Source organism: Bos javanicus, chromosome 10 (assembly GCF_032452875.1).
Source record: "Bos javanicus breed banteng chromosome 10, ARS-OSU_banteng_1.0, whole genome shotgun sequence".
Classification (NCBI taxonomy): Eukaryota; Metazoa; Chordata; class Mammalia; order Artiodactyla; family Bovidae; genus Bos; species Bos javanicus.
Genome location: NC_083877.1, coordinates 16,010,333 through 16,137,121, shown reverse-complemented (window position 1 = coordinate 16,137,121; position 126,789 = coordinate 16,010,333). Strand labels below are relative to the sequence as shown.

General features: G+C 39.4%; 1 protein-coding gene across 2 annotated transcripts; it reads right to left on the bottom strand.

The window, feature by feature from the left end:
* Positions 1 to 5,511: 5,511 nt before the first annotated feature.
* Positions 5,512 to 115,585, bottom strand: GLCE (glucuronic acid epimerase). Of its 2 annotated transcripts, none has more exons than XM_061430198.1 (4): positions 115,494 to 115,585; positions 15,819 to 16,414; positions 12,483 to 12,728; positions 5,512 to 9,744 (listed from the first exon to the last, which is right to left on the bottom strand). In XM_061430198.1, exons 2-4 carry the CDS (start codon positions 16,399 to 16,401, stop codon positions 8,720 to 8,722), a joined length of 1,854 nt encoding a protein of 617 aa, XP_061286182.1. In that variant the 5' UTR covers positions 16,402 to 16,414; positions 115,494 to 115,585; the 3' UTR covers positions 5,512 to 8,719. The 2 variants fall into 2 exon arrangements, with proteins under 2 accessions (XP_061286182.1, XP_061286183.1); XM_061430199.1 differs by lacking the exon at positions 115,494 to 115,585 and adding an exon at positions 24,086 to 24,204.
* Between the last annotated feature and the right edge of the window lie 11,204 nt (positions 115,586 to 126,789).

Sequence of the window (126,789 nt, the reverse complement as noted above, 5' to 3'; positions counted from 1 at the left end):
GTGGGCTTCTCTTGTTGTGGAGTGTGGACTCTAGGGTGCACGGCCTTCGGTAGTTGTGGCACACAGGCTTAGTCGCCTGAGGCATGTGGAATCTTCCTGGTCCCAGGAATTGAACTCATGTCCCTTGCATTGGCAGGTGAGTTCCCAACCACTGGACCATCAGAGAAGTCTCCAGCAAAACACTCTTAAAAAGGATGCAGTCACTCCATTTATACCAAGGTATACCTGATATAACTAACAGCTTACAATTTAGTTCACATTTTGACAGGAATCACAGTTTAGCCCAAGAGTCTCTGATTTCAAGGGTAACTTGCTCGGGGTGAGAGAAGGGTGGGAAATAACTTTGGGGAGGGGTCTGCGAGGCGGGGCTTAGGGGAACGGGCAGGGTCCTGGCTTTAAACTCCTTTTCCTAAACTGAGAATTGGAATTATTCTTTAAACCACAAGACAGCTGGGGCATTTCTTCTGGGTAGTTCCAGTGTGGGGAGAGTCTCCTTCCCACTGAAAAGACAGCAGCTGTGTGTGGTTTCCCTGACTTCTTTGGGTTTTCTGTTAACCTTACTTCTCTGTAGCTTTTGCCCTCAGGATCTGCTGGGCCCACCAGGCCTGGGCTGAGTTCTGAATTTCCCAAGGGGGTGGGCAGGCTGCACTGCGTGTGTGCGTTTGTGTGTACACGCTCACACACATGGGTCTGGGGCTCACTGTGACCCTGACCCATCTCCCAGAGAGTTCAGTGCTGAGGACTCTGGGGAACTGGTTTGTTTGGGGGGGATGGAGTAAATGAGAAGCCGCAGGGAGGCCTGCATTCAGCCGTTAAAGGGGATGCCCACTTCACTGGTCCCCTAGGACCACCCTAAGGATAAACTAGACGAATGGAAAGATGCTAAGAAGTTTAATGTAGCAAGTTTCTTTAGAATTTCATTACTGCAAATTCTGATTTGGAATTTGTAATATTTTAAAATATTTTGTTTTCATAGCAGACAATACGTGTGCCTCCTGAATCTATTACCTCACTGATTAGAGAGGGCAGGGACCCATTCTCAGTCATCAGTGTCTCCCCAGCAGCTGGCAGTGCTGGTAACTGGCTGCTATGACTCCTGTCAGATGGTTCCTGTGCCTTTTCATGTGTGTGTGTGCACATGCACACACAGACACACTCTCCTTAGATCTTATTCTGTGGCATATAGAGTTTTGAAAGTCCATTATGGAAGACAGTAAACAGCAGGAGGGTGTTAGAGGGGCTTGGAAGGGCTGCGATGCTAAGTCATCCAAAATCTAATGTAAATAGTCTGGGGATGCAGAATAAGCAGGGCACATATCAAGGAGACCTGATCGCTGAAGAAACCTCCTTTTTCTGGGCTCTTCTAATCATTCAGTGGAGCAAGTATCCATTTCAGCAGTTCTGATAGCATCCCCAGATGAAATGGGCTCATTTACCCATCTTGGGCCAAGACTGGGGCTGTGACCTGCATCCCTAGTCGAGCCCCCTGGGGTGGAGTCAGGAGATAGTGGATCGTGGCTATTGCTTGGGGATGATGGTTTGGAACATGGAATCTGGGGGCAGACATACCACACTGTCAAATTACTGAGTGACTTCTGGCAAATTGTTTGACTTCTGCAAGTTCCTTTTTTATCTGTGAAGTTCACATAGTACTTCCTCCTGAGACTGACAAAAGAATTAAAAGGCGAGTACATGGAGTCCTTTTGCCTGAGCCCACTACTGCTTGGCTCTGATTTGGGGAAGGGGAGGCTACGCAAAGCCCATCAGAGGAAGAGCACTTCTGGCTGTGGCTCAGGGCAGGCACAGCATCTTACCTCTGCTGTCCTGAGACAGGGAACACATGAAAAGAGTTGCATGACCTTGAGAGAGTTACTTAAACAGTGTTTCGTTTTCTCATCTACCACCCGAGTTAGGCTGAGCTGTACATGAGGTCGAGTTTGGGGGACAACAGTGGTACTTCTTCCCAAGCAAAAATGATCTAGAAACACCAATCCAGAACCATAGTTTGCTGTACCCTGACGCTCAGAGCTCTAGCCGATAAGCTCAGAGCTCTAGCTGATAAGCTACCTGGGTGACTCCTTCTGGTGGGTGTTTCCAGATGGAGGCAGCATCTCTTTTTGTTGCCCATAGGAGTGGAGATGATGCACTCTTCTCCTGATTACCTTGCCACACCATCGATGGAATTTGGGAATTAGTTTGGGGCCTCCCACCCTATATTCCATTGAATTGCAGAGATTTCATTTCACCCGTATTAAAAAAGCAAAGGCAGAATAACAGGTATTAAATTAAGATCATGCACTTTTGCCAAAGACCCTTCTACCCCCACCGGATCTCAGGGACTTCGGGTAAAGAATACACCTGCAATGCAAGAGACACAGGAGACCTAGGTTCGATCCTTGGGTCGGGAAGATCCTCTAGAGGAGGAAATGGCAACCCACTCTGGTATTCTTGCCTGGAGAATTCCATGGACAGAGGAGCTTGGTGGGCTATAGCCCGTGGAGTTGCAAAGAGTCGGTCGGATACAACTAAGCAACTACACACACTAGTTAACACTACTAGATTTTCTAAGCTGAAATGGAGCAGTCATTCTTACCTCCGGGTGCCGATGAGAACAGAGCAAAATCCCAGGAAGGCACTGGCTCTTCCAGGTGCTCAGCTTAGAGGCAGTGTGGGGTTGCCTGATAATACTCTACCTGAACTGTGTGTTTACCACCAGTTTGTGGGTTGCTCTATTTCTGACCCTTCACAGGACTTTTTTCTTCTTTTGCTGTTTTCTTGGCTACAGCTCCTCTTTGATGGTTTACTTTGCAGTCCTGTCATTTCACAAAATCCTACTCCTGAAAAAGGATTAGCAAAATTACACAGTGTTGCTGCTACTTAACATTCAGGAAATGCAGCATCCACACACAAGTTACCAATCATACTTACCAGATGGTAACTGTATCTTTTCCACCAGAAAGTGAGCAGCAAACACTGAAACTCGTCACTAGTACAGCATTTAAATTCACATCCAGTTTTGATTTGACATCCTTAATGAGCTGGTATAATGAAAGACAGTATTTTGTCCCTATATTGTTCACTATTTATAATAGCTACAATAATGCAGACTTGATATCTTTTAAATTGTCATGAAAAAAAAATCTCACCATAACCTACAATTTTGATATATTCTGCATCTGAATATACTTTTTGCAATACTTTGGAGTTCTATATTCAGAATGGGCTAATAGAAATAGCACATGGCAGGAAGGATAAAAACTAGCAGCTGATGATGGTGTCCATATATTTTTCTAGCACCACTGCTTAAGTTTAGTGATTACTTTTTGGTAGTTTATTTTAAAAACTTTAAGATCAACCAGTTCTCTCTTACTGGACTATATTAGGAAGCAGCTGATGCCCAGGGGTGGAGTAAGTTCCTGACGCGATAACAGCAGAGCCAGAGAGCCCGGTTTTCTGAGTCCCAGGTCTAGATTTCAGCTCATTGAACATGCCCTAAAGATCTCTGAGTTTTGGCCTTAAGCTTGGGGTCAACAAATTAAATGGCAACTCTGGCAAGTTCGGTTTCAGTGCACTTACAGAGTAAAGAGTGGTTGCTAATGGGCTGAATTGTGTCCCAATTCCATGGTGAAGTCCTAACCACTAGGACCTCAGATTGTGACTGTATTTGGAGAGAGGACCTTTCAAGAGGTGGTGGTTGTTTTGTTGCAAAGTCATGTCCGACTCTTGTGACCCCATGGAGTGTAGCGTGCCAGGCTCCTCTGTCCATGGGATTCTCCAGGCAAGAATATTGGAATGGGTTGCCATTTCCTTCTCCAGCAGATCTTCCTGACCCAGGGATCGAACCCAGGTCTCCCTCATTGCAGGCAGATTCTTTACCAACTGAACTTTGAGGGAAGCCTCTTATAGAGGTAGCTAAGGTAAAATGAGGTTTGTGAATTAATGGGCCCCGATTTAGTATGACAGGTTAGAACACAGGCAATACCACGTGAGGACACAGCAAGAAGGTGGCCATCTGCATGCCAAGGGAAGGGGCCTCAGAAGAAACTACCCCTGATGACATCTGGATTTTGGACTTATAGCCTCCAGAACTGCAAAGAAATAAATTCCCACTATTTAAGCCACACATTTCTATGGCATTTTTAAAAATGGCAGCCCGAGCAAATACAGTGGTCCAGACCAAAGGAAAATGCAGAACTCACATTATGTTTTTGTTTGTAATAGAAACACTATGTTGTTAAGCAGGATTCATTTATCTTAAGGATACAGTGGTAGCTTACGGAACCAGAGCAGAATGCAGCAGGCCTCAGAAATGCACTGGATCTAGGGCCTGGAGCACTGCCAAGATTCTGTTCTCATCTCTGCTTTTCATTGTGTATCTGCTTCAGTTTTGTTTTTTCTTTCTTAATTCATCCCAATTTCCAGTTCCTGGGAAGAGACTGACTGGCCCAGATTGAGTGAGGGACTAACCCTGTCTACAGTCATGCCGGAGGAGGCAGTCACAGGGCACACAGTGGCCATCAGAGCCCTCTGGAGACAGAGAAAGCATTCTCAGGAAAGCAGAGCTCACCAGACCATGAAATAGGCTCTCTGTAGCATGGAGGGTCTGACCCACCTCAAGGGCTATAGGGAGGCTAATATGTGACGCTCAGTGTGCTGAAGTGGAACGGTTGATGTATTAACAGTTTGGCTACAAATAGCAAAATTAAGGCAAGAGCAGCCTGAGACCTCATTCAGACCAAGAACTGCTTGTATCCTGATGGCTGTTTCCCAACTGAGGATGAGAGAGAAGGAAGAAATGCCAACAATGCTGATTAGCAGCCTGTCAAAGGATACGCACTCATTAGCTAGAAAAAGTTGACTGGTGATCAACTGGAACTCCAACATACAAATGGTATGGAATATTTATAACCTAAAAAATAATGTACAATGAAACATAACAGAAAGCCAGACTGGTCTCTGATTTCATACATACTTGGGAGCCTAAATCATTACTCTCTGAAAGGAAGAGGGGAAAAGATTAAGTAACGTTTTTTGTTCTAGAGAAGAGGGTAACATGGAAAATACAAGAATAAATTTTCAATTAAATCAGAATGAGTCAAAAACGGTCACCAGCCTGCATTAGCATGGGAAAAGGCGTCCTCACCACTGTCATGGCACCCTGCTTTTGCTCACATTACCTCTTCTTCTCCCAGCTGGCACCCAGGCCTAAAGCCCCTGCTTAGCTCCATCTCCTCTGTAACACCCTCCCTGACTGACCATATCATTTGGCATTTTATTTTTCTGAAACTGTTTGTGGACACTGTGTTCTCCACCGCCCCACCCAGGACTAAACCTCCTTAGGGTGAAGGCCCTTATGATATTCCCCAATTTGTCTTAAAGGGTCTCATACACCTTTCACGAACATTTATTGTGTGACTAGTTGCCACCAGCTGAACCGAAAACGGTCAGAAATCTGCTTGCCGGGCTCAAGTAATCTTAGAATAAACAGAGAAGAGAAACATCCAGGTATAGTCCTTTTAAGATAAAAACTTTATTTTACAATTATATAAAGCAGCTTTACGTTAAGCACAAACAATCCATTTACTTTGTATAGAAACAAAATACCTTTCCATCTGCAAAAAATCAAGTTTTGCTGTGTATAAAACTAACATGTGCACATTGTGCTTAAACTGCAAAGTCTGTACAGCTTTACAAAGGACTACCCTTCAGAAGGGCATCCAGTAAACACGTTATTGCATATTTAACATATGGTCTATAACCCACATGTACAATGGAGAAACAAGAAAAACAATCACAAGGAGGATGAAAATAGCAGCTTTCAGTGAAACTTTTGCACACCTATAAAGAAAAAGGACTGCCACATCGGAAGAGTTGTGCTTGTGTGTCATTTCTTGTATTTGCTCACGTACACTGGATGGTTTTTGGATGAAGCCTTTATGTACAGTAACTCTGAAAGGGTCAAACTTGACCTTTATCTGGAAACTTTTGGCTGGTTTTATAACTGAAGTGGCAATAGATTTAATTAAACATCAAAGCTAACTCAAGATAAGTGTAAACAACTAATACCCATAATCTTGGAACAAGGAAAAATTTAAAGAATTAAAAAAAAAAAAAAAAGGCAAAATACCTTCCCCATTTTCTCTAATCTCAGACTAAACATTTTGCATGATTTAAAACCCTAGAAAACTCCATGTGTTTAGGAACAAAAATGACAGATGGTCTTGGGCAGTGTTTCCCCACATATGTCCCTCAGATCATTTGCCTCAGAATTACCTGAATGCGTATTTTAAAAATTCAGACTACCATGCTTCACTGGCAGATTTACTGGATATCTGGAATCTGTATTTTAGTAAGCTCCCAGGTGATTCTGAGGCATTCTAAAGTTTGAGAACCACTGGTTTGTACTGCCAGGGATGCTACAGGTTCAACTCACCCTCTTTGAAAATCCTGGGATCACAGGAAAAATCGAGTTGCTGTTGCAACATGGAAGGCAGTATGAGACCAACAGCAAAGAAATTGCAATGCCATTTCTAGATCAAAATGTCTATTTTCAGTGAGAAAAGACAGCCACATTGTTAAGGCACTGGGATTTGTCACAGAAGCAGTACCACACTGTTTTCACTGATCCCCTCAATCTGAAGTAGCAGTATGCAAACAGAAGGCAGAAGTCTGGACTGCTCTAAATAATAACAAGTACAATGGCGTAAAAAGGATTTCCAGACTGGAGAAACGTTATTTTTGAGCGGTGAAAATAAAATAAAAAAAGGAGTCTAGATATTCTTATTGAGACATCTAATGTATGAAGACTACAAAGGTCAACAGCTAGGGGGAACTGTTGTGGCAAAATTGACGTGTGGTCAGTTAAACTGGGAGTTTCAACTTATTTTTCCATGGCCAGTTTCCATGGGCTTCCCTGGTGGCTCAGATGGTGAAGACTCTGCCTGCAATGTAGGAGACCCAGGTTCGGTCCCTGGGTTGGGAAGTTCCCCTGGAGCCAGGGAATGGCTACTCACTCTAGTGTTCTTGCCTCGAGAATTCCATGGACAAAGAAGCCTGGCGGGCTACAGTCTACGAGGTCACAAAGAGTTGGACACGACTTAGTGATTAACAGTTTCATGTCAGTTGTAGGTCTTCGTTCCGGCTGCTGATACAACATATATGTTGCTCAAAGGCATGTATGCATTTTGCCATTTCTGAGTGGTGTTGGTAGACTAAGTCCAGGCAAGATGCAGGGGCAGGCAGGTGCCCAACTCGCTCTTGACGTGCATTTCATACAGGTCACACACACACTGCACTGCGTGTGTCAGACTCAGTCCTCTGAAAGTACCGGATCTCGTATTTCCAATCTGTATAAGTTATTGTATTGATTTACTGTATTGTCATACACTAAAACAGAGACAGCAAAATCAACCTCCCTCAGTTCTGACCTACTGCCTAAGTCCTAGAGCAGACACTGCCCAGGGTGTGAGGGCTATGATGCCTATTTATGTGAGGTATGTGGGATATAAAACCAAAATAAAGGTCTGATTACACATGTACAGCTAATATAGTAGCATCACTTTTATCCAAGAGCTGAAATAATTTAAAATTAAAAACTGCAAAGAAAAAACACCAGAAAAGTTTGGAAAGCTTACACAAAAACTATGTATTTTGTGTACATCAATAGTTTGGAAAGCTGTAGACCAAGAATGATCTAAGTAGGAAAAAAATCTGCTACAATCCTTATAATATCTGACCTAATATTTTTCCTTAAAGGGGAAAAGAATCTAGAAAAGGCAGTGGTAGTGGGTTTATTAAACTTACTACCTCCTCATCAAATCTAGGTTTATAGTAAAATTTCCCAAATGTCCCCAAAATGTCCCCCCAAAATAGACAAAACTCTCGAGTGTAGTCTGAAATGAAATACAAAATTTGAGATAGTGGCAAAAAGAAACCACCACAATGGGGGTACAGGAGGGGTATACTGATTATCAAATCTTTACTGATTGTAGATAGTTTCATAAAACAGATAACATTTTTGTTCTGTTTTGTAATTTCTTGTGCAGTCAACAAGTTTCATTTTAGTTGTGCTTACATTATATAACTGTGAAGCCTGAACACTGGTTGTGTTTTTAATTTATACACTTCAAGCAAACCATAAATTCAAAATATTCTCCATATATAACAACTTGAACAAATACAACAAATGCTCATCCACCCCTAAGAAATTAATTTATAGAAAAGAAAAATCATTTTTAAAGTTGCACACAGTCCACTATTCAGGCTACAAGTACATATTTACTGTATTTTAGCACATTATTTTTTAAAGTCTGCTTTCAACATAAACATAAATAACCACATTTTAAAAGAGCCCCATACTAAGTTTTCAGACAAGTGCTGGACAGCTGGCCATCAACAGCTACTTACCATTGTCTTTCTCAAATCGAGAGAACTGGACTACCTGTAGAACTGAACAGAGTGATAAGCGAGGCCAAGTTAAACATCTTCATTCAGCCCACTGACTAAACACTTTTCTGCTATAAATGCCATCGACATTCTAAACACTAAACCCATGGAATGCAATTATCTCAGAAGACTGGTTTTAAGGATCATTTATCACTTTGATGTAATCCACAAAAACCTAGTATACAACCTTTTAAAATGTGCCTATGCTCTGCTGACACAGAGTCTCTAGTTTCTGTGTACAGCAGAGGCTGACGTAGGATTTTGGTTCTGAGCTCTAGTTGTGCTTTGCCCGGCTGCCTTTAAGGTAGCTCTTCCACCTCTTGACAAATTCTTTGAAGATTGGGGACTCATCAATGGTGCTAAGCAGCTGCAGTTGATTGATGTGGGTGGTGTGATAGTCCCAGCGGGCCAGGTTGGGGGCAATGCCAAGCATGAAGTGCCGGAGGTCGTAGATGGTTCCTGAGCCAGTGTCGTACAAGGGGAGCATGGCTTTAAGGGATTCCATGCCACGCTCATACAAGGACCTCGCTTCTTTCCCGAGTTTTTCCCCTGCAGTTTCTTTTAAGTCATACAGCCCAATTAAAGAATACATAAAGCCATTTAAAACAAAAGAGCTAGGTGTAGTTGGATATTCTTCATACCAGTCATGTTTATTCATAAACACAGCCTTGACTCCATGCTGCTCTGACAGAAACTTGTAAGGGGCTGTTGCCCTTAAAGCTGAATTGAGGAATATATGGTCTTTTGTTAAGAGATAGGCCCTGACTAATGTAGAAATGGCTTGCCCTTGGGCCATGGCGGAGTACCACCCTGGCTCTAAAGACTTGAAGCCTTCCCCTAACTTACGGGTCACCATAATCGGCCAGCCGCCTTTCTCATCCTGGTTCCTCACCAGCCAGTCACTGGCAGCGAAGAAGGCAGCCATGTGGGCTGTGGTAGAGATGGTAATGTTGTCAAGGAAGCCCTTCCCTTTCGCAATCAACCTAACCACCTTCTTGGGCATTATTCTTGTTGGCTTGACAGCTTTTGTGTTGGAAAGACCCACTCCTTTCCTGAGGTCAGTGACCAGGTCCCGGGTAACTGTGCTCCATGATGTTCTGGGCCCGATGCCATAGTATATGTCTCTTTCTTTAAAAGCAATTAGCTGGGTATTTGAGACATAATGTACAGTGAAGAGCTGATTCTTTTCTGTCGTCTCCAGAACCACAGACACACTTCCATTTGTTAAGAACTTGAGGTCAAATGAAATAATAAAATCTTTTGTGTTCCCCAGTTGCAAGGATACACCTTCACTGGTTTCTGTAGGGGAAAAAATATACCAAAAAATACTGGTTAGAATAGAAGGTTTCTCTCTGTATTTAAAAGTTACTTGCAATTCATCCTTGATAACCACTGACCATACAAAATTAATACATCAATATTTTATATGTTGGATTATTATTTTTTTAATTTTTATTTTTACTAAGTTAACCACAAACAAATGACAGAACTGTTGAGTCCATGATGGCTTGTGAGCATCAGACCAAAGCTCTTTTACCTTTTGGCCTGTCTAGTTTACATCAGCAGGGTTAATGGCCTTAGCATATACACTGTGGTCAAACTGCCTTTTCTAGATCAAAACTGGTTGATCAATAATCAATGGCTGGCTAATATACCTATTCTACAAAAAGAAAAAAAAATAGCCAAAAGCTGGTTCCACACATAGTATTACAAGAAAGAGGCTAGAAGAGAAGAACGGTTAGATATGAATTGATGGATCAGACAATTATGGAAGTTGTATGAAGAATGAGAACATCTTAAACATCAAATGATGTTTTGAGTGATTTTTTGAAAACCAATTTCAAAAATTTTTTTTTTTGGCTATGCTGCATGCTTGTGGGATCGTAGTTCCCCCATCAGCAACTGAACCCAGCCCCTCACAGTAGAAGCATGGAGTCCTAAATACTGGACTGCCAGGGAATTCCCCCCAAATTTTTTATTTAATTAATATTTGGTAAGTATTTACTGTGTTCTAAGTGCTTTACACATTAATTCATTTAGCCATTATAACAATTACAAGAGTAGTGCCATTATTACTCTTTATGGATGATGAACAGAGACAGAAAAGTATCTTGCCTAAGGTACAAAGAGTTGAACCCAGGTTGTTTAGTCTGGCTCTATAAAGTACATGCTCTTAATCACCCATCGTTGGAGATGATAGGTTTGTTTTCAGACATTCACTGGAATTGTGAATAAAACTTCTGGAAATTAAGCAATGGGCTCCTATAGTCAACAAAGTGAGGAATACTGGGGGAGATGGAGGGGAAAGCATAGGTTTTGGAGTTAAACAAACCTAGTTTGAATTATTAACTCCAACACTTACTAGCTTTGAGATGTTCAACAAGATATATCTTTTAGCCTTGGTTTCTTCATGTGTTAAGTAGAGATAATATTACTTTGCAAGGAAACTGTGAAGATTAAAAAGAAAAAGGATAGTGGATTGAAACATAGTAAAAAACGATGTTGATAATTCTGAAGCCAAAGGGTTCAGAGACTGAAAAAATAGTAAGAGCTGTTCTATTTGGCAAATAGTCAAACAGGAAATTTCTCTTGCATATCTATAGTATGAAGACAGCTGACTCTCGGAAAGTTGACTTCTATGAATAAAAGAAACTGAGCATATTAAAACCAAACAGTAGCAGCAGCAGGAAGAAGAAGGAAGAAGAAATCGAACAACAAAATGTTTCTTCTTCCTGTTGCTGCTACTGTTTGCTTATAATATGCTCAGTTTCTTTTACTGCTCTAAATAGAACAGAATTCAAGGGATGGTTCTAAAAAGCTTCTCAGCCCTTGAGGAGATCAAGATGAGGGCTGCTGTTTTCCACCCTAATCCAGACTACACTATTCATCAATGTAAAAATAAGCCTTCTAGAAGAACCCAAAATCAAAAGTCCTTTTTAGTCTAAGCATTTCCTGCTACAAGCCATAAGCTAAATATTCTTAAACATCTCCATGTACTTTCTCACCCAGCCAAGCTTGTTGTTTTACAATAGGCAAAGATGCTCTGTGTACTAGAATATCACAGAATGCCACAGGATAAAAGAAGTTTTAGTCACAGAATACAAAACTAAAGGTCACTCATTATTTGCACTGCATTAAACACTCATAAATCCGTTACTTAAGGCCATCTAGAAGGAGTAGATTTGTATTGTGGCTTTCAAGGTCTGTGAATTACACAGCCATCAATAAAGGACAAGGAGAGAATACAGAAAAGGTCTTCTAACCTTTTCTCTCTTTTTATTTACCAACTGGCAAGGCTGGTGGGAGGAAGGATGAGTTCTGCTCTTGACAACATTTCTCCACAGAAAACTAAGCCTGAGGTGCTAACTAAAATTATTCCATTGTCTTTTTAACTAATGAACTCATTAATTCTCATGGATATTGATTAGTGGAGAGAAATACATTACATCCCAATTAATGAGACTGTCTTAGTAAAAGGGGAAATGTTGCATAAAGTTAATTTGATTTTATAAAAGATTTTATTAATGAAATGGCTTTATATGAAGTTTGAAACAATCTAGCACATTAACAAAATTCCACAGAGGAAGCAGGCCTGGTTGGTGATGCTATATTAACTTGAAAAAATAAAAAGCTACTGGTAAAAAATAGGCAAAGGAAAGGATGGCTCTCTCTAGAAAGAAAAATTTCTACTTTAATGCAAAATAGTTTGAAAATTAAAGGATGAATACTATGCTTAAATATTAAACTGAGGAACTTCATTCCTATGGGATATAGAGCTCTGGAAGGAGAAAGCCCTCATGCAGTAACCTGGTTCTTGTGGCCTGGCTCTTCACACAGTAAATATTCCTTATATAACCTTGAACTTTTTAGCTGATCCTTTTTTAGATTTCATTTGGGTGACACTATTTGTGTCTTTATCTATGTAATATCAAGGCATCTACTAATGTGATTTTTACAACCATAAAAATCATTTTAAGGGAGTATCAGGCGCCATAAATCAACATAAAATTAGCAAACACACATAAAGCAGGACTTACCTGGAGCAATGAACTGTTTAACATTGGTGAATCTTGACTTATCAGCCACACTAGCCATAAAGCAGCCCTTGGGCACAGTCCAGTCATTGGGCTTGCTGTTTTTGTCCCTGTCTTCTGCTGTTTCATATACCTCTATATGAGGGGGTTTTTCAGTTAGATTCTTGCTGTAGTGACTTAACCCATACTGTGCAATCTGGATTGGGTAGAAATAGCCTTGAGGTCCCCACTGTGTAGATAAAGGTACACCTATAAAATAGAAAAACAAAATAAATAACTATCTCCAGACATTCATAATCCTATTCTGAATACCACTTTTCACTGTTTTACTTCACAGGGTTATCCAGTAACTTTAAAGCTTCCTTATTACACTGTTTTCATAATTACTAAAAATAGTACCAAATTAACCAGAAATGAAAACCAAAATTAAATGTTTATTCATTCTCACTCACTATTTGTTGACAGATGACAATGCATTGTTGTAAATTGTAAATTATCTTTTAAGGACTGATTTTTAATGAGTGCTACTCTTGCTCATAGCTATAGGTGTCATTTTTCATAATTCTATTTCATCATTCAAGTTCTATACAATTTAAACACATATATTGATAGTTAACAATTACCTGTTTTATTCTAGAGTATTAAACCTGAAATTTTCTTAACATCTGTACTTAACAGTGAAGTTAATTATCTTTCCCTCCAATGTCAAGATTTGGTCTAGCAACTATATCATCAGATGGTTAAAGTACTTGCTTAAGAAGCCAGCTATGATAGGCAACTTAAAGTATAAACAATTTGCAATTCTTTCTCATATCCCTCATGTCAAAATGTAATTCCTGAGAATAAGGAGTACTTAAAAAAAAAAAAAAAGAATTACGGTTGTATATTTAACCGTGGATTTTTAAAAAAAAATACATTTATTTTTATTTATTTGGCTGTCTAAGGTCTTAGCTGCAGCATGTGGAATCTAGTTCCCCTACCAGGGATTGAACCCAGGCCCCCTGCATTGGGAGTACAGAGTTTTAACCACTGGACCACAAAGGAAGTCCCTTAACCATAGATTTTTGATAAATTCATTAATGGATTACTTCTTGTAAAGTTCTAAGTAAAACTTTCAAATGTTTGGTATGAGTATTTACTTTAGTAATTGCTTACATGGGAAATACAGTAATACCACTGTACAGAACATTTTATTATTGTATCATGGTGTATGTGTTGAGAGATAACTCCTATTTGGAGTCCTAAAATATGTTAACAAGCAACAGATGGGTACAGCAGAAACCAGGAACTTATAAAACCATATGCGTTTTGGTGTAGTTTCAAAATAGTTTAAGGAATTGGGTTTAAGAAACTAGGCTGCAGATAAGCTTTTTAAATTCAATATTCTTTCTCCAAGGGTAGATTTCTTTTTTCAAAAGATTTTCACTGAGTAAAAGGAAGGTTTATACTATCTTATTATATGGGTAATAACTATGATAATGTGCAATTGGCCTAAGAAGTGATAGACCGATCAATGGAACAGAACAGTAGGCCAGAAACATACTCTAGTTTTAAAATATTTTAGTATAATGATAAAGACTGTATCATTGATCAGCAGGGGAAAGAAGATTCAATAAATGTTAGGGGGGAAAACATCTAAAATTAGACCTTGGCTTTGTACCATTTGCCAAAATATAAATCAGCTTAGAGGGACTAAAATATTAAATGTAAAAATACAAAACCATAAAACTATTAGAGAAAATAAAGATTAATAGCGATTTTCTAAGCATAAAAGTAGTAATTTTTAAAAAATTCCTTAGTAAATAGAACTAAAATTTTCTAAAACTAACAAACCATAAGTAAAATGAAAAGACAGTCAAATTAAAGAAAATATCTTTAGCAAATGTGACAAGGTTTTACTACCCTTGCTATATATATATAAAAGGTCTCACAATATATTTTTCCAAAAAACAACACTAATCACAATGAAAAAAGAGGGGAAAGAAAATCAAGGCCATTCTATAACAGTTAAAAGGATATGAAAAAGATACCTGACCTCACTAATTGCTACAGAAAGCAAATTATGAGATCCCTTTGTAAATGACAGATTAAAAAACAATGTTTCATGATGGCAGGAGTGAGATTATTCCATACATTTTTACAGAATGTCCTGATTATGAGTATTAGTGCTTAAAATGCTCAATAAATATTCAATAACAAGAGGAAATAATCCTGTTGAGGGGAAAAAAATACAAAATCTACTACAGAGAGTGATTCTAAACTGTTTAAAAAAATGTATATATACAACAACAACAAAAAGATTGGGAAAAACATCAAAATATAAACAGTGGTTATAGATGCTTTTCACTTTTTCTTTAGCACCTAAGGCACCTAATAAGCTTACACATTTTTAAAAAGCTACTGGGGGAAAAAGGTTTGGCAATGGATAACTTTCAAGTTTCTAACAAACTATTACCCTCTTGAACAATAAATATCATTACAACTATGTTAAAACATATACCTAGGTATAAAGACCTTCTGAGAATATACAAAAATGGTAATCATTATCTTGAATGGTAAGAATCTATATGAATTTGACCCCTTCCTTCTACTAAACATTCTGTAAAGATATTACAAAAATTAAAGTATTAAGATATGAAAATTACTTTTTATAACAAAATGAGAAAAATGAAATAAAACTCAAACCAAGCAATCTTAAAATACATTATGTTCTTTCCTTTGATTAAATTATATACTTTAAAGTCAAATTCAGTTTGGCTTTCTGATCAATTCTAGGTTTGAAATATAAATTCCAAAACATCCATGAGGAACCCTCAGTGCTCCAAATTTTAAAGACAAGGAAAGACAATATAGACAGCAGACTGTAGGAGTTCCAATATAGGTTCAGAGAAAATGGTACTATGTATTATCTTGTTCTGAGAACTTTAACCCTTCAACCAGAGATGATACCTGGCTGATCTGATAACAAGATGGCACTGGTACATTGATGGGTTCGCTGGATGGTCTGTCTCCCTTTCCCATCTCCTCTCATAGGATAATAACTGTATATTTTAATGCAAAATTTCTGGAGATGCTGCCTTGACTTTGATAATTTTAGTTTCCAGGGCAGGTTAATGGCATAATCCTATTTAATCAGGTATGATCTTATTGGAGCCCTTAAATCACCATCTAGAAGGCTGAAGGTTCAGGTTTAACCTGTTCCTCCATGCTAAGTTGGAGTGGTGATAGGTCTCTTGATAATAAGCTGTGTAAGTACTTGCTATGTAATTAACGCTTACAGTCACTTATTTCTCAACACAATCTGGATAGGAAAATGCAGTGGAGTAGACAGATACCAACCTTCAACCCCACTTATGCACTTGACTCTGTCTCGGACTTCCACATTGTAGCCTTCAAAGGACATAAACACACCATCAGGGTGATAAGGGGCTCTCTGTGCATAGACTTTGGAATAGCTATGAGAGAATTCAAACCGATCATAGCCATCATACTGAACCACCTTTCCGTAAACGTCAAAATATTTCTCTACCCAGGTGAATGGAAGAAAGACTTCATTCCCCTCTCGTCTCCCTTTAATTGTGTGTTCATCATTTATGAGGCAGTCAATTTCTTCATATTTGAGCCCTAACACCCTGCCTCCCCCATTGTTATTGAAGCCCCCAACAACAGGGGGCGCTTTCTGCTGTTCCTGAGGGAAGGCCTCCTCAGACTCCTTGGCCATGTGGTTCACATAGTTGTTGCTCTCAGACGCTGCTGCTTTTTTTTCTAAGGCATCCACTCTGAAGCCACTACTCAAGTGCCGTGGAACCTGGATCGCTTTGTCACTGGAACACTTATTCCACAAAAGTACTGTGACCAAAGTGAAGAGTGCGCAGATGATAATCAGAGTCTTATAGTTGACCCGAGCTGCCAAGCAACGCATATTCAGACCATACCTATGGAGGCAAGAAGAAAAATTCACACAAAGATGTACTACTGACATTTCACAGGATAAGGCTTACTTTTTTATACTGAACCAGGGCAGTTTTATTAACTGCATGTAATCTGATCACACTTAAAATTACTAACTCAAACTTTTCAGCAGAGACAAAGAAAAGGAAGAGATGCTTCCCCCCTCTTAAGATGCTCAGTTAGCACGATCCTCTAAAGCAAAGATTCCCAAACTCTCTGTTTGTGCCTCCAAGCCCCTATGTCAAAACAAATACCTTCCATTTATGAAATAGGTGGCTCTAACAACTTAATACATGCTTTTGTCCTAACAACTGAGTAGCTGTTTGAAAAAATATAACAGGTCTTGTCAAGGTAAACACTGACATCCATGGTGCCAAATTCAACAATGCTCATTCTGTTACCTCTCAGGAGCATAAAATAGTAAATGGCTCTTTCCTTTCTGAAACACTTTATTTCCTGACTTCCAGGGCACCATTCTTTCTTGGTTCTCCTTATACCCCACTAGATGCTCCTCCTAGTCATCTTCGATCATTCCTTCTCATCTCCCTGAATCTTAATGTTGAAATGTCTTAGGGTCCAAGTCCTCAGACCTCTTCTTTATCTCTACTCACTCCCAGGTGATCTCACTCATGAATCACATGGTGTTACATACAATTTATATGCTGACTTTTCCCCAACTTCTATCTCTAGGCCAGATCTTTCTTCAGAACTGCAGGCATACATGTGTATGTGCCAATGCAAGTAACTGACATCTTTATTTGGAAGTCAAATGGATTTCTGAAACATAACATTCAAAATTTATTCCCTAAGCTTTCCCCTCAACCTGTTGTTTTACTGGTCAGACCAGAAATACTGAGTCCTTTCTTGTTCACCCCAAACCCAGCCAGTCAGGAAATCCTGTTGGCCCCACCTTTAAATTATATCCAGATTCTAATCATTCTCACCAACTCCACTGTTAACACCATACCAGAGTCACTGCCATCTTTCACTTAGAATACTGCAATCATGGGGGCTTCCCAGCTGTTGCAGTGGTTAAGAATCCACCTGCCAATGCAGGAGACACAGGTTTGATTCCTGGGTCAGGAAGATCTCCTGGAGTAAGAAATGGCAACCCACTCCAGTATTCTTGCCTGGAAAACTCCATGGACAGCAGAGCCTGGAAAACTACAGTCCATGGGGTCACAGAGAGTTGGACACAGCCAAGTGACTGAGCACACTGTAATGATGTCTAAACTGCTCTCCCTGCTTTTTACCCTTGATCTACTATTCTACCCCAAAGTCTACTCTTGACATAGCACTCAGAACGATGCATTTAAATATAAGCCAGATCATGTCATTCCAGTCACGACGGGAGAAGAAAATGATGCTCTCGCCCCTACCGGTCTTGTGGTATACCAACCAGTTGTGACTGTATATAGTAGTCCTGGCTTGCTTGTTGCTGGGGTCATTGGGAAATATGGAAAACTATAGGTTAGTTGTATGTGCAACATATCGAATATCTCAGTACACTGAAAGTAAAGAGACTAGGCTTATTGCTATTTGCTACAGTAGCTCTAATTTATTTCATGGTGTAAATCCACAACTACTCATTTTATGGTTGTCATCCTTCTTTCCCCTTTTCCTCTCAATAAACCCTTCTGGCAGCAATGAGATTTTTAAAAAAAATCAAACTGTTAAAAGAAAAGGTTTAATGAAAAACTGCATAATGATTTTCTGTTTTTCAGGAAAGCTGATGATGAATGTGTAATTCACTCATTTCTTTTAATTCCAAGAGGACGTAAACCCTGAGCCCTCGCATATCTGAAAGCAACTTTATTCTGCTCTCACCTTTGATTAGTAGTTTGGCAGGATATAGAATCCTTGGGCTACATATGATTTTCTTTCTAAATGCTGAAGGCAATATTTTACTTTCTTAAAGCATTACCAGCTACTGATGAGAGGTCTGATTTCAGTCTGATACATGTCATTTTATGCATAACTTCCCTCTGGATCTTGTGTTTACCCTAGGAATTCTTCAGTTTTACAAGAATGTGTTACAGTATGATATTTAATTCACTATTTCAGCACGTGGTGTACTCTTTCAATCTGAAACCTTGTGTTCTCTTATTCTTATTCAACAGATGTAGTATCGTTTTGTAACTCTGGGTATGTTAGAGTTCTGTTCTTGTAAGTTTCTCTCCGATATGTCTATTTTCTTTAGTGGCAGTTTTCCTGGTTATTTTGGTCTCTTTCACAGTATTAGCTTTCCTGACACGCTTGTGATCTTTGGTTACTCATTCATCTTTAGGCTTGAATGACTCATTAGCCAACACAGATTTTCTCTGTTATTGTGAAGATGGTCTGATTTCTAGCTAGACTTCTCTCCAGAGAGGAGCTCTGTGTGGGCTAGGTACAGGCTGAGCGGTACTGTTCCTTTAGGGTGTGTGGGTGGGGACCCAGCAGGCCCTCTAGATGCCAGAATGAAGATGACTTTTTATTTTGTTCTGGGGACATAACTTCTACTCTAGAAGCCTTAGCTTTTCCCAGTTTCTCTAAAGAAAGCCTGGCAAGACGTGGGTTCGATTCCTGGGTTGGGAAGATCTCCCAGAGGAGGGTATGGCAATGCATTCCAGTATTCTTGCCTGGAGAATCTCATGGACAGAGGACTCTGGTGGGCTATGGTCCACAGGGTCACAAAGAGTAGGACATGACTGAAGCAACTTAGCATGCATACATGCCAGCTATCTGCAGTTCAAGTGCAGGGATGAGAGAGGTAAGGAGGAGGGTAGAGCTGTGCCTTCTAGTACTCAAAAAAAAAATCCAGAAATACATTCAATTATCATTCTGTGGTAATCTTCCCATTTCTTGTTATTGACTTCCTTTCTTATTTCTATATATTTTATTTCAGTGGGGCAACAGGAGGAAAGGGAGGCAAAGATATGGGCTTGATCCAACTTGGAAATTGTACACAGATTGTAAGAGCTGGAATCCAATAATATATTTTATCATCTGCATTTACTATGAGAAAACATGTTGAATGCAAAAAAAAGTGTGGAACAAGAAAATCTTCATAAGTCATGTATTTATAAATTGAGGATTTCCTTATATAGCAGCATGGGCAAACTGATAATAATAAGTGATGTTTCATAAAAAAAAAAGAGCCCTCCATTAAAAACATTTATGTGGCAACTTTTGAATTATCTGTCAGCTATATCTAACATTTAGACCAGTTTAAACAGAAATATAAAGCTTTTGTTCTTCTTTGAGATGCACCCTTCCTCAACGACCCAAAAGACCTGCTTATAGAACTAGCAGACTACCATTATGATGAGGCATATGAGGCATGTATTTTTCCATATATGATGGAAAAATAAAGAAAAACCCATTAAAAACTTTCAATAACCTTTACGTCCAGATTTTTAAGCAATCAGGAAAAAAAATAAAAACAATCAAGGCTTCTCAGAGAAATCATTCTGAAAGGTCCCCCTTTAAGTCAAAGTTGTGAGAATTATGACTGACATTGACTGAAATGGTGAATCAATAAAAATCCACGAGTCTATAATAACATTCAGAAAAGGAGAAAGCCAGAAAAGATACTTATGTCATTTTGTGATAAAAATATGTAACTAAGTGAAAGAATTTATTTATCTAGTCTTTGCAGGAGAACAAACCAATAGTCCCAGATGATAAAAAATTCTAATTTATAGAAAACATGTGGTTAATAATGTGGAAGAAAAAAATAAAAATCAGAAAATTAGCATATGTGATTCCTCATGCAATTATTAGTTTAGGCAAGTATTATACCCAGGCATATGTTTGATAGGGACTTAATGATTCATACTGTGTGCAAAGTAACACCAAGTACATTATTTCCCAGTCACAAGGAGAAAAAGGTGAAACTCTACAATGAAGGGATCAGTTATCACCCTAAATCAGTAGTCAAATTCAGTCGCATTAATGATGACCCATCCAGATATTGTGCCTCTTGATAAGTTAAAATAAAAAAATACATAGCCTATTGCATATCCCAGACAAAAATGTTTAACTTGGATCTCTTAGGCCCTACGATTTAACTTTGAGTTAACAGAAAATACAAGGGACAGAGGAACAAGTTAAATGCAGATGCAACCAATACATCTAGAAAATGAAACACCCTGCAGGAGAATTGGCTCCATCCCCTCAATAAATTAATGGTATGAAAATAAAAAGGAAATTGGGTTAGATTAAAAAAAAAAAATAGACTTAAGGACTGTAACAACCAGATGTGAAACTTGGTCTGAAGCTGGGAAATTTGACTATGGCCTTGATAAGAAGAAAAGATGGAAGGATATATGGAGGTTAACACTGAAATAATGAGGTTACAAAATAGCACATATAGTATGATTTTCTAATTTTCCATGAATATATTTACTGTTTTTTAAAACCATATAATAGAAAATTAAGAAGGTCAAAGTCACTTTTGTTAAAATATTAAATGTAAATTTTGAGTTAAAATATTTTGTTTTCAAAACAGACACTGAAATTTTTTGGAGGGGAGGATGGAGAGAAAGAAAACTCTTGAGTATTGACATGCAGTGCTAACTACCAAATAGGCTTATCTAACTGCTACTGCTGCTGCTAAGTTGCTTCAGTCGTGTCCGACTCTATGCAACCCCATAGATGGCAGCCCAAAAGGCTCCTCTGTCCCTGGGATTCTCCAGGCAAGAACACTGGAGTGGATTGCCATTTCCTTCTCCAATGCATGAAAGTGAAAAGTGAAAGTGAAGTCGCTCAGTCGTGTCCGACTCTTCGAGACCCCATGGACTGCAGCCTACCAGGCTCCTCCACCCATGGGATTCTCCAGGCAAGAGTACTGGGGTGGGGTGCCATTGCCTTCTCCTTTAGGCTTATCTAAAGGTAAGTGCAATAATTTTATTATGTTTCGCAGATTATAGAAAACTTTTACATTTTGAAAAGCAGACTGCATTGACATTCTGCTAAGTATAAGTGATAGTAACTTTAAAAGCTAAAACCAGGGTTTTCTGCTGAGTAGTGATAAGCTTCCTACTCATTTTAAAGCCTTCGCTACATCCACGAATTAGATTAACCTTTCAAGTTAAAGGGGAAAAAAGTAAATAAATAAATTCAAAAACCACGAAAGCTTATGTACTGCTGACCTTAAATATTTCATTAGAGACGTAATACAATAAAATTTAGTTTATCAACTTTAGAGATCTAAAATAGGAAATAACATTCAGTAAACATCAAAAAGAAACTGTAGTAACTTATTTGCTGAAACCGTTAAAAATTAAGTAAAGAAAAATATAACTTAGCTTCCCTCTGGGAGAGCAAACAGTTCTCTTCCAAAATGATTTGCAATTCAAAGAAATTTTCCTGATACTTTACTTTTCAAATTCATTTTCCTAATTGAATATTTCAAGTAACCATTAGAGTAATTTAGTAAACATGAAAACTGCATATCACCATGAGTTTTTAAACTGTGAAGGTCATATTTCAGTTAAGAACAACCTTTAAATAAATTTGTAAAGGAGTTCAGTGATAGAAATTATTGGCTTTTTCTTTCCTCTGAATAATGTAGACCAAAGCTTGCCTGCCCATTATTTTCTTTTATTTATTTATATATCTAACAACTGATATTCTTATAATCCTTTGGGCTTCCCTGGTGGCTCAGTGAAGAATCTGCCTGCAATGCAGGAGATCCAGGTTCGATCCCTGGGTCAGGAAGATTCCCTGCAGAAGGAAATGGCAACCCACTCCAGTATTCTTGCCTGGAGAATTCTATGGACCGATGAACCTGACGGGCTACAGTCCATAGGGTCACAAAAGAGTTGGACACAACTGAGTGACTAACACTTTCAACATTTTGAATCCTTTGGTACCAAGTAAACAGAAGGAACAGCAGTTGCTCAATAGGTGATCAAACTGGTTCAATCAGTACCTATTCAGCAGCTAATGCGGCAGGTAAGGCACAATTCCTGTCCCTAAAGGCCAGGTTGGTGGGAAACATAGGCATAAACACAATAATGCAACAACACACCAGCTGTAAAAAAGAAAAGTTATATAGAATATGCTATGAAACACTAACATTCTAAGTATGAAGGAAAGTGAGTACACTGGCAGTCCAGCATGCTCGGAATCAGGTGTTTCCCCAGATATCCACCTGGCTTGCTCCCTAACTTCTTCAGGTCACTGCTTAAGAGTTACTTTATTAGAGAGACTTTCTGACCACCTTATCCTAAGTAGGAGTTCTCACCCCATCTTCTCTAGGTTCTTGATTTTTATTCATAGAATTTATCATTACTTGATATTTTTGTTGCTGTTGTTGTTCAGTCACTAAGTCATGTCTGACTCTTCACAACCCCATAGACTGCAGCATGCCAGGCTCCCCTGTCCTTCACTATATCCCAGAGTTGTTCAGATTCATATCCACTGAACTGGTGATGCTATCCAACCATCTCATCCTCTGTCACCCCCTTCTCTTCCTGCCCTAAATCTTTGCCAGCATCAGGGTCTTTTCAAATGAGTCGGATCTTTGCATCAGGTGGCCAAAGTATTGGAGCTTTTCAATGAATATTTAGGGTGGATTTTCTTTAGGACTGACTGGTTTGATCTTCTTGAAGTCCAAGGGACTCTCAGAGTCTTCTCCAACACCACAGTTGAAAAGCATCAATTCTTTGGCACTCAGCTTTCTTTATGGTCCAACTTTCATATCATACATGACTACTGGAAAAACCATAGCTTTGACTAGACAGACCTCTGTTGGCAAAGTAACGTCTCTGCTTTTTAATATGCTGTCTAGGTTTACCATAACTTTTCTTCCAAGGAGCAAGTGTTTTTTTAATTTCATGGCTACAGTCACCATGTGCAGTGACTTTGGAGCCTGATAAAATTAAGTCTCTCAGTTTCCATGGGAGAAGGCAATGGCATCCCACTCCAGTACTCTTGCCTGGAAAATCCCATGGACGGAGGAGCCTGGTGGGCTGCCGTCTATGGGGTCGCAAAGAGTCGGACACGACTGAAGTGACTTAGCAGCAGCAGCAGCAGCAGCAGTTTCCATGGGAAACTGTTTCCCCATCTATTTGCCATGAAGTGAGTGACTGGATGCCATGATCTTAGGTTTTTGAATGTTGAGTTTTAATCCAGCTTTTTCACTCTCCTCTTTTACTTTTATCAACAGGTTCTTTAGTTCCTCTTCACTTTCTGTCATAAGGGTGGTGTCATCTGCATATCTGAGGTTATTGATATTCCTCCCGGCAATCTTCATGTATATATAACAATCAGAATCTAAAACACTTCCTTTACCCCGAAAAAGTCCCTCATGCCCCTTTATAGTCATTCCCTTTCTGCCACTACTGCTCTTTTATCCCTAAAATTTTTCTTTTTCCAGGATGTCATATAAATGAAATCATATTAAGTGGCCTTTTGTGTCTGGCTTCTTGCTCTTAGCAAAATGCTTTTAAGGTTCATCCATGTTGTTGGTGATATCAGGCATCAGTTTATTGCCGAGTTGTATTCCATTGTATAGATGAACCACAGTTATTTACCCAGTCACCAGTTGATAAGCATTTAGTTTATTTCCAGTTTGGGATTATTATGAATAAACTGCTATAAACATTCATGTTTATAACCTGTTTAGTTTTAGAATATTTGGGTTAATATGGCATTATCTTGAGTACCTGGCATTCTGTTGAGTGACTAATTGATGGATTCCTTAGTCTTCAGGTCAGATCAGTCGCTCAGTCGTGTCCGACTCTTTGCGACCCCATGAATCGCAGCACGCCAGGCCTCCCTGTCCATCACCAACTCCTAGAGTTCACTCAGACTCACGTCCATTGAGTCAGTGATGCCATCCAGCCATCTCATCCTCTGTCGTCCCCTTCTCCTCCTGCCCCCAATCCCTCCCAGCATCAGAGTCTTTTCCAATGAGTCAACTCTTTGTGTGAGGTGGCCAAAGTACTGGAGTTTCAGCTTTAGCATCAGTCCTTCCAAAGAAATCCCAGGGCTGATCTCCTTTAGAATGGACTGGTTGGATCTCCTTGCAGTCCAAGGGACTCTCAAGAGTCTTCTCCAACACCACAGTTCAAAAGCATCAATTCTTCAGCGCTCAGCCTTCTTCAATAATCTAAAATATGAACCCCCTATTAGAAATCAGAGATGAAGAAACTTATTGACTGTTTTCAATGATAATTTGGAGGGTACTTACTATATGACATTTTGGACATACTTTTTTTTTATTTAATTTATCATGCTGTAGTAGTAAAAAGATAAATAATACATAGTGGAGTATATAGAAAATGTATAATGGCAACCACTGGACTAAGAATTTAGAAATTGAGTTCTAGTCATTTAATCTGGTTTTATTTCCAACTCTATCTTTTATTAGACTTCAGACACATTGTGACTTTGAACAAATTAGTAACATTCTCTGCATGAAGGAAGATAGAAGTAATATTTCCACATTTTTAAGTATATTCATATCTCATTTAGTCCTAAAGACCACCCTATGAGGTACCTATGAGCTAAATAGTACTAGTCCTATTTTACTGGTGAGTGTTAACCAAGATTCACAGAAGTGAAGCAATGGGCAATGGTTGAGTCAACAACTGATTCCGTATCAGCTTTTTCTGGAAAATTGAGATAATACTCTTAACTGTGATTCCATTAATAAGACTCAAAACTGCTTGTCTCTTGCTTCCTCCCCCAACCCCCAACTTTAGATTGAAGTATAGTTGATTTACAGTGTTGTGTTTCTGGTGTACAGCATGGTGATTCCGTTATATATACATGTATATTATTTTTCTTTATGGTTTATTACAGGACACTGAATATAGTTACCTCTGCTACACAGTTGTTGTTTAGTCACTAAGTTGTGTCTGACTCTTGCAATCCCATGGGCTGCAGCCCACCAGGCTCCTCTGTCCATAGAATTTCCCAGGCAAGAATACTGGAGTGGGTTGCCATTTCTTCTTCAGGGGATCTTCCCAACCCAGGGATTGAATCCAAATCTCCTGCACTGGCAGGCGAATTCTTTACCACTAAGCTATCAGGGAAGCCCTGTGCTACACAGTAGGGCTTTGTTATTTGTGCATGACTCCTTCCCTTTTTATTTATAAAAGTCCCTCTTTCCTTGTCTCCTGTCTACCTATTCTGCTATCTCTTAAGAGAAATCTAAAACATGGGGGCTAACCTTACCATATTTATTTTTTAATTGCAAAAGATTATACACTGGCAAAGGGCTGGAACATTTATTTATCTTTTTATCATAAACATTACAAAAATATTGCCTAGCAAATATTTGATCGAATTCCACAGTATAGTCTCACAACCTGACAGCTAGTTCTCACATGATTCCTGTTAGTACATTCTCTCAACCATTTTTTCCAATGTGATTCTTACTGCATTGCTTCGTTCAGTAGCTCAAAACTGCATTCTACTACTTCTGTGTCACAGTCAACCCAATAATTACTCACATTTGAAAATCAGCTTGGTTGCTAATTTCTTCCACATACAGCTTCTTCTTCATGGCCAAGACTCTATCTTCTGCCTTATGGTTGTTCAAAATTACTATAAGTAAGCAAGCTGATGAATCTTTCCCCTTCTGACATTTGTTTTGCAGGATTACACCAAACTTGATAAAAACTTATTATCTGCAACTCTATTCTGTAGAACTTCTTAGGATAGTTCTACTGATTTGTCCTGTAAAGTCGTTCTGTGAATGAACCATGCAGAGTAAACACATCATTAGGTTTTCTTTCTCTTGGCTTTCCTAATGAGGGTAGAAATCTTATACAGCTGGAGAAGCCTGGTATTCCTTTTTGAACTGATTTATTTTCTCGGCATATGCTTCATTTGACACTTGCTTAGAAGATGCAGAGAGCTTTTTTAGTTAAGTACTGTACAGTATTTCAAACGATATTATAGCTACACTATAGCTGTTGAGCTTTTCCAGATACAAAGCTGCTCTTTGCTCTTTAAAAAACATTCCTATCCTAGTTCTTTAAATTACTGCTTTCAGAATTCTTTATATTACTGCTAGAGAGAATTAAGCTGAGTACATTTAGAAGCTCTTTTCAGAAACAAATTTTGGTTTCAGAAGCTGCTGCATAAAGCCAGCAGTTTAAAATGTCTGCACAAACCAAGGGCAACTAATTCTGCTCTTATCTAGTTGGTGAGAAAATAAATAGTGATTTGGAGTCAGATAATATACTGTTATGGTCTGATATAAAGAACCTATGCTTAGAAGCCAGATAAATCTAGGTTTAAATCCCATTATGTGCTTGCTGACAGTTTTTCTTCTGCAGAGTTAAAAACTACTGTTTTTAACTACTGCTAGTGGTAACAAGAACTTCTTTATAGAGTTTGATTTCAGTAACTGAAAGTATGTACAGTACCTGTATGTGCTTAGTCGCTCAGTCGTATCCAGTTCTTTGCAACTCCATGGACTGTAGCCCACCAGGCCCCTCTGTCCATGGGGATTCTCCAGACAAGAATACTGGAGTGGGTTGCCATTTCTTCCTCCAGGAGATCTTCCCAACCCAGGGATCGAACCCAGGTCTCCCACAATGCAGGCAGATTTTTTATCATCTGAGCCACTAGGTAAATCTACTCTTTAAATATTTCCTTTCCCTGTAATCTTTCCCCTATACCCTCAAAAAAGAACAACTTCCTTTATCACTCAAATGTGATTTGTTGTTGTTAATCTAAATATGTCTCCTGAAGGTTTGAGATAGATGAACGTAGCAGGGCTGACCTCCTCAATAGTGCTGATAATCATTTTCAGCACAAACTCTGGACTATGGGAAGACTAGATTGCCGTAAGGTTTTTGAAAATGCAGGTGACCATAAACAGTGACCTGATACAGACCTTCAGTGTGACTGAATAAGGCATATTCCATCTTATTTTTGAAGTATCTACTACAGTGAATATGGATAAGACATCCCACTGAGAGACGTGTTCCTTTGCCCTTCTGTCATTTTTCCTTCTTTCTGGACTACAACACAGACAAGATGGCTGAAGCTTCAGCAACTAAACTCTCTGGGCCACAGGATGATGTAGAAAGATATAAAGTACCTCAGTCCTTGATCATGTAGCTGTAGATTAGCTCTAGACTGCCTAATTATCATTCTCTTTTACATGAGTGGAAAATACCAAGAGGTGGAATGTATAAGGGTTTATATTTCTGGTGTCTGTTACTAGCAGCAGAACCTAATCCATACTGATTTAGATATCAGTCTGGATATAGGCATCTGACTCATCTCAGGTGACCACTGAAATACCTTAAAATAGTATACCAGCATTTAAACATGGAAAAGGCACATTCATATACCTGAGATACAGAAATGTCAAGAAATTTCTATTAGAAATAACCTAGATATTCCCACTGAAAGCAACTAGAACTCTTTGAAGAATGGTTGTTTGGATCTTTGGTAGGAAGTGTACATGATGACCCTGGGATACCTTGTCATAGAAGAAAGCAAGACAGCTCTCAAAACTATTTTGTTGTTCAGTCACTTAGCCACATCCAATTCTTTGTGATCCTACATACTACAGCATGCCAGACTTTCCTGTCCTTCACTGTCTCTCTGAGTTTGCTCAAACTCATGTCCATTGAGTTGCTGATACCATCCAACCATCTCATACTCTGTTGCCCCCTTCTCCTCTTGCCTCACTGTTTCCTAGCATCAGGGTCTTTTCAATGAGTTAGCTTTTCACATCAGGTGCCCAAAGTGTTAGAGCTTCAGCATCAGTCCTTCCAATGAATTGACTTCCTTTAGGATTGACTGGTTTGATCTCCCTGCTGTCCAAGGGACTCTCAAGATGTCTTCTCCAGTACCACAATTTGAAAGCATCAATTCTTCACCATTCAGCCTTCTTTATGGTCCAAATCTCACATCTATACATGACTACTGGCAAAACCATGTCTTTGACTATATGGGCCTTTGTTGGCAAAGTGATGTCTCTGCTTTTTAATATGCTGTCTAGATTTGTCATAGCTTTCCTTCCAAGGAGCAAGTGTTTTAATTTCATGGCTGCAGTCACTATCCACAGTGATTTTGGAGCCCAAGAAAATAGTCTGTCACTGTTTCCACTGTTTGCCCATCTGTTTGCCATCAAGTGATGGGACGGATGCCATGATACTAATTTTTTGATGTTGAGTTTTAAGCCAGCATTACCACTCTCCTCTTTCACCTTCATCAAGAGGCTCTTTAGTTCCTTTTTATTTTCTGACGTTAGAGTGGTGCCATCTGCATATCTGAGATTATTGATATTTCTCCTGGCAATCTTGATTCCATTTTGTGATTCATCCAGCCCGGCATTTCGCATGATGTACTCTGCATATAAGTTAAATAAGCAGGGTGACAATACACAGCCTTGACATATTCCTTTCCCAATTCTGAAACAGTCTGTTGTTCCATGTCTGGTTCTTATTGTTGCTTCTTGACCTGCATACAGGTTTCTCAAGAGGCAGGTAAGGTGGTCCGGTATTCTCATCTCTTGAAGAATTTTCCACAACTAGTTGTGATCCACACAGTCAAAGACTTTAACATAGTCAATGAAGCAGATGTTTTGGGGGGGATTCTCTTGCTTTTTCTATGATCCAATGCATGCTGGCAGTTTGATCTCTGGTTCCTCTGCCTTTTATAAATCTAGCTTCTACATCTGTAAGTTCTCAGTTCACATACTGTTGCAACCTAGCTTGAAGGATTTTGAGCATTACCTTGCCAGCATGTGAAATGAGTGCAGCTGTGTAGTAGTTTGAACATTCTTTGGCACTGCCTTTCTTTGGGATTGTAATGAAAACAGAAACTACTTGGGTTATGTCAAAAGGACTTTGGAGTCAACCTGAAGAGATCTGCACTGGCTAAAGATGGGATGGGCTTCCCTGGTGGCTCAACAGTAAAGAATCTGCCTGCCACTGCCAGAGACATGGGATGGATCCCTGGGTCAGGAAGATCCCCTGGAGATGAAAATGGCAGCCCACTCCAGTATTCTTGCCTGGGAAATCCCATGGACATAGGAGCCTGGTAGGCTACAGTCCATAAGGTCACAAAAGAGTCACACACAACTGAGCAACTAAACAACAGCAACAAAGATGGGGTATTTTGAGCATCAAAAAGTAGTCGCTGTGGTGAACTGAAGCACACTGAATAGTTTAAAATTAATGAATTCAGACGTTACTTAAAAAAAACTCATTTATTTTTGGAGGTCATTAGGGACTCAATTTATTATTTTGAAGATTGGTAAATAAAAGGAGAGATTCAAGCATTAGTTCTGCCTCTCCTGTACGAACTCTATAGGGATAACCAAGTTGTTGGGAAGGGCAAGATTTTCTTTAACAGAAATATTTCAGGTACTATGCTAGGAAAGGTTAATAGAATATCACCATTTTGCAGCCCATAATGAAAGAATTACTTTCAGTGCTTGCTAAAGCTATTTGATGGATTGTTAATGCAAAACTTTATGATAACTGGATCAGGCTGACAACGACTGAACACACAGATTAACCTTACAGAAAAAAAAGAGATTATCAGACATTTTATGATGAAAGTTCACACCTCTACCCAAGAATTCTTGCTGAAAAATCAAACCCTATTTTTGTCAAGCTGTAGAATCAGCTACTGGTTTACAGGAAATGCCCAGGGATAGAATCTGAGTTAGTACTCTGCAACTACTAAAAGAGAAGAAGCTAGGACTCAGCACAAGACAAAATCATTTTCTTGACATTAAGGTTCCTACAATAACAAGGAAGTTTTACAAACCACTTTTTCTGCTTACAAATGGTAAAAATTGTCTTTGCATTAACATAAAGAAAATGAATTCATAAGACAGTAGATTGAAATGAATCAGTTCAGTTCACTCACTCAGTAGTGTCCAACTCTTTGCGACCCCACAAATCGCAGCACGCCAGGCCTCCCTGTCCATCACCAACTCTCAGAGTTTACCCAAATTCATGTCCATTGAGTCGGTGATGCCGTCCAACCATCTCATCCTCTGTCAGCCCCTTCTCCTCCTGCCCTCAATCTTTCCCAGCATCAGGGTCTTTTCCAGTGAGTCAGCTCTTCGCATCAGGTGGCCAAAGTATTAAAGTTTCAGCTTCAGCATCAGTCCTTCCAATGAACACCCGGGACTGACCTCCTTTAGGAAGGACTGGTTGGATCTCCTTGCAGTCCAAGGGGCTCTCAGGAGTCTTCTCCAACACCACAGTTCAAAAGCATCAATTCTTAGGCGCTCAGCTTTCTTTATAGTCCAACTCTCACATCCATACATGACTACTGGAAAAACCATAGCCTTGACTAGACTGACAAATGTCTCTGCTTTTTAATATGCTGTCTAGGTTGGTCATAACTTTCCTTCCAAGAAGTAAGCGTCTTTTAATTTCATGGCTGCAATCACCATCTGCAGTGATTTTGGAGCCCCCAAAAATAAAGTCAGCCACTGTTTCCATTGTTTCCCATCTACTTGCCATGAGGTGATGGGACCGGATGCCATGATCTAAGTTTTCTGAGTGTTGAGCTTTTTCACGCTCCTCTTTCACTTTCATCAAGAGGCTTTTTAGTTCCTCTTCACTTTCTGCCATAAGGGTGGTGTCATCTGCATATCTGAGGTTATTGATATTTCTCCCGGCAATCTTGATTTCAGCTTGTGCTTCCTCTAGCAAAGTGTTTTTCATGATGTACTCTACATTTAAGTTAAATAAGCAGGGTGACAATATACAGCCTTGACGTACTCCTTTTCCTATTTGGAACCAGTCTGTTGTTCCATGTCCAGTTCAAATTGTTGCTTCCTGACCTACATACAAATTTCTCCAGAGGCAAGTCAGGTGGTCTGGTATCCCCATCTCTTGAAGAATTTTCCACAGTTTATTGTGATCCACACAGTCAAAGGCTTTGGCATAGTCAATAAAGCAGAAATAGATGTTCTTCTGGAACTCTCTTGCTTTTTCGATGATCCAGCAGATGTTGGCAATTTGATTTCTGGTTCCTCTGTCTTTTCTAAAACCAGATTGAACATCTGGAAGTTCATGGTTCACGTATTGCTGAAGCCTGGCTTGGAGAATTTTGACCATTACTTTATTAGTGTGTGAAATGAGTGCAATTGTGTGGTAGTCTGAGCATTCTTTGGCATTGCCTTTGTTTGGGATTGGAATGAAAACTGTCCATTTCCAGTCCTGTGGCCACTGCTGAGTTTTCCAAATTTGCTGACATATTGAGTGCAGCACTTTAACAGCATCATCTTTCAGGATTTGAAATAGCTCAACTGGAATTCCATCACCTCCACTAGCTTTGTTCGTAGTGATGCTTTCTAAGGCCCACTTGACTTCACATTCCAGGATGTCTGGCTCTAGGTGAGTGTGAGTGATCACACCGTCATGATTATCTGGGTCGTGAAGATCTTTTTTGTACAGTTCTTCTGTGTATTCTTGCCACCTCTTCTTAATATCTTCTGCTTCTGTTAGGTCCGTGACATTTCTGTCCTTTATTGAGCCCATCTTTGCATGAAATGTTCCCTTGGTATCTTTAATTTTCTTGAAGAGATCTCTAGTCTTTCCCAATCTATTGTTTACCTCTATTTCTTTGCATTGACTGGTGAGGAAGGCTTTCTTATCTCTCCTTGCTATTCTTTGGAACTCTGTATTCAAACGGGTATATCTTTCCTTTCTCCTTTGCTTTTCGCTTCTCTTCTTTTCTCTGCTATTTGTAAGGCCTCAGACAGCCATTTTGCTTTTTAGCATTTCTTTTTCTTGGGGATGGTCTTGATCCCTGTCTCCTGTACAATATCATGAACCTCCGTCCATAGTTCATCAGGCAGTCTGTCTGTCAGATCTAGTCCCTTAAATCTATTTCTCACTTCCACTGTATAGTCATATGGGATTTGATTTAGGTCATACCTGAACGGTCTAGTGGTTTTCCCCACTTTCTTCAATTTAAGTCTGAATTTGGCAATAAGGAGTTCATGATCTGAGCTACAGTCAGCTCCTGTTCTTGTTTTTGCTCACTGTATAGAGCTTCTCCATCTTTGGCTGCAAAGAATATAATTAATCTGATTTTGGTGTTGGCCATGTGGTGATGTCCATGTGTAGAGTCTTCTCTCGTGTTGTTGGAAGAGGGTGTTTGCTATGACCAGTGCATTTTCTTGGCAAAACTCTATTAGCCTTTGCCCTGCTTCATTCTGTATTCCAAGGCCAAATTTGCCTGTTACTCCAGGTGTTTCTTGGCTTCCTACTTCTGCATTCCAGTCCTCTATAATGAAAAGGACATCTTTCTTGGGTGTTAGTTCTAAAAGGTCTTGTAGTTCTTCATACATATGACAGGTCTTTACATATGATAAAACTGAGGCTTTATGATATTAAGTAATTCACCTAGGTCATGTGATTATTTGATGGTTCACTTGAGATCTGAACTCCAAACTGTGCTGTGATATTCACAGGGCATCTTTGAGCAGACATATATTTTATTTCAGAAACTGAATAGTACCCTTTCCCAGGAGATATTATAACAGGTTACCAGACTGTGAATTGAGCTTAGACATTAACAGATCTTATTCTAAATAAAGCTGAATTATGTCCCTGATCAATAGTTAATGTAGGTAAAGTACAATTTTAGGAAAAGTTACCCAGTTATTTAAAAAATATATTAGCATTTCTGAATGAAGTTACTTGTAACTTTTGAATTTTCTTCAAATCCAGCAGTATAATTACATGCCATGTTACTATTAGAAAAGAATACAAAGTCATAATTATGAATATTTATGTAGGTTTCCCAGGTGGCATAAGTGGTAAATAATCACCTGCCAATGCAGGAGACACAAGAGACATGGGTTCCATCCTTGGATCTGGAGGATCCCCTGGAGTAGAAAACAGCATATGAGGTTGCAAAGAATCGGACATGACTGAGCAACTAAGCACACATGTACATGCATACTGCACACAGGTAGCACAGTAAGGCTACCTGGTCTGCAGGTGGATTAGGACAATTAAGCTCTTGAAAATATGATTCCCATATCTAGCAACACCTTACAAATGCACTACAATGCTTCATTTCAGCTAATAATTATTATGATATTCTGAGATAGCTTGCTGAAGCAAAACCTTTCTCCAGAGATAAAAATGGAGCTTAACAACAGTTTCATCATAATTTGAGGCATTGAAAAATAATGTACTGGTGTCCTAAAACCTCCACAGCAGCAGTATTTGTAAGAAGAGTAACTAGCATTAGTGTAAGGAGTTTGGGAGTAAAAAATTAGAAATCTTCAGATAAAAAAATTTTATTCCACAATTGTCTTCTTATTAGCCACGGGGAAGGGGGAGGGGGAGGGAGATTGCTAAGAAAAGAGAAACAAAGAAAAACCCAGAATAGAAAAAAAATTTTTTTCTACTTAATTTCCAGTAAGAACATATACTCTTGAACATAAATTATTTGTAATTACTCTTGGGATGAAAATTACCCGTAACATTAAAGCTCAAATTTATCTGCTAGGTTGGTTACTCAACACAAATCTGTTTTGAAGCAACATAAACCAATACTTCTGTGTTTTAGTCTCTTACAAGCATTTCCATTCTCATGAAAGGTAAAAACAAAACAAAAATGAAACCTTCAAACTATAGGGATAAAGAAGAACCACATATACAACAGAAATTAATACAACATAAACCAATATTTCAATTAAAATTCTTTGGAACTGCACATTTTTTTACAATTTTTTTCCTTTGGGAGATAAAATGCAAATAATAAAAAAGTCACTATCTTAACTATTTTTAAGTGTATAGTTACGTGGTATTAAATATATTTGCAATGTTGGGCTACCATCACTACCATTCATCACCATTACTCTTTTCATCTTGTAAAACTGAAACTCATACCTATTGAACAATAACTTCCTATTCCTCTCTCCTCACTAGCCTCTGGCAACCACACTTTCTGTGTCTATGATTTTGACTACTCTAAATATTTCATGTAAGTGGAATAATATAGTATTTGTCTTTTTGTGACTGGCCTATTTCACTTAGCACAATGAACCCATGTTTCATACAGGTACATATGTCAGTTTTCCCTCCTTTTTAAGGCCCTGCACTTTGCTGGAGAAGGAAATGGCAACCCACTCCAGTGTTCTTGCCTGGAGAATCCCAGGGACGGGGGAGCTTGGTGGGCTGCCGTCTATGGGGTCACACAGAGTCGGACACAACTGAAGTGACTTAGCATAGCATAGCATTTGCTGGAGCAGCTGTGAAGAGATACCTCACGTCCAAGGTAAGAGAAACACAAATAAGATGGTAGGCGCTGAGAGAGGGCATGAGAGGGCAGACACACTGAAACCAAATCACAGAGAACTAGCCAATCTGATCACATGGACCACAGCCTTGTCTAACTCAATGAAACTAAGCCATGCCCGTGGGGCAACCCAAGACGGTCGGGACATGGTAGACAGGTCTGACAGAATGTGGTCCACTGGAGAAGGGGATGGCAAACCACTTCAGTATTCTTGCCTTGAGAACCCCATGAACAGTATGAAAAGGCAAAATGATAGGATACTGAAAGAGAAACTCCCCGGGTCAGTAGGTGCTCAATACGCTACTGGAGATCAGTGGAGAAATAACTCCAGAAAGAATGAAGGGATGGAGCCAAAGCAAAAACAATACCCAGTTGTGGATGTGACTGGTGACAGAAACAAGGTCTGATGCTGTAAAAAGCAATACTGCATAGGAACCTGGAATGTTAGGTCCATGAATCAAGGCAAATTGGAACTGGTCAAACAGGAGACGGCAAAAGTGAAGGTTGACATTCTAGGAATCAGTGAACTAAAATGAACTGGATGGGTGAATTTAACTCAGATGACCATTGTATCTACTACTGTGGGCAGGAATCTCTTAGAAGAAATGGAGTAACCATCATGGTCAACAAGAGAGTCTGAAATGCAGTACTTGGATGCAATCTCAAGAACAATAGAATGATCTCTGTTCGTTTCCAAGGCAAACCATTCAATACCACGGTAATCCAAGCCTATGCCCCGACCAGTAACACTGAAGAAGCTGAAGCTGAACGGTTCTATGAAGACCTACAAGACCTTTTAGAACTAACACCTCCAAAAGATGTCCTTTTCACTACAGGGGACTGGAATGCAAAAGTAGGAAGTTAGGGAACACCTGGTTGCTGCTGCTGCTAAGTCGTGTCAGTTGTGTCTGACTCTGTGCGACCCCATAGACAGCAGCCCACCAGGCTCCCCCGTCCCTGGGATTCTCCAGGCAAGAACACTGGAGCGGCTGTAACAGGCAAATTTGGCCGTGGAGCACAGAATGAAGCAGGGCAAAGGCTAATAGAGTTTTGCCAAGAGAATGCACTGGTCATAGCAAACATCTTTCAACAACACAAAAGAAGACTCTACACATGGACATCACCACATGGCCAACACCAAAATCAGACTGATTATATTATTTGCAGCCAAAGATAGAGAAGCTCTATACAGTGAGCAAAAACAAGAACGGGAGCTGACTGTAGCTCAGATCATGAACTCCTTATTGCCAAATTCAGACTTAAATTGAAGAAAGTGGGGAAAACCACTAGACCATTCAGGTATGACCTAAATCAAATCCCATATGACTATACAGTGGAAGTGAGAAATAGATTTAAGGGACTAGATCTGACAGACAGACTGCCTGATGAACTATGGACGGAGGTTCATGACATTGTACAGGAGACAGGGATCAAGACCATCCCCAAGAAAAAGAAATGCTAAAAAGCAAAATGGCTGTCTGAGGAGGCCTTACAAATAGCGGAGAAAAGAAGAGAAGCAAAAAGCAAAGGAGAAAAGGAAAGATATACCCATTTGAATGCAGAGTTCCAAAGAATAGCAAGGAGAGATAAGAAAGCCTTCCTCAGCAGAGACATTACTTTGTCAACAAATGTCCATCTAGTCAAGGCTATGGTTTTTCCAGTGGTCATGTATGGATGTGAGAGTTGGACTATAAAGAAAGCTGAGTGCTGAAGAATTGATGCTTTTGAACTGTGATGTTGGAGAAGACTCTTGAGAGTCCCGTGGACTATAAGGAGATCCAACCAGTCCATCCTAAAGGAGATCAGTCCTGGGTGTTCATTGGAAGGACTGATGTTGAAGCTGAAACTCCAATACTTTGGCCACCTGATGCAAAGAGCTGACTCACTGGAAAAGACCCTGATGCTGGGGAAGATTGAGGGCAGGAGGAGAAGGGGCCGACAGAGGATGAGATGATTGGATGGCATCACTGACTCGATGGACATGAGTTTGGATAAACTCCGGGAGTTGGTGATGGATAGGGAGGCCTGACATGCTGCAGTTCATGGGGTCACAAAGAGTTGGACACGACTGAACGACTGAACTGAACTGAAAGTAGAAATATAATTTTTCATCTTAAAATTCTCATCTATGTTGGCTTTGTCCCTGTCCTCTGTTTTAGTGAACCTCTTATGGGCTAATACACCTTAGTCTCTTCATCTGTAAAATGTTAATAGTATAATATAGTATAAACTCCCTGCTCAATTTCTTTGAGATGTTTGTCTAGGCATATAATCTTACTTGAAGCACTGTGAGCCACTTGTATCAAAGATTATTTTAACTTTGCTATTTTTTTTAATGGACTAGCAGAATTACTGTTTCAAATTGTCCTTTATTTTGAGTAGTTGCCAGGGAATACTGTGTGTTTGCATTATTGGAAGAGTCCTGACAATCAAAAGTATTAAGCAGTTCTCCTTTGAATTAGAGCTATCACAGAATACTTAAACATTTGTCTGTGTAATTTAAATCTTGGTCTCTCAAGCAGTAAACAGATGGAACATTACTAACAGCAGTAATTAAACTATACATCCATTTTTAAACAGAGTTCACCAGTATTCAGCATCACAATTCATATTCCGTTGTATCAGTTATGTTCATTTTTATTTGGATTATGATTTCAGAATACCAAAAAATGGAGGGGGAAAAAAAGCAAAACTGTCTATTTCAGATGTCTGTTATTTTTAAAAATTGTATGCTTAACAGTATTCATTCAATAAATATTTATTGAATACCTGCTTAAACTATGCACATTTCGAGGCATTGGGGATTTAGCAATGACCGAGCGACTTCACTTTCACTTTTCACTTTCATGCATTGGAGAAGGAAATGGCAGCCCACTCCAAGTGTTCTTGCCTGGAGAATCCCAGGGACTGGGGATCCTGGTGGGCTGCCGTCTATGGGGTCGCACAGGGTAGGACACGACTGAAGTGACTTAGCAGCAGCAGCAGCAAGAGGAACAAAATCTCAACCCTTGTGGAACTTACATTATAGTGGATTGGAGAGGGTTTACAATCTAAATGTGCATAATATCAAGTAATGCAACCCCCTTCACCATGACAAGGCTGTGATCCAAGAAGGCAAAGTGGTTGTCTGAGGAGGCTTTACAAACAGAAGGCAAGCAAAAGGCAAGGGAGAAAGGGAAAGATATACCCAGCTGAATGCAGAGTTCTAGAGAATAGCAAGGAGAGATGAAAAGTGTAAGTTGCTCAGTCGTGTTTGACTCTTTACGACCCCATGGACTATACAGTCCATGGAATTCTCCAGGCCAGAATACTGGAGTGGGTAGCTGTTCCCTTCTCCAGAGGATCTTCCCAACCCAGGCGTTGAACCCAGGTCTCCCACATTGCAGGCGAATTCGTTACCAGCTGAGCTACCAAGGAAGTCCAAGGAGAGATAAGGCCATTTTAATGAACAATGCAAAGAAATAAGAGGAAAACAACAGAATGGGAAAGACTAAAGATCTCTTCAAAAATATCGGAGATATCAAGAGAACATTTCATGCAAGGATGGGCATGATAAAGAAAAGAAACAGCAGCGACCTAACAGAAGCAGAAGAGATTAAGAGGTGGCAAGAATACACAGAAGAACTATGTAAAAAAGATCACAATAACCTGGATTACCATGATGGTGTGGTTGCTCACCTAGAGCCAGACATCCTGGAATGTGAAGTCAAGTGGGCCTTATGAAGCATCACTACGAACAAAGCTAGTGGAGGTGATGGAATGCCAGCTGAGCTATTTCAAATCCTAAAAGATGATGCTGTGAAAGAGCTGCACCCAATATGTCAGCAAATTTGGAAAACTCACCAGTGGCCACAGGACTGAAAAGGTCAGTTTTCATTCCAGACCCAAAGGCAATATCAAAGAATGTTCAAACTATCATACAATTAGGCTCATTTTGCATGCTAGTAAGGTTATGCTAAAAATCTTTCATGCTAGGCTTCAGCAGTAGGTGAACCGAGAACTTCAGATGTACAAGCTGTATTTAGAAAAGGCAGACGAACCAGAGATCAAATTGCCAACATCCGCTGGATCATGGAAAAAGCAAGAGAGTTCCAGAAAAACATCTATTTCTGCTTTATTGACTATGCCAAAGCCTTTGACTGTATGGATCACAATAAACTGTGGAAAATTCTTCAAGAAATTGAGAATACCAGAGCACCTTACCTGCCTCCAGAGAAACCTGTAAGCAGGTCAAGAAGCAACAGTTAGAACTGAACATGGAAAAATGGACTGGTTCCAAATTGGGAAAGCAATATGTCAAGGCTGCATATTGTCACCTTGTTTATTTAGCTTCTATCCAGAGTACATCATGTGAAATGCCAGGCTGGATGAATCACAAGCTGGAATCAAGATTGCCAAGAGAAATATCAATAACCTCAGATACACAGATGACACCACTCTAACGGCAGGAAATGAAAAGGAACTAAAGAGGCTCTTGATAAAGGTGAAAGAGGAGAGTGAAAGAACTCAGCATTCAGAAAATTAATATCATGGAATCTGGTCCCATCACTTCATGGCAATAAAAGGGGAAACAGTGGAAGCAGTGACAGATTTTCTTTTGTCGGACTCCAAAATCACTGTGTATGGTGACTGTATACATGAAATTAAAAGATACTTGCTCCTTGGAAGGAAAACTATGACAAACCTAGACAGTGTATTTAAAAGCAGAGACATCACTTTGCCAACAAAGGTGATGTTAGGGAAGATTGAAGGCAGGAGGAGAAAGGGATGACAGAGGATGAGATGGTTGGATGTCATCACTGATTCAATGGACATGAGTTTGAGCAAGCTATGGGAGTTGGTGATGGACAGGGAAGCCTGGTGTGCTACAGTCCATGGGGTCACAAAGAGTCAGGCATAAGTGAGTGAGTGAACTGACATCTGTCAAAACTCATCTAACTGTACACTTTAAAAAGGGTGCATTTTACTGTATGTAAATTATACTTCAATAAATCTGACTTTTCAAACAATATATAAAATTAATCAAGAATACACATTGCCACTGGTTTTTTGGGGGTAATAAATGTTACGAAAAGACCAAAGAAACTAATAAAATAGGTCAAATAAGCAAAAAGAGATAGTTTATTTTAAAAAAATTCTGAGATTTTGAGTCTCTTAGACTTAAAATTGAATACTGGAAAAATAGGTAATGTTGGACAAGTTAGGTAAGCTTTCCAAATCTCAATTTTCTCATCTGTAAAGCTGAAATAATACCTCCTATTTTATAAAGTAGTTTTAAGATTAATCTAACAATTTGGTTCCTACCACACAGTAGGCAAAGTAAAGTGTCTGCGTGTGAAGTGGTGCCTCTTTTTTAAAGTCAGTAAAAAGTAACTTTCATCTCTCTACATCAGTCATTCAGTCAACACATATTAGTTAAATATCTATTAACATTTTCCCAAATAAGCAATCTCAAAACAGAGAGAAGCACATAAGTCCCCTGAAATGAACACATTTTTCTAAGCTTCTGCAATTTTATCTCAGAAAAGTTGATAAGAACAGCAATCAAGAAAAAAACACAATCTGCTTTTCCACTGAATGATACACTGGTAAGGAACATAAATTTTATCAGCAATAAATGTGAATTAAATAAGATTTAAGCTAAGATTTCCAAGAGGTACAATTTTCTAAACAAATAGGAAGGTTACCAAATTAATTTCAACACTGTAGGAACTTTCATTTAACTCGTACTTAAGACCTTTCTGCGTGCTAAGCAAAGGGTATAGATATTTTGTAGGTTTAAAGTTTGAGATGAATGTAAATTACACAGAAATTCCACTTACCTAAATAAGTAAGGTGACTGAAGTAGAAATAAAATGTATCCCAAAATAGTATTTCTTAATGTATAGAAATACATTTCTGTACATTTTCTAAGTGTCAAAATGAAGTTTTCAGTGACATTTAAATAAACAGTCTCAGCACTGGAATTATTTACAAAGGTGAAACTTGAATTACAAACATTTGGCAAACATATATCTTGTTTTTCTTCCCAAATCAAAATCTTGCCCTGCACATATGTATGTATCATGTATATTTCATATATATGTATATATACACACACACATATACACATACTTTGTCCCTGCAACAAGCCCCATCATATGCCCAGACACACGTTTTTTAAAAAAACTGCTCCTTCAAAACAGAATTTAAAGTATTATTCCACATCTTATAAACTTCAGGTTTCAAAAATGCAGCAAATATTGACTAAAGAATAAGAAATTAAGATGATATACAAATCTTCTTTTTTCTCTAAAGCCAAAACAAAGCCTCCAAACAAATCCAATAGGAATCTGCATTATAAACTGAGCTCTTCTCTATGATGCACATTTGTAATAATAGAGATCATTCTTTTTTGCTAGTGCTAAAACTCTGTCTCTAGAAGCGGAGTGAATTTAAAAGAAGCTTAATATTACACACTAAATTTGAAGACACGGCACCAATGTTTTCCACCTCTTTGATACTGCCTGGGGAAGGGGAGGGGGCTCAAGCAAATTACTTATGGCTATTTCTTGACTGGAAACTAAAGTCTTCTAGCACTTTCTTGGTGTAAATTTACAGCTTGAATGCAAAAATCAAATAAAGGGACTTTATTTATAAGCTAAAAATAAACATAAAGTCCATGAAACTTTCATTTCTCATTCTGTACTTTATCACAAGAAGTAACTAAAGAGGTCATAGGAATTTGTTCATTTCAAGATTCTGAGGGGTCATAATGAGTTTTTTTTTTTTTTTAAACATGTTTTTCATGTATTTTAGAAACTAAAACTCGTAGAGGTTATAGAGCACCCTAAAGTTAAATATGCCCAACTTGAACATTTTTCTGTAAGCAACTCCTTAAGATCACTCATCAAATTCTAAGTCAGTATACCTTCCTGCAGCCTTAGAAGGAAAATTACCCTAAAATACCTAAATATGGATATTCTACAATCTTTAATAATGCCAAATTAATGATTTCTTTACATTATTAGGAAATTGTTACTCATTTGTATATTCTCTGCCTCATTCCTTACTTCTGCTCAGTCAGTCAGTCAGTCAGTCAGTTCAGTCGCTCAGTCGTGTCCGACTCTTTACTTCTGCTGCTGCTGCTGCTGCTGCTGCTAAGTCGCTTCAGTCGTGTCCAACTCTGTGCGACCCCATAGATGGCAGCCCACCAGGCTCCCCCGTCCCTGGGATTCTCCAGGCAAGAACACTGGAGTGGGTTGCCATTTCCTTCTCCAATCCTCCCCAAATAGTATTAATACATCCTCCACTCAAACAGAAACTCTCTCAAACAGTCTATGATTTTAGACTAATCTAAAGTGCGTAACTCTCTCAGGATGAATGTCCTATATGCCCTCATTGTTGCATTTATATCAGAAAATAACTCCTTAAGGAGAGAAACCATATGTGAATGGATTTTTTCCCCTTCCAAAGTGCCTAGTACAATATTGGCACTTTTTTTTTTTCTTTCCATATAACAGTCTAACTATTCTTGGAATACACTTGAATAAATTTCTACGAACATGATTCCCACCTCAAATTCTACTTTGCCAGCCTAAACATGGAGTTATTTTTTTTCCCTCTGAGAAGTAGCTAGTTTGGGAAGTGTAAAGTATCCCAAACTCTGCAACAATGAAAAACATTTAGACAGCGATGATTCAATTTTTTTAAAAAAGTATCTGACATCTTTAAGACAACTGGCAGAATAAGATGATCAGAAATTTGTTTTCACTATAAATAAATCTAGGAGGAAGGAAAATGGGCACGTGAGTATACACATATACACACACGCACACACACACATAGAGGATTCATGTAGCTACACAAACCCCATTATACCAAGTGACAAGTCAAGATTTGTTTTCCTGGGAAAACATAACACAATATTATGTATTTCATTCAAGGTGCTGTTGCCTAGAAGTATCACACTGGTTATTTAGGCTATAATATTACATCTGGATTAGTCTATAGCTGCTAATGACTATATTCAACCATATTCTACCTGACTGATATTATTGTCTTGACCAGTAAACATATTGGGCTTTCCTGGTGGCTCAGACAGTAAAGAATCCGCCTGCAATGCAGGAGACCCAGGTTAATCCCTGGGTTGGGAAGATCCCCTGGAGAAGGAAATGGCAACCACTCCAGTATTCTTGCCTGGAGAATTCCATGGACAGAGGAGCTTGATGGGCTACAGTCCATGGGATCAAATGGGATCAAAGGGTTGGACACGACTGAGCAACTAATACTTTCACTTTCATCAATATACTATCTGCATAAAGAAAGTTTTCCTCTAGCTTAAATAATTAGAAATAGGTTATTTTATAGCAAATAAAAGAAAACTCTGACCACTCAGACAATAACCTGTTTTACTCCATCCAAAGGTTTATATGAGAAAATGAAACACATATATAACCTAAATGGGTAATGCTAACAAGCATATATAAAGATACATTTCAAAAAAGGGTATTGAATCCTGTCAAATGCTTTTCTCTGCATCTATGAAATAATCATATGATTTTTGTCCTCTATTTTGTTAATGTGTCATTTAGGCCCGTATTTCCTTATTGATGTTCTGTCTGGATGATTTATCTATTGATGTAAGTGGGGTGTTAAAAGTCCCCTACTAATGTGTTACTGTCAATTTCTCCCTTTAAGTCTGTTAATAATTGCTTTACATAATTTTGTGCTCCTATGTTAGATGTCTTCTTGATGGATTGTTCCCTTTATCATTATATTATGCCCATCTTTGTCTCCTGTTACCTTTTAGGGCCTGAAGTCTACTGTGTCTGATATGACCATGCCTATGTTCACTTTCTTTTACCTGCCATTTAGAGTATCATCTTCCATCCCCATGAGCCTATGTTTGTATTTAGAGCTGAGATGAGTCTCCTAGAGGCAGCATATAGTTGGACCTTGTTTTTGAATGCATTCAGCCAGTCTATGTTTTTTGATTGGACTCTCAAGAGTTCCCCAACACCACAGTTCAACAGCATCAATTCTTTCTTTGGTGCTCAGCTTTCTTCATGGTCCAACTCTCACATCGGTACATGACTACTGGTAAAACCATAGCCTTGACTAGCCAGAATTTGTCGGCAAAGTGACGTCTCTGCTTTTTAATACACTGTCTAGGTTTGTCATAGCTTCTCTTCCAAGGAGCAAGTGTCTTTAAATTTCATGGCTTCAGTCACAACTGCAGTGATTTTGGAGCCCAAGAAAATCTGTCACTGTTTCCATTTTTTCCCCATCGATTTGCCATGAAGTGATGGGACTGGATGCCACTGTTTGTTTTTTGAATGTTGAGTTTTAAGCCAGCTTTTTCACTTTCCTCTTTCACCTTCATCAAGAGGCTCTTTATTTATAGTTATCTATGATTAAGTTCCTGACTTCTTAAAATCAAATGCATCTGGACAACTCTGCATTTTTACTCCCCTCCCCCTAAAATTATAGAGATACATTTACTCCTTTTGTCTTTTAATGTTCCTCCTAGCTTTCTATGTGGTTAACTTACTACTTTCACCATGTATTTGCCTTTACTGATGAGCTTTTTCCTTTCAACTTTCTAGTTGTGGCCTTTTCTTTTTTGCTCAGAGAACCTCTTTAATATTGTGAAGCTGGTTTGGCTGTGCTAGACTCCTTTAGTTTTTGCTTTTTCTGTAAAACTTTTGAGTTCTTTGTCAAATCCGAATGCAAGTCTTTTTAGGTAGAGTATTCTTGACTGTAGGGTTTTCTCCTTTCATCACTTCAAATACATCGTGTCACTCCTGGTCTGCAGAGTTTCTGCAGAAAAATCAGCTGATAGCCTTATAGGAGTTCCCTTGTATGTAACTTGCTTTTTCATTGCTGCTTTCAATATTCTCTTTAATTTTTAATCATTTAAATTATGTCTTGGCATGGTCCTCTTTGGATTAGTTCTGTGCTTCCTAGATCTGGATGTCTATTTCTTTCCCAGGTTAGAGAAATTTTCAGTTATTACGTCTTAAAATATGTTCTCTGGCCGTTTCCCTGGGAGGCATTCCCATACTGGTACCTACAGGCTGGTGAGCAGGGATAGGGCTAGGTCCTGGGCCTGATAAGCTAAAGAGAGGATTCCAAAATGGTGATCACTAGCACTTTCACTTTTCACTTTCATGCATTGGAGAAGGAAATGGCAACCCACTCCAGTGTTCTTGCCTGGAGAATCCCAGGGACAGGGGAGCCTGGTGGGCTGCCATCTATGGGGTCGCACAGAGTCGGACACAACTGAAGTGACTTAGCAGCAGCAGCAGCAGCACACTGGTGTCCCTGTGGTAGAACAAGCTTCCAAAAATGGCAGTCACCAGTGTCTATGTCCCTAGGGTGAGCTCCAGCTGCCTCCAGCCTCTGTGGGTAGCACTCTAAGATCAGCATGCAGGTTTGACTCAAGCTTCTTTCAAATTATTTCTGCCCTGGGTCTGGGAGAGTATGAAATTTTTGTGTACAAAATTCAAGAGTGGAGTCTCTATTTTCCACAGCCCTCTGGGTCTCCTGAAAGTAAGCCCCACTGGCCTTCAAAGTCAAATGTTCTGTGGGTTTATCTTCCTGGTCTAGGACTGTAGGCCTGGGGAGTCCAACATGGGGCTCAGATCACTCCTTCCTTGGGGAGAACTTCTTCAATTGCAATTCTTCTATTTCTCAGTCACCCAACTAGGAGTATGAGTCTTAACTGTACTGCAATTTCATACCTCCTATCTGTCTCATTGTAGTTCCTTCTCATCTTTGGTTGTAGATTTTTTCTAGTAGATTTCAGTCTTTCTTATCAGTAGTTGCTCTGTAAATAGTTGCAGTTTGGATGTGTCAATGAGAGGAAGTGAGCTTGGGGTCTTCTTACTCTGCCATTTTGCTGGGTGCTATGCAGTTTTCTTTTGATTGGTGTATACATAGTGTATATTTTCTCATCTGTTTAACTTGTATCTTTATATTTAAACTGGGTTTCTTATAAGCAGTATGTAATTGAGTCTTCTTTGTTTTAAATATAATCATACTATCACTTTTAATTGGAACATTTAGACCATTTACATTTAATGTGATTATATGGTTGGATTTAAATCTCTATCTTGATATTTATTTCTCTAACCTTTTCTTTCTTCTCTTTTTCTTTTTCACCTGCCATTTTCTGAGAATTTTTTTTTTAATGATTCTATTTCCTCTACCACTGACTTATCAGCTATACCTCTTTTTTCTTCTACTTATGTTGAAAGTACAATATATTATTCTTCTTGATTTAAACAATTATCTTTAAGAAAAAAATTCTTAAATGAGGGAGAAAAGGCTTTTATATCCACCTACATGTTTACTTTTCATAGTGCTGCTCATTTCTTTTCAAAGTTGTAAATTTCCATCTGATATCATTTTCTTTATACCTAAAGAACTATTTTCAACATTTCTGACATTGCAGGTTATGTTGGTGACAAATTCTCTAAGCTTTGTTTATTCCCAAAAGTCTTTATTTTGCCTTCATTTTCAGGAGATCTTTTTTGCCAGGTACGGAGTTCTAGATTGAGCGGGGCAGTTTTTTGTTTGTTTTTAAATTTTTTAATTCCAGTACTTTCAGATGCCACTTCTGGCATGTTTAATTTCTGACAAGCAGTCTGCAATAAGTTTTATATATTTGCTTGTCTGTCATTTAAGATGATTCCCACCCCCTACCCCACCTTTGCTGTTTTTAAGATATTTTCAAGATTTTTGTCATTGGTTTCAGCAATTTTTGTGCCTGGTTCTTCTGTTTAGAGATTTGCGAACTCCTGCAATCGTTAGCTTTACAGTTTTTTAAATCAAACTTGGTAAATGTTTGTCCATTATTTCTTGAAATAGTCTGTCTCCCCATCTCCTTCTGAAACGTGTTACACTTACGTTAAACTGCTTGATATTGCCCCATAGCTTACTGGCGCTGTCTTTTTCTTCTTTTTCTCCCAAGCTCTTTTTTGCTCTTGGTGTTTCATTTTAGATAATTGCTACTGCTATGTTTTCAGATTTTAACTAATTCTTTTCTCCTGCAATCTGCTGTATTTTTCATTTCAGATACTGTGTTTTTCATCTCTAGAAGTTCTATTTGGGTTTTTCTTTTTAAAAATAACTTCTATGTCTCTTCTTGGCATGTTCATGTTTCCCTCTACCTTCCTGAACATATGGAGTATACTTACAATTGCTGCTTTCACATCGTCTACTAATTCAATCTTAGATGTCATTTCTTTCTGTCTTCTTATTGGTTGATTTTGTCCCAGTTATGGGTCATACTTTCCTGCTTCTTTGCATGTCTGGTAATTTTTTTTAGGACACAAGACATTATTTTACATTGTTTGGTACTGGATTTTTATTTCAGATTTGTTTTGGATATATTTATTTTTTGCTTCACTGTATGGATATGTAGCATATTTTTAAAAAGCAAAAAATGGTCTTTATGACATGAATCAATGAACAAATGAATCTGTGTAATTTATCTATTTATTCACCCTCAACAACTTTTCTAATTTTTGGGTGCACACTGTGACATATGGGACCTTGGTTCCCTGAATAGGGCTTGAACCTGTGCCCCCTTCACTGGAAGGCAGAATCTTAAACACCAGACTGCCAGGGAAGTGACTACCCTCAATAAATTTTTAAGTATACAGTATTGTTAACTATGGGAGAAGGCAATGGCACCCTACTCCAGTACTCTTGCTAAGCTCAATGTTGCACAGGTGATCTCTAATACTTTTTCATCTTTCATAATGAAATTTATACTCATTGAACAACAACTCCCCATTCCCTCTTCCCTCCTGTCCCTGGCAATTACTATTCTACTTTCTGCTTCTATGAGTTTGATTACCTTAGATATCACATGTAAGTAGAATCATGCAGTATTTGTCTTTCTGTGACTTATTTATTTCACTTAGCATAACATCCTCAAGGTTCGCGCGTGTTGCTGGATGACAGAGTTCCACCACTTGAAGGCTGACTAATACCCCACCGTACATATACATATATACCACCATTTTCTTTATTCATTCATCTACCAATGGACATTTGGGTTGCTTTCACCTCTTGGTTATTGAATAATGTTTCAATTAACATATAAGTGTAAATAACTCTTCAAGATCCTGATTTCAATGATTTTGGATAAATACCTAGAAATGGGATTGCTGCACCTCACAGTATGGATTTTTTTTCTTTTTTTGCATTAAGTGTTTCTGAGTTTTGTCCTGTCTGTAGTTAAATAACTTGGAAATGGTTTGATCATTTCAAGGCTTAATTTTAACCCTTGTTAAGGGGTGCCAGAGTAGATTCTAGTCTAGGGCAATACCCTTAAGACTTTACCCAATGCCTGTCTATCAGGAAGTCTTTCCACTCTGACTGTAGCCGTCCATGCACCTCTGTCCATGGGATTCTCCAAACAAGAATACTGGAGTGAGCTGCCATTTCCTTCTCCAGGGGATCTTCCTGATCCAGGAATTGAACCAGGTCTCCTGTACTGGGATTCTCTGATAGCTCAGTTGGTAAAGAATCCACCTGCAATGTGGGAGACCTGGGTTAGATCCCTGGACTGGGAAGATCCCCTGGAGAAGGAAAAGGCTACCCATTCTAGTCTTCTGGCCTGGAGAATGCCATGGACTGTATAACCTATGGGGTCGCAAAGTATGGGACATGACTAAGCAACTTTTACTTTCATTTTCTTTACCAACTGAGCTACAAGGGAAGCACCTTAACACCAATACGCTTCATTTAATTACTATGCCATTGTTTTGCTGCCACTTAAAAAGCTTCACTTCATTTGTAGCTGACTTCACAGGGGCAAGTGTTAATTACAACAAGGGTAAGCATTAATTACAAAACCACCTCATGAAATATTGTTCTGCTATAGAGTACATTCTAACTCAAGCATGACTGAAAAGAATAATCTTCCATGTAAATATAAATTCTTTGTCTTTTCTTGTACCATAAAGATGTAAATTTTGGCTATCACTCCAAATATATTTTTATTTTTTTTAATATTAAACTTTTAAAGTAAACTTTTAATCACAATCTAGCACACATAGTGTACAGCTTGATTAATTTTCATAAAGTAAATGCACCCATGTAACCATACCCAGGCCAAGATATATACTACAAGAACACAAATTTGGTTTAACACTCAGAACTCAAAATAGGAAAAAAGAAAAAAGAGAAAAACCATATTGCCGCAACAGATTTTATCAAATATAAGTATTTAATAAGATTTACTCAGTCGTGATTTTATTAAATGCTTACAGCAAACTATCAGTAGAACAGAACTTCCTTAACCGGCTACACAGAAGATCATCTTGTACTATTTTCTTGTCAAAACCCTTCTCCCCAAAGTAACAACTCTCCTGTCTTCTAACACAATAAATTGCTTCCCCCCCCCCCATTTTTAAACTTCGTATAGCTGGAATGATATAAAATGTATACTCTTTTGTGACTGACTTTTTCCCCTGAACATTATGTTCCTGAGATTCATCCACATAGTTGTGTACTGCAATACTTCATGTTGTACAGTATTCCATTGTACAAATACACCACTATTTAGTTATCCAGTTTGTTGTTGAATATTTAGATTGTTTACAGTTTTTGGGTATGTGAATATTGCTCTATGAACACTGTTATACATGTGTTTTCAGTTCAGTTCAGTCGCTCAGCCGTGTCTTGACTCTTTGCGACCCCATGGACTGCAGCACACCAGGCTTCCCTGTCCATCACCAACTCCTGGAGCTTGCTCAAACTCATGTCCATCAAGTCAGTGATGCCATCCAACCATCTCATCCTCTGTCGTCCCCTTCTCCACCTGCCTTCCAGCATTTCTGCTGGGTATATAACTAAGAGTGAAATTGTAAGGTCATGTGGTGTGAGTATGAGTAAGTTAAGCTTTAGTAATAAAAAATGTTTAAAGGTATTAACCAGAGTGGTTAAAGCAATTTATATTCCCACGAAGTGTGGAAAATATGTTGCAGATACAATGTAATCTCACAAACAACTGGTAAACTCATCTTTTAATAAGGTATATGTAATACAAATTGCAAATACCCTTTTCCACTCTGTGGCTTGCCTTTTCATTCTTAATGGTGTCTTAATGAACAGATTTTCTTAATTTTAATGTAGTACAATGTATCATTTTTTCTTTTTATTGTTAAAACCACATGTATTCAATTTAAGAATCTTTGCCTCTTCCAGGGTCACAAAGATAATGTTTTCTTCCAGAAGCTTTATTGTTTTACTTTTCATATCTATAATTTATCTTTTGATTTCTTTATATGATTTGACGTCAAGATTCATCTTCTTTTCCCCCACATGGGTATCTATCTAATTGACCTAGTACAATTTATTGAAAAGAATGTTCCTTCCTCTCTGCACTGTAATGTTATCTTGGATATAAATCAGGGGTCAATATAACGTGTGCATCTGTTGGCTCCATTTTGCTTCATTCACTATTTGTCTTCTCTTGTCTTTACTACTGTTGCTTTATAATAAGTCTTGATATCCTATAGTAAAAATCCTCCAGTTTTGTTATTCAAGACTATCTTAGCTATTCTCGGTCCTTTGCATTTTTATAATTTAAGGATCAGCTTGTCAATTTCAAAACCTAACAAACAAATCTTTAGGGATATTGCTTGAGACTACCCTGAATCTATGTGGGGAAAATTGAAATCACAGACCACTGACTCTCTTAATCCATAACTGATATCTTTTTCTTTTGTCTTAATTTTTCCTAATAATGTCTTAAATTTTTTAGTGAAGAGGTTTAATTAATTTTGTATATTTGATGTTTTCAATATACTAATATGGCATTATTTTTAAAGTTTTACTTTTTGTTTGTTGCTAGTATATGGGCCTAAGATTGATTTTGTTTACCAACATTGTATCTGGCAACCTTGCAATACAAAAATTAACTTTTTAGTTCTATCAGTTTATAGATTCTTTCAAACTTTCTCTGTAACAATCAGGTCATCTATAAATAATTGCAGTTTAATTTCCCTCTTTCTAATCATTATGCATCCTTACTTACTGCACGTCTAGGCCAACCTTGTCAATAGAACTTTCTGTGATAACTGAAGTGTTCTATATTTGTGGTATATAGTAGCCACTAGTCACATATGCCTTTTGAGCACCTGCCACGTGGCCAGTGTGACTGATAATCTATAATTTTAACTAATTAGAATCTAAATTGACAAATATGGTATCAGACAGCTCAGATCTAGGATCTTCAATATAATGGTGATACACGACTTTACAGCAGGGATCTTGTTTTAATCCTAATCGAAAGATAAATAAACACCTCCAGTATTTTGCCACTATACATGATACTTGCTTTAGATTTGCAGGGGAAGCAACTAACACACCCTATCAGGTTGAAGAAGGAATAGTTTGCTACAAGCATTTTAAAAAATCCTAAGTGGGTAAATTTTATCAAATACTATTTGATAAACCAATTGACATGATGTATTCTCTCTTTTTCTGTTAATTTTAGTCATTTACATGCACTGAATTCTGAATAACAAACTTATGCTGCTATAGTAAATTCAACTTGGTCATGACATCTATTTCTTTATTGATCTATCTAGAATTGATTTGCTAATATTTTTAGAATGTGTTCACCCATGTTCACAAGAGCAATGGATTTGAAATTCTCCTTTCTTATGATATCTTTATCAGGTTTTGGTATTAAGGTTATGCAAGCCTCAAAACAGACTGGGAAATATTTTCTTTTTATTCTCTGAAAGCATTTTAGTAATATTGATGTTATTTCTTCTGAAGATTTCTTGGAAGAATTTATTTGTGAAACCACCTGGGCCTAAAGATTTCTTTGTGGAAAAGTTTCAAATTACAGACTCAATTTCACTAATATATATGGAACTACCCAAGTTATTAATTTCCTATAATTTTAGCAAACTTTTTTCCTAGGAATTTGTCCATTTCATCTAAATTTTTAACTCTTCTGGCATAAAGTTATTTTTAAAATCCTCTTGCTGCTGCTGCTAAGTCGCTTCAGTCATGTCCAACTCTGTGCGACCCCATAGACGGCAGCCCACCAGGCTTCCCCGTCCCTGGGATTCTCCAGGCAAGAACACCGGAGTGGGTTGCCATTTCCTTCTCCAATGCATGAAAGTGAAAAGTGAAAGTGAAGTCGCTCAGTCTTAGCGACCCCATGGACTGCAGCCTACCAGGCTCCTCTGTCCATGGGATTTTCCAGGCAAGAGTACTGGAGTGGGGTGCCATTGCCTTCTCCGTTAAAATCCTCTTACCTCATCTTAAATGAGTAAAAATGCTCATTTAAAAGGTGACTGAGGGACTTCCCCAATGGTACAGTGGATAAGAATTTGCCTACCAATGCAGGGGACACGGGTTGGATCCTTGGTCCTGGAAGATTCCACGTGCCTTGGAGCAACTAATTCTGTGTGCCACAAATTCTGAGCCTGCACGACACACTACTAAGTCTGCATGCTACTACTACTAAAGACTATGCACCTAGAGCCTGTGCTCCCCAACAAGAGAAACCACTACAATGAGAAGCCCATGTACCATGACAGAGTAGTCCCAACTCGCCACAACTAGAGAAAGCCCGTGTGCAGCAAGACCTAAAACAACGCAAATAAACACATAAATAATTAAAAAAAAATGTTTTTTAAGGTGATGGATTGGCTATATTATTGTTGCAGATTTTCCTATCTTCTGCATCTGTATAATGGAGATGGACAAGGCTTATACAAACCAGAAGTTTATGAGATACTTACAAAAATACTCTATTTGCAATGTCTACCTTAATATAGTACTCAGAATTCCATCTATCATGACATTTCCAACAACAGCAGTGTTTGGAACTTTGCAAAAATCTTATTTACTACTTCTAACATGTCAACAGTTTGGAACACAAATGACATTATGTCAAAGACCTATTCTTATCCAACTCACCTAAAGATAAGCACTTTAGTGATAAAAAATGCGATGCAGGATACAGGATGCTTGGGGCTGGTGCACTGGGATGACCCAGAGGGATGGTACGGGTAGGGAGGTGGGAGGGGGGTTCAGGATGTGGAACACATGTACACCTGTGGTGGAATTATGTTGATGTATGGCAAAACCAATACAATATTGTAAAGTAATTAGCCTCCAATTAAAGTAAATAAATTAAAAAAAAAAAAAAGGCCATGATCACAAGACAGTCTAATTACTATATCTGTGTGTGTGTGTGTGTGTGTGCACTAAGTCGCTTCAGTTGTATACAACCCTGTGGACCATAGTCCGTCAGGCTCCTCTGTCCATGGAATTCTCCAGGCAAGAATACTGGAGTGGGTTACCATGCCCTCCTCCAGGGGGTCTTCCCAACCCAGGGATGGAACCCACATCTCTTATGTCTCCTGCATTGGCAGGTGGATTCTTTACCACTAGAAGCTAACTGGGAAGTCCAATTACTATATCTAATAACAAAGAACTGAAATACATGTGTGTAAGTGTGTAAACTTCACATGTGTAAGACCAAGAAGCTGTATAGCATAGTAAAGAATGCAGGCATTTAACTGTTGCTTCTGGGTTTGAATCTTGGCTCTATCACTTATTAACTCTGTGTCTCTAAGAAAGTTTTTAACTTGCTTATACCACAGTTTCCTCATATACCATATGGGTTTAAAGAATAACTAGTTCATAGGGTAGGATTAAATGAGTTAATGTATATAGTGTTTAAATCAATGCCAGGCACATAGAAAATAATCACACCAAATTTTTAAAAAGTGAGACAGTTTTAATAATTAAAAAAGTAAATCAAAATTTAAAATTTATACATAGTTTACAGGAAGCTGTACACACTTTCAACCTAATTCTATCCAAGTTTGAAAACCTTCACTACTTCATGAAATAATATTATGCTTTATATGATGACCCAATCAATAAGTATTTATTGAACACTTATTAGGCACTGGGATGTAAAAACAAGAGACATAAGGTTTAAACCGTAAAACCTTAAACCTGCCCCTTAAAACCTTATAATCAATCAGATCAGATCAGATCAGATCAGTCGCTCAGTCGTGTCCAACTCTTTGCGACCCCATGAATCACAACACGCCATGCCTCCCTGTCCATCACCAACTCCTGGAGTTCACTCAGACTCACGTCCATCGAATCAGTGATGCCATCCAGCCATCTCATCCTCTGTCGTCCCCTTCTCCTCCTGCCCCCAATCCCTCCCAGCTTCAGAGTCTTTTCCAATGAGTCAACTCTTCGCATGAGGTGGTCAAAGTACTGGAGTTTCAGCTTTAGCATCAGTCCTTCCAAAGAAATCCCAGGGCTGATCTCCTTCAGAATGGACTGGTTGGATCTCCTTGCAGGCCAAGGGACTCTCAAAAGTCTTCTCCAACACCACAGTTCAAAAGCATCAATTCTTCAGTGCTCAGCCTTCTTCACAGTCCAACTCTCACATCCATACATGACCACTGGAAAAACCATAGCCTTGACTAGACAGACCTTTGTTGGCAAAGTAATGTCTCTGCTTTTGAATATGCTATCTAGGTTGGTCATAACTTTCCTTCCAAGGAGTAAGCGTCTTTTAATTTCATGGCTGCAGTCACCATCTGCAGTGATTTTGGAGCCCAGAAAAATAAAGTCTGATACTGTTTCCACTGTTTCCCCATCTATTTCCCATGAAGTGATGGGACCAGATGCCATGATCTTCATTTTCTGAATGTTGAGCTTTAAGCCAACTTTTTCACTCTCCACTTTCACTTTCATCAAGAGGCTTTTGAGTTCCTCTTCACTTTCTGCCATAAGGGTGGTGTCATCTGCATATCTGAGGTTATTGATATTTCTCCCGGCAATCTTGATTCCAGCTTGTGTTTCTTCCAGTCCAGCGTTTCTCATGATGTACTCTGCATGTAAGCTAAATAAGCAGGGTGACAATATACAGCCTTGACGTACTCCTTTACCTATTTGGAACCAGTCTGTTGTTCCATGTCCAGTTCGAACTGTTGCTTCCTGACCTGCATACAGATTTCTCAAGAGGCAGATCAGGTGGTCTGGTATTCCCATCTCTTTCAGAATTTTCCACAGTTTATTGTGATCCACACAGTCAAAGGCTGTGGCATAGTCAATAAAGAGAGTTTTTTTGGAACTCTCTTGCTTTTTCGATGATCTAGTGGATGTTGGCAATTTGATCTCTGGTTCCTCTGCCTTTTCTAAAACCAGCTTGAACATCAGGAAGTTCACAGTTCACGTATTGCTGAAGCCTGGCTTGGAGAATTTTGAGCATTACTTTACTAGCGTGTGAGATGAGTGCAATTGTGCAGTAGTTTGAGCATTCTTTGGCATCGCCTTTCTTGGGGATTGGAATGAAAACTGACCTTTTCCAGTCCTGTGGCCACTGCTGAGTTTTCCAAATTTGCTGGCATACTGAGTGCAGCACTTTCACAGCATCATCTTTCAGGATTTGGAATAGCTCAACTGGAATTCTATCACCTCCACTAGCTTTGTTCGTAGTGATGCTTTCTAAGGCCCACTTGACTTCACATTCCAGGATGTCTGGCTCTAGGTCAGTGATCACACCATCGTGATTATCTGGGTCATTAAGATCTTTTTTGTACAGTTCTTCTGTGTATTCTTGCCACCTCTTCTTAATATCTTCTGCTTCTGTTAGGTCCATACCATTTCTGTCCTTTATCGAGCCCATCTTTGCATGAAATGTTCCTTTGGTATCTCTGATTTTCTTGAAGAGATCTCTAGTCTTTCCCATTCTGTTGTTTTCCTCTATTTCTTTGCATTGATCGCTGAAAAAGGCTTTCTTATCTCTTCTTGCTATTCTTTGGAACTCTGCATTCAGATGTTTATATCTTTCCTTTTCTCCTTTGCTTTTCGCTTCTCTAATAAACAGTTTAGAATATAAGACCATATATAATTAAGTTCTAAATTTTGTGGTAAAGAACATAAATCCTGACTAAGACAGGAAATTCCATTAGAACTGATGAAAGGATGCCTAGTGTACTACAGGCATCCCCAAAAGTAAGGGCTTACTCTGCATCATGCCAAGTCTTTTCTTATTGTCGCGTAGTCGCTAAGTCCTATCTGACACTTTGCGACTCCATGGACTGTAGCCTGACGGGCTCCTCTGTCCATGTGATCTCCCAGGCAAGAATACTGGAGTGGGTTGCCATTTCCTTTTCCAGGTGATCTTCCTGACCCAGGGATCAAATCCATATCTCCTGTAATGGCAGGTGGATTCTTTACCATGAAGCCACCAAGAAAGCCCATGAAAAGTTCTAGAAAGGACCAAAGAATCTAACCTTTCCCTACCTTCATACAAAAAAGAACAATAGCAAAATAAAGTTTAAAAATAAAAGTTTTAAAAAACTTTAAAAAATAATGTTTAAAAAATATTTGGCTAATATTGTAGTCTGTTGGGGCTTCCCTGGCAGCTCAGTCAGTAAAGAAACTGCCTGCAGTACAGGAGACCCAGGTTCAATCCCTGGGTCAGGAAGATCCTGTGGAGAAGGAAATGGCAACTCACTTCAGTCTTCTTGCCTGGAGAACCCCATGGACAGAGAAGCCTGGGGTTAGTCACTCCATGGGGTCGCAAAACTCGGACACAACTGAGTGACTAAACCACCACCACCACACTTTTTACATATGGTGTGCTACTATAGGTATTTGCAGTACTTTAAGCACAAAATTTCACCAGCATAGTTGTACTGGGCTGCCCATTCTAAAGATAAAAGACAAAACAAAAACCACTACTTATTAGTTAAGAACCAGAAAAGAAAAGCAGACCACTACACCTTTTACGTTAGGTTTGCATGCATGCTCAGTTGCTCCAGTGGTGTCTGACTCTTTATGACCCTATGGAATGTAGACCACCAGGGTTCTCAGACCATGGGATTCTCCAGGCAAGAATACTGGAGTGGGTTGCCATCCTCCACTCCAGGGGATCTTCCCAAAACAGGGACTGAACCCACGTCTCTTATGTCTCCTGCATTGGCAGGCAGGTTCTTTACCACTGAGCCACTAAGGAAGCCCAAATCAGGCTTAGTAAGCTGGAATCAAGATTGCTGGGAGAAATATCAATAACCTCAGATATGCAGATGACACCACCTTTATGGCAGAAAGTGAAGAGGAACTCAAAAGCCTCTTGATGAAAGTGAAAGAGGAGAGTGAAAAAGTTGGCTTAAAGCTCAACATTCAGAAAATGAAGATCATGGCATCTGGTCCCATCACTTCATGGGAAATAGATGGAGAAACAGTGGAAACAGTGTCAGACTTTATTTTTTTAGGCTCCAAAATCACTGTAGATGGTGACTGCAGCCATGAAATTAAAAGACGCTTACTCCTTGGAAGGAAAGTTATGACCAACTTAGACAGCATATTCAAAAGCAGAGACATTACTTTGCCAACAAAGGTCCGTCTAGTCAAGACTATGGTTTTTCCAGTGGTCATGTATGAATGTGAGAGTTGGACTGTGAAGAAAGCTGAGTGCCGAAGAATTGATAAGTCCTGGGTGTTCACTGGAAGGACTGATGCTGAAGCTGAAACTCCAATACTTTGGCCACCTCATGCGAAGAGTTTACTCATTGGAAAAGACCCTGATGCTGGAAGGGATTAGGGGCAGGAGGAGAAGGGGACGACAGAGGATGAGATGGTTGAAAGGCATCACTGACTTGATGGACATGAGTTTGAGCAAGCTCCAGGAATTGGTGATAGACAGGTAAGCCAGAAGTGCTGCAGTCCATGGAGTCGTAGAGTCGGACATGACTGAGAAGCTGAACTGAACTAATGTAACATTGTAAGATACTCTGCCCTAGAAGTGTAACAAAAGAAATACTGCATTCTGGACTTTTTCCTTACCAAATACTAACTAGAATTTAGCACTTTCAAAACAAAAAGTCCGTGGTTTGATCGCTTATAGGTATTGAAACAATTTTGCATATGATTTTATCATATTTAATATATTTTCTATATTTATTGAGGTTTTAATATACTAGAAGTGAATACTAAATAACTAGCAACTGGCCTATATACAAATTTATGTTAAGTATACAATAAGACCACTAACATAACAAAAGTGCTAAGAAAAACTCCTAACAATTCTATATATGCTCATTAATTTTGACTATATAACACTGCTACAGAGTAAAAAACCATTAAGATAAAGATGGCTTAATTATTGTGCAAATAGGATTTATTGTTCTACCATAAAATGAGTTTATTTATAGTTTAAAGCTTTATTTGCAGTTATACAACACTTTGCAAATGTTATACTAAAAATCTTTTTTCTGAGTTTAATTAGAATAATAAAAAGTTACTGCAAGTGTCTTGACTTTTTGAGATGAATATTTTTACTGCTAACACCAATGCAGGCATGTACTACTTCTGATTCATAATGATTTTTACTTTCAAGAAAGCTATTATCATTAATATTAGAGAATCCTTCCTGAGACATCAATTGGAGAATTAGTCATATGGTTAGAATAGAACACGTAAAATAGATTTTCCAAAAGTGAAGCCCCTTAAGGTTAAAGTAGTAAACACTACATAAGATTGAGATAGTCTCAAATTATATAAAATAATTTTATATAATTATTATTTTCCCTCCCAGCGGCTTAAAAGTTTAGATAGATTTCCTAATAATTCACAATACTTTTCTAATATTAGAAGAAGCAGTATGCATAACGGACAAGCATGTAGACTTTCAGGCCAGAAAATAAAATTTCAAATTCTAACTGTGCCACTCACCTTGGATAAATTTTCCCTATTTGTGAAATGTGGACATACTATGTAGGCTAACTGTGAGGATTAAATAATATGGAAAAGAAAGTGCCTGACTTGCAGTCAATGAAAGAATAGCTGCTCAAAAGAAGTTAAAGTCCATCCTTCCTCAATCCTCCAATTTCGGAATAATGACTTCAACACTGAAAGGTAAAAATGGTATTGTCAACTAACACATAAGCACAGCTACTTCTAGTTGCTACTTAATAGTCTCAGAAGCTAAAGTATACTTAACCCAAGTCACAAAGTTCACCTTCCTAACCTTCTATAAATAAGTAAGTAGGCTGCCATCAAGACCTTAAAAAACAAAATCCTATACTCTCCCCCCCCCTTTTTTTTTTCTATTCAGGAAAAGGGAAGATGGAAATAAAAAATATTATACATACCTATATATTTATAACCTCTTCTGGTGTTCTGAGACCAATTCCAGTGCCTGTGTGTATATGTGGGGGAGGGGGTTGCCCTACATACAACCAGGCAAGTCCCAGGACACCAGCAAGGCATCCAAGAATTCAACTCAATTCTGACCATCTACCTGGAGACAGAATCAGATTCCATAGGTGGGCTCAGCCCCACAAAATGGCCATCTACTTCAGAGGCCAATCACAAGTCCTGGTTGTTACCTGTACTTCTGACTAACTGGCTATAAATAAGAGGTTTCCACAACCCTTCTTCAAGTTTGATTTATTTGCTAGAATGGTTTACTGCCTCAAAGAAACACTTCACTTACTGGATTGCCAGTTTATTATAAAAGGATATGATGAAAGATACAGATAACATTCAGATGGAAAGGATGTATAGGACAAGGTATGGGAAAAGGGAGTAGAGCCTTCATGCTCTCTGAGCTCGCCATTCCCTCCAAATCACCACATGGTCACCAACACGGAAGCTCTCTGAACTCTCTCCTTTTGGGTTTGCGTGGAGGCTTCACTACATGTGCATGCCTGATTAAATCATTGGTCACTGGTGACTGATTTAACCCCAAGCCCCTCTCCCAGGACTCAGGGGTGAAATTAAAGTTCCAACCCTCTGATTACATGGCTGGTCCTATTGGCTACAAGTCTCCATCCTTGAGTAGGGAACAAAAGTCACCTTCCCTGAAGCATTTTCAGGAACTAAAGACAAGAGACCAAATATTATCCCATTGCTCTTACTGCTCAGGAAATTCCAAGGGCTTTGGGAGCTGTGAACTAGAAACTGTGGTGAGAAATTTTTCCTATAAATCACAATAGTACCTTTTTTCCTCTTTCACAAGGCTAGGAAAACACTGTTTGTCTTTATATCTTATTTACAAAGAGAGCCTGCGAGGGTACAATAATGTAAGATATGTACAGTGATCAAAGCAGCCACTATAGAAAGATCTGCATTCTTCAATTTAAAACTTGCAGGTTTAAATTCAGACTGTCATCATCGTAACGACCACCCTGGATTTAGCCACTAGATATATCAGTGTCATAATCATACTACCAAATATGATACTTAAAGAGATGTGCTTATTTCTAAAGAAGATAAGAAAGTCATCCTCTCATTTGTAAAATTTCTAACCCAAACATCATTTTCAGAATCTGACTGTGTAATAAGTAAAATACTGTTTAGGCTGGCTTTCTCCTACTGAAATAAGGGGTAACTTAGTTAACCAGAATCTGTTTCAAGAGAATCAATCATAATTACCCAAACAATGCAACAGAAATGCTATCCTTTGAGGCATACAGCATTTTCCCAATTTAAGCATGTATTTATGCAATATATTAAGTTCTTAAGAGGAGTTTTAACAGCAAACAAACAGAAAAATCTATTTAAATAACATGATGTCCATGCATATATTCTAATAGATTAAGTATACAGGTCTTTACAAAACCAAAAGAATAAATACAAAGGTCAAATAGGGTAAAAATCACTCACTAAAGCTAAAAAAGTCACTCAAGTATAAAAATTGAAATTTGATATGATTTTATTCCATTCTGATAAAGGGTAAATGTAAGCTAGGAACTCAGTTACTGAATTACAGGTTTTTTAGCAGTAGTCTTTGAAATGACAGAAAGCAGGTGATGAGCATTCCACACCTTTTTATTAATTCAGCTCAATAAAGCAATATATATAAATGTATTTTTAAATGGTCAGGCGATGTAAATGTTTATATAAAGTGGGCCAAGTTTAAAAACATCCATTTCTAATCTCTTTCACTTAACACTAACTGATTAGTTTTGAGAATATAGCAAAAGTTTCATCTATTGACACATATTTCAAGAAAATATCAGGTTTGTTTGATGATTTGATAGTCAAAAGGGGAAAAGATCTCACCTAAGACCCTTAACATTTCTTTCTCTAAAATGACATTTGTTAATCCAAAGTCAACCATTAGCATTAGCAGAGTTTATTATATTTTACCTTGCCCTGCAAGTCTTTATAGCCACAGATGAAATAAAGCCAAATATTCAGAGGTGATGGCAACTAGTAACAATAAAAAATATACTGAAAAAGATACTATTTACCCAGTTGATCATAAAAGGAGAAAATCAAGAGAAATGAAAAGAGACCAGCTGCCCATCCACAAAAATAACGGATGGTAGAGCAACATCATTAGTCACTGGGGAAATGCAAATTCAAACCACAAGATACCACAATGTATATTAGAACAGACAGAAACAAACTGACAATACTGAAGTGATGACAAGGATGCAGAGGAGTAGGAACTTTCATGCACTGGTCAGTCCGCCTGAGGCACCAGGAAAGCCTGCAAAACTGTATAACTACCTGAAAAAAAAAGATCGGCAGTTTCTTATAAAGTTAAAAACATATTTAAAATGATGAGGTCCGTAAAGCCATCCCAAGGTATTTACACAAGTGAAAAACACCCAAAAATATTATAGACACAAAAATTTTTATGTAAATATAAACACTTACATAAATGTAAAATAGTACTTTTATTCATAACTGTGCCCAAAGCTGAAACCAACCCATATGTCCCTCAAAAGGTAAATGGATAAACAAATTGTGGCAATACAAAAGAATGCCACTTGGCAATAAAAAAAAAACAAACCAATGATTTATGCAACAGATGGATTAATATTAAATGCATTTTAAGTGGGGGGGGGGAAGCCAGTCCTAAGAAACTATTTTATATGATTCCATTTATATGAAATTCTAGAAAAGGCTAACTGAAGGCACAGGAAACACATTAGAGGTTGTCAGGATTTGGAATGGGAAAAAAGTTGACAACAAAGGGATTTGTAAAGTGATTAACTGTTGTTGGTAGATACATGATCTATATGTTTCTCAAAACCCAGAAAACTGCGTAACATAAAGAGTAAACTTTACTTGATATACATTAAAAAAACCAAACCAGGGTGTCACAGAACCAAAGATGGAATGTAAACTGTAACAAATGAATCTAACTGCATTACAAATTAATGACATAGCAGACAGAAGGAGATATGGAAGAAAAGACCTGACTTAACTAACTTTGGAAAAGAAAAGGCACTGTGAGAATAAGAAAAGGTGGCAAGAATACACAGAAGAACTATACAAAAAAGATTTTAATGACCCAGATAACCATAATGGTGTGGCCACTGGACTAGAGCCAGACATCCTGGAGTGTGAGGTCAAGTGGCCCTTAGAAAGTATCACTACAAACAATGCTAGTGGAGGTGATGGAGTTCCAGTAGAGCTATTTCAAGTCCTAAAAGATGATGCTGCAAAAGTGCTGCACTCAGTATGCCAGCCAATTTGGCAAACTCAGCAGTGGCCACAGGACTGGAAAAGGTCAATTTTCATTCCAATCCCAAAGAAAGGCAATGCCAAAGAATGTTCAAACTACTGCACAACTGCACTCATCTCACACGCTACCAAAGTAATGCTCAAAATTCTCCAAGCCAGGCTTCAACAGTATGTGAATCGAGAAGCTCTAGATGTTCAAGCTGGATTTAGAAAGGGCAGAGGAACCAGAGATCAAATTGCCAACAGCTGCTGGATCATAGAAAAAGCAAGAGAATTCCAGAAAAACATCTACTTCTGTTTTACTGATTATACCAAAGCCTTCGACTTTGTGGATCACAACAAACTGTGGAAAATTCTTAAAGAGATGGGAATACCAGTATGCAGGTCAAGAAGCAACTGTTAGAACCAGACATAGAACAATGAACTGGTTCCAAATGGGGAAAGGAGACGTCAAGGCTGTATATTGTCACTCTGCTTATTTAACTTAGATGCAGAGTACATCATATGAAATGCCAGGCTGGATGAAGCACAAGCTGCAATCAAGATTGCAGAGAGAAATATCAATAACCACAGATATACAGATGACACCACCCTTATGGCAGAAAGTGAAGAACTAAAAACCCTCTTGATGACAGTGAAAGAGGAGAGTGAAAAAGCTGGCTTAAAATTCAGCATTCAAAAAACTAAGATCAGATCTGGCCCCCTCGTGGCCAGAGCCTGGTTAAAGTCCCCCAGTGCCTCCTTGTGCATAGATCTTCCTCTGCTCACCCCTCTGCCCCCGGGGTCCCGCTCACCCAGCGGGGCTTCTCGAGAACCCCACTCCGGCCCTTACTTAGTATAGGAACCCCCTCCCTCTTTCGGCTGGTGTAGAATAACCAATAGTGTATAGTGCGGCGTATTTTTCCGTGATGGCGAGCGGGCGGCCGGCTCCGCGCAGCCGTCTGTCCCCGAACCCGCCCGCGGCGGCCCGTGCTGTGTTTTGTGCTGTGTCCACGCGCTGCGGCGACCCCCTTCCCGCGTACTGACTCCTCTAAGCGCTTCTCTTTGCATAGTCACGTAGCTCCCAACCCCACCCCCTTCCTGTGTCTCACGCAAGTTTTATACTCTAATATTTATATGGCTTTTTTTTCTTTGAAAAATTAAAAGGTTTCTTCTGAAAAAAAAAAAAAAAAAAAAACTAAGATCATGGCATCCGGTCCCATCACTTGATAGCAAATAGATGGGGAAATAAAGGAAACAGTGTCAGACTTTATTTTCTTGGGCTCCAAAATCACTGCAGATGCTGACTGCAGCTGAGAAATTAAAAGAAATTTCTTGCTCCTTGGAAGAAAAGCTATGACCAACCTAGACGGTGTATTAAAAAGCAGAGACATTACTTTGCCAACAAAGGTCTGTCTAGCCAAAGCTGTGGTTTTTCCAGTAATCTTGTGTGGATGTGAGAGTTGGACCATAAAGAAAGCTGAGCGCGGAAGAATTGATGCTTTTGAATTGTGGTGTTGGAGAAGACTCTTGAGAGTCCCTTGGACTGCAAGGAGATTCAACCAGTCAATCCTAAAGGAAATCAGTCCTGAATATTCACTGGAAGGACTGATGCTGAAGCTCCAATACTTTGGCCACCTGATGCAAAGAACTGACTCACTGCAAAAGACCCAGGTGCTCGGAAAGACTGAAGGCAGGAGGAGAAGGAGATGGCAGAGGATGAGATGGTTGAATGGCATCACCAACACGATCGATGTGAGTTTGAACAAGCCCCCGGAGTTGGTGATGGACAGGGAAGCCAGGCGTGCTGAAGTCCATGGGGTTGCAAAGAGTCAGACACTACTGAGCGACTGAGCAGACTGACTGAAAGCCACCTTAGAAAACAGTTTGTCAATTTCTTATAAACTTAAATTATATTCTTACCATATGATCCAGCAGCCCCACTACTATGTATTTACCAAAGAGAAATGAAAACTCACATTCACACAGAAGCCTTACACTAATGTTTATTACATCTCTACTCAAAATAGCTGAAAACTTGAAACAACTCGAAGTCCTTTGACAAATGAATAGATAAACAAACTGTGGTACATCCACCCAACTGAATACCACTCAGCAATACAAGGGAAAGAAATACTGATACACAAAACAATGCAGAAAAATCGTAAGGCATTATGCTGAGTGTATGCAGGCATAATAGTATCAAATGGCTACATTCTATATGATTCCATTCAATGACCATTTTTCATAAGACAAAACTAAAATAGCAGGGTGTGCCAAGAGTAATGGGTGGGGTGGTACAGCTACAAAGTAATAGCACAAAGCAGTTTTATGAACTAATGGAAGTGTCTGGATACTGACTGTGTATTCATGATGGTTACATGAACCTATACAAATGTTAAAATTCATCAACTGTACACAGAAATGGTCAATTTTACTGCATGTTTTATTTTTTAAAATTCTGATACTTAAATAAACTTTAAGTCATCAAAATTTTTCCAGGAGGTTTAGCTTGGATTTTTATAGTCTGTAAAAATCCTCTTGTTTATTCTGGTGACTTTTAAGATAGCAAGAGACAAATGTCTCAGCTTAGTCCTGACATGTAGAATCACTGGAGGAGTCATAGCCTAATCATCAGTTGCTTTAGGCAGTGCATCACCTGCAGAAGAGTCTCATCTGCTAACAATCATAACCCCATCTAACTGAAGGGTGAATCCTGGCATCTACTTAATGGCATCATAAAAAACTTTCATTAAAGTTTTTCTTCTTCTTTAAAAATACTGGTTTATAGTCAAAGAATTCCAGGGAGTGAAAAAATGTGATTAGTTCTTCCTCAGTTGCATAGAGAGCATTCTAAAAATGAAAAGGTCAATCATTTGTTTCTACCCTTATTATCAGGGAAAAAACTGTTTTATTTGAATAATTAGGACAGAGTAAAACAAGAATGTAAACCAGATAACATTTCAGAATTAATTCTACTCTTCTGCAAGAGTTTGTCTTATATCAACTAATATAGTAGTACTATAAGCTTCCATTATATTATGCATACACAGCACAAAACATTCAAATCCACAACTATAGAAATTTTTAAAAATCTAAGTGCAAAGGTACTACCTTCTTAAACATCTTTATCATATTACTTATTTATTTTTTTATTGTAGTTTTTTTAATTTTATTTTTTAACTTTACAATATTGTATTGGTTTTGCCATATATCAAAATGAATCCGCCACAAGTATACATGTGTTCCCCATCCTGAACCATCTTAGGTTTTATTTTTTAAAAATCATATTTAGTCACTACTTATATTTAAATAAAATAATGATTAGTTATTTTTAAGGATACAATTGTTCTCAGTTGTGCTAGTAAATTTAGCAACAATTTCACATTGCTGTATATTATTGAAAAGAATCAGATTTTTTTTAAGCCAGTCTGCAATCACACTAATTTCAAATGGAAAACAAAAACTTCTATGAGGAACAGTTTTTGCCTAAAGGCCTTTGTTTTTCTAATACTACATTCAACTAGAAGTAAAATGGCTTGTTTTAAGAATTCAGCTTTATTTTCCCCAGAAACGCATTTGGAAAAATATATGACTTACACATGGAACCATACCCTTTCTAAGAACTGAAGCCATTTGTGTGCAGTTACTGTGATGGTTCAGTAAGGCCAGTTAAATTTTGATAATCCATTAAAACAATGCCTACTGTAAATCTGTATGCTTATTCCTCCATGTAATCTTCTCAGTAGATGTTCAATGTACTAAACAAAGGCTACTTTAATAATTCAAATCTGACTTCTAAAGATGCAATGGACCTGTCAAAAGCTTTCAGTTAAGTCAGTAAATTTCATCTGTCTCCCACGTCACTGCATACATTTAAGTTATTCTGATATTTTAATGTCAAAAACCATGGAGGATTTTTTTCCCCCCTCTTTGTAAAAAAAAATCAAGCGAACCTTAGTCATTTTTATTATTGAAGGATTCACTGTTATACTTCCAGCTTTCTTCAAATGTTTCCATTTAATAAGAATCTTTACATATGAACTAAATCCAATAGCACAGATGTTCCTAAGATAATGAAGCATCAAAAAAAAAAGTCTGCAGAAATCAACACTGTCTAGTACATTAAACTTTTAAACATTGTGTGTGTGTGCTCAGTCACTTCAGTTGTGTCTGACTCTCTGCGACCATATGGACTGTAACCCTCCAGGTTCCTCTGTCCATGGGATTCATTCTCCAGGCAACAATACTGGAGTGAGTTGCCATGCCCTTCTCCAGGAGATCTTCCTGATGCCTTAAACTTTTAAAGGTTACAGTACATTAAACCACCTCAATAAAATAGAATTAGCTATCATCTTCCCAAGTTAATATCACCCAAACACAATATGACAAAATCCCCTTTATACAGGCAAATCAAATAAATTTTCCATCCACTACAAAATTTGATCAGAAATGAAATCTTGTATAAATATATTTAGGCTATTTGGAGAGTCATGTTGATAGGACATTATCCATAAATAATGTTAAACTGCCAAAGAATCACGAAGGAATTCTGGATATAAAGCTTGGTATTAATTGCAATTAAGACTCCATGTGATATTTACACTTTGTAGCTCAAACAATGTAACAAGTATATTTACTTGTTACAGTCCCTCACCAACAGTTCTGATACAAAGTTCTGTGATGGTCACCTCTGAAATTAATGTCTGGGTATGTTGTCTGAGACACTGATCATATATTATCTACGGGGCTTCCCTGGTGGCTCAGTGGTAAAGAATCCACCTGCTGATGGCGGAGAGGAGGGTTTGATATGTGCATCAGGAAGATTCCCTGGAGGAAGAAATGGCAAATCCCAAGGACAGAGGAACCTGGAGGGCTACAGTCCATGAGGTCACAAAAGAATTGGACACAACTTAGAGACTAACAACGACAACAATATTATCTATAAATCTTACATACCTACACTTACTCCAACCCATTGTTATTATTAAAGTTCCCTCTCTGCTGCTTCTGGAAACTACATAATATCCAATTGTAACCCTGATCATCACTGAAAAAATTAAAAATAACTGTCTTTACAAGTCTTTAAACGACTTATCAGAATCCTCTGGTTTTGGAGAAGTAAATGACAACCCAGTCCAGTATTCTTACCTGGAAAATCCCATGGACAAAGGATCCTAGTAGGCTACAGTCCATGGGGTCTCTATAAAGAGTTGGACACAACTTACTGACTAAACAACAACCTCCATACACACCAGAGTGAGCCCTGAAAAACAAACTTAGGCATCTAACTTTCCTCCTGCAGATTCTTCAGTGGCTTCCAGTTGCCTTTGGAATAAAGTCTTAAAACCAAAGACCTTGCATAAATCAGCCTCTGCTTGGCATCACCCCCTCTTCATTCCCTATGTTCCAGTCATTTTGGCTGGCTTTCTGTTCACTAAACATCTTCCTGCCTCAGAGCCAGCACACAGGCTGTTCTCTCTGCTTGCAACATTCTTCCATTTCCCACCTTGCCAATCCTAAGGATTTCTTCCTCATGGAGACCTTGTCTGATTTCTCGACGTAGGTCAAGACTCTGTTAAATCTCTTAGCACCAGGCCTATTTAAGAGCACTTATTACAATAGCAATGTTTAAATTATGGATGTAATTGGCTGGCTGGCTGCTAGATTGTAAGCTCATGAGGGCAGATAGAGAGTCCATCTTGTTCACTGTTGTATTTCCAGTGTTGGGCACATAGTTGATGCTCAATAAATTTTGATTACAAAAAAAAGAATGCCGTGGTTTTCCATAAACAGTAAGCTGATACCCAGCACACAGTGGGAACACAATAGGAACTGTATATGAGGAAGACAGCTCCAAGAGTAGTGTTTACAAATAGAACATCTTTTTGTTATTTTAAACGTCTACCCAGCCACATAAAAACTATATTGAAAGCTTACTTTAATGTGCTTCTTGGTTCTCAATTCCTCACTGTCTATTGAGGAATACTGGTTTAAAGCAACTGCCAATTTTTTTTTAATTGGGTAAATAATTACTTTCTGGCTATTGAATCCAGGAAGAAGAAACCAAAAGTTTGCCACTTAAAACAAAGACAACATTTGTAACTGCCTTTAGCACTTCAGTGATTTTATGAGAAAAGAAAAATGGAATACAATAATTTTTCAGTTCAGTTCAGTTTGGTCACTCAGTTGTGTCTGACTCTTTGCGACCCCATGAATCGCAGCACACCAGGCCTCCCTGTCCATCACCAACTCCAGGAGTTCACTCAGACTCACGTCCATCGAGTCAGTGATGCCATCCAGCCATCTCATCCTCTGTCGTCCCCTTCTCCTCCTGCCCCCAATCCCTCCCAGCATCAGAGTCTTTTCCAATGAGTCAACTCTTCGCATGAGGTGGCCAAAGTACTGGAGCTTCAGCTTTAGCATCATTCCTTCCAAAGAACACCCAGGGCTGATCTCCTTCAGAATGGACTGGTTGGATCTCCTTGCAGGCCAAGGGACTCTCAAGAGTCTTCTCCAACACCACAGTTCAAAAGCATCAATTCTTCCACGCTCAGCTTTCTTCACAATCCAACTCTCACATCCATACATGACCACTGGAAAAACCATAGCCTTGACTAGACAGACCTTTGTTGGCAAAGTAATGTCTCTGCTTTTGAATATGCTATCTAGGTTGGTCATAACTTTCCTTCCAAGGAGTAAGCGTCTTTTAATTTCATGGCTGCAGTCACCATCTGCAGTGATTTTGGAGCCCGGAAAAATAAAGTCTGACACTGTTTCCATTGTTTCCCCATCTATTTCCCATGAAGTGATGGGACCAGATGCCATGATCTTCATTTTCTGAATGTTGAGCTTTAAGCCAACTTTTTCACTCTCCACTTTCACTGTCATCAAGAGGCTTTTTAGTTCTTCTTCACTTTCTGCCATAAGGGTGGTGTCATCTGCATATCTGAGGTTATTGATATTTTTCCCAGCAATCTTGATTCCAGCTTGTGCTTCTTCCAGTCCAGGGTTTCTCATTATGTACTCTGCATAGAAGTTAAATAAGCAGGGTGACAATATACAGCCTTGACGTACTCCTTTTCCTATTTGGAACCAGTCTATTGTTCCATGTCCAGTTCTAACTGTTGCTTCCTGACCTGCATATAGGTTTCTCAAGAGGCAGGTCAGGTGGTCTGGTATTCCCATTTCTTTCAGAATCTTCCACAGTTTATTGTGATCCACACAGTCAAAGGCTTTGGCTTAGTCAATAAAGCAGAAATAGATGTTTTTCTGGAACTCTCTTACTTTTTCGATGATCCAGCGGATGTTGGCAATTTGATCTCTGGTTCCTTTGCCTTTTCTAAAACCAGCTTGAATATCTGGAAGTTCACGGTTCATGTATTGCTGAAGCCTGAATGCCTTTAAAAAATATTTTCAGTAGGTATCTGATGAAATCTTACATTATCATCTGAGTCTGGATTGCTGAACTCAAAACTCCTTTCTGCTTTCAGAGAATTCATGTAACTATGAAATATGTGAAGAATCCTTTATAAAGCACTGCTTGTTTTTGTAGGTATATGGCTATATACAAGGGTAGGGACTGGGTCATGTCTTGTCTGTTTACCACGATAAGCCCAGTTGCTTACTGCTTACTGCAATGCCTAGCACAAATAATTCAAAAATTACTTTCTGGCTAAATGAAGACCTTCAACAGCTATGTCAATACTGTTACTTGGCTTCCTTCAGTGACCTAGCCCCTTCTGATAAGCAGAATAATGGCCTACAAAGGTGTCTTTGTCCTTTCCCCTCCTATCCCCAGCCAAGCTTTCTTTACCTGGCAAAAAAGACTTCCTGTTATAATTGAGGTTAAGGACACCAAGATGGGGAGATTATCTAGGATTATTCAACTAGGTCTAATCTAATCACAGGAGTCCTTTGAAGCTGAAGAGAAAGACAGACAGTGGGTCAGACAGATAGACTGAGGAGACAGAGATAAAGAGGAGACAGGGGAAGCATGAAAGAGACCTGACCTGCTGTTGCTGGTGTTGAAAGCGGGGAAAGGCCACAAGGCAAGGAATGAAAGTGGTCTCCAGGAGCTGGGAAGGGCTCTCATCTGACACCAGCATGGCAACTGGGATGTAAATCCCCCCACTGCAAGGAAAAGATACCTGCCCTACAGCCTCTAGAAAGGAATATCATCCTGATGAATCCTTGAGTTTAGTCTAGTGGGATCCTGACCTACAGAACTGTCAGATAACACATTTCTGTTGTTTAAGCCACTAAATCTGTAGTGATTTGCTACGGTAGGAATAGAAAACTAATATATCCCCTTTAACCTCGGCTCTAGCAACTCAAATACAGCCTCTCGCTATCACCCTGAAACAACTTCAATAAAAGATCTAAAATTCTTAAAAGCTTCAATCTGATCACAATCTCCTATTCTTGACTCTTCTACTCCAGTCTCATATCTGTCATTATGAAGGAAAGCTCTTATTTTTCTTTAAAAAAAGAGATATCTTGAAACAAATGTTACTTACCCAGCATGAATTAGTATTTTCTAGTTACAATGCTTCGTCAGCATCGTTACCAAAAAGTACATGACAGCACCACAGAATGATTATAACCATACTGCAAATTTCACGTTCCTTACAACACGCAATATGAAAGATATACACAGAAATGTGTTATTTAAACCAACAAGTGTGTCAAATTCTGACTAACTTTCAAAAGAAAAGTCTTTTGGTTTTAAATCTGGAACCATTTCTTTGCCTCCTGATATTTATATACTTGCACTAAAAGTATTAAAAACAACGTCATAAACAATCTGTTTAACAGTAATTAGAATTTTATCTAGTTAAAACAACAGCAGAGTATGCTACAATACAGATGGCACAAGACTTTCTCCCTGTCTGATCAATGTCAAAAAACTGTTCTATTTCACGATTAAGAAGAATTTTGTCACAGGCTATCTCATTTACAAAACATACACTAGTAAGTGAAGAAAACAACTTTATTGAAAGCCTTTGTTCAGCAGAATTCTTGGCTATTTCTCAATGTAAAGACATCTCTTACTGCCTAGATAAAACCTAGCCAAATACATGATTAAGGAATCAGAATGGACAGAAGTCTATACTATTGATTTCACTCTGGTTCCAAGTCCTTAAGCACACTAATTCCTTATGGAACAGTTCCCAAACTCGGTGCTTTTAAAAATCCCAATGATCAAGTTCCACTGGATAGCAATTAACTCAAAATGTCTGAGGATGGGACAGGCATACGTATAAGTATTTTTAAGGATCCCCTAAATGGTTCCAAAATGGTTTATTACTAGCAATGTGGCATGGTGCAATGCACTTAATGGAATCAGTAGGCCTGGGATCTGGCTCTGGCTCTGCTACCAGCAAGCTCGGGCACATTACTGGATAGCCATTTCCTCATCTGTAGAAAGTTATGGTTGGAAAAATCATTTCTAATATCTGGCATATTACAAATCTAGGATGAGATTCCTTAGTTCTCCTCTAAAAATTAAATTGCCTTGACACTGAAACTATGCAAAAAAAAAAAAAACTGAATCCATGATCTGATATTTAGTCTAACTATTACGGGCTTATTTTTGTAAGGAAAGATTATTTTACAGTAAGTTTCAAATTTAGCTATACTTTAATTCCACAGAGTTTGATATATTGCTATATCTATCCAGGTCATAAAATGACATGTGTTGGCAATGACTGGGAAGCCTAAATTATCTCAAAATATAGCTTGCTATTAGACTATTTCTGGAATTCTCATCAAATTATATACTATACATATTCCGATTTTCTTAAATAGCATTCCTGGTTTCATAAATATAAAATGATTTTACCTTTTCACTAAATATTAAGTTACTTCATAAAAGCACATCATTAATGACACCAGGAACATGGGATAAAAGAATCCCTTTGTAGCAAGTTACCATTTGATAGTCTCAAACTGAATTCTCACCATTGGCCAGTGCTCTTACAAATGTGTGCTACCTGTTATGTATGCTTGGGAAAAGGTTAATCCACTCAACACGAGGAGCATTCTACAGTACCAGATCTGAGGCCTGGCTGACAGACTTCCTAGATGCACCTCCAATGATCCCTGCTTCCTGGTATTCACATGCTTGTGTAAGCCCCTACTCCTTTGAGTGTGGGATGGGTTTTGAGATTTCCTTCTCAAGAATAAAATATGGCAAAAGTAATGGGATGTCATCTGTCTGTGATTGCGTTATAAAACTGTGATGCCCTTCTTGCTAGCGTTCTTCTTTACTGGCACTGTTTTTGCCCTCTCATGTGCTTGTTTGAAGGGAGATGCTCTAAAGAGAGGTCCATGTGTAAGGAAGCCTCTGGCCAGCAGCCCAATAGGGAAATGAATTCTGCCAACAACCATGTGAGTGAGCTAGGAAGTGGATCCTTCCACGGCAAGCTTGTAGAGTAATGCAAACCGAGTCAACACATTGATTTCTGTCTTATAAGAGCTTCACCTGGGAAGCTCAGTGGTAAAGAATCTGCCTGCTAACGCAGGAGACTTGGGTTTGATCTCTAAGTTGGGAAGATCCCCTGGAGAAGGAAATGGCAACCTACTCCAGTATTCTTGCCTGGAAAATTCCAGGGACAGAGAAGCCTGGTGGGCTACAGTCTGTAGAGTTGCAAAGAGTCGGACAGACAGCATGCACAAGAGACTCACCTAGGCCATTTCTGCATTCCTGGCCCACTGTGAGATAATAGATGTCATTTTGTGCTCAGTTTTGATGTAATTTATTATGCAGCAATAGGTAACTAAGATAGGTTATGTAGCAATGAATAAAAACACTATACTGAAGAAACCAAGAGCTGCATAATGTATAGGTTCAAGGTATTAACAATCTAGTAATGGCTGAGAGACATGTAAATAAATGCAATAATGTATTTTAGGCTCTTTTGACAGAACTGCACATATGGAGGGTATGGTACAGACATAAAAAAGGTTTTGTGTCAGAAGTAAACAGGCATTAAAGTTTTTTAAAAGGGAGAAGTGTGAGTTCTAAGCATAATAGTAGGAAATACTAATATAATGGTCAGTTTAGGAAACTATAGGTCATCCAGTAAGACTGGAACATAGGGGAAAGAGATGATTATTCATCTCCCAACTTCAAAATTGTACAAACATTGACAGGTAGCATAAGAGTCAAAGAGGTCTCTAGCATTGCATACAGTATAATTTTAGTTACATTAGTGCAGTAGACTCAAGCTACACTAGACTACATATCATCATTTTATTATGGAATTCTAGCACTAATTATGAATAAACTGGTCCATGTTCCAAGACAGGATGTGGCCAACCCTTCTACTATATGCTGCTGCTGCTGCTGCTGCTAAGTCACTTCAGTCGGTCCGACTCTGTGTGACCCCACAGACGGCAGCCCACCAGGCTACTCTGTCCCTGGGATTCTCCAGGAAAGAATACTGGAGTGGGTTACCATTTCCTTTGCCAGTGCATAAAAGTGAAATGTGAAAGTGAAGTCGCTCAGTCATGCCCGACTTAGCGACCCCATGGACTGCAGCCTACCAGGCTCCTCTGTCCATGGGATTTTCCAGGCAAGAGTACTGGAGTGGGTTGCCATTGCCTTCTCCAGTATACTAGATCCCAATTCTCTCCCACTAGATCCTAATTTCCTCCCATTAGACCCCAATTTTCTCTCAAGGAAATTGCTTAGCAATTCTCTCTTCTCTCTGCTGCACTGTCAAATATTCTCTCTCAGACTGCAAGGAGATCCAACCAGTCCATCCTAAAGGAGATCAGTCCTGAGTGTTCATTGGAATGACTGATGTTGAAGCTGAAACTCCAATACTTTGGCCACCTGATGTGAAGAGCTAACTCATTTGAAAAGACCCTGAGGCTGGGAAAGATTGAGGGCAGGAGGAGAAGGGGACAACAGAGGATGAGATGGTTGGATGGCATCACCACCTCAATGGACATGGGTTTGGGTGGACTCCGGGAGTTGGTGATGGACAGGGAGGCCTGGTGTGCTGCGGTTCATGGGGTCACAAAGAGTCGGACACGACTGAGCGACTGAACTGAACCTCGATCATTCTCATTCCACATTTTAAAACAATGCTACCTCCCTTAACTCTACATGCTATGTGAGTACAGCTCCCTATTTATAATAAAACTGAAAAGTGTTATCAATACTCATCATCACCATATCTCATTTTCTCTTGTATGCACATCAACTTATGTGGATGTGCCAAACTTGCCCTTATGAAAGTCACCAATGACTTCCATATTGCTAAATACAATGACCAATTCTCAGTCTTCCTCTTACTTACCTACGACCAGCAGCTAAAACAAACAACTTCTTCCTTAAAATACATGGCTCCAAAACACCACATTCTCATTTACTCTCTTTTGCTGATTCCTCATTTCTCTACCCTCTAAATATAGAAATGTTCTAGATCTCTGTCCTTGGACCTCCTGTCCCTTCTATGATACTGTGACTTAGAATAAGAAATACTATATATACTATATATATATATATATATATATATATATATATATATATATATATACTTACTTAGTATTGGTCCCTGTTTCTGACATAAAGCTTCTAAAACTCTTGGAATTTTGGAATTTCCTATGAGATGACAGCTATATAAGATATTTTTGTTACGTTAATGAAGTAAGGTGACTAGGAAAACATCTATAGATGGGGGCTAGTTGGGACTATGTGATTAGAGGGCTGGAATTTTCAGTCCTATCCCCTGACCTCCAGGGAGGGTAGAGAGACTGGACATTGGATCAGTCTCCAACTGTCAATAATTTAATCAACTGTGCCCCCTGGTAGGCTGCAGTCCATGGGGTCGCTACGAGTCGGACGCGACTGAGCGACTTCACTTTCACTTTTCACTTTCACACAATGGAGAAGACAGTGGCAACCCACTCCAGTGTTTTTGCCTGGAGAATCCCAGGGACGGCAGAACCTGGTGGGCTGCCGTCTATGGGGTTGCACAGAGTCGGACACGACTGAAGTGACTTAGCAGTAGCAGCAGCAATGAATCCTGCATAAAAATCCAACAGGAGAATTTCAGAGACCTTCCAGGTTGGTGAACACGTGGAGATTTGGGGAAAGTGGCATACTCTGAAGGGACATGGATACACTATGCCCTTACTCCATGCCCTTTCCCCGTACTTGCCCTGTGTATTGCTTACATCTGACTGTTCCTGAGTTCTATCCTTTTGTAATAAACCAGAAATCTAGTAAATAAAGTTCTTATTTTACTTAATTCTATGAGCCAGTCTAGGAAATTAACCAAAGATGAGAGTGCTGGAACCCCTAATCTATAGCTGGTTGGTCAGAAACTCAGGTGACAACTTAGGCTTGTAACTGACATCTGAAGTGGGGACAGGAGTAGTCCTGTAGAACTAAGCTCTTAACCTGCAGAATATGATGCTGTCTCAAGATAGTCAATCTTGAGCTGAACTGGAAGACCCTAGCTGGTATCCAAGAATTGCTTGGTGTGGGGGAAAATCTACAGTATGAAACCGAGTGCAGAATACTTCCATCTGTACTCACTCCCTTCATTGGCTCCTCCAGTCTGAGGTCTTTATTACCACCTACAAACTGATGATTCTCAAAATTATTTATAGATAGATAAATAGTCTGTTCCTCTCTCCATAACTGTACTCTAGTACAACCAACTACCTACTCAACATTTTTCACTTGGACATTTCTTTAACATGTTCAAAACCAAACTTCCAATTAATCTCACCACAACCCCACTCACAAACTTGCTCCTCTTCCACAATCTTTCCCACCTTAGTAAATGAAAACACTAAGCTTCTAGTTGGAGAAGGAAATGGCAACCCACTCCAGTACTCTTGCCTTGAAAATCCCATGGACGGAGGAGCTTGGTGCAGGTTACTCTAGCTCAGACCAAAAATCAAGTGTAAGCCCTAGCTTCTCTCTCCTTCTACTTCTTATCTCTTATCTATCAGCAAAACCTCTTGGCTTTACTTTTAATCAAGCATTTATTACCATCTCCACTGCTAGCAAGTTCACTTTTAGTCTCCTAAATGATCTATTTCCGCCTTATCCCTCAATTTGCCCACCAATGGTAATCCTTAAAAAACATAAGACAGGCCATGTGACCACTCTGCTCAAAAGACTCCAATGGTTTCCCTTTTCAAATTAAAAGGTAAAATCTTCACAAAGTTCCACTGAAGTCAGAGTTTTGAAGTCAAAGTTATGTCTATTTTGTTTAATGTTGGAGAGTGTTGTGGATAACAGAGTTTTGTCAAAATAATGCACTGCTCATGGCACTGACATCACCAGATGGTCAATACTGAAATCAGATTGATTATATTCTTTGCAGCCAAAGATGGAGAAGCTGTTTGCAGCCAAAGAAGTCAGCAAAAACAAGACCAGAAGCTGACTGTGGCTCAGATCATGAACGCCTTATTGACAAATTCAGACTTAAACTGAGGAAAGTAGGGAAAACCACTAGACAACTCAGGTATGACCTAAATCAAATCCATTATGATTATACAGTAGAAGTGAGAAATAGATTTAAGGGATTAGATCTGATAGAGTGCCTGAAGAACTATGGATGGAGGTTTGTGACACTGTACAGGCGGCAGTGATCAAGACCATCACCAAGAAAAGGAAATGGAAAAAGTAAAAATGGTTGTCTAAGAAGGCCTTACAAATAGCTGGGGGAAAAAGACAAGCTAAGGGCAAAGGAGGAAAGGAAAAATACACCCATTTGAATGCAGAGTTCCAAAGAAAATCAAGGATATATAAGAAAGCCTTCCTTAGTGATCAATGCAAAGAAACAGAGGAAAACAACAGAATGGGAAAGACTAGAGATTTCTTCAAGAAAATTAGAGATACCAAAGGAACATTTCATGCAAAGATGGGCACACCAAAGAACAGAAACAGTATGGACCTAACAGATATTAGGTAGAAGAAATTAAGAAGAGGTGGCAAGAATACACAGAAACATACAAAAAAGATCTTAATGACCCAGATAACCACGATGGTGTGATCACTCACCTAGAGCCAGACATCCTGGAGTCCAAACTCAAGTGGGCCTTAGAAAGCATCACTACGAACAAAGCTAGTAGAAGTGATGGAATTCTAGCTGAGCTATTTCAAGTCCTAAAAGATGATGCTGTGAAAGTGCTACACTCAATATGCCAGCCAATTTGGAAAACTCAGCAGTGGCCACAGGATTGGAAAAGGTCAGTTTTCATTTCAATCCCAAAGGAAGGCAATGCTAAAGAATGTTCAAACTACTGCACAATTGCACTCATCTCATATGCTAGCAAAGTAATGTTCAAAATTCTCCAAGCCAGGCTTCAACAGTATATGAACTAAGAACTTCCATGTGTTCAAACTGGATTTAGAGAAGGCAGAGGAACCAGAGATCAAATTGCCAACAGCCATTGGATCACAGAAAAAAGCCAAGAGAATTCCAGAAAAATATCTACTTTTGCTTTACTGACTATGCCAAAGCCTTTGATTGTGTGGATCACAACAAAGTGTGAAAAGTTCTTCAAGAGATGGGAATACCAGACCACTTTACCTGCCTCCTGAGAAATCTGTAAGCAGATCAAGAAGCAACTGTTAGAACCAGACATGGAACGATGGAAAATTGGGAAAGGAGTACATCAAGTTCCAAATTAGGAAAGGAGTACATCAAGGCTGTATATTGTCACCCTGCTTATTTAACTTAGATGCAGAGTACATCATGAGAAATGCCAGGCTGGATGAAGCACAAGCTGCAATCAAGATTGCAGAGAGAAATATCAATAACCTCAGATATGCAGATGACATCACCCTTATGGCAAAAGTGAAGGGGAACTTACTTTACTAAAACAGCGTCTTGATGAAGGTCAAAGAGGAAGGTAAAAAAGTCAGCTTAAAACTCAACATTCAAAAAACTAAGATCATGGCATCCAGTCCTATCACTTCATGGCAAATAGACAGGGAAACAGTGGAAACAGTGACAGATTTTATTTTCTTGGGCTCCAAAATCACTGCAGATGGTGACTGCAGCCATGAAATTAAAAGACACTTGCTCCTTGGAAGAAAAGTTCTGACCAACTTAGACAGCATATTAAAAAGCAGAGACATTACTTTGCCAACAAAGGTCCATCTATTCAAGCTATGGTTTTCCAGTAGTTTTGTATGGATGTGAGAGTTGGATCATAGAGAAAGCTGAGCACTGAAGAATTGATGCTTTTGAATTGTGGTGTTGGAGAAGACTCCTGAGAGTCCCTTGGACTTCAAGGAGATCCAACCAGTCCATCCTAAAGGAAATAAGTCCTGAATATTCATTGGAAGGACTGATACTGAAGCTGAAGCTCCAATACTTTGGCCACCTGATGCAAAGAACGGACTCATTAGGAAAGACCCTGATGCTAGGAAAGATTGAAGGCAAGAAGAGAAGGGGACGACAGAGGATGAGATGGTTGGATGACATCACTGACTTGATGGACATGAGTTTGAACGGGCTCCAGACGTGGTGATGGACAGGGAAGCCTGGCGTGATGCAGTGCATGGGGTTGCAGAGTCGGACATGACTGTGCAACTGAACTGAACTGAGTGTTGTGGAACAGTACCTGGCCATAGTATGCACTGTATACATATTTGTTTAATGAGAGACTAAAGAAACCAAGGAGATTTGCTCACTGATCCATTCTAATACAGGGGAGTAATTTGAGTAACTTCAAAGGTACCAAAATATTATGTTCATATTTCAATCAGTGTGATTACATTGTGGCAGATATAACTCCCTAATTACAGTCATATTGGGCTTATATTAAATTAGTTTGAGTTGCCCATACCACATACTAATTTGGAGAAGGCAATACTAATAAGGAGGGCAAGAGTAGTCCAGAATCATGCTAGACAAAAGGAACAATTAGATTGATTTTAAAAATAACTTCCCATAGATAATCCAAAGTGGAAAAACCATAGAATGTAACTGGTTTGCTGTTTTTAACTTTTTGTTTAAAAAAAAAAAAAGAATTTACAAAATGTAGGAGTAGAAAAGAGGGTAAGTAAAACTTTCAATCAAATTGTATTAGTAGAAAAAAAAATTTTTTAGGGAGATTTTATAAATTTTCTCACCAGTAACTTATTGTTGTTGTTTAGTCGCTAAATTGTGAACAACTCTTTTCCAACCCCAGGGATTGTAGCTCACCAGGTTCCTCTATCTTTGGGATTCTCCAGGCAAGAATACTGCAGTGAGTTGCCATCTCATTCTCCAGGGTTTCTTCCCAACCCAAGGATCAAAACCATACCTCCTGCATTGGCAGGCAGATTCTTTACCTCCGAGCCACCTGGGAAGTCCTATAGGTAACTTATAACCTTTACCTAAGACATCATCATATGTTTTCCATCCATTTCCTAACCTATATCTTCTTCATTTTCCTTTTTATAAACTATAGGTGATTAAAAAAATAAACTATTTAGATGAAACTATATTCACATAGTTTCCCAAAGAACAGGACTTAATTGAACTGAGATACAGAAATTTTATAAATATAGTTTTACATTTTTATTTGTAGTGTTTTACACATTTTCCAAAATGCTTTCACATCTTTATTTATGATCTTCATACTGACAAGTATAATAAGCAGACAGATATTATCACAACTTCTCCCACATACTTACACTTTTTACAGATGGAAAAAATTTTGAGTCTCAAAGAGATTAACTGACTTGCTCAAGGTCACAAAGCTATAAGTGGCTCAACCTTGACTAAACTCAGTTCTTTCAAATCTAAGTTTTCTATCATAATGATGCATTATGTCACTCAATAATTAAAGAAAGGTACCACTGCGTAAGTCTATAAAGACTTGACTGTAAAAGCATCTTCCTTCAAGATTGGGGATTTTTACATTCCAATCTATTATAAAAGTGCTTTGAAGATGGTACAAATGTACTAACATTCTTGGAGAGAAAAAAAGGAAAAAAAAAACAAGAAATCAATAATAATCCTAAATAATAAAATTTAGGATCCAAAGCAGTAGTAACATGATACTGTTTATTCTGTGCATACAAGTTCAATGTTTGAGAATCTCTGAACCATCAAATAGATACCTAAGACCACTGCACCAGACAGGAAGCCATTTAACAGAGGCCATTTCAGGTAAAATCACTTACTATCACTATAACTCACACTAGATTCATATCTGACTAACCCTAGAAATCTGGACTGAAAAACATAAGAATGAATGTTTTTTGCCTTCTCTCCAAGGCTGAGCTCAGTTTCAGATAAACAAACGGCCCCATGACTCATTTCACCTGTATTTCTTTCTGGTCTTCTCTAATATTCCAAGACGAAGAAAAAGGAATTCCTTTTACATTTCAGCTGTACCATAAAGCAATCCAACAATGGGTCAAGAGTCAAAAGAACGCAAAAAGAGTACATTCCATGTGAGATCAAAAGCTTTATTTTTCCCATCATCAGAGCGTAACTGTGTCTCTGGCCCTGATTAAAATTCTCCTACTAGAAACAGGACTCATTTCTGAAGCCAAGACAGGCTGACTTGGAACTCTCAAACTGCAAATAAGGTTGCAAGCCCAGTGGGTAATGGCACACATGGAACTAACAGAATCTGGCCCAGGTGGGGAGAGCCATCCATTTCAAGGGCCAGGACAGACTAGCCTAAAAACATGCAATCCTTCAGTATACATGGTTGGCTCTATGGAACAGTATTTGCCACCTCAGATACTCTTTTCTTTCTCCCATTTCTCAGCCAATCCTGAGGAACTGACATGTTACATTAGACTTTATTACAGTTCCTTCAAGAAAATAAGTGGCTGGAGAGAAGTTAAAATAATTATGAAGATAAAAAAAAAAAAAAACCTGAAACCTACACTAAAGGAAATACATGATATAGACTTAATAGTGATTTTGAACCAAGGTCCTAGGTAATGAAAATGATCTTTGTCTGGAATATGCCCTGTAAAGCCTAAAATAAAGTGAAGAAAGCAAAGTATGCAGGGGCACAAAATTTAAGGTGGCACTGATTCCAAAGGCTGTTCAAGTGTAGGGCTGGCACCTGAGTGTGAGTGCCTCCATACATTTTGTACCCTAAATGCCCCACTTGCCTCACTCTATTTAGAGCCCCGATCCACTATGAGAGATACATATAATCATCAAAGGCATAGCAGATATTGTGATTACAGCAAGAACCTGAGCAGAATTTGAAGTCTGAGATCCTGATCACATTCATCATGGTTATCTTCTGAGCACAGTAAGAAAAGAATAGGAGAGGCTTGACATTTTTGCGTATATTCTGAAATAAAGTTGCCTTAGAAAAAGGAAAAGCTTATAGTGAAAACGTAAAAGTTTAAAAACTGTGCTTACAGGGAGATTTCCATTTTGGATATGAAAAAAGGATCTGAAATTACCCTTCTGGGTAAACAACTAGAAATTATAAAAAATATTGAAAACAATTATTTTCTGATGCTGAACAAAGGCATACTGCAATCTCAGACTACTGCGCTAAAAGGGCAGTAAATGAGAGAGTCCTTCAGCTTTCTGCCTGAAAGTGGGCTCTTTACCACTAGCGCCACCTGAGAAGCCATGGACCATAGCTCACCAGGCTCCTCTTTCCATGGAATTCTCCAGGCAATACTGGTGTGTGTTGCCATATCCTTCTCCAGGGGATCTTCCCAATCTAGGTTTCCTGCATTGCAGGCAGATTCTTTATCATCTTAGCCACCAGGGAAGCCTACAAAAGATTAGCAAACTAAAAGATACAGGAAAAAAACTACTCACAAAAAGTAGATAAAGGGGAAAAAAAGACAGCCCTTTCCCCCAAAGGAACAGTCGCAGTAACTTATGGGACAGTAAGCAATCTAACACGTTTAACTGAAGCATGAAGACAAAAGAGGTAGGGCAGCTCTGGAAAAAATAATGGCAGAGAAAATGTCAACTTGTGAAAACCACAAACACATTTCCAAGAGTTCAAGGAATTCACATACAATAAAGATAAGAATCATCACAGATTTCTCCTCAAAAGGTCTGCAAAACCAGAAGACAACAAAATGTTCTACGTGACTCTACTGGGAGAACAATCCTGGAAGCTTGTGTTTTGTTTTCTCCAGACTTTATCCATGGACTTTTGAGCGCCGAAGAATTGATGCTTTTGAACTGTGGTGTTGGAGAAGACGCTTGGGAGTCCCTTGGACTGCAAGAAGATCAAACCAGTCCATTCTAAAAGAGATCAGTCCTGGGTGTTCTTTGGAAGGAATGATGCTAAAGCTGAAACTCCAGTAGTTTGGCCACCTCATGCGAAGAGTTGACTCACTGGACAAGACTCTGATGCTGGGAGGGATTGGGGGCAGGAGGAGAAGGGGATGACAGAGGATGAGATGGCTGGATGGCATCACTGACTCGATGGATGGGAGTCTGAGTGAACTCCTGGAGTTGGTGATGGACAGGGAGGCCTGGCGTGCTGCGATCCATGGGGTCGCAAAGAGTCGGACACGACTGAGCGACTGAATTGAACTGAATCTGGCTTTACATCTTTTCACTATAATAAATCCTGAGTACAACTATATGTTCGGTCCTGAGAATCCTCCTGGTGAACCACCACACCGAAGGCAGTCCTGGAGACTCCTGACACACTAAAATTAAGTACCTAGCTAAAACATCTTTCTGCAGTGTTGATGAAATACTTTTTCAGACAAAGAAAAGATGAAAGAATTTGTCACCAGCAGACATGGACAATAAAAAATGCTGAGGAAGAATTTTTGCATAAGAAAAATGATAGTAGACAAAAATGTGACTCTATACAAAGGAATGAAGAGCACTTAAATGAGCAAATTTGTGGATAAATGTTCATTTTCTTTCTTATTTTTAAAGGCAACTACCTCAAAACAAAAGGTGAATGATATCAATTGAAGAAGCACAAATGCTTTGTTTCACCAAGAGTAATAAGATAAAAAGAGAAACTATATTTAATACTCTACAATTTATTAACATATTCAAGTTCAATATGTATATTAACTAAGACATGATAAATATATTAGTTATTTTAAAAGTCAAATTCCTTAGGATCATCTTAACTGCATTCAACTCCAAATACAAAGTTTTGATTTTTAAAGTTCTCAGTAATGATATGTGACATCTCCTTTAGTAATAACAACAGAGTTCCACCCACATTTCTGTGTGAAACCTCAGAGTGTTTATCAAGAAAGGAAGACAACAAAGTTCATATGAGAAAACAGTCAATAATTGGAGTAAATAAATATATCCTTCATACCCTCCAAGCCACATAAAGCACTTTAGTTTACAATTGTACTCCATAGTTGGTATCTTCAAAAACATCTTTGACTCAAAAAACCATAGCAAAAATTTGAAGTAAAAAAATTCTGGGGAATACTTACTTGAAAAGTAGTGGTAGGATACACTAGGTAGAATCAAGTATTCAAATAGCTATTCTATGATAATACCTATTTTATCCATTAAGCATCTAATTTGAAAACAGTTATACCCATCCCCTGGGATTCCCAGGTAGGCCAGCAGTAAAAAAAAAAATCTGCCTGCCAATGCAGGAGACACAAGAGACATGGGTTGGATGCCTGAGTCAGGAAGACTCCCTGGAGTAGGAAAGGGCAACCCACTCCACTATTCTTGCCTGGAAAATTCCAGGGACAAAGGAGCCTGGTGACACGAAGAGCCGACTCACTGGAAAAGACCCTGATGCTGGGAAAGACTGAAGGCAGGAGGAGAAAGGGACGACAGAGAATGAGATGATTGGATGGCATCACCAACTCAATGGACATGAGTTTGAGTAAACTCCAGGAGATGGTGAAGGACGTGGGAGCCTGGCATGCTGCAGCCCATGGGATCACAAAGAGTTGGACACTGAGCAACTGAATAACAAAAACAAAAGAGTCAGTCACAGCTGAACAACTGAGCACAGCACACACATCCCTTATCATCTACTGATACATCGTGAATACTTAGTGTCTAAGATCAATTATTCATTTTTTATTTAGGTTTCCCTCCCTTTAACTCTTTTTAATGTAATAATTAAAACAATTTAAAACTGTATGCTACTCTGTACTCAATCTCTTGAACTGAAAATCACATCATTTAACTCCTATAAGAACAATTTGGTGAGAAGACAGGTACTATTATCTCAGCTTATAGAGAAGACAGTTGAAGGTCTGAGAGATGAAGTGATCTGTCCATAAACACAAAACTAGAAAGTAGTGAAGTTAGGATTAAACAGAACCTTAATCATAATCCAGTTCACTTTCTATTTTAGCACAATGCTCCAGGCAAGTTTTTAAGAGAGAAAGGAGATACAAATCGAATCACTAAAGTCTCCATGTAAATGGTAAATGAGGCAATTACCTGAAGGTGAAAAAGGTTAAACATTATGGGTATCAATGAGACAGAGATTCAAATTCGCCAACTATCTTCAGTCTTTTCACTATTCTTGTTTTTCTCTTTTTATAGACAGAAACGCTTAATAATTGCTGTACTGCTTTATATGATAGAAAGCTCTGAACATGGGCAACTATACCAGTATATATGACTAAGCATATTTTGACTCATTATAGAAATATAAAGGAAAAAGGACTAATTAAAAAACCTCAGAGCACTAGGACACAACTAAAGTAGATACTGTGACTGCTTCACTATCTACTTCAATGCCATTCAACTCTCAGTGGCAGTGACCTGGGGAACTGACTTCAGCTCAAAAGTAGGCCTGTCCCACTGCCAGAAACTGATTCAGAAGTGAAGAGAAATTGTGCCAATGAAATATGAAAAGAAGTTTTATGGCAGCTTCTGGTTAAGTTTGTCCTTTCTGATAAGAGGAAGCCAGATTGTTTCTTATTTGTAGAACATATGGTTCCTTCCTGGCAACCCATCAGACAACTACAAAGAGAATCCTGTTTGGTACAAAGCCAGCATTATGGAGAGCAGAGTGCAACAATGGAAAGAATCTAAATCCTTGGTGTCTTCATTAAAGACCGACTAATTCTGAAACCTACTGTGCTTCTGGACTTCCAGTTATGTTATACATCTCCTTACTGGGTGAGGCTGTTTGAACTGGGCTTTCTGATACTTAGAGATGAAAGAAGCCTAACTAAAACAGACACTGAGATTAATACACCTCGTTGATAAGAGTGTTCAAACTACATCATAATTGCACTCATTTAACATGCTAGCAAAATGAAGTCGCTCAGTTGTGTCTGACTCTTTGGAACCCCATGGACTGTAGCCTGCCAGGCTCCTCCGTCCATGGAATTTTCCAAGCAAGGATAGTGGAGTGGGTTGCCATTTCCTTCTCCAGGGGATCTTCCCAACCCAGGGATCGAACCCAGGTCTCCCACATTGCAGGCAGACACTTTACCATCTGAGCCACCAGGGAAGCCCACATTCTAGCAAAGTAATTTTGAACATGCTAGCAAAGTAATGCTCAAACTTCTCCAAGCTAGGCTTTAACAGTATGTAAACCAAGAACTTCCAGATGCTGGATTTAGAAAAGGCAGAGGTACCAGAGATCAAATTGCCAACATCCGAAGGATCACCAAAAAAGCAAGAGAGTTCAAAAAAAACATCTACTTCTGCTTCAATCACTACACTAAGCCTTTCAAATGTATGGATCACAACAATCTGTGAAAAATTCTGAAAGAGATGGGAATACCAGACCACCTGACCTGCCTCCTGAGAAATCTGTATGCAGGTCAAGGAGCAACTGTTAGAACCAGACATGGAACAACAGACTGGTTCCAAATCGAAAGGAGTACATCAAGGCTGTATATTGTTACCCTGCTTATTTAACTTAGATGCAGAGTACATCATGCGAAATGCTGGGCTGGATGAAGCACAAGCTGCAATCAAGACTGCAGAGAGAAATATCAATAACCTCAGATATACAGATGGCACCACTCTTTTGGCAGAAAGCAAAGAGGAACTAAAGAGCCTCTTGATGAAAGAAAACTGGCTTAAAACTCAACATTTAAAAAACTAAGATCATGGCATCCAGTCCCATCACTTCCTGGCAAATAGATGGAGAACAATAGAAACAGTGACAGACTTTTTTTTCTTGGGCTCCCAAATCACTGCAGATGGTGACTGCAGCCATAAAATTAAAAGATGCTTCTCCTTGGAAGAAAAACTATGACAAACCTAGACAGCATATTAAAAAGCAGAGACATTACTTTGCCGACAAAGATCCATATAGTCAAAGCTATGGCTTTTCCATTAGTCATGTATGGAGGTGAGATTTGGACCATAAAGAAAGCTGAGTGTCAAAGAATTGATGATTCTGAACTGTGGTGTTGGAAAAGACTCTTGAGAGTCCCTTGGACGGCAAGGAGATCAAACCAGTCTATCCTAAAGGAAATCAATCCTGAATATTCATTGGAAGGACTGATGCTGAAGCTGAAACTTTGGCCACCTGATGTGAAAAGCTGAATCACTGGAAAAGACCCTGATGCTGGGAAAGATTGAAGGCAGGAGGAGAAGGGGATGACAGAGGATGAGATGGTTGGATGGCATCACTGACTGAGCGGACACGTGTTTGAGCAAGCTCCGGGAGATGGTGAAGGACAGGGAAGCTGGCATGCCGCAGTCCATGGGCTTGCAAAGAGCTGGAGACAACTGGGACACTGAACAACAACTGATAGACTACAAAAGGTGCCTAAGAACTAAGATGAGCTCTTGAATTTTTAAAGATTTTAAAAACACTATTATAAGTAGGTAATTTAGATTTAGTAACATAAAATAAATAAAACAAATTATAGACCTGAAAAAGAAATAGAACACCTCTATGCTTATTTTTTTACAATTATAATTTTTCTCTTGATTTGGAGTCCTGAAAAACTTGGGAGGGATGCAGGGTTCACGAGGGAGATGTCATTATTCTGAACTGCATACCCAGAGCTATGACTTGTTATTAACGGTTCAATATGAGTCCCAGGAAATATTAAGCCAAGGCCCTACTGATTTCAGTCTTGGGGCTGAAATTTTCTGGATGCTAAAATACAGAGAATGCTTGTAAATCCGAAGTACTAGGAAAAGGGATACAGCTACAAAGACATTAAACAGAGATAAAACTTAAATTCCAAATCTGCACTTTAAGCTTTGCTGTTTCCACATTAGAACCTTCTACGCCTCTATTTACTATTCTTCACCAGCTCAACTGGTTACAGTCATTCTTGCTCTAACTACCAGCTGGGCTCTCCCTAACTACTGCTTCTCCAGAAGCTTTCTCAAAGGCTGCGTTTTCTCTCCCAGTTCTTCACAAGACTGGGCTTGGAGGTGAGGTAGGTATCCTTCCCACTCACTGCCCCACTCCCAACTATTCTACCTCACTCTTCCCTAAAGACATCTACCTTGGAATCTCTTATTATCAGACTATAACAATTTACTGCCTCTCCTTACTGCAGTTATGTACCAAGCCCTAAACTTCATTTCTTGAAAATTTTAGATACTTGCTCACTACACCCTCTCTAAAGTTATTACTGTCATAATGCTTAGGAATCTCAATTTCCATACACACAGTTCAATTCAGTTCAGTCGCTCAGTTGTGTCCGACTCTTTGCGACCCCATGAATCGCAGCACGCCAGGCCTCCCTGTCCATCACCAACTCCCGGAGTTCACTCAGACTCACGTCCATCGAGTTGGTGATTCCATCCAGCCATCTCATCCTCTGTCGTCCCCTTCTCCTCCTGCCCCCAATCCCTCCCAGCATCAGAGTCTTTTCCAATGAGTCAGTTCTTCGCATGAGGTGGGCAAAGTACTGGAGTTTCAGCTTTAGCATCAGTCCTTCCAAAGAAATCCCAGGGCTGCTCTCCTTCAGAATGGACTGGTTGGATCTCCTTGCAGTCCAAGGGACTCTCAAGAGTCTTCTCCAACACCACAGTTCAAAAGCATCAATTCTTCGGCGCTCAGCCTTCTTCACAGTCCAACTCTCACATCCATACATGACCACTGGAAAAACCATAGCCTTGACTAGACAGACCTTTGTTGGCAAAGTAATGTCTCTGCTTTTGAATATGCTATCTAGGTTGGTCATAACTTTCCTTCCAAGGAGTAAGCGTCTTTTAATTTCATGGCTGCAGTCACCATCTGCAGTGATTTTGGAGCCCAGAAAAATAAAGTCTGACACTGTTTCCACTGTTTCCCCATCTATTTCCCATGAAGTGATGGGACCGGATACCATGATCTTCGTTTTCTGAATGTTGAGCTTTAAGCTAACTTTTTCACTCTCCTCTTTCACTTTCATCAAGAGGCTTTTGAGTTTCTCTTCATTTTCTGCCATAAGGGTGGTGTCATCTGCATATCTGAGGTTATTGATATTTCTCCCGGCAATCTTGATTCCAGCTTGTGTTTCTTCCAGTCCAGCGTTTCTCATGATGTACTCTGCATATAAGTTAAATAAACAGGGTGACAATATACAGCCTTGACATACTTCTTTTCCTATTTGGAACCAGTCTGTTGTTCCATGTCCAGTTCTAACTGTTGCTTCCTGACCTGCATACAGATTTCTCAAGAGGCAGATCAGGTGGTCTGGTATTCCCATCTCTTTCAGAATTTTCCAGTTTATTGTGATCCACACAGTCAAAGGCTTTGGCATAGTCAATAAAGCAGAAATAGATGTTTTTCTGGAACTCTCTTGCTTCTTCCATGATCCAGTGGATGTTGGCAATTTGATCTCTGGTTCTTCTGCCTTTTCTAAAACCAGCTTGAACATCTGGAAGTTCACGGTTCACATATTGCTGAAGCCTGGCTTGGAGAATTTTGAGCATTACTTTACTAGCGTGTGAGATGAGTGCAATTGTGTGGTAGTTTGAGCATTCTTTGGCATTGCCTTTCTTTGGGATTGGAATGAAAACTGACCTTTTCCAGTCCTGTGGCCACTGCTGAGTTTTCCAAATTTGCTGGCATATTGAATGCAGCACTTTCACAGCATCATCTTTCAGGATTTGAAAGAGCTCAACTGGAATTCCATCACCTCCACTAGCTTTGTTCGTAGTGATGCTTTCTAAGGCCCACTTGATTTCACATTCCAGGATGTCTGGCTCTAGGTGAGTGATCACACCATCATGATTATCTGGGTTGTGAAGATCTTTTTTGTACAGTTCTTCTGTGTATTCTTGCCATCTCTTCTTAATATCTTCTGCTTCTGTTAGGTCCATACCATTTCTGTCCTTTATCGAGTCCATCTTTGCATGAAATGTTCCCTTGGTATCACACACACAATCCTTCCCAAATTCTTGCTCATTAATTCCTCTACATCCTCTTCTCCAACAAACACATTCCCAATCCCACTTCAAATGCTCACTCCCAAGGTCATACCTTAGACCTACTTAGTATTAATGAGTGTAACCCCTATAAAGTATCACTTTCAAGCATTACACCCCAACTACCAGCTCACTCCCCCTAATAGCCTAACTCCAACAATCCCAAGAGATATTCAGTGCATTAATCCTTATCTTTTCACTTCTGTGCACCTCCCCAAGTCCTCAATGCCTTTCTTACCCAAGTTCAATACACATTCAATCATTTAATTAGTCCCCTCCCTTGTATACACCCTGTAATACTTGTTCTTTCTCTTTCTTTGCATACTTCCGTGGCTAAAACTGGTACCAATCCAATTTTCTGCATATTCCACATTAGAACCCACATAGCTGAATGTGGTAATAAGGACACACAAACACACACACAAAGTATGATAATTGGTTTCTCTTTAAACTCATGATCAGGAACCTCAAATGAGACATTAATGCTGCCTAGCAATTTCATTTTATTTTTGTGATTCATTCATTCTGCCACTGTCCTCCTACATGACTAATGTACTTTTCTCTACTTAAACTTCCATTACCTTCCCTCTCATTCTCACTCATTTGATGACCTTGTTCACTATTTCATTGAAAAAATAGAAGAAATAAGAAAAGAACTTCCACAACCTCTCACAACTATATCTACCCACCTAACTGCATTTGTGCTCACATATTTTCATTTCTCTTTCATTACCATTGTGGACTATCTCTGATCCTGACCTTTGTACCTGTGCACTAGATCTCCACTAACCACCACCATCATCGCTCTCCTTACCTACTCAAATTTGCCCTCTCTACTGCATCTTTCCCAGACCCCTATAAACATGTGAATTTTCTCATCTAAAAACAAAAATTTCTTCTGAACATCTCAAGCTACTACTATATTTCTTTTATCCTTCATTAGCAAATTCCTCAGAAGAAGCATTCTTTCTGCCTGTCTACAATTTCTCACTTCCTTTTCTCAAGAATCCATTCCAATCAGACTTTCTCCCACCATTCTACCAAGTCTGCTATTGTCAGAACCACTAGTAAATTCCACATTGCCAAATTCAACAATCAGTTCTCAGTTCCTCATATTATTTGAACTATCAGGAGCATCTGACAGAGATTTATCACTCCTTCCTTCCTTCACTCTATCTCCCTCTTTCTTCCCCAGCAACAACTCTTGTTGACTCTACCTTCAAAATACCAATTACTTACCATCTCCACTGCTACCACTTTGGTCTAGGCCACCATCTCTCACCTAGATTATTGCAACAGCCTCCTAAGTGGTTTTACTACTTTTGTGTCTGTTCAGTCTGTTCTCAAGAGAGTAGGCAGAATAGTTCTTTAAAAGGAAAATCTTATCACATCACTATTATGTTCAAATTCATCCAAAGTCCTTCTATATCACATACCACTTAGACTAAAAGTGTAGGTCTTTAAAATAACTTATAAGACCTGGATTGATTTAACCATCATCTGCCCACCTCCACCGCCCTCTCACTTCATCCTCCATTTACCCCTTTACTCCACTGTGAACAGGCTCTCAGAATTAAATACCTCAGGCATGCTCCAGCCTCAAGGACTTGGCCTTTGCTATTTTCCTGGATCTACATCTTTATATTTGTCTGCATACCTCATTCACAGACTGCCTTCATGTCATTATTTAAATATAACCTTCGGCAGTGAATTTTCCTAGCAATACTTTGAAGTGCAACCACTCCAATACTCAACTCCACTTTCCCTGTTTTATTTTCCCTCTTTGTTACTTATCATTTAACATGCTAGTAATGGTAGCATGTTATCTTTTTTTATCATCACTGATGTGTTTCCACAGCCTACAGTGTGCTTGGCATAAAGTGGTCATAAAACATTTGCTAAATAAATGAAACCATTTCCCTCCTTCAAAGATGATATCAAATTATCCACAATATCAAGATTATATAGAAATGGGCCAATGAAAATCTCTCTCTCAACTTTATTTTAAATACATCTAGTTAGTAGCTGGCTTATGTAGGATTAGAACTAGAGCTAGTTCAACTAATAACTATACTAATGTTGTTTCCATGAAGATTTTTCTGATCTCTCTTTTCTAATCTTTGATCACCCTGAGCTCTCAAAGCAATAAATATGTTCTGCCCTTTTGGAACTTACCAAGTTCTGTTCTTTGTTCAGGATTGTTTATATATCTTTATTATCTCCCCATAAACCTAAATGTACATCCAAGGACTCCATCTATCTAGCACAGTAGTCTATTCTCAGTAGAGTCTCAAAATATTTGTAGAAATGAATATGTAAGTCAGGCACAAAAAGGATGAACGTCAAATAGAAACAAGTGCTACAAAACAAACTATTCTGCTTTGTTTATGGCAATACTGAGGGCTGAGAAGCAGAGACAGTGACTGATTTAGCAGATTTTATTCATAAACAATTTATATACCTAAAACTTACAATGTGAGTGCTTAGCTTGGGGTTCAAGTAAAAGATTTTGGGAAATCTGTGAACATCTTAAAATAATACATAAAGTTTCCTTTTGGGCTACAATGTTTAAAATATTCTCAAAGAAGTCTACTAAGAAAGCAGTTGCAAGCAAACTTTTTAAGGAAACCATTTTAAAGTTGTACTTCCTATTATTTTCTAATGTGATATTGACTGAATTAGTACTTTTAAAAAATCTAATGAATGACTCCAGAACACATTTCACTACAATTTAAATTTTATAATTCTTCACAACCCCATGACTGATGAGATGGCTAACTATAATGCTCCACTTAAGAATGGCACATTATATTTGCCATGTTTCTAAAATATTAAATTCTAGAATATGCAATCTTATCATTTAAAATCATAGTTCAACATCAATAACATATTTTTCAGACTACAACATAGATATTTTGTCAGTATTATGGCATCACAGGTATTAATTCTGTTTAGAAAAACAAAGATAATTATTACCTGACCCTGGCTTGACATTTTTCTTTAACAAAACATTTGATCCCAGGAAGGTAGTTTGGACTGAGAACACTAAATCGTTAGTAAAATACATTCAAAGCATTTTAATAGTAGAAATAAAAGCAAAATGAAAGTTCATATAAGTTCCCTTAAGTTTGCATTTTACCTTTAAAAAAAAAACTTTACAAAATAGATTATAAGCCTTAGGTTTTCTCAAAGGGAAATCAAAGGGTTTTGTTTTTTTTTTAATTGTATTGGTTTTGCCATATATCAACATGAATCCGCCACAGGTATACACGTGTTCCCCATCCTGAACCCTCCTCCCTCCTCCCTCCCCGTACCATCCCTCTGGGTTGTCCCAGTGCACCAGCCCCAAGCATCCAGTATCGTGCATCGAACCTGGACTGGCGACTCATTTCGTATATGATATTATACATGTTTCAATGCCATTCTCCCAAATCATCCCATCCCCTCCCTCTCCCACAGAGTCTATACATCAGTGTCTCTTCTGCTGTCTCGTATACAGGGTTATTGTTACCATCTTTCTAAATTCCATATATATGTGTTAGTATATGGAGAAGGCAATGGCACCCCACTCCAGTACTCTTGCCTGGAAAATCCCATGGACAGAGGAGCCTGGTAGGCTGCAGTCCATGGGGTCGCTAAGAGTCGGACACGACTGAAGAGACTAAGCAGAAGCAGCAGCAGCGTTAGTATATTGTATTGGTGTTTTTCTTTCTGGCTTACTTCACTCTGTATAATAGGCTCCAGTTTCATCCACCTCATTAGAACTGATTCAAATGTATTCTTTTCAATGGCTGAGTAATACTCCATTGTGTATATGTACCACTGCTTTCTTATCCATTCATCTGCTGATGGACATCTAGGTTGCTTCCATGTCCTGGCTATTATAAACAGTGCTTCGATGAACATTGGGGTACACGTGTCTCTTTCAATTCTGGTTTCCTCAGTGTGTATGCCCAGCAGTGGGACTGCTGGGTCATAAGGCAGTTCTATTTCCAGTTTTTTAAGGAATCTCCACACTGTTCTCCATAGTGGTGTACTAGTTTGCATTCCCACCAACAGTGTGAGAGGGTTCCCTTTTCTCCACACCCTCTCCAGCATTTATTGCTTGTAGACTTTTGGATCGCAGCCATTCTGACTGGCATGAAATGGTACCTCATAGTGGTTTTGATTTGCATTTCTCTGATAATGAGTGATGTTGAGCATCTTTTCATGTGTTTGTTAGCCATCTGTATGTCTTCTTTGGAGAAATGTCTATTTAGTTCTTTGACCCATTTTTTGATTGGGTCATTTATTTTTCTGGAATTGAGCTATAGGAGTTGCTTGTATATTTTTGAGATTAGTTGTTTGTCAGTTGCTTCATTTGCTATTATTTTCTCCCATTCTGAAGGCTGTCTTTTTCACCTTGCTTATAGTTTCCTTTGTTGTGCAGAAGCTTTTAAGTTTAATTAGGTCCTATTTGTTTATTTTTGCTTTTTTGTTTTGTTTTCTCAAAGGGAAAATAAAGGGGTTTTTTGTTTGTTTGTTTTGTTTTGATTTAAATACAAAGGATTCTAATAACCCAACAAAATAATCTTTGAATATTTACCTAACAAATTTCTAAATGTATCTAAGGAAATGGAAGAATTTTTTATATTAATAATTCATAGTCCCTGTCATAATGAAGTTTAAACAGAGGAATGAATGGTTTCATATGTCTTAAAATACAAATCATATGTTAAATGCAGTGCCTTAGTCTTTTCAGGTTGCTATAACATACCACCACAGACTGGGTAGCTTAAACAACAAATACTTATTTCTCACAGTTCAGGAAGGTGGGAAGACCAAGATTAAGGCACCAGCAGATTCCATGTCTCGTGAGGACCTTCATCCTGGTTCACTGATCTTTTTGCCACGTCCTCACATGACAGAAAAGGCTGAGGGATCTCTCAGGGGTCTCGTCTGTAAGGACACTAATCCCATTCATTAGGGTTCTGCCCTCATGACCTAATTACCACCCCCCCAAACACCCATCTCCAAATATCCTCACACTGGGAATTAGGTTTGAACATACAAAATTTGGGGAGACACAATCAGTCTACAGCATGCAGTAAGAGGAATATAAAGTGCCATAGGCGTCCACAACATAAAATGATACCTAGTACATATATCTCTGACACAAAAACTTATAAAATAAGCATATACAATACATACACCATGCACCACACACACGCACACACACGATCTGGTATATCTACTACACATACTCCACGCATGTATTAATCTACCATGTACTTAAATATATCTCCTAGTGGTTCCGCTTCTCTGGTTGAACCCTGTTTGACACAGACACCAAGAGTCACAACAGCAAGCAGAACTATATGGCCCTAACAGCAGTAACTGATACACCTGTCACAACTTCCACAGATACCTATATGAAACAAACTTAATAATCAAGTTTGAAGACTGACTTCTTACACATTTATAGTCCCATGTTAATTAAAGTCCCACGTTAATAAAGTAGTGTGCAAAACTCCTACACCACCAGATACAAAGCAAAAATGCCCCCTTAAATCTTTTTGCTGCTGCTGCTGCTAAGTCGCTTCAGTCGTGTCCGACTCTGTGCGACCCCTGGTGGGGCAGCCCACCAGGCTCCCCCATCCCTGGGATTCTCCAGGCAAGAACACTGGAGTGGGCTGCCATTTCCTTCTCCTAAATCTTTTTATAGAGGTCTTATTAAGTGCAAGGTACTGAATCTACCCTCAAGGAGCATATAGTCAGCTCTATATGCAGCTCAAGACTGCAGCCAATATACCAATAATTGCCTCCAAGACCATACTTGCGTATTAGAGAACCCACCATACCCAGCCCCTGAATGGTAGAACCCTATGTGCCAAGTCACCTGGTTCACCTGAACTAAATAAGCTATAGTCTCTCTCCCTGTAATTTGGAAAATGACACAAAGACAGTGACTAAGTTAAATATAGTGACCTTGGAAGTAAGAGGAAACATATTGAGAGCTGGAGTTAGTGCCATGGCAAGTCAAACCATGTACAACCCAAAGTTATGAGGTAACAGATAATATAAGGATACAGAGGGACCTACAATGCAGAAAAAAGAAAGGGATAGGCGTGCAGAAAGAAGCAAAGACAGAGAGCATACAGCACCAAGAGAGAAGAAAGAAGTTACAATCGTTCACTTTACTTGAATGCCTCTATGGAGGCACAGTTATGTTTTATTTTCAGCCCTTGGTCACTGGTGAGATTGCTCATTTAACAACAGGGAAACTGGCTTATTTACTATAAACAATGGAACACTGGACAAACATCAAAAAAACCTTGCTTTCAAAAATGTTTTATCATATGGAAAAATGTTCATGAATGTTGGTAAAAGAGCAAAATTTAAAAATTATACATGCATAATAATACCTTTTGTTTGTATGTTTAAAGGCACGGATAAAAAAACAGTGCATAGAAAAACAACAGAAGAAAAAAAACCCAACAGTAAACAGTGGCTGGTCTTGGAGGCAGGAAATACAGTTGGTTTTTGTGTTCTACAAATATATTCCAGTAAACTGATAATAAGATTAACACTGCAAAAAGCAAGTGAGGTTATAGCAGGCAAAATGTAAATACTCTAATTGCACACAGATGTTGTGTGGTTATTTAAATATTATATACTTAGTATTCACACAAATACTTCCACATTCTAAAAACTAATTTTGAAAAAAAAATCTGTTCTTTCCCTTAAATGACGAAATTTTTTTCTCTTATTTTTCTTTCTAGTCTTTTTTTTAATATATATTTTGGCTATTATCACTAATAAATGATAACATTTCCATTCTTAAGAGAAGCATATACATATTTAATATAAGCTGGGTTTAGCAAAGCAGAGGAACCAGAGATCAAATTGCCAACACTGGTTAGATCATGGAGAAAGCAACTGAATTCCAGAAAAACATCTACTTCTGATTCATTGATTATGCTAAAGCCTTTGACTCTGTGAATCACAACATACTGTGGAAAATTCTTAAACAGAGGGGAATACCAGACCACCTTATTTGTCTCCTGAGAACCTGTATGCAGGTCAAGAAGCAACAGTTACAACTGGACATGGAACAATGGACTGGTTCAAGGTTGGGAAAGGAGTACGTCAAGGCAGTATATTGTCACCCTGCCTATTTAACTTATATGCACAGTATATCACGTGAAATGCCGAGCCGGATGAAGCACAAGCTGGAATTAAGACTGCTAGGAGAAATATGAACAATATCAGATACCACTCTACTGACAGAAAGTGAAGAGGAACTAAAGAGCCTCTTGATGAGGGTCAGAGAGGAGTGAAAAAGCTGATATAAACTCAACATTCAAAAAACAAAGATCAGGGCATCGGTCCCATCACTTCATGGGAAACAGATGGAGAAACACTGGAAACAGTGACAGACTTTATTTTCCTGGGCTCCAAAATCACTGCAGAAGGTGACTGCAGCCATGAAATTAAAAGATGCTTGCTCCTTAGAATAAAGTGTCAAAGTTGCTCAGTCGTGTCTGACTCTTTGCAACCCCATGGGCTGTAGCCTGTCAGGCTCCTCTGTCCATGAAATTCTTCAGGCAAGAATACTGGAGTGGGTAGCTGTTCCCTTCTCCAGGGGAATTTTCCCAACCCAGGGATCAAACCCAGGTCTTCCACATTGCAGGCGGACTCTTTACCATCTGAGCCACCAGGGAAGCTCAAGAATACTGGACTGGGTAGCCTATCCCTTCTCCAGGGAATCTTCTTGACCCAGGTGTCGAACTGGGGTCTCTTGCACTGCCGGCGGATTCTTTACCAGCTGAGCTACCAGGGACCTTAGAAGAAAAACTATGACAAATCTAGAAAGCGTATTAAAAAGCAGAGACATCATTTTGCCAACAAAGGTCTATATAGTCAAAGCTATGGTTTTCCAGTAGTCATGTATGGATGTGAGAGTTGGACCATAAAGAAAGCTGAATGCCGAAGAATTGATGCTTGTGAACTATGGTGTTGGAGAAGACTCCTGAGAGTCCCTTGAATGACAAGGAGATCAAACCAGTCGATCCTAAAGGAAATCAGTCCTGAATATTCATTGGAAGGACTGATACTGAAGTTGAAGCGCCAATATTTTGGCCACCTGATGTGAACAACCGACTGGCTGGAAAAGACCCTGATGTTGGGAAAGAATGAAGGCAAAAGGAGAAGGTGTTAGCAGAGGATGAAATGGTTAGATAGCATCATCAACTCAATGGACATGAATTTGAGCAAACACCGGGAGACAGTGAAGGACAGGGTAACCTGGTGTGTTTGCAGTCTACTGGGTAACAAACAGTCGGACACAATTTAGCGACTGAACAATGACAACAAGACAAAATGTGTCATTATTTAGAAAGACTGCAGCTTTGCACTACTGTTTTATTTAATCCAGGACAATGTACGATAAGTCAACTAGTAAATAACATATATGTGCCAGACATTTTCAGTTCAAGTGGGCTAAGCTCACTGGCTTGTCAAGATGTACTGACACAGTAAAAAAATAAAATAAAAAATAAAAACAAAACTAAAATCTTAATTTCTAACCAAAACAGAGAAACAAGGACTAAATTTACTCTCTAGTGTGAAAATAGAAAAAGAAAATATATTGAACAGTTTCAAGACATTGGCTATCAGGCAATGCAGGGCAGTGATCCCCAAAATGAGAAACAATTAAAGATAAGCCCTATTATTAGCCTTATGTTCCCCTTCCAGCCTTGAGAGTTTCCAACCCATGGTGCAGGAAGGGAGAACTGAGGCAGAGCACAACACACTCTGAGTTTAGATGGAGCTGAAAGTCTGAAAGACAAAGGCAACTAGAGTTAACAGAATACAGTACCAGAGAAGTACAAAGTGAGTACAGAGAGACAGAACACCAAGGATTACACCACATGTAAAAATTTGGATGGATTTCAAGGGAACTATGCTGAATTTTTAAAATGCCAATCTCCAAGGTTACATACTGTATGATTTCACTCATATAACATCTGGAAATGACAAAACAGTAATGGAGACAGATAAGTGGTTGGCAGAGGTTAGGGGATCTTTTTGGTGATGGAATAGTACTGTATCTCAATTGTGATGGTGATTATTCAGAGCTACACTTGATAAAGGGGCTTCCCCCGTGGCTCAGCAGTAAGAACCCACCTGCAATGCAGGAGCTGCAGGAGATGTGGGTTCAATCCCTGAGTCGGGAAGATCCCCTGGAGGAGGGCATGGCAACCCACTCCAGTATTCTTGCCTGGAGAATCCCACAGACAGAGGAGCCTGGCAGGCTACAGTCCACGTGGTTGCAAAGCATGAGAATAATTGAAGCAACTGAAAATGTATGCATACTTGATAAAATTGCAAAGAATCATATATGCAAATGAAAATATGCAAAACTGGTCAAACAGGAGTAAGATCTGTAGATTGTACTGTCAATTTCCTGGTTTTGATATTGTATTACAGTTATTTAAAATGTTACCATTGAGGGCAATTGGATAAAAGATACGTAGGATCTCTCTATACTAATTTTGGAAGTTCCTATGAAGCTATAATTACTTCAAAATTTAAAAAAAAAAAAAAAACTTTTTACAATACACTCTTGACCAAAAAGAAAAATTCACTAAGTATAAAAAGAGCACCATACCACCTTACCTGCCTCCTGAGAAACCTATACGCAGGTCAAGAAGCAACAGAAATGGACATGGAACGACTGACTGGTTCCAAATTGGGAAAGGAGTACATCAAGGCTGTATATTGTCACCCTGCTTATTTAACTTAGATGCGGAGCACATCATGCGAAATGACAGGCTGGATGAAGCACATGCTGGAATCAAGATTGCGGGAGAAATATTAATAACCTCAGATATGCAGATGACACCACTCTTACGGCAGAAAGTGAAGAGCAACTAAAGAGCTTCTTGATGAAGGTGAAAGAGGATTGTGAAAAAGCTGGTTTAAATTAAAACTCAACATTCAAAAACCAAAGACCAGGGATGGCATCCAGTCCCATCACTTCATGGCAAATAGATGGGGAAGCAGTGTAAACAGTGACAGACTTTATTTTCTTGGGCTCCAAAATCATTGCAGATGCTGACTGCAGCCATGAAATTAAAAGATGCTTGCTCCTTGGAAGGAAAGCTATGACAAACCTAGACAGCAGTATTAAAAAGCTATGGTTTTTCCAGTAGTACGGATGTGAGAGTTGGACTATAAAGATGGCTGAGCACCGAAGAATTGATGCTTCTGAACTGTGGTGTTGGAGAAGACTCTTGAGAGTCTCCTGGACTGCAAGGAGATCCAACCAGTCCATTCTAAAGGAGATCAGTCCTGGGTGTTCTTTGGAAGGAATGATGCTAACGCTGAAACTCCAGTACTTTAGCCACCTGATGCGAAGAGCTGACTCATTTGAAAAGACCCTGATGCTGGGAAAGATTGAAGGCAGGAGGAGAAGGGGACGACAAAGGATGAAATGGTTAGATGGCCATCACCGACTCAATGGACCTGAGTTTGGGTAAACTCCGGGAGTTGGTGATGGACAGGGAGGCCTGGCGTGCTGCAGTTCATGGGGTTGCAAAGAGTCAGACACAACTGACCGACTGAACTGAACTGAATGACTCAGCTGGTACAGAATACCCCTGCAATGTGGGAGACCTGGGTTCGATCCCTGAGTTGGGAAGACCCCCTGGGGAAGGGAACAGCTACCCATTCCAGTATCCTGGCCTAGAGAAAACATGGACTGTATAGTCCATGAGGTTGCAAAGTTGGACAGCCTGATCCACTTTCACTTTCAGGGCTTCTGGCAATATAATGAATACTAAATTGAACAAAGATAAATTCTTTGGATTATATCTGGATTCTTTTCTGTGTGTGTGTGTGTGTGTGTGTCTATTATAGATTTTTGGTGTTTCATTACCATTACTGGTTTGATCTCCTTGCTGTCCGAGGGATCTCAAGAGTCTTCTCTAGCATCACAGTTCGAAGACATCAATCTTTGGCACTCTGCCTTCTTTACAGTCCAGCTCTCACAACTGTACGTGACCACTGGGAAGACCATAGCCTTGACTATACGGACCTTTTTCGGCAAAGTAAAGTCTCTGGTTTTCAACAACTTGTGTAGGTTTGTCACAGCTTTCCTGCCAAGAAGTAATCGTCTTCCGATTTCATGGCTGCAGTCACCATCCACAATGATTTTAGAGCCCAAGAGAGGAATCTGTCACTTCTTCCTCCTTTTCCCCTTCTACTTGCCATGAAGTGATGAGACCTGATGCCATGATCTTAGTTTTTTTAATACTGAATTTTAAGCCAGTTTTTTCACTCTCTTTTTTCACCCTCATCAAGAGGCTCTTTAGTTCCTCTTTGCTTTCTGCCATTAGAGCACTAGAACATCTGACATTGTTGATGTTTCCCATCTTGATTATAGCTTGTAACTCATCCAACCCAGCATTTCTCATGATGTGCTCAGTATTCAGGTTAAATAAATATGGTGACATCAGACAGCCCTGTCCTACTCCTTTCTTAATCCTGAACCAATCAGTTGTTCCACACAGGGTTCTACCTGCTGCTTCTCAGAAGACAGGTAAGATGGTCTGGTATTTTCATCTCTGTAAGAGCTTTCCACAGTTTGTTATAATCCACATAGCCAAAGGCTTTAGCATAGTCGATGAAACAGAGGAAGATTCTTTTTTCTGGAATTCCCTTGCTTTCTTTATGATCCATCGAATGTTGGCAATCTGATCTTTGGTTCTTCTGCCTTTTCTAAACCCAGCTTGTAAATCTGGAAGTTGGTGGTTCACATAATGCTTAAGCCTAGCATACAAGATTTTAAGCATGACCTTACTAGCATGGGAGACGAGCACAATTGTCCAACAGTTTGAACATTCTTTACTACTACCCTTCTTGGGAAATGGGATGAGGACTGCTCTTTTCCAGTCCTATGGCCACTGCTGGGTCTTCCAGATTTGCTGACATATTGAATGCCAACACTCTGATACCATCATCCTTTAGGGTTTTGAATAGCTCTACTGGAATTCCATTGCATCCACTAGCTTTATTGGCAGCGGTCCTTCGTAAGGCCCACAACGCTTCACACTCCAGAATGTCTGGCTCTGGATGACAGACCACACCATCATAGTTATCCGATTCGTTAAGATCTTTTTCGCACAGTTCTTCTATGTATTCTTTCCATCTCTTCTTGATCTCGTCTGCATCTACGAAGTCTCTACCGTTTCTCTCTTTCATTGTGTCCATCTTTGGGCAAAATGTCCCCTTGATACTTCCAATTTTCCTGAAGAGATCCCTAGTCTTTCCCCTTCTGTTGTTTTCTTCTATTTTTATGCACTATTCATTGAAAAAGGCCTTCTTGTCTTTCTTTGCTATTTCTTTGGATCTCTGAGTTTAGTTGGATGTACCTTTCCCTTTCTCCTCTGCTTTTTGCTTCTCTTCTTTCTTCAGCTATCTGTAAAGCCTCCTTAGATAACTGCTTTGCTGTCCTGTTTTTCTTTTTCTTTGGGATGGTTTTGTTCGCTGCCTCCTGGTCAATATTACAGACCTCCATCCATAGTTCTTTAGGCACACTGTTTACTAGATCTGATCCCTGTATATTCATAGGAGATTTGATTTAAGTCATACCTGCCTGGCCTAGGGGTTTTCGCCACTTTCTTTAGTCTAAGCCTGAATTTTGCTATGAGAAGCTGATAATCTCAGCCATCATACAAAAATATGATAAAAGGCTATCAAGTGCTATCTGTATAACTTTTGCGGTCCTTTTCCTCATTTGTAAAACAGGGCTAAATGAGGCAATCTACATAAGGTGTTTAAGTCTACCCTGAACAAAATTTAAAATCCAACAAACGTAGCTATAATTCTAAATATATTATGGCTAGAGCATCTCCTGATGTACCTACCAGTTTACGTGTGTGCTAAGTCACTTCAGTCGTGTCTGATTCTTTGCGACTACGTGGACTGTAGCCCACCAGGCTCCACTGTCCATGGGATTCTCCAGGCAAGAATATTGGATTGGGTTGCTATGCCCTCCTCCAGAGGATCCTTCTGACCCAGGGATCGAAACCATGTCTCTTATGTCTCCTGCATTGGCAGGTGGATTCTTTACCACTAGCACCACAAGTGAGGCTAGTGTGGCATGACTTATTCTCTGTGACCCCAAGCTGGCTCCCAGTGATTAGTGTCTTCTAAATATATACCAAAATAAACCAAAATATATAAAATATTATATACCAAAATATATATGTTCAATAATCTGAGAATTTGTTCAGGAATGACACTAAGATCATCAGTTTATTAATATTACCCGCAACATTTACTTCTTTTCCAACATTGTGTATCAGCAGCCAAAACACTCTTTTATAACAGGTGTTAAAAAAAAGTTTGTTGTATTCTTTTTAAAAATCAGGATTAATTCCTTATTTTTAATAAATCTGCCATGGTTACACAAGATGTTAACATTAGGAGAAAGCTGGGTGAAAGGTATACAGGAATTCTTTATACTATGCAATTCTCTATATTCTGTAATATATATACAGATATATAACTATTTCCAAATTAAAAATTTTTTTAATCAAGAAGATCTTTTCCTGCCTCTGGTTTTCTTAAAACGAAGTGAAAGTCACTCAGTCGTGTCTGACTCTTTGAGACCCCATGGACCATACAGTCCATGGAATTCTCCAGGCCAGAATCTTTTTGAGCTTTTTGAATCTGGGGTGGGTAGCCTTTCCCTTCTTCAGGGGATCTTCCCAACCCAGGGATCAAACCCAGGTCTCCCGTGCTGAGGCAGATTCTTTACCAGCTGAGCCACAAGGGAAGGTTTTCTTAAAACCACTCAAATATTACCAACCACTAGTAGGTGCAAATTCTTTAGCAGCATTTACAGCCTTATAATTAATCTGAAATAGGAGACATGAATTCCAGCAAATAGAAACTCTCATAATACCCCTAACTTATCTTGGGCCCCAAAGAGTTGGTATTCAGTAAACAATTTTTTTTTATTTCTTTTTTTAGATATTTAAAATTTTATTTTTAGAAACAAGGGCTTAAAAAAAAAAAAGTCTCTCCCCAAAGCAATCATCCTTTCCCTAAAGCTCTAAAGTTCTGTACAATCAATTAAACCTTCTGATTCTTATTGCTCAAATCATTTATTTAGCAGCAGCCTCCAAGTCAAGCTCAAAAAGATTTTTGACTGTATGAGACAAATTAGTACTTAAACTATTAGCATGAAAATCTTTTAAAAGTATATTTTAAAATACTTTGTATCATGGCTGATTGGTTTTCGAATTAGGAAATAAGAGTTCAGGGAAATGATGAATTTCATTTATAACTATTCAAGCTCAAACTTTCACTGTTAAGCAACAAAGTCATGAAAATTCTGCTAAAACTGTACTTGCCAAAGAAATCCTAAAATACCTAAGGACAAAGTATCTTGCCCCTAAGTATCTCAAAATAGCTTTTGTACTTTGAAGAGTTTCTTTCAGGCATCAACTGTCTAATTTTCAAAAACTTGGCTTTCCTTTTTGGAATAGTACTACAGAATCAGTACTATAAACAGAAGTGCTATTGTCAAAGAATTGATCCAATAATAAAAAGAGCTAAGGCCACTTGTCTTATAGAAAATTACAGCCAAATGCTGCCAGACCCTGCTTTTCTTCCTTCTGGGCCAGTAGCCAGATACTAATCATTTTTAGACCCTTTCTAATTTTTAGTACACAATTTAGTACACAATACCACATCTGAACTAGACAGTATTTTAATGAATGTTCTCTATAATTTGTCTAATGTTTTGGCACACACACACACTTGATTTACAATACCTTGGAAGTACCTATAAAAAAGTGGTAACAGTAGTTGTCTCTGGGGCAACTGTTTGGGTCCTTGAATTTTGTAAGTTTTTTAAATAACTATTCAAGAAATTAATTTATCTATTAACAGAAAAAACTACTATAATAAAACATTAATTCTAGTTAAAATATTTTACCTTATAAATAATGCATGTGGTTTTCTTTTTAAAATTTTTTCATTTAATGGGTAACTTTAAAAAAATTTTTGCAATGCTCTTCAATTATAATCAAAGAAATACAAAGTCAGATCATTTTTGCTTATTAAATTTGGATTCAAAAAATTTTTTAATTTATTTATTTGGGGGCCACACTACACAGCATGAGGGATCTTGGTTCCCTGACCAGGGACTCAAATCATGCCCTCTACAGTGGAAACCTGGAGTCCTAACCACTAGACTGCCAGGGAATTCCCTAGAAAAGGTTTGTAAGAGTAATACTGATACTGGTATGTAAATTGGGATAACCTTTCTAGATAATAATATGGCAATGTTTAATTTTTTTAAGGTCTTAGCTTTTGACTAAACATTTTTATTCTTATCCTAAGAAAATAATCAAGTATGGAGAAACATTTCTGCACAAAGATTTTCTTCAGTGTTCTCCGAAGAGGAAAAAAATATTCAATAATTGGGAATGGTTAAATCATTACACATTCATTCAACAGAATTTTATGCTGCTATTAAAAATTCAGTTTTGAAGCAATTTTAACAAAGTAGGAAAATTTTATTATATAAATTCATGATAGGAGGATAAATAGTATACAAATGAGTCAATATATTCATGGAATGAGGAAGACTGTGTACCATTATGTTAGTTAAGCTTATATTTGAGCTGAAGCATTAGATTTTGTGTTTTGCATTTCTCCAAGTATTTAAAATGAGTCCCTAGAAACCTATAAAATTAGGCGGGGAAAAACAAGCTATACACACACACATTCTTAAGTTTATAATACTGCAAAACTGATGTGATATTTAAACAGATGAAATAAAACTTTCTAATTAATAACATTTATGAAAGCTGATGAGAACCTAACTCAAATTACTAAGTATCATTAAGATCACTCCTACTATACAATAAGCACTACCGGCTAGGTTATTTTTTAATCAATAAAAAAGAAGACTCTGGACTATTATATAGTACAACATGAACAAAAATCAAATTCTATCAAACAAGGTTAACAATGTAATTATGAGTTAAATTGTAATAATACTTATTTTATTACAAACAAGAATATCCCTGGAAGAAAAAACTGATTAAACATATAACATCTAAATTAATAAATAAAACCAAACTTTCCCTTTAAAAGAACTGAATCTGCTAGTGGGAAGAAACAGTAATTATTAATGGATGGGTTAACTGTAATTTCTCAGACATTAATCTGTATAGTTTCAAATGGAGATTGAGTTTACCTCGAAAGATTATTTCCACTACTCCACCACTACTGCCCCCAAGAAAATAAAAAATCTCATAAGCTCACCTTTCTGCTTAGCACTCTTCAGTAGGATACCACTGCTTTAAGTTCAAATTCCTTATATTAGTTATAAGATCCTCCATGATATGGTCCCTGCTTTCACTCCCGACTCCTTCCTTCTCTCTTGCTTCCCAGGCTCCGGCCCAGTGGTTTGCAAAGTGTGATCCTGGAACCACAACATCTCCACTACCTGTGAACATGTAAGAACTCCAAATTCCTGAGCCGCACTCCTTCCAGGAGATTCATACTCACACTACAGCTTGAAAAACATGCTTTAACCCTCCTGAATTGTCTGCAGATTCCCAAATCTATCCTGCTCTCCCTCTGCAAATGCAGCTCCCCACCTACAGTGCTTTTACCCCATTCCCTGCTGAGTATCTCATCCACCTTGTTTCCTACTCATCTTTCAAGCCTTAGCTAAGAAATCACTTCAAAAGAGAACTGAAAGCTTCCCCAAAATTAGAAAAATATTTCTCATGATCTCTTTTATTACCATAGGGGCTCTCATTTGCATTCTTCACCAACTAAAGCCATTTCTAAAATTACTCCCTGGTAGCTTAGATGGTAAAGAACCTGCCTGCAATGTGGGAGACTTGGGTTCAATCCCTGGGTCAAGTAGATCCCCTGGAGAAGGGAATGGCTACCTACTCCAGTATTCTTGCCTGGAGAATTCCATGGACAGAGGAGCCTGGCGGGCTACAGTCCTTGGGTCTCAAAGAGTTGGACACGACTGAGCGACTAAGCACGCACACAATCAAAGAAAGCCTTTACTTGACATATCCCAAAACATAACTTATGCATTCATATAAATGATTTCAAACTGTATAGAATAGTAAAATATATATATATATATGCACACACACACACATATATATATAATATATACACACATATATATAAAATACATATAGTAGAACCAAATTGTTGAAAAGAAATGACATTTTAATGTTGAGAAAATAAAAAACTGTCAACCAGTTCTGAAACTCACACCTTAAAATTAACTATTTTAAATTTTCTCTTTTCTGGATATATTTCACCCATCTTCTGGAAAAGGGGCAGCAACTAATAAACAATATGGTTTTTAAAAAAGTTAACTGAAAGGAAAGAGAAATGTGTAGAATCTGGACAAAGTTAAGTGCTACATGTTTTATGTCAGATGTAAGAACAAAAATATGGACCAGAAGCTGTTCTCCAACATTTTTTAATAAGTTTGAGATCATCTTACAGTACATGATTAGTCAATAATTTATCTTCAATCATGTAATGATCATCTAGTATGTGCTAGATGCTTCTGCCTGCAAGTAGGAGACCTGGGTTCAATCCTTGGATCAGGAAGTTCCTCTGGAGAAAGGAATGGCAACCCACTCCAGTATTCTTACCTGGAGAATCCCAAGGACAGAAGGATCTGCAGGCTACTGTCCATGGGGCTGTAAAGAGTCAGACACGACTGAGCAACTAACACACTTTCACTTTTCAGCATGTGCTAAGGACCACACGGAATTAAGAATTTTATGTGAAGATGTATCTATCTTTCTATATATGGGCTCCCTGGGGGCTCAGTGGTAAAGAATCTGCCTGTCAATGCAGGAGATGTGGGTTCAAGCCCTGGGTCAGGAAGATCCCCTGAAGAAGGAAATAGCAACCCACTCCAGTATTCTTGCCTGGGAAATCCCATGGACAGAGGAGACTGGTGGGCTAGAGTCCATGGGTTGCAAAAGAGTTGGACACAGCTTAGTGACTAAATAACAACAGCACTATACATACACACACACACACACAGAAAGGTTAACTATTTTAGATAAGAAATGAATCATTATGTCCACAAAAAGATAGGTACAAAATTGTTCTTAGAAGCTTTGTTCCTAGAAGTTAAAACCTGAAAATAGCCCAAATGTCTATAAACAGTACAACAACAACATATATGTACATATACATATATATTCATACAATAGAATGCTACACAGCAATGAAAAAGAATGAAGTCCTGCTAACTTAAAAAATGATTTGGTTCCATTTATACGAAGTTTGCTGCTGTTGCTGCTAAGTCACTTCAGTCAAGAAAAGCAAAACTAATCTATTGTGATAGAAGTCAGAATAGTGGTTACCTTTGGGAAGTACTGACTAGGAGGAATAAGAAAAATTGCTAAGGTCATAGAAGTATTCTATACTTGTTCTTGGTGATTACACAATGACATATGTAGACGTTCTTATATTATGATTTATATACTGTATACAATTTAAGTATTAGGGAAAAAAAATTTTTAATGGAAAAGAAAGTTCCTCTTGCTCCATGCCAGCCAGCAAGAAAGAGGGAGGTTAGATCAAACAATCTTACTGCTTTAAAGTTTGATTGTTGTATTCATTTAACAAATATGTGAGCAGCTACTTTGTAACAGGTAACATTCTGGGTGCTGGGGATAAAATGGGTAAAAATCCCTGCCCTCATGGATCTTACGTTATAGTAGGGGATATATAGTAGAAAGATAATAAAAACACAAAGTATGTGGGACTGCTGCTGCTACTGCTAAGTCACTTCAGTCGTGTCCAACTCTGTGCGACCCCGTGGACTGCAGCCCACCAGGCTCCTCTGTCCATGGGATTTTCCAGGCAAGAGTACTGGAATGGGTGGCCATTGCCTTCTCCATGTGGGACTCCAGGAAAGCATAAAAAAAGACACAAAGCAAGGAAAAGGGATAGAAGGGTATGCATGGGAGGGATGCTGTAATTTTAACAAGGCAGACTTTTACAGAAGGGGTGATACCTTAATTCAGACCTGAAGGAAGGAAGGGAGGGAGACATACAGATATCTGGAAGAATATGTTCCAGGCCTTCCGAAACAACAAGGAGGCCACTGCAGCTGAAGGGATGTGAACATGGGTTACACTAAAAAAAAAAAAAATTACACACACACACGGCCAGATATTCTTTTCCTTAGTCTTTCCCTCCAACTCTTCATTTAAACACTAACTTAAACCAAATCTTTTCTACATAGAAACTTCTACAACCACTAGCGCAGTCCACATTTACCTTCTTCTGAGCTTCTGGAGTTGCATCTTTATATACTGCATTGCAGTTAAATACTTACTGCCTCCCACTCCCAATAAACTGAGCCTCTTCAAGGCATTGACTAGATTTTATGCTTTTCTGTATCCCTATTAGTTACATGGTTGGCATGTAAACAGTTACTGGTTATTAGGCTGCTGCTAATAACTTGATCAGGGAGATCAGTAAGCTATGAATATATTTTTGAAAAGAAAAAAGAGGAAGGAAAGAAACCAAGTCTAGGGAACTATGTGAGTGAAGAGGCAATGAGATGTCTCCATGTGTCATGATCCAAAGTCAGGATTTTCTCTGAGCCATGTCCTTAAGACTCTGAGATCCTTATCATCATTTTTCTGAAAGCCACTCTAGGCTTTTTTCCTTGGCCTTGGGAGTGGGAGGGTGGGGCGAGAATCAGGCACTTGTTTTTCTTTCAAATAATAGTTTTACAACACCAATGGTCATAACAAGCTTAATAACAACAACAAATCTTAACCAAGTACAAAGCTGTGTGATCTTGAATAAGTCATTTAACTATTCTCGTGTATGTCAGTTTCCTCACATGTTAACTCTAGGAGCTGGATTAAGTGGTCTCTAAACTCCAATCAATTTCAAATGTTCTACTTCAGCTTTTTTTCAAAAAAGCTGAATGGATAAACCTTATAATCTACTTCTTAAATTTATAAAATGAGTAAAATATCTATTAATAGTTATAAATACACTAAGAATTCATATACAGAAAGCAATGTAGTATTTTTTTTTTTAGTTTAAAGGACAATTACTTTACAAAGTTTTGTTGTTTTCTGCCAAGTATCAACATGAATCAATGTAGTATTTCTAAAAAGCACAGAATCTGGATTTAGACAGACCTGGAGCTAGTTATAGCCTGCTTCTTAACTTCTTGAGAAAATTAAATTTTTAGGATTTGTTTTGAGAATGAAAGGTAATGTATGTAAAGTGAAAGTGTGAAAGTGTTCATCGCTCAGTTATGTCTGACTCTGTGCAACCCCATGGACTGCAGCCTGCCAGACAGACTTCTATGTCCATGGGATTCTCCAGGCAAGAATACTGGAGTGGGTTGCCATGCCCTCCTTCAAGGGATTGAACCCTGGTCTTCAGCATTGCAGGCAGATTGTTTACCGTTTGAGCTACCCAGGAAGCCCAATGTATATAAAGAAACTATTAAACCAACATAAAAACCCATATACATCAGCAACAATCATTTCCTGTACAGAAAGCAGAAATGGTAAAATATCCACCAAATCACTGATGTACAAGATCTGAAATACTGAAATCAGTTCACAACTCTCCTAGCAATTGCCTTCTCCCCTAGCAATTTTAGATATTGTGATTAGTGTTCGCCTCAAAATTCTGCATGACTTTTCTGCAAGTTTAACAGTTAACACCTAACTTCTACAGTGCTGGTAACCTCTCTTCTTAAATATGAGGGTAAGTACTATAGACCTAATATTAGTTTGCAGTCATAGGGGCAAGAGAACAAGATAATTTAGAAAGCCCAACGTTTTAGAAAAATAGGGCAATACTGAGATCTGCAATTAATTCAGACATTCAGAGTTCAAATCTGTGATGGGAGCCAATTGTGTAAAATAAGCAATAGATATTCAATAAATAATGAGACAAATGTGTGTGTGCGTGCATGCATGCATGCTCAATCGTGTCCAACTCTTTGTGACCCCATGAACTATAGCCCACCAGGCTCCTCTGTCCATGGAATTTTCCAGGCAAAAATACTGGAACAGGTTGCCATTTCCTACTCTAGGGGATCTTTCTGACCCAGGGATTGAACCCACATTTCTTGTGTCTTCTGTATTGGCAGGTGGATTCTTTACCACTGTGCTACCTGGGAAGCCCCAGTAAGACAAATATACACCTGCTTTTGAGTCCTGGAAGAGAGACACATACGTAATTACAGCATACTAATAAACAAAGGGAAAGAATGAACAAAACATAGTAAATAACTCAGTGGGGCTGGAAGAGGGAGGACCAGAGCACACAGAAGAGTCAAAAAGTAGGTAGCACTTAAGTTATATCTTGAAAAATCGGTAGACTGTCAGCAAGATAGGAGAAGGAAAGGCATTCTGAGTAGGAGGGAGAATATATAAGAAGGTTCTGAGTTAGGAAACGGTATGGCTCTTTCAGTAAACTGATGGTATTAATACAGTTGGAGCTTGAGATGTATGATGGTAGAAATACAGGAGATGAGCCAGATGATGAAGAGCCTTGTAACCATAGAACTAAATACTGTAGTTAAGGGAGAAGTATGTTTTAAGAAAAAAACACTGAACATATTTGCATTTTAGAAAAATTATCTTGGCAGTAGTGTAAAGGGGGTCACTAGAGACCTCATTCTATGCACAGAATTAAATAAGGACATTACATTATTATAGAGATACTCCATTACAGAACCAGGGATCAGAAAGAAAAATAATAGATAAAATTTAGCTTTAACAGATAAAGCTAAATTATCAAAAGAAAGTCATTTACCTTCATGAATGTATATTCTTGAATTAAATAGTTCCTATATATCTTAAAAAAGAAGAGGTCTAAAATTAGGTATGATAAATAAAGATTACATGGAACTAGTTGTACCCTGGGAACTAGCGACTCTTATAGCATCTATCGGTTTTTGTACATGTAATATTGTAGATCTGCAATATAAAAACCATGGAATATAAACCCTGGCATTAGAGTTTATATTGATTACTGACAGGGACTGCTCTTTCTTTCATTTTATATGTATGGAAACTGAGGCCCTGAAAGACTAAGGAATTATCCAAGATCATATGGTTAGTAGCACAGTTTGAGACCAGAATTTCATGTCTTATGATTTTCTTTCTAGAAACTGGCTTGCTGCTGCTGCTGCTGCTGCTAAGTCGCTTCAGTCGTGTCCGACTCTGTGTGACCCCAGAGACGGCAGCCCACCAGGCTCCCTCGTCCCTGGGATTCTCCAGGCAAGAATACTTGAGTGGGTTGCCATTTCCTTCTCCAATGCATAAAAGTGAAAAGTGGAAGTGAAGTCGCCCAGTCATGTCTGACTCTTAGTGACCCCACGGACTGCAGCCTACCAGGCTCCTCCGTCCATGGGATTTGCCAGGCAAGAGTACTGGAGTGGGGTGCCATTGCCTTCTCCGAGAAACTGGTTTAGTATGTCTCATTTATGACTTAAGAATTTTGAATGATAATCCAAAAGACATTCTGGTATTATCATTTTTTAGCAGTGTAATAATGAATTACAAAACTATTTTTATGCTTCATATCCCTCACAAGAAAACATATCTATTAGATGTTCGTATGTCTGACCAAAAAAAAAAAAATCCCATCCTGAAACCTGTGCCAAAATAAAAGACCTGCTGCCCCACCACAGCAGGAGGGGGCACAACAAAAATACAACTTTTTCTTCTCGAGAGTCTAAAAAAAGACTTTTAAGAAGTTTTTTTAGAAAGAAAAGAAATTTAAAATAAAGGCCAAAGATTAATTTATCTTCATACAATTAAAGATCCAACATCTTTAACATGTTTTAACATTTTATTTGGGCTTTAGTCTTTTTTCTTATTCTGTTGTGTTCCCCTCCCCATCCCATTCCTATAATTTTAGATAACTGAAATACATTTTTCCTTCACTAGTACACACAGAAGTGGCAACACTGACAAAAAGCCTGTGCGACATTTCACAAATCTGCACGGTGACCAAAATGTTTTAATTTCCAGACTTCTCTAATTAACACCTAAGTAATGTCTGCTCATTGAAATAAATTCAAATAGTATAAAAGCACATAATTCCAGTAAAGAATCCGCCTGCAATTTAGGAGACCTGGGTTTGATCTCTGGGTTGGGAAGATTCCCTGGAGGAGGGCATGGCAACCCACCTACTCTAGTATTCTTGCCTGGAGAATCCCATGGATGGAGGAGCCTGGTGGACTATGGTCCATGGTGTCCCAAAGAGTCGGACAAGACTGAGTGACTAAGTACAGCACAGCACAGCACATATAATTAATAACTCCTTTCCATGTCTTTGCAACTCTCTCCTAAAGAATTCCCCAAACACTTTTAAGTTTGATGTTTATCCTTACAGATTGTATGCTTATATAACAGAGGATGCTAATAGCAGTTATATTATCGGGGGTTAACGTTTTTTAAGTGAGCTGAACCCCAAAACTATCCTATTTCTCTCTTATCAGCATCTCAATTATTTTATGTATTTGTTGTCTCTTTCTCTTGATACAGGTTTATGAGAGCTGTAAATCACTGTACATGGAGGTACACACCACGCTGTGACACCTAGCAGATAATCAAATACTTGTTGATCAGTATGTTTACTTAGAAATTATGAAAGCAGCCTTTTTAAAAAGTTACTGAAATCCACTTAATTTATCATTGGCTTTCAAAAATAATGGGGAAACAAAGGTCTGCTTAGGGTTTTTTTGGTTGTGATTCCTATCAAGCATCTGCTCAACTGATCAGTTTTGATAGTTACAAAAGTCAAACAGGCATTTTGATTTAATTTACAACCAAAACAAAAACTAAACTAAAACAAAACCCCAAAACACTTAAACTTTTCAGAGTTATATATTGCTATATAGAATTCCCTGTTTTTTTCCCTTTAATTTTTAAATTTATCTATTTATGGCTGCACTGGGTCTTCACTGCTGTACATGTGCTTTCTCTAGTCACGGTGAGCAGGGGCTAGTCTTCACTGTGGTGCGAGGGCTTCCCATCGCATTGGCTTCTCTTGTTGCACAGCACAGGCTCCAGGAGAGTGGTCTCAGCAGTTGTGGCGCATGGGCTTGGTTGCAGGTCTTCCGGGATGGAACCTATGTCCCTTGCATTGGCAGGTGGCTTCTTAACCACTGGACCACCAGGGAAGCTGCCTTGTTTTTTAAAATGATTATAAAAGTCAAGAATTAAATATATTATCACTAATGTTTCTGGTTCTAAGATCAAAAGAAATATCATTAAAAGAAAACTGCCACTCAAAAAAAAAAAAAGATTAAAGCAAGCAAAATTTTCTGCCTTGCCATACTCAAATTTGTCTGTTTATCCCAAATTATAGAATTACTATAAGTACAGGTTCCATCAAATCAAGCCACATCAGACTTGATTTACAGGCCTCTATGATAAAGGAGCTATCTAACCAGGGGAACTGTCAAGCTAAAGCAGACTTTCTGACTTAAACATTTAAAGAAAAAAAAAAGAACATATGCATGTATACAGGTCATTTTATTTGAATTCCATCTAAGTTTGGGCTAGTTACCAAGGACTCTGCATATGAGTCAAGACTAACTGTATACAATAAAACTGTTAAGCAGGATTCTTTAAAAAGTGTTCTGTTAGCCATCCTTACAGGTCTCAAACCACGGTTTTGCAAAGCTCTAGCTTTGGAACTTCGAATTTCAATGCGTTACTTGGAGGCTGAACTTGAACCGATTCCTCTACACAAATGCTTTTCAAACGACAGAGAGAAGCCAGAACACACTTTCCAGCATACCTGACTGCCTAACACTCGGGCAGGACTTCAGGACAGACCTAATAATGCAGGATCAGCAAAGTGGACCCTAACCTAGGAAAGGAAGCCAAAACCCCACAGCCTTCTCTATCCTCAGTGGCTTCCACGCTCACCCGGAGGACATTCGCCGCCTTAAGAACCTACAAGTCTACATGCCCACTTAAGGTGTTGTCTGCCACTCTGGTTCCCAGAGGAGAGAAATCAGCACGCCCCCACAGGGATCCCGGGGCAGAGAGAAGAAAACTGCAGAACAATCCCACTATTTCTCCAACTAGGCAACAACACGAATCAATTCTTCAACTAAGCATTGAGTAAATCTCATCTAGAAAGAGATCTGTTCCAGGATGCTGACCAGCCACAGACTGTGAACTCGAGATGTCACCAGAGTTCCCTTCCCGCCACGAGCCGATCCAGCGCCTGCAGAGCCGCGCCCTCCCTTCGAGATCTCCCGGGGACCCGCTAACTCGCCCTGTCGCCCCCGAAAAAACTGGGGACCATGCCAAGTTACCGCCCCCCTCTGGGCAAACTAGAAACCCCAATAAAGACGCTGGTCTCCGCCGTAAACCCTTCCGCCCCCAGCAGCCCACCAAGGCGGTCCCGGCCCCTGCAGGACGCAGATACACCGCCCTCCCGCCCGAAGACCCCGATAAACAGACAGAACCCCAATACACTGCTTCTTTATCCCAGGAATGTGAGAAAAGAAGCCCACTCCTGCTCAAAGTACCCCCAAGACCCCGTACATCTGCCCCTTCAGAGACCTAGGACCTTGCTAAAACTGAATCCTCTGTCCCTAAAAGAGCCTGAGACCGCGATAAAAGGACCCCTTGTCCCGGAACCCCGCTATACCACCTCAAGTATCCTGGTAAATCTCCTTCGACCCCAAAGACCCGGGACCCAAACCGCTGCCACCCAGCCGAACCCCAAGCCGGAAGAGACCTCAGACCCCCAGTAAACCGCCTCCTAACAGGGAGAAGCCCTGGCACCCGCTTCACCGTCCTTGGGCGTCCGCACCCGGATCCCACCCCACCGCGTCCTCGCCCTCCTCACTCCGAACCCCGCCAAGCCTCGCGCACACCAGGCAGCGCCGCGCTGCCCGCGGAGCCGCCCCCGTCAGGAGCCCGCCTGCCCCGGTTGCTCCGTGTCCCCGCTCCCCGACCGCTCCTCAGCGGAGACGCGCTCCGGGCTTCCTCACCTGGGCAGCGTCGTAGGGCAAGTGGACCGGGGAACCCTGAGGAAGAGAAGGAGGCGGCAGAGAAGGGGCGGCCCAGGCCTGCGTCTGCCGCAGCTCCAACCCCTCCGCGAGGAAGCGCTTGTGTGAGGAGATCCCTCCCGCTCCGCGCGCAGCTTGGAGACAGAGCCACAGCCGTACCCGCCGCTCTTCCCGCGAGATCCCAGCCACAGAGTGGGGCGGGGCCACGGCGAGGGGCGGATGCAGTGAATCGAGTGACAACTCTGAGAGCCTGTTGGCGGCAGCGTGGGAGGCGGGACTTAGAGCCTAATACTACCAATCGCAAAATAGGAAAGGTGATTCTCCCACCGCTTCTTCTCTCCCCCGCCCCGCATCAATAAACTAGGGGCAAGATCAGTGACATTTAAGTAGTCAGGGGCAGAGCTTGGGAAGGAATCTTGGATGGAGAATCTTGGCTTCTGTCTAGTCCTAGTCAGGCTCCGTAGATCTATCTGGTTAGGGAAGAAGGTGGTTTTCACACTGCCGTGAGCTGAAGCGTTATTACCCTTGGTTACAGCGCGGCCTGAAGTGCTTAAGAGGCATACTTCTTCCTGGTTGAAGGCGCACCCTCCTCGGGTTACCCAGGTCTAAACCTGTTTTTCCCCCTCTCTGGGCCTCTCTTCCCTTTCCACCTCTAACAGGGCGCCATTGTTGAGATGCCCGTGTTTTCTCAACCCCTGCTCGGGTCGTCTGGTCTGACAAAAGACTCCCTTCCGACTGGTGTTTATTTATACTGAAAGCCTTCTAGAAGAGTAAAAAGTAAATCTCACTGAGTCATCGTTATAACAAATTCCAAAATTACATGAAAAGTTGTATCTCTGTGGACACCAGTGTCTGGCACACTCAGGGCACTGAATAAATGTAGAAAGAAAGACTGAAGAATATGATATTTAAATACAGTCTTCTCTCAATATCCTGAGGTGTTTGTTCCAGGATATTTGCAGCTACTAAAATAGTGGACGCTCAAGTCCTTTGTGTAAAAATGACTGTAGTATTTGCATATAACCTATCGCCTATATACTTTAAATTGTCTCTAGATTACTTATAATACCTGCTGCTGCTGCTAAGTCGCTTCAGTCGTGTCCGACTCTTTCCTCGTTTAAAAACTGTTGCATATTGGCATCTGCTTATAGCTATATACCTTGTACATGAAAAGAAAAATGGCTTCCACACACAGTTCCACACTTTGAGTGTCAATGAGTGGTTCAGAAACAAGCTGTTAGAAGAATCCAGAGGAGGAAACATGACTGTGAGGCTGGGTGTTTAAATAGTAGTTGGACTATACAAATGCAGAGCAGAAGCAAAGGTTTTTCAGAGAAAATAGAGTGAACCTGAGCACAGAGGAGAGGATGTAGGCCAAGCCTGGATCTGAGTGGACCAGACTGGCCCACGGAGGATTCCTGCAGAAGAGTAGTGGGAGGTAAGTTTAGGGAAGAACCAATAGTAAAAGGCCTTAAAAAACCAGGCCAAGCTTATTCAACTTGATTCTGTATCAAATGAGATACCAGAGCCAACCCTAGCAGTTGTAGGGCTTACAAAAGTCTACACAAGGGGGCTCACATATCAAATGTCTAAATAGTACGAAAAGTTATAAAACAAGCTAACAAACTATAAATTTAACATATATATGCCTAGTTGCTCAGTTGTGTCTGACTCTCTGCAACCCCATTGACTTTAGCCTGCCAGCTTTCCTTGTCCTTGGGATTCTCCAGGCAGGAATACTGGAGTGGGTTGCCATTTCCTACTCCAGATACGTACGTTTTGTGTGTGTGTGTGTGTGTGTGCATATATATATATATATGTATCAGTTCAGTTCAGTTGTTCAGTCACTCAGTCGTGTCCGACTCTTTGCAACCCCATGGACTGCAGCACACCAGGCTTCCCTGCTGCTGCTGCTGCTGCTGCTGCTAAGTTGCTTCAGTCGTGTCCGACTCTGTGCGACCCCATAGACGGCAGCCCACCAGGCTCTGCCGTCCCTGGGATTCTCCAGGCAAGAACACTGGAGTGGGTTGCCATTGCCTTCTCCATTGTGAGAAAGTGAAAAGTGAAAGTGAAGTCACTCAGTTGCGTCCGACTCGTAGCGATCCCATGGACTGCAGCCTACCAGGCTCCTCCATCCATGGGATTTTCCAGGCAAGAGGACTGAAGTGGCGTGCCATTGCCTTCTCCGCCAGGTTTCCCTATCCATCACCAGCTCCTGGAGCTCACTCAAACTCATGTCCATCAAGTCAGTGATGCCATCCAACCATCTCATCCTCTGTCGTCCCCTTCTCCTCCCGCTTTCAGTCTTTCCCAACATCAGGGTCTTTTCCAGTGAGTGAGTTCTTCACATCAGGTGGCCAAAGTATTGGCATTTCAGCTTCAGCATCAGTCCTTCCAATGAATATTCAGAAGTGATTTTCCTGTAGGATTGACTAGTTGGATCTCCTTGCAGTCCAAGGGACTCTCAGGAGTCTTCTCCAACACCACAATTCAAAAGCATCAATTCTTCAGCGTTCAGCTTTCTCTGTGATCCACCTCTCACACCCATACATGACTACTGGAAAAACCATAGCCTTGACTAGACGGATCTTTGTTGGCAAAGTAATGTCTCTGCTTTTTAATATGCTATCTAGGCTGGTCATAGCTTTTCTTCCAAGGAGCAAGCATATTTTAATTTCATGGCTGCAATCACCATCTGCAGTGATTTTGGAACCCAAAAAAGGTCTCTCACTGTTTCCCTGTCTATTTTCCATGAAGTGATGGGACTGGATGCCATGATCTTAGTTTTCTGAATGTTGAGTTTTAAGCCAAAATTTTCGCTCTCCTCTTACATTTTCATCAAGAGGCCCTTTAGTTCTTCTTTGCTTTCTGCCATAAGGGTGGTGTCATCTGTGTATCTGAGGTTATTGATAGTTCTCCCAGCAATCTTGATTCCATCTTGTGCTTCATCCAGCCCGGCATTTCGCATAATGTTCTCTGCATATAAGTTAAATAAGCAGGGTGACAATATACACTTGTGTCCTCTGTAGTGAAACTTCAGAGTCTTAACCCCTGGACCACCAGGGAAGTCCTATATATATCTTCCTTTGCCTAGACAAACTCAGCTAACAACTTGGAAGACCATGTCCAATCTTAGGATTCTGGGACTTCTTCTTGGAAAAGAGAGCTGGTCCTCACATAGAGTGGTCTTACCCTCTTTGCCTCCCACAGTTCAGCTGCACCCTGCAAAGTAACCCCACTCCACGGGTACCCCAGCCTACATGTCCATGCTCCATTCCCACTTTTCCCTCTATAAAATTGTAATCTCTTAGCCATTCCACACATTGGAGAAGGAAATGGCAACCCACTCCAGTGTTCTTGCCTGGAGAATCCCAGGGACGGGGGAGCCTGGTGGGCTGCCATCTATGGGGTCGCACAGAGTCGGACATGACTGAAGCGACTTAGCAGCAGCAGCAGCAGCAGCAGCCATTCCATGAGTCCAGGAGTTTATACTTCAGATCTAGGGGAGGAAGCTCATAAAAGCCCTGGAAGCAGGCTACGGACCATTGGGGCAGAGAATTTTGCCTTCCAGTTACCTGGAACGAGGTCTAAAGGGGTGAAGTCAGCTGCAGCTGGCTTTGGTTTGAGGGACTCCTGTGTAGGAATACAGCTGGAGAAGGACCAGAGCAGGGCCCCTTAAAAGGAAGCCCCTCCCACCTGCATCTAAGGTGATAGCGGATAGCAGCAGAGCCCCTGCATGTCTTTCGTCGGGCAATGACATATATAGTATATCTGTTTCTTGAAATATAAATCTGTTTATTTTCTATTTCCCACCTCCTCTTGCATTGGTATCTTTCTTAAATGTTGTAATTTTAAAATTAAAATCCAGTTGTGCTGGATCTTCGTTGTTGCATGCAGGCTTTTCTCTAGCTGCAGCGAGTAGGGGCCACTCTCCAGTTGTGGTGCCTGGGTTTTTCATTGCAGTGGCCTCTCTCATTGCAGAGCACAGACTCTAGGGCCCATGGGCTCAGTATTCATGGTTCCCGGGCTCTAGAGCACAAGTTCAATAGTTGTGGCGTGTAGGCTTTGTTGCTCTGCAGCATGTGGGATCTTGTTGGATGTGAGTGATTCACTTCCAGCAAAGAGAACATGGCAGAATTATTGACAATGTATGATTTCCTAGGTTAGGTCATAAGAGACATTGCAACTTCTTCCTTAGTCTGTCTCTTTGATCACTCACTCTAGAGGAAACCTCTGGAGGAAGTCAGCTACCACGCCATAAGGTTTCAATCAGGGATCGAACCTGTGTCTCCTGCATTGGCAAGTGGATTCTTTACCACTGAGTTGCCATGGAAGCCCTTGCACTGGTATCTTAATGGCAGGAATGTACTGGAAAGAAACTCTATTCTTGACTCCACTCTCTCCTTTTGTGGCATCTTCTTTCCAGTGCCTTGTTTCACAAAGTGTACTATTCTATAACTCCCTTATTTATCAGTGTATCAGAAACCTAGATGTCTCTAAATGTGAGAAAAGAGAAAAGCTGTGAAGCACTCTTAGCCTAGATTGGAGCTTGGAATACTCACATTTGACTTCTAAATTAAAATGCTTTGGAAATAGAAGCTCCTGAAGAGGCCCAGTGTGAAGGGTACACAGGCAGGCTGAGTACCAAAAAGGCAGTAAGCCACCACAGACAGGGGCACCCCTCTCACCATCTGTCTTTGTGGCATGATGCTTTGCTCTGTGGCCTCAGAGTCATGCCCTATCCTCGCAACCTCTCCATCTGGTACCAAGTGCTGTACCAGCACATTGTGTGTTAAGAACTGCCAGGGAGCCAGAACCACCATGGTTTCTGTTTTCAAGATCCAAGGCTTGAATTCTGCCCACGGATCCTGTATATCTCTTGGCGGTGCTGCGGATGATTTCAGCAGAAGGCTCTGGCACTTCTTAATCCCAGGACCAATGTCTGCTCATAACCTCACTCTTGCTCCCCGATCTGTGGCTGGTCTTCGCCAACCAGCAGCAGGACAGAACCAGCTAATTTCTTACTCAGGTCTTACCATCTGCTGCGTGTGTCCAACCCATTAGTCCAGGTGAGTGCAATCCAACACTTCTATTTCTTTCTGTCCCTTCCATCCTTACTGCCGTCCCCCTCTCTGAGCATGCACTGGGAAAGCTTTCACCTGGCCACTGCATATTCATGAGGGGCATAGAAGACAGTATCATTGGAGAATATGGAAGAAGAAATTTGGCTCTCCCAGACCCCACCTCCGCTCCTCCCTTTTCAAGTTTTGGAGGAGCACCTAACTGTTAAGGTTACAAGGCTGAAATTCTACATGAATTACCCCAAGACTGAGAAAGCAGTATTCATCTATCCATTTTGCTGTCCACAGTCTAAACCTCTGAGTTTGCTTTGTTTTGCAAATACCTAGTTACAAGGGGGAGAATCAAGAGGGTGGTGGTGGTGGTGGTTGTTGTTCACTTGCTAAGTTTTGTCTACTCTTTGCAACCCCATGAACTGCAGCATGCCAGGCTTCCCTGTCCTCCACTATCTCCTTTTTAAATATATCCACAAAACTTTTGATACATCTCCCTTAAAGTGGCAGAGCTCTTCCCCTTGAGTGTGGGCAAGACCAAGTGAGTGATTCACTTCTAGCAAAGAGAACGTTAACAGAAGTGACAGGATATGACTTCTGAGATTTAGGTCATAAGAGGCATTACAGCTTATTCCTTAGTCTCTCTCTTTGATCACTCACTCTGGAGGAAGCCAGCTGTGATGCCATAGGACATTTAAGCAGAGGCCAACATGGCAAGACACTTAGGCCTCCAGCTAACAGCTATGTTTGAGTTTGCCATCATGGAAGGCCCAGTCCAGCTTCAGTTAAGCCTTCAGATGCCTGCAACCCAAGGCCAACACCTTGAGCTAACTTTATGAGCCAGGACCACGCAGATAAGCCTCTCCCCGATTCCACACAGAAACTGTGTGAGATAACATGTGTCTATTTTTTTTTAATTGAAATATTGTTGATTTGGGGGACTTCCCTGGTGGCTTAATGGTAAAGAATCTGCCTGCCAATGCAAGAGAAGCTGATTCAATCATTGGGGCAGGAAGATCCCCTGGAGAAGGAAGAGGCAACCCACTCAAGTATTCTTGCCTGGAAAATCCCATGGATAGAGGAGCCTGGCAGGCTACAATCCATGTGGCTGCAAAGGAGTCAGACATGACTCATCTACTGAACAACAATATAGTTGATTTACAAAGTTGTGTTAGGTTCAGGTTTTAAGTCTGTTGTTTGAAGTCACTTCCTTTTGGCATCATTTGTTATGCATCAATAGATAATACAAAAGTGTTGAGAATAGTATAGTCTAATCCTACTCCTGGACAAACATCTAAAAACTCACATCAGGCAGTAACACTACCTCAAGAGCAAGGTACAATGGCTTTGTAGACATAATGGCTGTATCTAAAATTCAAGTGGCATTAGTGGTACTACACCAAAAATAAGTGGAAGAAATCATTTCTTGGTGGAAATAAAGATTCCAGGGCCTTCAGACTATTAAGAGCATCACAACAATTGGGAGACTGCAATAATCATGGAGTCATTTGGAGGCAGTTAATAGCAGGTCTTGAGCAGGAAGGAAACTTTTCACTCTCAGAAGCTGAGAGTGCTTCACAAACATACTGCTGTCATACAAATTTATGGAAAAGTATATGTTTCTATAAAAATAGAGGTGGAAATATCCTCAAACATCCTCTTACCCATCCATATTAACCAAGAATAAAAAGTTGAAATTTCCACCTATAGGGGCCCTGTCAAAACGAAATTGACATCCTGACACCATTAAGTACCCATGTGAGATCAGAGTATATTTGACAGCAAGAAGATTGAAATTCTTTCTTGAATATAAAACTGTATTTCTGAAGTCTTAACATTGTGAATTAAGATTCAGTGGGAGAGCAATTTCCCTATTAAATAAAATATGAGGAAAAGACATAAAAAGGAGACCAGTTAACTGAATTACATACATTGCCTGTCTAAATTCATCTTACATCTGTAAGAACCATCTAGATGGGCCATATATACAAAGAGTAAAATACTTTACAAGTTGACCAGAACATAACTTAGAGCTGAGAAGATATACCCGAGATTTATTTGCAGCTCCATTACTCCAACAATCGTAACACAGATGTGGGACCTATCATTATTTTAGCAGTAAGAGCAAAAAGTAAGTCTTTAAACAAGGCCCTAGAAACACTCTAAATTCTATCTTTCCTCTCAATACCTCATCATCAAATTTTTAAAGTCAGCAAATATTCACTGAATGGCTACTAAGTACAAAGCATTGTGAAGATGCAGAATACAAGCCACAGTTCCTGCCATTAAAAAAGAAAATCATAGAAATGAGATGAGAATCCAAAACATGTCATGTCTTGCATGCAGTAATTGCTAGCAGGTAAGTTGATGAAAAAGCCTCCTGTGCAGTCACTGTTGGTTACCTAGGCAACAACAAGAACCGCACCCCCTCCTTTTTTCTAACAGAGCTCTGCCTTTGTTCAGAATGTTCTCAGTCCCAGGAATGAACCTCGTTTGAGCTAATCCAGTTTCAGCTCATCCATTCCCCTTTGCCAGATATTCATCTTCCCTGCCTCCTCACCACGTGATCCAAGTTTCCTGGATGGTCTCTAGGGAAACTATCCTTTTTCTAGGAAAGTCCTCTCTCCATCTGCTCCCTTCTTCCTTCTGCTTGGAATACTGGCATTAAGATGTGGTGTCTGAGGCTATGGTGACCATGGAGAAACAAGGCCATGGTGATAAATAAGCAGTGTAGACAAAAAGAGCCTTAGGAATTCAGGGCCAGGAGAACCCACTTACATTTGGAGTGGTAGAATGGATAGCTGTTGTTTTTGCCTGACTAGTTTCCATTTCCCCTTCTGGTAGTAGTATCTAAATTTTCCTTTGGGGACCCACCCAACCCCCATTGTCTGTTAATGCAGTTCTGTGAGGTTTACTCTGCCCGTTTGTCTAGGAATGGACGAATGACCCAGCCCGGGTTAATCAGAGTACCATAGCAATAGGTTCAGGATGGGCACGTGACCCATCCTTCTTTAGGACTTTTGTTGAAACTTTTAACAACGAGAAGTTCGTTTTCCCAAGGTTTTTAAGCTGGTAGGATTTTAACCTTGCGTTATGGGGCTCCCCATGAAACTTATTGTCACCTACTCCCTGGTAAAACTAACTCAGAAAGAAATCAACAGATCAAAAGAATCAGCAGAATCCAGACAGAATGATTCCTGATAATATTTTACTTTATTAAAGTCATATTTAAATGCTATACCTGGATTTATCAATTACATGAACCAATAAATTCTTTTTCTTTCTTAAACTCATTTGATATTAGCCTCATCACTTACAGCTGAACGTGTTCTAACACAGGTGGCTAGGGATTGTCATACAGAGAAAATGGGACATAAGCTGTACTCTTAACATGGATTGAAGTTTGGTAACAGAAGAGAAGGGGGTGCTTTTGAGGGAAGTAAATAATGTAAACAAAAACTTAGGGAATAAAAATGTCATGGTGGAACAAAGAGTTTACAGAATAAGTGAATACAGAAATTTAGGTCAGAATCAGAATACAGGTGGGCTTGAAGGCTAGGGGAGGTCTGAGCTTTATTCTGTAGCCAACTCTTTTAAGCCAAAGAGTCACCTGGTCAGATCAGTGTTTGGGGAAAATTAATCCAGTAGGATCTAACAGGGTGGACTGAAACTGGGAAAGTGCAAGTGTGAGCCAATGAGAATAGAATCCAAGTACAGAGTCTGCCCAAGAGGAGGGGCCCTTGACAGTAGGTGACCACTCTGCAGGGCAGAGCTAATTAGTTTTTAAATTACCAAATAATAAATAAGGAAACTCTTGATGAAGTTTTGACATAGAGGCATGGTACTTAGGATTAGTAAGTACTCACGATTAGTACCTACAAAGTACTTATGATTGGTCATGTATGTATTCTACAGATATTTACTATGAGCCCAGCATTCTGCCAGATGCTTGGTACATGATAATAAACATGACAGCTGTGAAGACCAGTTGATGAGGTATACATCCATGAGACAAGTAACTGAACACAACTATGGATGTTTTATACATCCATGAAACAATTAACAACAATTTTCAGGTGCTCTGAAAATTATTGGTTGCTATGAGATAATGTATCAGGGAGCCCAATGCCAGTCTCACTGGGAGTCTGGGAAGGCTCCCCAGAAGTAGTAACATTTAAAATGGGACTTGAAGTAGGAATGGGAGTTATTGTGGTGAAAGGGGTTGATGACTAGAACACTCCAAGTAGAAACATGCTAAGATTAGATGGTGTTTCTATCAAAGATTTGACAAAATTCCAATGTGGTTTTCTTCCAATGGAGCAGAAAGAGTCTAAAGAGTTAAGTAGAAGGCTGGATTATGCAGGGTCTTGTGTGCAATGAAAAGGATTTGGAGCTCTGTCTGAAGAGCAATGTTAGCATATTTTCTCAAAAAGGAGTCAGTGAAGGGACCAGTCTCATGCATGTTCCAAGTGGGTGGTCGCCAAGTGGTGGGACGTAAGGTTTTGGAGAAGGTCCCTGCTTGCAAACTGCTGTCTAAGATTTACTGAACATGGAATCTTTGATACAATAATAGACAATCACATGTCAAATTTCTCTAGGAAGAGGAGCACTGTGAGTCATGCAAATGATTTATAGCTGAACTGCCCTGAAAACAGGTTTGTAGGTCACAGAGAGGTGGAGGAAAGGAAGAAATCTGATACAGAAAGCAGTCACAGAGAGGGGAGAGGGATACATGAAAAAAACACTGGAGGCACCAGAGGGAATACCTAGCACGTAGTATATGCTCAACAAATACTTGTAGGAAGAAATGAAAGAAAGGGAGAACTTTCATAATTTTATTAAGACCTGGCATCTAATTTGGGCAAGCAAATTGGCTCTTGTCTCCCTGAGCCCACAGATGTCATGCATTAGGAAGACTAGTCAAGGAAAGGAGAGAACATAAATATAATACATTCCCAGAAGTCCTGGGAGTGCCTAGAGCATGACTTGTGATTCAGTTGGCTCCTGGGACCACAAGGTCAGACAATGGCTTTGTCTTCCAATGAAGAAGACATAACAGGGCCCTGAGGGCCGGTGCACTGGGACGACCCTGAGGGATGGGATGCGGAGGGAAGTGGGGGGGAGGTTCAGGATGGGGACACATGTACATCCGTGGCTGAGTCATGTGAATGTATGGCAAGAACCACTACAATATTGTAAAATAATTAGCCTCCAATTAAAATAAATTAATTACCAAAAAATAAAAAAGAAGACATAGGAATTTACCCCAGGAAGGGGAGGAGCCTTGGAAACAGGCCGGGACTGGAGCCCTGTGAGTATAGTGGACAGAAAACCATGGCAGACACTGCATTTCTGTGCTGGCAAAGCTTAAGACCAGCCTCTAGACTGTGGGACCCTACATCTCTGAGACTTCCCCATAGCCGCTGCCTTTCTTCTGACAGTTCTTTAGCAGCACCTGGAACAAACTCTTCATTTGCACCCCCATGAGGTTTTTGTTATTGAATCATTATTGCTGACCAAGACTCATCCACACCTATGGGCTTTAGTTGGGACAGAAAAATCTGACAAAAACTGCATTTGAGTAGTTAGGGATGGTTTCTCATTTTCTTTCCATGCAATACAAAAGATACACGTCCCATTTTCCTTGTGCACATTTCAATTAAATATGTATGTTTGCCATATAAGCCTCTGCTGTCAGAATAAAAATACTTCTGGAATAGCTCAGTAAACTCACTGTGTTAATGGTAACTTGACCTTTCACTGATTTTAAATGAACCAACAGCGAAACGGTAAGTTGCCTTAATTTAAGCATTATCTTCATTAAAGATTATTAGATGAATAGGAAAAGGGCTCCCTGAAAACCAGCATGTGCTCGTTGGTTATAACAACCCTAGAATTTTGAAGGTAGCATGATTGAATAGTCTGGAATTGAGTTTGGTGGTTGGGTATCTCTGCAAAAATATGAACCGTGTTAACAATGATTCCTTCTCCCCAGTGTGTTCTAAAGATTGTTTCCATGGCAATCTACATTGTTTTGTCTAAATTATTCTTCATGCCACTTTTTTCCCTACATTTAGATATTTGTAAAGCACCTATCACTTGAGTATCTCTTCTCTGATAAAGTGCCCAGGAGGGAAAAGAGAATATTTCTCGGAAGAAATGAAAAGCTGACAGTTGTCAAGAAGAGCCAAATTTGTGAGATTATG

Coding starts and splice junctions, on each gene's coding strand:
- GLCE (XM_061430198.1), bottom strand. CDS start 16,401: ATGCGTTGCTTGGCAGCTCGGGTCAACTATAAGACTCTGATTATCATC. Junction 12,729..15,818: donor GTGCATAAGTGGGGTTGAAG/GTTGGTATCTGT, acceptor TCTATTTTATAG/GTGTACCTTTATCTACACAG. Junction 9,745..12,482: donor TAAACAGTTCATTGCTCCAG/GTAAGTCCTGCT, acceptor TTTCCCCTACAG/AAACCAGTGAAGGTGTATCC.